This window comes from Scyliorhinus canicula, chromosome 3 (genome assembly GCF_902713615.1).
Source record: "Scyliorhinus canicula chromosome 3, sScyCan1.1, whole genome shotgun sequence".
Lineage (NCBI taxonomy): Eukaryota > Metazoa > Chordata > Chondrichthyes > Carcharhiniformes > Scyliorhinidae > Scyliorhinus > Scyliorhinus canicula.
Genome location: NC_052148.1, coordinates 96,856,052 through 97,000,230, shown reverse-complemented (window position 1 = coordinate 97,000,230; position 144,179 = coordinate 96,856,052). Strand labels below are relative to the sequence as shown.

General features: G+C 46.6%; 1 protein-coding gene across 4 annotated transcripts; it reads left to right on the top strand.

Annotated features, from left to right (window-relative positions):
* The first annotated feature begins 54,738 nt into the window (after positions 1–54,738).
* On the top strand, positions 54,739–135,785 carry LOC119962824 (mesoderm induction early response protein 3-like). Of its 4 annotated transcripts, none has more exons than XM_038790953.1 (13): positions 54,739–54,845; positions 65,404–65,428; positions 69,339–69,484; positions 73,606–73,734; positions 73,846–73,966; positions 88,977–89,059; positions 94,949–95,021; positions 97,099–97,250; positions 99,717–99,798; positions 122,099–122,193; positions 124,363–124,490; positions 128,426–128,559; positions 131,599–135,785. In XM_038790953.1, the coding sequence occupies exons 1-13, from the start codon at positions 54,837–54,839 to the stop codon at positions 132,057–132,059; spliced, it is 1,638 nt and encodes a 545-aa protein (XP_038646881.1). In that variant the 5' UTR covers positions 54,739–54,836; the 3' UTR covers positions 132,060–135,785. The 4 variants fall into 4 exon arrangements, with proteins under 4 accessions (XP_038646881.1, XP_038646882.1, XP_038646883.1 ...); XM_038790954.1 differs by lacking the exon at positions 54,739–54,845 and adding an exon at positions 63,953–63,972; XM_038790955.1 differs by lacking the exon at positions 54,739–54,845 and adding an exon at positions 66,082–66,240.
* Positions 135,786–144,179: the final 8,394 nt, after the last annotated feature.

Sequence of the window (144,179 nt, the reverse complement as noted above, 5' to 3'; positions counted from 1 at the left end):
ATTTTCTTTGTTCTTGTTCTTTGTACTGTATTCTTTGGGGGATTTATTGGTGTTGATAGTTGTTAATATTTGCACTGAGGATTTATAAAGTGTTAACTGGTTGCCTAAATAAACTGTGTTTTAATTTAAAGTACTGTAGATTTCTGTTGCATCACACCTGCAGAGTAGGGCCGTGTGCACCCCATAACCATAATCTATTCAAAGTTGTGTGTCAGGTAAATTCCATGATACACTTCGGGGTTCTCTAAACCCTGGTCCTCAACAAATTGTGGTGCTCGTCCGGGATAAAAGTCTATCTATTGGGTTGGCTTTGTGAACTTAAAGACAGTGTGGGGTGAGCATATTGTGGTTGTTTTTCAGGTGTGGTATTTCAGTTTAAGTAGAGAGTGTGTTGTGGACAATGGCTCTTTCAGAGGCTCTGATGTTTTTTGGGGTGGAGACGATCACACGCAGTAGCTTACAGACAGAGACTAAAAGCAGACTGTTAGATTTGGCAAAAGCATTGCAGTTAACATTACCTGACAAAATGCGAAAAAATGAGGTAATTATGGCGGTGGCTAAGCATTTAAAATTGCCTGAGATACAGTTTGACTCATTGGAAACAGTAAAAATTCAGTTACAAATTAAACAAATGGAAGGTAAGAAAGAATTAAACCAGCTTGAATATGAAAGAGATGGAGAGGATAAAGAGAGAGAAGAAAGGAAAACAGAAAGAATAGCCGTGGCAGAACAAAAAGAAAGAGAAAGGGAGATATAGATCAGGAGAAAAGATAAAGAGAGAGAGTTTGAACTTCAGAAAATGGCCATGAAACATGACAGTCAGTTAAAATTGGCGGACGTAATGGGAAACGTACAGTTGTATGATAGTGATAAGGTTAGAGAGAACGAGCATCAAAGTCGAAAGCTTCGTGGGGATCTATTTAAATATGTCCAAGCATTGCCAAGGTTTGATGAGAAAGAGGTAGAAGCCTTTTTCATTTCATTTGAGAAACTGGCTAAACAAATGAAATGGCCACCGGATATGTGAGTATTACTGATTCAACCAAAGCTGGTAGGCAGGGCTAGTGAAGTGATGGCATCACTACCGAGGAGGTATGAGGAGGTGAAAAAAAATCCATCTTGGGTGCATATGAACTAGTGCCTGAAGCTTATAGACAAAAGTTTAGAAATTTAAGGAAATAATTTTGTCAAACATACATGGAGTTTGAATGGCTCAAGCAGAGTAATTTTGATAGGTAGATAAAGGCTTTGAAAATAGACCAAACGTATGAAGCTCTCAGAGAAATTATACTTTTGGCGGTGTTTAAAAATTCAATTCCTGATGCAGTCAGAACTCATGTGGAAGAGCAGAGGGTTAAAACTGTGAGATTAGCAGCAGAAATGGCAGATGATTATGAATTAGTTCATAAATCAAAGCTTGGATTCCGACATCAGTTTCAGCCTGTGAGGGATAGAAACTGGGGACATGAGAAACATTCAAGTGGTAAAGGTAAAGGTGATCTGATGGGAGATAATAAGGAGAGTGTACCTCAGATTAAAAAAGAAACCCAGGAGGGTGGAAGAGACATGAAAAGTTTCAAATGTTTTCACATAGGCCATGTTAAGTCAGTCTTGGTGGTTGAAGAAAAGCACTGGGAAGACTGATGTGGTAAAACAGGATAAGACAGTGGAGTTCGTTAAAGTGGTAAAGGAAAACCCAAGTGAAGTGAAGGTGGTGCAAAAGGTTGTACAGCCTGATCAAGAGATGATTGATAAGAAGGTGCCAGATATATTTAAAAATTTAACTTGTGTGGGTAAAGTTTACTCATGTGTACCAGAAGGAGCAGGTAAAGAAGTCAAAATTTAAAGAGATACGGGAGCTAGTCAATCTTTAATCCTACGAGATGAGGAGTTATGTAGTTTGGGAAGAATGTTGCAGGAAAATGTGGTAATATGTGGAATTCAGGGTGAGAAGAATAGTGTTCCATTATATAAGGTAAGGTTGGAAAGTCCAGTGAAGAGTGGTGAAGTGGTAGTCAGAGTAATAGAGAAACTATCTTGTCCAGGAATACAGTTTATCTTGGGTAATGATATAGCTGGATCCCAGGTGGGAGTGATGCCTACTGTGGTTGATAAGCGAGTGGAAAATCAGACAACTGAAGTGGTGAAGGACGAGTATCCTGGGATTTTTCCGGATTGTGTAGTAACAAGGTCGCAAAATCATAGGTTAAGACAAGAGAAGAAATCAAAGAGTGAAGATAAAGTTGAAGTGCAATTATCAAAAACGTTTTGATCAGATGGTTGAAAAAGAACAAGAACAGGTGGAGGATGAAGCGGATATTTTTAGTTCAGGAAAATTAGCGGAGTTACAACAGAAAGATATAGAAATAAAACGGATGTATCAGAAAGCATATATGTAAGAGGAATCTGAGTGTATACCGAAGTGTTATTACTGTAAAAATGATGCCTTGGTGAGGAAATGGAGACCTTTGCATATGCAGGCGGCTGAAAAGTGGGCAGAAGGTCATCAAGTGGTATTGCCGGCAGGGTATAGAAAGGAGGTGTTGCGAGTTGCACATGAGATACCAGTGGGAGATCTTTTGGGAGTAAGGAAAACTGAAGCTAAAATACAAAAGCATTTTTATTGGCCTGGACTACATAAAGATGTAGTTAAATTTTGTCGTTCATGTCACACATATCAAGTGATAGCAAAAACCTCAAACAGTGATAAACCAGCGCCCTTAATATCCATTCCAGCATTTGAGGAACATTTTACAAGGGTCTTAATTGATTGCGTAGGACCGCTTCCTAAAGCAAAAAAAGAGAATCATTATCTTTTGACTATAATAGATGTGTCTGCTAGGTTTCCAGAGGCCATTCCAGTACGTAATATTACAGCTAAAAAAATTGTGGAGGAGGAACTTAAATTCTTTACTAGATATGAACTACCCACAGAAATACAACCGGATCAAGGATCAAATTTAACCTCAAAATTATTCAAAGAAAGATGTTATGGATAGATTAGCATGGTAGCTCACAGTATGCTCACGGTAGCATGGTGGTTAGCATCAATGCTTCACAGCTCCAGGGTCCCAGGTTCGATTCCCGGCTGGGTCACTGTCTGTGTGGAGTCTGCACGTCCTCCCCGTGTGTGCGTGGGTTTCCTCCGGGTGCTCCGGTTTCCTCCCACAGTCCAAAGATGTGCGGGTTAGGTGGATTGGCCATGCTAAATTGCCCGTAGTGTAAGGTTAATGGGGGGATTGTTGGGTTACGTGGGTTTAAGTAGGGTGATCATTGCTCGGCACAACATCGAGGGCTGAAGGGCCTGTTCTGTGCTGTACTGTTCTATATATAAAACAATTTAAATCAACTGCGTACCATCCAGAATTACAGGGAGAGTTAGAAAGGTGGCATCAGACATTAAAGACAATGTTGAGGGCTTATTGTCACGATTATCCAGAAGATTGGGATAAATAAATTCCATTCATACTGTTTGCAATTAGGGATGCACCTAATAAGTCAACCAAATTCAGTCCTTTTGAACTAATTTTTGATCATGAGGTAAGAGGACCACTTAAATTGATTAAGGAAAAATTGGTGAGTGAGAAATCAGAACTTACATAATTGGATTATGTGTCAAAATTTAGGGAACGATTAAATAGAGCAGGTGAATTGGCTAGACAGTATTTAAAAGTTGCACAAGATGTGATGAAACGGGTGGTGGACAAGAAATCCAAAATGTGGAGATGCCGGCATTGGACTGGGGTTTGCACAGTAAGAAGTCTTACAATACCAGGTTAAAGTCCAACATGTTTTTTTCAAACACTAGCTTTCGGAGCACTGCTCCTTCCTCAGGTTGTAAGACTTCTTTCTAAAGAAATCCAAAGTTCGTAGTTTAGCCAGTGGAGATAACGTTTTAGTATAGTTACCAGTGGTAGATGAACCTTTAAAAGCAAGGTTTTGTGGACCTTATCAGATTGAAAGGCAATTAAGTGAGGTGAATTATGTGGTAAAAACGCCAGATAGATGGAAAACTCACCAAGTGTGTCATGTGAATATGCTTAAAAGGTACTTTGAAAGGGAAGGAGAGCAAAAGGGGGAGGTTTTAATGATTCTAACTCAAAGTGACGAACCAAATCCAGATGTTTTGGAATTTGACATAGCTCAAATTAAATTGGAAAATGAGGATGTTCTTAAAAATTGGATAAATTGTTGAGTTACCCTCCAGAGGAAAAATGAACTGACCTGAAAGAGTTATTGATATCACATGGGCAAGTTTGTGGTGATAAGTTGGGAAGCACTAAAATGGCTATACATGATGTAGATGTGGGAAAGGTTGTTCCAATCAAACAACATCCATATCGACTTAACCCTTTAAAATTGGCACAGGTCAACAAAGAAATTGAAAGTATGCTTAAAAATTGCATAATTGAAGTGGGTTTCAGCCAATGGAGCTCACCCATAGTGACGGTACCTAAACCAGACGGTACCTAACGGTTGCGTGTGGACTATAGAAAGGTTAATGCAGTTACAAGAACGGGCTCTTATCCTATCCCAGGTTTGGAGGATTGCATTGAGAAAGTGAGACAATCAGCTTTTATTTCCAAACTGGATTAACTTAAAGGTTACTGGCAGGTACCTTTGTCCGAAAGGGTGAAGAGGATCTCAGCTTTTGTGACTACAGATGGTATATACCAATTCAAAGTTATGCCATTTGGCATAAAAAATGCCACAGCCGCATTTCAACGGTTAACTAACAAAGTTGTGCCGGTGGCGACCATGGAGGAGTAGGTCGCACATTCGATAGCTCCCGTCTGGAACGGACTTTTGGACCTTTTTTCCCGACTTTTCAGAATTTAGGGGATAGATCGGTGCAGTGGATGATATTAGGAAGGTTTCCCCCTCCGATGTATGGCTAATTGGACTAGAAATGGCCGTGTGAAAAGACTCAGCCCGGAGAGAGCAAAGCAGTCAGAGCTGGTACCACGGCGCCGCATGGCGGAGGGTCAGGACCAGGGAGCGGTGGCTCAGTGGTCTAAGGAGCAACAGATGAAGTTCTATAAGGACTGTTTCGCTGAGCTGAAAAAGGAAGAGCTGGAGACAATCAAGGCTGCGATTGATCAAGCGGTTTTGAACCAGGCGGTCCAAGGGAAAGCAATACAAGAAATTGAGCTGACGTTATCTAGCCAGGAGGACTATCTAACCGTGCTGGAGCATAAGGTGGAGGTGTTGGATGAGCGCCACAAGAGAATGCAGGAGAAGTTGGAGGACCTGGGGAACAGGTCCAGGAGGAAGAACTTAAGGATCGTTGGCCTCCCCGAAGAAATTGAGGGGTTGAATGCGGGAGCATGTGTGGCGAGCATGCTGGAGATGCTGATGGGGCCCGGGGCGTTTTCTCGGCCCCTGGAAGTGAATGGAACGCATTGAGCCCTCGCAAGGAAGCCCAGGGCGAATTACCCGCCGAGGGCCATGGTGGTGCGTTTCCACCACTTTTCGGACAAAGAACTCATCTTGCAGTGGGCTCAGAAGGAGCGGAGGAGCAGATGGGAGAACAACGAGGTGCGCATCTATCAGGACCTGAGAGCGGAGCTGGCCAAGAGACGTGCTGAGTTTAATCAGGTGAAGACGATCCTCTTCAAGAAGGGGGTGAAATTTGGGATGCTGTATCCAGCGCAGTTGTGGGTTACGCACGAAGACCAGCACTTTTACTTTGAGGCACTGGACAATGTATGGTCATTTATCAAAGAAAAGAAGTTGGAAGCTTCTTAAAGGACAGTTAAGTCTTGAAGGAGTTATGTGGCAGTGGTTTTTTATTTTTGTAACTCTTGTATCGGTCCAAATAAGACTGTATGTAGTTCTGGGTTAAGTATTGGGCTGGGGTGGTGGTTTGAGGGTGCTTTTGTTTTGCAGAGATTGGATGCGGAGCGGGGAGGGGGGCCCCGAAGTTGGTGCTGTTCTGTGGCAGGTTGGGTCTGATTTCGAGCGCTTGTTTCTGCATTGGTTTATGTTAATTTATTTTACTTAATGTTGTTTACTTACTGGGGACTGCAATGTTGTTAAATGGTTTATGCATGTTGGGAGAGAGGTTCAAACAGTATGGAGCCAGACTGTTCGGCACCAGGAGCGCGGGCTGTCGGGGTCAGCATGGTTCAGCTGACTCTCGGAAGTGGGATTGGGGGTGAATATGTGCTCAGGTGGTGCTTGACCTGGGAGATCAGGTTTTGGGTGCTGTTGTGGGGGGGAGGGGAGGGAGGGAGGGGGAAGCTGCTTCGCTGACAGGGGAGGAATTATTATCGGGGAACAAAAGGGAGGTCGGGGGCGGTTGCTGCTTGTGGGGGAGCTCGGGGAAACGGGGGACCTGGGCTCTGAGCTGGTCAAAAAAAGGTTATGGCTAGTCAGCAGGGGGGTGGGGGGTGGGGGGGAGGTGGGGGGGGGCCCGTCCTGGCCGATTACGTGGAATGTGAGGGGTTTGAATGGGCCGGTCAAAAGGGCTCGCGTTTTCGCGCATTTAAAGGGGCTGAAGGCAGACATGGCAATGATTCAGGAGACACATCTAAAGATTATTGACCAGAAGAGATTGAGAAAGGGCTGGGGTGGTCAGGTGTTTCACTCTGGGCTGGACTCATAGACTAGTGGGGTAGCAAGCAGGTGGCGTTTGAGGCTGGAAGAATTATGGCAGATAAGGGGGGTAGATATATTATGGTGAGTGGGAAGTTGGAGGGTGTATGGGTGGTGCTTGTGAATGTATATGCTCCGAACTGGGACGATGTGGGATTTATGAGGTGGGTGTGTTAGGCAAGGTCCCGGACCGAGAGTCTCACGGCCTGATCATGGGGGGAGACTTTAACACGGTCATTGATCCCGATCTGGACCGGTCAAAATCCAGGACTGGAAGGAGGCCTGCCGTGGCGAAGGAGTTCAGAGGTTTTATAGGGGGGAGGGGGGGGGGGAGACCCGTGGAGATTCGAACGGCCGAGGGCGAAGGAGTTTTTGTTTTTTTCTCATGTCCATAAAATTTACTCGCGCAAATGATACAGTTGAGGTATCAGCAGCGGTGGTTTGGGAGGCTCTGAAAGCAGTTGTAAGAGGGGAACTAATATCGATTCGGTCCCACAGAGAAAAGGTAGAACGAGCAGAGAAGGAGAGATTAGTGGAGGAAATACTCCGAGTGGATAGGAGGTATGTAGAGGCCCCCGGCGCGGGACTCCTGAGGGAGCGCCAGAATCTACACGCAGAGTTTGAGTTGTTGACCACGGAGAGGGCGGTGGAGCAGTTGAGGAGGGCAAGGGGGGCAGTCTCCTAATATGGGGAAAAGGCGAGCAGGATGCTGGCGCACCAGTTTAGGAAGAGAGAAGCGGCCAGGGAGATTGGGAGAGTAAGGAATATGGAGGGCAACATGGTCTTGGACCCAGGGGGGTGAACGATGTTTTTAAAGAATTTTATGGCAAATTATATCGGAACCCCTGCCTGGTGTAGAAGAGATGAGGCAGTTCCTTGATCAGTTGAGGTTTCCAAGAGTGGAGGAGGACCTGGTCGAGGAGCTGGGGGCCCCAATTGAGGCAGAGGAAATTGTTAAAGGACTGGAGGGCATGCAGTTGGGCAAGACTCCGGGGCCAGACGGCTACCCAGTAGAATTTTATACGAAGTTCTCAGAGGTGTTGTGCCCACTGCTGATGAGGACCTTTAATGAGGCTAAAGGGAGGGGAATCCTCCCCCCAACGATGTCGCAGGCCCCGATTTCACTCATCCTTAAACAAGAGAAGGACCCGGAGCAATGTGGGTCATATAAGCCGATCTTGCTTTTGAACGTAGATGCCAAGCTGCTGGCTAAGGTTTTGGCCACTAGGATAGAAGACTGTGTCCTGGGGGTGATAGAGGAGGACCTTACCGGATTTGTTAAGGGTAGACAGCTCAATGCTAACGTTTGGAGGCTTTTGAATGTAATTATGATGCCCTCAGAAGGAGAGGAGGCGGAGGTGGTGGTTGCGATGGATGCGGAGAAGGCTTTTGATCGGGTGGAGTGGGAGTATCTGTGGGAGACGCTGGGAAGGTTTGGGTTTGGTGAGGGCTTCATCTACTGGGTGCGATTGCTCTACCAGGCGCCAGTAGCGAGCATGTGCACGAACCGGCTGAGGTAGGGTACTTTAAGTTACACCGAGGGACGAGGCAGGGATGCCCCTTCTGCCCGTTGCTGTTCGCTGTGGCTATAGGGCCGTTGGCCATGGCGCTGAGAGCATCAAGGAAGTGGCAGGGACTGGTTCGGGGGGGGGATGGGGTGGAGCACCGGTTTTCGCTATACGCGGACGATCTGCTCTTGCACATCTTGGACCTGGTGGAGGGGATGGGGTAGGTTATGCAGATCTTGGGGGAACTTGGCAGGTTCTCGGTGTACAAATTGAACATGGGAAAAAGTGAATTGTTTGTGATCCAGGCAAGGGAGCAGGAGAGGAGACTGAAGAAGCTGCCACCCAGGTTGGCAGAGAGGAGCTTTCGTTACCTAGGAATACAGGTGGCTCGGAAATGGGAGGCATTACACAGGCTCAACCTAACCCAGCTGGTGGAGCAAATGGAGGGGGACTTTAAAAGATGGGATACGCTCCTGCTTTTGCTGGCGGGGAGGATACAGACCGTGAGAATGACGGTCCTCCCCAGATTTTTGTTTGTCTTCCAGTGCCTTCCCATCTTCATCCCTGAGGCCTTTTTCAGGCAGGTAAACAAGATTAATTTGGGCTTTATATGGGCGAATAAAACCCCGTGTGTGAAGAAAATGTTGTTGGAGCGCAGTCGGGAGGAGAGTGGGTTGGCGCTGCCAAGCGTCTGCTACTACTGCTGGGCAGCGAATATAGCGATGATTAAGAAGTGGGAGCGGATGGAGGCTGTGTCATACAAAAGTACCAGTTTGGGAGCACTGGTAACGGCACCTCTGCCGTTCTCGCCAACCCGTTACTCCACAAGTCCGGTGTGGCGGCACTGAGGATTTGGGGGCAATGGAGGAGGTATAAGAGGGTGGAGGGTGCGTCGGTCTGGACCCCCATTTTCCATAACCACAGGTTCGCACCGGGCAGGATAGATGGAGGGTTCCGGAGCTGGCAGAGAGCAGGAATTAGACGGATGGGAGATCTATTCATAGACGGGAGTTTTCCCAGTCTGAAGGCGCTGGAGGGCGAGTTCAAGCTGCCGCCGGGGAATGGTTTCAGATATCTGCAAGTGCGGGACTTTCTGAGGAAACAGGTGTTGGCTTTCCCGCTGTTGCCGCCACGGGGGATACAGGACAGAGTAGTGTCCGGTACCTGGGTGGGGGAGGGGCAGTTGTCAGATGTCTATCAGGAGTTGATGGAGGCGGAGGTGACCCCGGTGGAAGAACTGAAGGGTAAGTGGGAGGAGGAGCTAGGTGGGGAGTTAGAGGCGGGTCTGTGGGCGAACGCCCTAAGCAGGGTTAATTCCTCCTCTTCATGTGCCAGGCTGAGCCTAATACAATTTAAGGTGGTCCACCGGGCACACATGACAACGGCGAGGATGAGCAAGTTTTTCGGGGTAGAAGATAGATGTGCGAGGTGTGCGGGATGCCCAGCAAACCATGTCCACATGTTTTGGGCATGCCCGAAGCTTGGAGGATTCTGGCAGGGGTTTGCCAAGGCAATGTCCAAGGTGCGAGGTATGCGGATGGTGCCGAGTCCAGAGATGGCGATCCTCGGAGTGTCGGAAGACCCGGGAGTTCAGGGAGTAAAAGAGGCCGACGTTTTGGCCTTTGCCTCCCTGATAGCCTGGAGATGGATCCTTTTAATATGGAGGGACTCAAAGCCCCCGAGTGTGGAGACTTGGGTCAGTGACATGGCTGGGTTTCTCAACCTGGAGAAAATAAAGTTTGCCTTGAGGGGGGTCAATGCTGGGGTTATCTCGGAGGTGGCAGCCGTTCGTCGACTTTCTCGGAGAAAATTAAAATGTCAGCGGAAGCAGCATTCTGAAGGGGTGGGGACGGGTAGGTGCAATATGGTTGAGGGATGTACAGAAGGGGTTGGGTGGGAAATGTATGTTTACCATGATGATGTTTATGTTATTATTATTCTGTTTGTTATTGTTATATAAAAACTTTGCAAATACTTCAATAAAAATATTAAAGAAAAACTAACAAAGTTGTTTCAGGATTACCCAATTGTGCGGTATACATCGACAATCTGGTAATTTTCAGCCAGACATGGAAAGAACATTTAAAGCATCTGATGGAGTTATTCGATCCACTTCAGGAGGCGGGTTTGGTGGTAAACCTCGCCAAAAGTGAATTTGGAAAAGCCCAAGTCACTTTCCTTGGCCATACAATCGGACAGGGTCGAATGGTCACACGGAATGTGAAAGCAATAGTTATTGAGGAGTTTCCAATACCCTCGAGATGAAGGGAAATAATGCAATGTCTTGGCATGAATGGATTTGATCGAACATCTTTGTAGCCAGAATTGTGTAGTGTGATTGCTCCACTGATGGACTTGCTGAAGAAACATCGAAAATTTCAGTGGACAGTGGAGTTTCAACAGGCATTTGACTGCCTGAAAGCTGAAATAACCAATGCTCCTGTGTTGGAGAATTATAAGGGACTCTGTGATTAGATTGAACTAAAGTATTTGACTTTAATGAAAAATGCTGAGGCGTAGAGAAATGGATGGATCGTGCAAAGACCTTCTTGTTCAAAGTCACTGTCAATCGAGAAGGATTCCAGTTGGAGGAAGAAGAACAAAAATGGACTATGTTATTATTAAATGTTTGTGTGCTTTGTTTTGTTAAATAAAACGTATACTCATTGTCCATATGTCTTAAAGCAAAGTGAAATGGTGGAAAATGAAACCATCTTGAAATTGATGGTTTATTTTTTTTTCTTGGGGGAAGGTGTCATGTGAGAGTACCTTTAAGAAATGGGTGTTTAGAAAAATATCTGTAGTGGATGTACCTTTAAGAAATGGGTGTTTATCAGAGATGTCAGAGTGTGGGTGGAGCTGGGCTGTCTGTCTGCTTTTACTTTCACTTTAGGCTGTTTCCTACAGGGTGTGTTTTGTTTCATTTTAGATTTGGAAAAGTTGCAATCACAGCAAGATCTGAATGAATCTCTGCAAGCTTATGAATGTTCATTTGGTGATTTCAAAGTGTTAACTGTTCTCAGTAGTGAAGTTAAACCTGATGTCTTTCTGTAAAGAGGGTTCTTTTTGTCTTATGGATGTTGCAAGGAAAGATTAAGACTTACTTAGAGAGTACTATATTCTTTGGGGGATTTATTGGTGTTGATAGTTGTTAAGATGTTTACTGTGGGTTTATAAAGTGTTAACTGGTTTCATAAATAAAGTATTTTAATTTAATGTACTGTAGATTTCTGTTGCATCACATCTGCAGAGGAGGGCCGTGTGCTCCCCATACCCACAATCTTTTCAAAGTTGTGGGTCAGGTGAACTCCATGATACACTTCGGGGCTCTCTAAACCCTAGCACCCATAAAACAGGTGATCAGAAACTGAACTGGCCTAGCCATATTAATACTGTGGCTACCTAGGGGCTGGAAGGGGCTGGTACGGGAGGTTGGTGGAGCACAGAGTCTTGCTCTGTGCAGACGACCTGTCTCTGTATGTATCGGACCCATTAGAGGGGATGGAAGAAATCATGAGAATTCTAGGGGAATTTGGCCGGTGTTTGGGGTATAAGCTAAATATTGGGAAAAGTGAGATGTTTGCGATCCAGGCGAGGGGACAGGAGAGGCGATTGGGGGAAGCTGCCATTTAGATTAGTAGGGGGAAGCTTTAGGTACCTGGGCATTCAAGTGGTGCAGGAATGGGACCGGCTGCATAAATTAAATCTGGCCCGGCTAGTAGACCAAATGAAGGAGGATTTTCGGAGATGGGACACGTTCCCGTTGTCATTAGCTGGGAGGGTGCAGACGGTGAAGATGATGGTCCTCCTGAGATTCCTGTTCGTGTTTCAATGTCTCCCCATCTTTATTCCGTGGTCCTTTTTTAAACGGGTCAACAAAGTGATCACTGGCTTTGTTTGGGCGGGCAAGACCCTGCGGGTAAGGAAGGTAATGCTGACCCAAGCAACTGTGCTGTATGTACCTATGACCTGAGGGTTTATAGAAACACCTGGGAAGACCACTTAAATGATTTAAGGGCATTATTCAACAGTCTGCAAAGCACTAAATTAGTAATAAATTTAGCCAAAAGCCAATTTGCTAAAGACAACGTGACCTTGTTTGCAAGGGAAACAAAATACAAGCCCTGGTGGATTTCCCCATTTCTGAGACAAAAAGAGTGGTAAGTGATTACTGGGTATGGGCTCATTCTATAGAAAGTGTATTCCTAATTAACCTTTTTGGACACTAAGGGCAATTTATAGAACATAGAACAGTACAGCACAGAACAGGCCCTTCGGCCCTCAATGTTGTGCCGAGCCATGATCACCCTACTCAAACCCACGTATCCACCCTATACCCGTAACCCAACAACCCCCCCCTTAACCTTACTTTTATTAGGACACTACGGGCAATTTAGCATGGCCAATCCACCTAACCCGCACATCTTTGGACTGTGGGAGGAAACCGGAGCACCCGGAGGAAACCCACGCAGACAAGGGAAGAACATGCAGACTCCACACAGACAGTGACCCAGCCGGGAATCGAACCTGGGACCCTGGAGCTATGAAGCATTTATGCTAACCACCATGCTACCGTGCTGGCAGACACTGTCAGGATCCAGATACCAGATGGTGGGTGGTCTGCCCAGCTGTCATTGTTCGACACGCCGTGCCCCGCTCTTATGTTGTACGTATGGCTGATAGCTCCATCATGCAAAGGAATCGACGTGCACTGCACAAAGTTGCCTGCTTGCAACCATTTTCTCCTCCATTTCCATGTGTTGAATTGCCATCTCCTGATGCCTCGCTTCCATCCGCCTGTCAAGTCGCCGTCGTCCCCTCTGCCACCTCTCCGGCGGTCGACCAGGATCAGACGCAAGTCTCAGACTGGACTTGTGAACATTTGTTTTGTTTGCTCTGTTCTGTTGTCCTCCGTCAGTCACGTCAGAAAGACTCATTCACATGTAAATACATTCACATACGCCAACAAAACATTAAAAAAAGGGAGATGTCACAATATGCAAACATGCAGCTAATGAACACATAGAATAGGACACGACCAATGAGCAGTCAGGACACTCGGGGTGTGTTATAACCTGCCTGCTTACCATTGGCTGGGGACTAATGACAATCCCACAATCCTATGGGAGTATGCGCTTCTACAATGAGGGGGGTGGAGAAATCATTAGCAGACTCCCTGCATAAATAGAGCTGGCCAGTTTGGAACCAGCAGAGAGAGAGGAGTGAGCAGCAAGGGAAGTTGCTGCTGCTGTTGTATATATATGTTACTGAATATAATGTTTATATATAGTTACTGAAATAAATGTTATTTCTTTGTATCCTGAAAGCTCGTGCTGGATTCTTCGTGGCCCTCACAAAAGGGTGGTATCTCACTATAAAAGGGATGAGGCACTCACACCCCGGCTCTTTCCACAGACCAACATCTACAGAGTGAGACAGGGTGTCTCTTCAGTATCACACCCCAGCACGTGGCTTAGAGCAAGGCTGGTTCAGTTAGACTGAGTTACTACATTTAGATTAGCAGAGAGTCAAACTCATTGAGAACTGTGCTGATAGTTCAATAGAACAGATTGAACTCACTTCACAGTCTGGAGCATCTTTTACTCAAAACTGCATCAAGTGGCAGCTTGTGTTATTCCAAATTTCATAACTGTGGTGAATGTAATATATGATATGATAATTCACACTGTCTTTGTAAGCGCAGTAGCATCATCCAACCACTAGGGGGAGTAGCTCTGGGAGTACTCAGGAACTTGTACTGGGCTCCACCCTTGGCTCCGCCCACGACTCCACCCCCTAGTGCTGCTGTATAAATATCCTTGTCCAGAGTCAGCCTGAGTTCACTAAGAGCTCATCAACGGGTAACAGGCTGGCTCTGAAGTAAGTCGATTAAAGCCTACATTCATATCGGAAACACGTGTCTGGTGAATTGATGGTCCCATCAATTTAATCGACTTAAGAACAGTAAAGATCGGCCCTCAAGCCTGGACGCCTGGAACTCGACCCGCAGGATGCAGAGGCTAAAGAAATCTTCTCCCACTGGATCCGGTGCTTCAAGGCCTATCTGGCAGAAGCGAGCACAGCCGAAACGACAGAGGATCAGAAGCTAAGTCTACTGCACGCGAGGGTGAGCCACAGAATCTCTACGCAACTAAACTCGGCCAGTTCATATACTGCAGCGCTAGCAGTTCTCGATAAAATTTATGTAAGGCCTATTAATGAAGTTTACGCTCGCCATGTGTTCACGACTCGCCGCCAGCGGTCTACAGAATCACTCGCCGAATTTCTAAGGGAACTCAATAATTTGTCCAATGACTGCAATTATCAAATGGTTACCGCGGCTGAACACAGGGAACTTGCTGTACGCGATGTTTTTGTAGTGGGCCTCAGGTCTAACTATGTGCGCCAACGGCTGCTGGAAAAGAAGGCCCAGGACTTAGAAACGACTGTAGAACCTGCTACCACGATGGAGGTCTCCTTCCGCAGCCTTAACTCGTTCCCCGCGGACCCCACGATCCAATCATGGGCCCCCAACCAGCGACTCACCCAGGCCTGTGCTACGCGGCCGCCCAGCCACCATGCTGCTCCAGCCAGCCACTATGCTGCTCCAGCCAGCCACTATGCTGCTCCAGCCTGCCATTTCTGCGGCCAGAACAGGCACACGCGGCAGCACTGCCCGGCCCGCAACGTGACCTGCAGCAGCTACTGGCTAAAAGGCCATTACGCAAGAGTGTGCCTCGCTAAAAGGGACCCAGCTTCCAACTCCCCAGCGACTCAAAGTAATCGCTCCCCTCACTCGCAGGCCCGCGGGGCCCGAAACGCTGCGGCCTATGCCCCAACTCCGCCCCCTCCAGCCACGTGCGATCCATGGGGGCCGCCATCTTGGAAAACCTCCACCACGCGGCCGGCCACGTGCGACTTATGGGGGCCACCATCTTGGACGCCATCTTCCTCGCCGCCCGCCACGTGTGATCCACGGGCCCGATCGGCATCTCCGCGCTCGGACAACTCAGCGGAAGAATACGAATTCGACTATGAACTCAGAGGGACAGTCATCACGGGGCCACTCCAGCACAGCTGATCGAGCCGCCGACTATCCGCAACTCAGCGCGGTCACCCTGGACCAATCACGACCAAAGAATCTACGAAATTTGATGGCAGAGGTCCATATTAACGGGTACAGAATGCCATGCCTCTTCGACTCCGGGAGCACAGAGAGCTTCATACATCCAGACCTGGTAAGACACTGTTCGCTCCCCGTTTTCCCCATGCAGCAAACTATCTCGCTCGCTTCAGGCTCCCATTCGGTCCAGATCCAGGGGCGCACTGCCGCAACACTCACAAACCGAGGCGCTAGTTACTCGAAATTCAAACTCTACGTTTTGGCCGAACTCTGCGCGCCACTCTTATTAGGCCTAGACTTCCAATGTAACCTCAAGAGCCTCACACTCAGCTTCGGAGGGCCCCTGCCCCCACTCACTATCTGCAGCCTCGCTACGCTGCGAATCCCCCCGCCCCTTCTCTCTTCGCCAATCTCACAAAGGACTGTAAACCTGTAGCCGCTCGTAGCAGGCGGTATAGCCTGCAGGATAGGGTATTTATCAGAGCAGAGATCCGAAGACTACTCAGTGAGGGGATTATAGAGGCCAGCAATAGTCCATGGAGAGCTCAGGTGGTGGTTGTTAAGACCGGGGAAAAATTCCGTATGGTGGTCGACTACAGTCAGACCATAAATAGATTTACGCTCCTCGACGCGTATCCCCTCCCCAGGATTGCAGACATGGTAAACCAGATCGCCCAGTACCGGCTCTTTTCCACGGTGGATCTGAAGTCTGCATACCACCAGCTCCCAATCTGCCCGGAGGACCGATACTACACAGCATTCGAGGCCGATGGCTGCCTCTTCCATTTCCTCCGGGTCCCTTTCGGCGTCACTAATGGGGTTTCAGTGTTCCAACGAGCAATGGACTGAATGGTGGACCAGTACGGGCTGCGGGCCACGTTTCCGTACTTGGACAATGTCATCATCTGCGGCTATGACCAGCAGGACCACGACGCCAACCTCCACCGTTTTCTCCAGACGGCACAGAAACTGAATCTCACGTACAACAAGGAGAAATGCGTTTTCCGCACAACCAGACTAGCCATCCTCGGCTATGTCGTGGAAAACGGAGTCCTGGGCCCAGACCCGGACCGTATGCGCCCCCTCTTAGAACGCCCCCTCCCCCATTGCCCCAAGGCCCTCAAACGGTGCTTGGGCTTCTTCCCCTACTACGCCCAGTGGGTCCCTCAATATGCGGACAAAGTCCGCCCACTCTTTAGGGCCACACGATTTCCCCTGTCAGCCGAGGCACGCCAGGCCTTCAACGGCATCAAGGAGGACATTGCCAAAGCGGTCATGCGAGCGGTGGATGAATCCACTCCATTTCAGGTAGAGAGCGACGCCTCAGAGGTAGCTCTTGCAGCCACGTTAAATCAGGCAGGGAAACCAGTCGTATTTTTCTCCCGTACCCTCTCCGCTTCAGAACTCCGACACTCCTCAGTCGAGAAAGAAGCACAAGCCATTGTGGAGGCTATCCGTTACTGGAGGCACTACCTCACAGGTAGGAGGTTCACCCTCATCACCGACCAAAGATCAGTTGCCTTCATGTTCGACAACTCGCAAAGGGGCAAATTAAAAACGACAAAATTCTGAGGTGGAGGATCGAACTCTCCATCTACTATTACGATATTAAATATCGACCCGGGAAACTCAACGAGCCTCCGGATGCCCTATCCCGTGGGACATGCGCCAGCGTGCAGATCGACCGATTAAAAGTCATCCACAATGACCTCTGCCACCCGGGGGTCACCCGGCTCGCCCACTACATCAGGGCCCGAAACCTGCCTTTCTCCAACGAGGAGGTAAAAGCGGTCACCAGGGACTGCTCGATCTGTGCTATAGACCAGACAGGGCCCACCTGGTCAAGGCTTCTAGGCCCTTTGAACGCCTCGCGATTGATTTCAAAGGGCCACTCTCTTTAACTAACAAGAACGTTTACTTTTTAAACGTCGTAGACGAGTTCTCCCGTTTCCCATTCGCCATCCCGTGCCCCGACATGACCTCCCACACAGTCATTAGGGCCCTACATAGCATCTTCACCCTGTTTGGTTTCCCCAGCTACGTACACAGCGACCGGGGTTCGTCCTTCATGAGCGACGAGCTGCGTCAGTACCTGCTCGACAAGGGCATTGCCTCGAGCAGGACTACCAGCTACAACCCCAGGGGGAATGGCCAGGTGGAGAGGGAGAAAGCGACGGTCTGGAAGACCGTCCTACTGACCCTCCGGTCTAGAAAGCTCCAAGTCTCCCAGTGGCAGGAAGTCCTCCCAGACGCGCTCCATGTTATTAGGTCCCTTTTGTGCACGGCGACCAATCAGACCCCTCACGAGAGGCTCTTCATTTTTTCCAGGGGCACTACCACGGGGGTCTCACTTCCGGCATGGCTGAGGACGCTGGGCCCCGTACTTCTGAGGAAACACGTCAGGGCGCACAAAACCGACCCCCTTGTTGAAAAGGTGCGCCTGCTCCACTCCAACCCCCAGCACGCATTCGTCGAGTTCCCTGACGGCCGTCAGGACACTGTATCCCTCCGGGATCTGGCACCCACCGGATCCAGCACCCCCCCTACCCCCATAGAAGGACCTCTCACCCTACACCCCATGCTGCCGCCCCCTTGCGCGCCCGAGCCCACGAGCTCGCTCCACCAGTTCCGCGCACCCGCGCCGGCCAGCGCCCCCAGTCCCCAGTCGAACCAGGAGAGTATGAAGCTCGGATACAACCTTCCCTGGAGTCCGCCATCGTACCCCAGCACACAACACCCATCCAGCCACCGCAAGAGGCTGCAACCCCGGTGCTCCGCAAATCACAGCGGACAATTCGACAACCGGACAGACTGACTTTGTAAACCACCACCCCCGCCGGACTTGATTTTTTTGCAGGGGGTGAATGTGGTGAATGTAATATATGATATGATAATTCACACTGTCTTTGTAAGCGCAGTAGCGTTATCCAACCACTAGGGGGAGTAGCTCTGGGAGTACTCAGGAACTTGTACTGGGCTCCACCCTTGGCTCCGCCCACGACTCCTACCCCTAGTGCTGCTGTATAAATACCCTTGTCCAGAGTCAGCCTGAGTTCACTAAGAGTTCATCAACGGGTAACAGGCTGGCTCTGAAGTAAGTCGATTAAGTAAGGGACGAAACTCTATATAACTGGCTGCCCTGAAATTCGGCTGGTTAAGCAAAGCCTCAACCTCCCATGGTTGCTAGTAAAGATGGAGAATGATCGAAGAAAGCATCCACCCACTCTTCGCATCGACCACACAAGCTGTGAGACACTTGAATACTTAATAAACAATTTTATTGAGGTATTTTTGGCATTGTAAACAGTTACAGTATACAGTAATGTGCAAATATCAACCCAAAACAGAAACATAGTGCAAAAGACCAATCCTCTCACATAAACAGTAGCCTCCTATTCTACTCTAATCTATAGCCCCCCCCCCCTCCCCCCCGCTGACGTTTAATTCCCCGCGAAGAAGTCGATGAATGGTTGCCACCTTCGGGCGAACCCTAGTACAGATCCTCTCATGGTGAACTTAATTTTTTCCAGCCCTAAGAAGCTCGAGATGTCCGAGAGCCATGCTTCAGTCTTCGGGGGCTTTGAGTCCTTCCATGCCAGCAGTATGCGCGCCGGGCTACCAGGGAAGCAAAGGCCAAGATATCGGCCTCCCTCTCCTCCTGGACCCCCGGGTCTTCCGAGACCCCAAAGATTGCCATCACTGGACTCATCACCACCCTAGTTTTCAGTACCTGGGACATGACGTCCACAAATCCCTCCCAGTATCTCCTAAGTTTTGGACATGCCCAGAACATGTGGACGTGATTCGCTGGCCCTCCCGCACACCGAGCGCACTTGGCCTCCACCCCAAAAAGTTAACTCATCTGGGCCACCGTCATGTGGGCCTGGTGAACGACCTTAAACTGAATCAGGCTGAGCCTGGCACATGTTGCAGTTGAATTTACCCTACTCAGGGCTTCTGCCCACAGCCCGTCCTCCATCTCCTCGCCGAGTTCCTCCTCCCATTTGAGCTTCAGTTCCTCTGTATGGGACTCCTCCCCTTTTATACGTTCTCGATAAATATCCAAAACTTTCCCCTCTCCTACCTCTTCCCTAGAGACTACTCTGTCCTGGATCCCATTTGGTGGGAGGCGTGGGAAGGATTGGACCTGTCTACGTATGACGTCACGCACTTGCAAGTACCGAAAGTCATTCCCTCTTACTAGTCCGTATTTCTGCTCTGTGGCCCTCATGCTCGAGAAGCTCCCCGCCAAGAACATATCGCCCATCCCTCTCACCCCCGCCCGCCGCCACGCTTGGAATCCACCGTCCATACTCCCAAGGGCGAATCGGTGGTTGTCGCATAATGGAGACCAGACCGATGCTCCCACCTCCCCTACATGCCTCCTCCACTGGCCCCAGATCCGCAGGGCTGCCACCACTACCGGGCTGGTGGAGTACCTGGCCGGCGGGAGCGGTTGGGGGGCCGTGACCAGGGCTGCCAAACTGGTGTCCCTGCACAAAGCCGCCTCCACTCGCCCCCAAATAGACCCCGTACTCACCATCCAACTCCTTACCATGGCTATGTTGGCCGCCCAGTATTAGTTACTGAGGTTCGGCAGCGCCAGCCCCCCCTCGCTACGGTTCCTCTCAAGCATCGCTTTCTTCACCTGCGGGGACTTCCCCGCCCAAACAAAGCCCATAATAATCTTGTTGACCATTTTGTCGAAGGACTGCGGGATGAAAATCGGGAGGCAATGAAAAATAAACAGGAATCTTGGGAGGATTGTCATCTTTACCGTCTGCACTCTCCCCGCAAGTGATAGCGGGAGTGCATCCCATCTCCTAAACTCGCTCTTCATTTGCTCCACCACTCTAGTCAGATTTAGCTTATGCAGCCTGCCCCAGTTTCCTGCCACCTGTATCCCTAAGTATCGGAAACTTTCTCCGACCATTCTAAATGGCAGCCCCTTCAAGCTGTTCTCCTGGCCCCTCGCCTGCACTACAAACATCTCATTCTTAGCCATGTTCAGTTTGTACCCTGAAAACCTGCCAAATTCTCTCAATATTCTGAGTACACTGTCCATCCCAGCCAACAGGTCCGATACGTATAGGAGCAGGTTGTCCACATACAGCGATACCCTGTGCTCCACACCTCCCCTGATCATTCCCTTCCACCCCCTCGCAGCTCTCAGGGCAATCGCCAGAGGTTCTATGGCCAGTGCAAACAGCAACGGGGAGAGTGGACATCCCTGTCTGGTCCCTCGGTATAGTCCAAAGTACTCTGATGTTGTCCTATTCATCCTCACGCTTGCCTTTGGGGCCTGGTACAATAGTCTAACCCAGTTAACAAAGCCCTCCCCGAACCCAAACCTTCTGAGTACCTCCCACAAATAGTCCCACTCCACCGGTCAAAGGCCTTCTCGGCATCCATTGCCACCACTGCCTCTACCTCTCTGCCCTCCGGGGACATCATGATCACATTGAGTAGTCTTCTCAAGTTGGCAACCAGCTGTCTGCCTTTAACAAACCCTGTTTGGTCTTCCCCGATCACCTCCGGGACACAGTCCTCAATTCTAAGCGCCAAGACCTTAGCCAGGAGCTTGGCGTCGACGTTGATCGGGGAGATTGGTCTGTCTGACCCACACGCTTCCGGGTCTTTATCCCATTTTAATATCAGCGAAATGGTAGCCTGTGACATCGTCAGGGGCAGAGTCTCTCTGTTCCTCACCTCGTTAAATACCCTAGTTAGCACCGGCCCCACTATCTCACTATCTTTTTATAGAACTCCGCTGGGTAGCCATCCGGCCCCGGGGATTTACCCGACTGCACGGCCTTCAAGCCCCCCAGTACTTCCTCAGTTCTGATGGGGGCCCCCAGTCTGTCTACCAGCCCCCTACCCACTTTTGGGAAGGTCAGTCCGCCTAAGAAACGCTTCATTTCCTCCGGCTCCCCAGGGGGTTCCGAGGTATAGAGCTTGCTGTAAAACTTCCAAAACACCTTGTTCAGTCCTGACGGGTCATCCACTCTGTTCCCCATATCGTCCACTACCCTGCCTATTTCTCTGGCCGCTTCCTTCCTCCTGAGTTGCTGCGCAAGCAATCTACTAGCTTTCTCCCCATGCTCATGGACCACACCCTTTGCCTTCCTGAGTTGTTCCACTGCTTTGCTCGGCCTGCAGTCTCCGTCTATCTCTAAGTAGGTCCTCCCTCGGGGCCTCTGCGTATTCCCTATCTGTCCGGTGGATCTCCTTGACCAATCTGTCCATTTCTGCTCTGTCCGTTCTATCTCTGTGGGCCCGAATTGAAATCAGCTCCTCCCGTACCACCGCCTTCAGTGCCTCCCACAGGGTCGCTGCTGAGACTTCCTCTGTGTCATTAACCTGCAGGTAGTCTTGCATGCACTTCCGCAGTCTCTCGCACACTCCGTCCTCCGCTAGCAATCCTATGTCCAACCTCCATTGCGGGCGCTGGTAGCTCCCTTTGCAGACCTGCAGGTCAACCCAGTCTGGGGCATGATCCGAGATGGAGACCGCCGAGTACTCCTTGCTTTTTACTCTGCCTACACAGTCTCTGCTCATGATGAAAAAATCGATTCTAGAGTATACTTTATAGACATGCGAGTAGAACGAATATTCCCTCCCTGTCGGCCGTCTGGCTCTCCATGGGTCTACCCCCCCCCCCGATCCTCTCCATGATCTTCCTCAGTTCCCTTGCCATCGCTGGGAGCCTACCCGTTCTGGAGCATGATCTGTCTAGTCCGGGGTCGAGGACCGTGTTGAAATCCCCACCCATGATCAGCTTGCGTGAATCTAAGTCTGGGATTTTCCCCAGCACCTTTTTAATGAAGTCAGTGTCGTCCCAATTTGGAGCATATACATTCCCCAGGTCTAACCTCACCCCCTCAGTGTACCACGGACCATAAGAAATCTACCGCCTCCGTCTGCAATTGTGCCTTCCGCCTCAAATTGAACCCGTTTATTAATCTTTTTTTTTAAAATAATTTTTATTAAAATTTTTCAACAACAAATTTTCTCCCAATAGTTAAAGTAAACAAGGTGTAAAACTAAACAGAAACAGAAACAGAAATCCCCCAATACAAAGTAATAAATTAATAACTAATAACAATGCAAGAAAGAAAAAAAAAATAGCAAACACACCGTCGCAAAAGCAAACCCCCTTAACAAACCTTAGACTTAGAGTCCAAGCCCGAGTGGAAGACCTGGCTAATCCAGCCCTTCCTTAGTCTGGTTTGGTCAGTCACTTTCAGATGTGTCTCCTGCAGCATCATTATGTCTGCCTTTAGAACCCGCAAATGCGTGAACACACGCGCCCTCTTGACTGGTCCGTTTAGTCCCCTGACATTCCCGGTGATCAGCCTGGTTGGAGGGCACCTGCCCCCCCCCCCCCCCCCCCCCCCACCTTGCTGATCAACCATCCCCCTTTTTGGGCCCGCCCCCAACCCATGTGCCATGCCCCTCCCAGTTCACCTCCTGGTAGTTCCCACCCCCGTCCTCCGCTGTGTTACCTACTTTAGATTCCTCCCATGTCAGCAGAATATCTTCCCCCTCTCCCCCACCCCAGCAACAACACCCCTCAGTGACCCAACCCCTGCCATATACTGGCTGTATGCATCCCCCCCACCTGAGTCCCTTGACTAGCTTACCGCTAGCCCGGTGACTCATCCCTCCGGCGCCCACTTGTCTCGCTCCCATTGTGTCCCCGAGCTCATCCCCTCACCCATCCACACCCATTCCCCTTATGTGTCCTGTTCGAGCAGTCTCTCTCTCTGCAGTACAGGAGATCAAACAACAAACAAGGGCAATCAAACAAAGACCCGAGACCGCTCCAGCTGTAATGCTGTTCCATTTGTGTAAACAGATGAGTGATACTGATCACCCCTTTTTGCGCATTAGTAAAAAACACACAGCAACACAGTACCCGCGTCACCCCCCTGTCATAATATACACCAGTATATCATGGTGCAGACACACACTGATGGACACACACAGGGACCAATCAACATGTACAAAGACCGCAGCCAATCACCAGTTAGAATACACACACTATAAAGGCAGAGGACACCATGGTTCCCGCTCATTCTGGGTGCTGCCTTCAAGTGTAACAAGAACTCATCCAGCCCAGCACAGACTCACATGTGCTGAGAGAATCAACTGGTTCGGACAAGGCTTAGGTCTCTAGTTTAAATTGGCATCATTCAGACCCACAGTCATCGTGTGTTAGTTTGTTAGAAGTTAGTTAATAAAATTGAGTTGAACCTTCATCAGTGTTGGAAGTGTCTGTTCATCTCTCAAGTCTACACTAGCCAAAACTTCACCCCCTACATCCAATACCTTTAACCCCCATTGGTTCCCGGCCAAATTTCTGTCCCGTTGGAAGTTCCAAAAAGAAAAAAACACAAAGAGAAAGCAAAAGGAAAACCCAAAAGAGAGAGGGGGCACCCGTTTCCCCCCCCCCCCCCCACCTTGCCTATTGTACCCATAGGCAGCGAAAACGGAAAACAGAAACTACAAAGTACCTGTGAAGCAGCAAAAAATAGAAAGTCAGTCCAAGAAAACTAGAAGTCCCACAAACAATAATTCTTAGGCTCTGACTTTGTTCCGTGGGCCCTCAGTTCGGCATCAGTCCCAGATTCTTTGCGAACTCCATCGCCTCATCGGGGTCCATAAAGTAATAATGCTGGCTCTGGTGTGTGACCCAGAGCCGCGCGGGAAAAGCAGACCGAACTTCACGTGCTTTTTGAACAAAATCTCTTTAATTATTTTAAAGGCTGCTCACCGCCTGGCCACCTCCTGACTCAGGTCTTGATAGATGCGCAGGACATTGTTGTTCCAAGTACAGCTCTTTGTACTCTTTGCCCACTGAAGGACCCGCTCCTTGTCTGAGAACCTGTGGAACCTGACCACCACTGGTCGGGGGGTTTGGGGGGGGGGGGGGGGGGGGTTCGCGCTGCCTCACCTGCACTCTGTGTGCCCCATCCAGCTCCAGCGGTCGCGGAAAGGAGTTAGCCCCCACCAGCTGCTGCAACAAGTCTGCCACAAACGTCGTGGCGTCCGTACCTTCGGCCCCCTCTGGGAGGCCAATAAGTCTCAAATTTTGTCTGCGGGCTCTGTTTTCCAGGTCTTCAAGCCTGTCAAGCAGCCTTCTCTGTCGGTCCTTCAACCCATCTATCTCTATTGCAGCGATCATTTGTGCATCTGCCTGTTCCTCCACCACTTGTTCCAGCTCCTTGACCTTTTTGTCCTGGGCCTCTAGCCTTTGGTTCACTTGCTCCTCCGCTTTCTGAAGCCGTTCCAAGTTATCCCGCTTCATATCTTCAAAACTTCCTTTTATCACCTGCAGTATATTGTCCAGCGCTGCTTGGATCGTCTGGTCCACGGTCCGTACGTCAGCCATCTTTGGTCCCGGGTCACCTCCCACAACACTTTGTCTCTGCCCCTTCCTTTCCTGCTTTCGCTGCTTTCTGTTCTTCTTTGTTTCCATACAGCTCCGCACACTTCAGTCACCAACTTTGCGGCCGTCTTTTCTGGCGCTCAAAAGTTCTGAAAAGTCGGGAAACCAGGTCCAAAAAACCAGCCGGAGTGAGAGCCACCGCATGTGCGACTCACTCCCTCATAGCCGCCACCGGAAGTCCTCCACTTGAATACTTAAATTGAGACACTTAGATTAGTACATCTCCAAATTTAAAAAAAACCAAAATGGGGGAGTCACACATGGTGACAATCATAAAGAGAAATTGGAACTAAGAGAGAGAGACTAACACACACAGATATTAACCAACGATACTGACATGATACTATGCTTGATTCCCTATGATTACACGGAAACCAGACATTGCAGGATGAACCCAGCACCCATGATCTCCGTCTGGATAATTGCCGCACTTACCCGACTCCAAACACAAGGTACCCAAAACTTTCCACAGCCCGGCGGTCTGTGGTACCGTCCCCCAGATTCAGGGGAATGTGAGAGTGACACCCTATGGGTGCGTAAGAACACGTCATATTTGGGTGCAATAACCAATGGACAATTTACAGAAAGCCCAATGGGTCCACATCAGGATGTCACATTAGCACAACCGGAACAGAAGATTGGTGGGAACTTACTAATGAAGGGTGCCCATTGGAGGAAATTGGAGGTTTAAATAAAATTTTAATAAATTAACACAATAAGGATCGGACAAAATTGCCCCGGGACACCCAATAAAGGTAATTTGGCAATACACACAATTAGAGTAGGACCTAAGCCAGCCGCGAGCGACACCACCCCACAGACCACCTCCAGTCATGATTCCACATAACAACTGTTAGAGATAGAGACCGAAGCCCCCACCTGGTGGGAAGGCATTGCAAAATGGAACCCACTCGCATACATAACAGAGACCCTCCTCCTGATTGCAGTAATCTATAGTGTAGTCTGATGTGTTATCTGTCCTGGTCTAACATCGACTGCAACTGGATGCAGTAAAATGAGAAACAGGCTTCCGACACAGGAGATGGTCCAAAACTGTTTTATTGAACCTGTTGATTGCTGTACATAATTTGCTGTGGGTTGACACTCTATTAACCTAACTGATAACCTCCTACTGGCTTGACCTGACTAGCTCTCTATCACATAGTGATGATGTTCATTGGCCTGTGCACTGCGACTATCTCCCTGGCCGTGTCCTGTGAGAGAGGGAGAGCCTTAATGCCCTGTGGGCTTTATAGTGGTGGTGTCCTGTCTGGTGATTGGCTGTTCTGTATCGTGTGTGTTCATTGGTTATCCTGTGTGTCAATCACTGCCTGTCTGCATCTCATGATATACATGAGTGGGTATTATGACATAGTCCTCATATTCAAACTCCGTAAATGGAAGGCAAAAGCCTCCAGGTCCCCTATACACACAGTTTGAGCCCCCCTCTTTGGAATCCAATAGAACTCTACTAAGAATGTACAACTTACAAATCTGTGATAACCGCTGCTAAATAGACCCTTTATACCTCTGTACCGATGAATTGTGATAAGACGAAAGAATGTGGTGCTTCGTGAGTGTTTCCCACCCTACCTCCTCCTCTAACCAACCCCCCCACCCCACGGTGGTTGGGAAGCGGGAGCAGGGGCCTGTCGTGAAGGTGAGTGAGTGCCTTTAAATTTGCTTACCTTTCAGCGGGAGCAGGGTTTGAGGTAATATCAGGTAAGCTCTTCCTTTCTTTTTCTTTTTCTTGTTTTTTTTTAATCTAAAGGTGATGTCAGGGAAGGCAGTACAATGCTCCTCCTGCAGAATGTTTGAGGTGAGGGACGCCGTCAGTGTCCCTGCTGATTTCATCTGTGGGAAGTGCACCCAACTCCAGCTCCTCAAAAACCATGTTAGGGACCTGGAGCTTGAGCTGGATGAACTTCGGATCATTCGAGAGGCATAGATAGGAGCTTCAGGGAAGTAGTTACACCAAAGACTGGAGATAGATGGGTAACTGTAAGAGGGACTGGGAAGAAGCAGTCAGTGCAGGGACCCCCTGCGGTTGTTCCCCTGAGTAACAAGTATACCGTTTTGGATACTTGTGGGGGGGACGACTTACCAGGGGTAAGCCATGGGGTACGGGCCTCTGGCACGGAGTCTGTCCCTGTTGCTCAGAAGGGAAGGGGGGAAAGGAGTAGAACATTAGTAATTGGGGACTCAATAGTCAGGGGCACAGATAGGAGATTTTGTGGGAGCGAGAGAGACTCACGTTTGGTATGTTGCCTCCCAGGTGCAAGGGTACGTGATGTCTCGGATCGTGTTTTCCGGGTCCTTAAGGGGGAGGGGGAGCAGCCCCAAGTCGTAGTCCACATTGGCACTAACGACATAGGTAGGAAAGGGGACAAGGATGTCAGGCAGGCCTTTAGGGAGCTAGGATGGAAGCTCAGAGCGAGAACAAACAGAGTTGTTATCTCTGGGTTGTTGCCCGTGCCACGTGATAGTGAGATGAGGAATAGGGAGAGAGAGAAATTACACGTGGCTACAGGGATGGTGCAGGCGGGAGGGATTCAGATTTCTGGATAACTGGGGCTCTTTCTGGGGAAGGTGGGACCTCTATAGACAGGATGGTCTACATCTGAACCTGAGGGGCACCAATATCCTGGGGGGGAGATTTGTTAGTGCTCTTTGGGGGGGTTTAAACTAATTCAGCAGGGGCATGGGAACCTGGATTGTAGTTTTGGGGTACGGGAGATTGAGAGTATGGAGGTCAGGAGCACAGATTTGACTTCGCAGGAGGGTGCCAGTGTTCAGGTAGGTGGTTTGAAGTGTGTCTACTTCAATGCCAGGAGTATACGAAATAAGGTAGGGGAACTGGCAGCATGGGTTGGTACCTGGGACTTCGATGTTGTGGCCATTTCAGAGACATGGATAGAGCAGGGACAGGAATGGTTGTTGCAGGTTCCGGGGTTTAGGTGTTTTAGTAAGCTCAGAGAAGGGGGCAAAAGAGGGGGAGGTGTGGCGCTGCTAGTCAAGGACAGTATTACGGTGGCGGAAAGGATGCTAGGTGGGGACTCGTCTTCCGAGGTAGTATGGGCTGAGGTTAGAAACAGGAAAGGAGAGATCACCCTGTTGGGAGTTTTCTATAGGCCACCTAATAGTTCTAGGGATGTAGAGGAAAGGATGGCGAAGATGATTCTGGAAAAGAGCGAAAGTAACAGGGTAGTTGTTATGGGAGACTTTAACTTTCCAAATATTAGAACATAGAACAGTACAGCACAGAACAGGCCCTTCGGCCCTCAATGTTGTGCCGAGCCATGATCACCCTACTCAAACCCACGTATCCACCCTATACCCGTAACCCAACAACCCCACCCTTAACCTTACTTTTATTAGGACACGACGGGCAATTTAGCATAGCCAATCCACCTAACCAGCACATCTTTGGACTGTGGGAGGAAACCGGAGCACCCGGAGGAAACCCACGCACACAGGGGGAGGACGTGCAGACTCCACACAGACAGTGACCCAGCCGGGAATCGAACCTGGGACCCTGGAGCTGTGAAGCATTTATGCTAACCACCATGCTACCGTGCTGCCCCTACTGGAAAAGATATAGTTCGAGTACATTAGATGGGTCGTTCTTTGTACAATGTGTGCAGGAGGGTTTCCTGACACAATATGTTGACAGGCCAACAAGAGGCGAGGCCACATTGGATTTGGTTTTGGGTAATGAACCAGGCCAGGTGTTAGATCTGGAGGTAGGTGAGCACTTTGGAAACAGTGACCACAATTCGGTGACCTTTACGTTAGTGATGGAAAGGGATAAGTATACCCCGCAGGGCAAGAGTTATAGCTGGGGGAAGGGCAATTATGATGCCATTAGACATGACTTAGGATGTGTAGGTTGGAGAAGTAGGCTGCAAGGGTTGGGCACACTGGATATGTGGAGCTTGTTCAAGGAACAGCTATTGCATGTTCTTGATAAGTACGTACCATTCAGGCAGGGAGGAAGGGGTCGAGCGATGGAACCGTGGTTTACCAAAGAAGTGGAATCTCTTGTTAAGAGGAAGAAGGAGGCCTATGTGAAGATGAGGCGTGAAGTTTCAGTTGGGGCGCTTGATAGTTACAAGGAAGCGAGGAAGGATCTAAAGAGAGAGCTGAGACGAGCAAGGAGGGGACATGAGAAGTCTTTGGCAGGTAGGATCAAGGAAAACCCAAAAGGTTTCTATAGGTATGTCAGGAATAAAAGAATGACTAGGGTAAGAGTAGGGCCAGTCAAGGACAGTGGTGGGAAGTTGTGTGTGGAGGCTGAGGAGATAAGCGAGATACTAAATGAATACTTTTCGTCAGTATTCACTCAAGAAAAAGATAATATTGTGGAGGAGAATGCTGAGACCCAGGCTATTAGAATAGATGGCATTGAGGTGCGTAGGGAAGAAGTGTTGGCAATTCTGGACAAGGTGAAAATAGATAAGTCCCCGGGGCCTGATGGGATTTATCCTAGGATTCTCTGGGAAGCCAGGGAAGAGATTGCTGAGCCTTTGGCTTTGATTTTTAGGTCATCATTGGCTACAGGAATAGTGCCAGAGGACTGGAGGATAGCAAATGTGGTCCCTTTGTTCAAGAAGGGGAGTAGAGATAACCCCGGTAACTATAGGCCGGTGAGCCTAACGTCTGTGGTGGGTAAAGTCTTGGAGAGGATTATAAAAGATACGATTTATAATCATCTAGATAGGAATAATATGATTAGGGATAGTCAGCATGGTTTTGTGAAGGGTAGGTCATGCCTCACAAACCTTATCGAGTTCTTTGAGAAGGTGACTGAACAGGTAGACGAGGGTAGAGCAGTTGATGTGGTGTATATGGATTTCAGTAAAGCGTTTGATAAGGTTCCCCACGGTCGGCTATTGCAGAAAATACGGAGGCTGGGGATTGAGGGTGATTTAGAGATGTGGATCAGAAATTGGCTAGTTGAAAGAAGACAGAGAGTGGTAGTTGATGGGAAATGTTCAGAATGGAGTTCAGTTACGAGTGGCGTACCACAAGGATCTGTTCTGGGGCCGTTGCTGTTTGTCATTTTTATAAATGACCTAGAGGAGGGCGCAGAAGGATGGGTGAGTAAATTTGCAGACGACACTAAAGTCGGTTGAGTTGTAGACAGTGCGGAAGGATGTTGCAGGTTACAGAGGGACATAGATAAGCTGCAGAGCTGGGCTGAGAGGTGGCAAATGGAGTTTAATGTGGAGAAGTGTGAGGTGATTCACTTTGGAAAGAATAACAGAATGCAGAATATTTGGCTAATGGTAAAATTCTTGGTAGTGTGGATGAGCAGAGGGATCTCGGTGTCCATGTACATAGATCCCTGAAAGTTGCCACCCAGGTTGATAGGGTTGTGAAGAAGGCCTATGGTGTGTTGGCCTTTATTGGTAGAGGGATTGAGTTCCGGAGCCATGAGGTCATGTTGCAGTTGTACAAAACTCTAGTACGGCCGCATTTAGAGTATTGCGTACAGTTCTGGTCGCCTCATTATAGGAAGGACGTGGAAGCTTTGGAACGGGTGCAGAGGAGGTTTACCAGGATGTTGCCTGGTATGGAGGGAAAATCTTATGAGGAAAGGCTGATGGACTTGAGGTTGTTTTCATTAGAGAGAAGAAGGTTAAGAGGTGACTTAATAGAGGCATACAAAATGATCAGAGGGTTAGATAGGGTGGACAGCGAGAGCCTTCTCCCGCGGATGGAGGTGGCTAGCACGAGGGGACATAGCCTTAAATTGAGGGGTAATAGATATAGGACAGAGGTCAGAGGTGGGTTTTTTACGCAAAGAGTGGTGAGGCCGTGGAATGCCCTACCTGCAACAGTAGTGAACTCGCCAACATTGAGGGCATTTAAAAGTTTATTGGATAAGCATATGGATGATAAGGGCATAGTGTAGGTTAGATGGCCTTTAGTTTTTTTCTATGTCGGTGCAGCATCGAGGGCCGAAGGGCCTGTACTGCGCTGTATCGTTCTATGTTCTATGTTATATGCTGTTCAAGTTTTGTAGATTTTGTATTATAGTTAAGTTCTTTAGGCAAAACCAGCAGCATGAGTATAGTTCAGAAAGTTTAGTTAGAAACCAGCAGTTTAATATGTTAATTTAAGTTCAAATGTTTTATATGCATCCGATTTTAGGAATGAAATAGCTATCAGTCATGAATTGTTTTAGTGAATGTATGTAATATTAATGAATTAGGTAAAATTGTACAATACATTTAGGACAGATGAGAGTAGGACTGAACTGACTGACCAGTGCCGGCTTGATAAGATAGACTACAGATCAGGACTGTGATCCACCACGCTTCACGTTCAGGATCAAGAAGACGGAATGTAGCCATGTAAAATGGCCACCTGCAAAGTACCATGGGAATTGTGGTCAATTTGGGACACAGACAGGTACACAGTCTCTGTATTGTGCAAAGAAATCAGACTTGGCTGAAACGTGTATCCATTAAGAGTCGATCACCATTTCCCCCAGGACAATAGAGTTTGAATCAAGGAGTTACAGCAGTGGCAGACTAACTGGCACCACCTCCCCTTATTTGGAAAGGCCTGTGTACCTGGGACAATGATAGCTGGGACCCGCCCAGCTATTGAGGTATCCGCCCCCTAATTGGCTGAGATCGATGAGTGTGATCAAAAACCCGATCGATCCATTGGACCTGGAGTAAGGACCGCCCAAAAGGGCGTGAAAGAGACGAAGGATAAAAAGCCCTGTGCACTAGAGATCGGTCTCTTTTGGGACCGGCCTGTGTACGATCAACTGCAGCAGAACAACCAGGTTCAAGGACCCGCAACCATGCCTGAAGGACGAGCCCAGCTGAGATGAACCCAACAACTTCCAAATCAACCACGTGGACCCGGATAAAGGCCTAATCTCGCACAGTGCAGGTCACTCGAAGTTAAGTAAAGGTCATCTTAGTCGTTAGGTGTAGTTTAGAATGGAGCCGCATGTGTTATTGCAAAGATATACAGTCTTGTGTTATAAATAAACTGTGTTTTTGAGCTAACATATTGGTTTTGTGGTCATTTAGTCGATATAAGTAACAGCTTGTGATTCACCCCAAAGTAAAGAAGGCAACACTAACACTGCCCCCCCCCCCAACTGCCCCCCCTCCCCCATTAGGAGGACTTAACCCAGTCATAAATTGTGTCTCTTATCATAGAACAGCTTAAATGCATAAGTAGGCAGGTAGATGGAAGATTGACGTACTAAAGACACTGGCTGAGCATCTTGGTCTTACTCCAGACTCAGTACAGAAGAGTTGAGGCTACAGTTAAGGCACGAAAAAAGGAATGTGAAAAGCATTGCAGAAATGAAAAAGAGCAGTGAGAATGGCAGGAAAAAGAGGTGATTCCAAGAACGAGAGCACAAGCAGGCTTTCCAGCTTGAAAACTGGACAACATTTTGGAAGAGAGAACAAAAGAACAGACCATTATTTAAATGGAGAAAAACTGCAGAAAGCTGCAACATGTGGGAGTAGTTGTGCACAAAACAGAGAAAGTTGGCACTCAGGTGCAGAAGGTAATCAGGAAGGCGAATGGCCCTTATTTCAAAGAGACTGGAGTATAAGAGTAGGGAAGTCTTGCTACAACTGTACCAGGTACTGGTAAGACCACATCTGGAGTACTGTGAGCAGTTTTAATCCCCTTATTTAAGGAAAGATATTATTTCATTGGAGGTGGTCCAGAGAAGGTTCACTAGGATGATTCCCGGTGTGGAGGAAGTGCCTTATGAGCAAAGGTTAAAGAGGTTGGAACTCTACTCATTGGAATATAGAAGAATGAGAGATGATCATTGAAACATATAAGATTCATAAGGATCTTTAGAATAAATGCTGAGAGGATGTTTCTTCTCATAGGAGAGTGCAGGACCAGAAGGCATAGTCTCAGAATGCAGGGGTACCAATTTAAGACTGAGATGAGGAGGAATTTCTTCTCTCAGGGGTTGTGAGTCTTTGGAGCTCCTTGCCATAGAGAGCTGTCGGGGCAGAGTCCTTATGTATATTTAAGGCTGAGAGAGATAAATTCTTGACCAGTTATTACAGTCCCAGACCAGACCCTACAAGTGGCTACGATACTAAGATTATGAGGGGGTTGGACAGGGTAAATAGGAAGCAGTTGATCCCCTTGATTGAGGGCGTGGTTTTAGGGTGTGGGACAGAAGATTCCGAGGTGATTTGGGAAAAGAAAACCACTCAGAGGGTGGTGAGAATCTGAAATGCTCTGCCTGGGAAGCTTGTGGAGGTTGAAAACCTTGCAACCTTTAAAATGAACTTGGATGAGCACTTGAAACACCATCATATTCAAGGATATGGGACAAGTGCAGGTAGATGGGATTGTCGATGCAGACTTGATGAGCTGAAGGACCTTTTCTGCACTGTACGAATCTTTGACTCTGGAAACACTCTCTCCTTTTCTTTTTCATGCATTTCTAATTGTTTCATTTGTAATTAAATACTAATTAATTCTAATGATTCAGGCTGTGACTCTGGCAAATCTAAATGCTGAGCTATTGCTTGTGTTATCTCTAGCTTCCTCACTCCTTTAGATAAAGTTTTTATTTAATTTTTCCAATTCAGGGCAATTTAGCGTGGCCAATCACCTACCCTACACATCTTTGGGTTGTGGGGGTGGGACCCACGCAGACACGGGGAGAATGTGCAAACTCCAAACTTCTTAAGAATCACTTGGCGGGATGGAAAAATCCATTCTGGAATCAATCTATCTCTTTCTGAAATCTATTTTCTTGGCTTGCTTTTGCCAAATCGCCATCTTTCTTTTGTTTAAATCTTTCAGTCTTTTATACTGTGTATTATGATTTGAGGAATTACCACAATTTGTATTTTAAACTCAATCACTGTATTCGCTAAAGGCAATCAATCTGACCAGCTTGCTAAAGGATCTTTAGAATAAGTCAGAATTCTCTTCATGTTGTATTGAAAATAAAGTTACCAGTGGGCACCACAAACTGACAAATAAGGTTCAACTGAGCTTCGCCAATAAGCACATACTTGATCTCTGTTATTTGGGAACTAAGAAGGGATAACGGATATCCAGGGTTCCGAATAGACACAGAGATCCATCACTCTTTCAGGTAAAGTTAATTGCAGCTTTTCCGCCAAACCCAAAAGTTTTGTTTTAGTCACCCTTTGTAAACCAGCCCAAGTCCCAAGTGACCCCTTCTAGCAAATAGACCTAGAAAGATTTTTGCAAATGAAAGAGCCATCTCTAATCTCTCCCTATTTAATGTTCAAACCCTGAAAGAAAGCAACTGTCCCTCACACTCGCTGTCTTTAAATTCAATAATCCCAAGTCAAACAAGGAATTATACTTAAAGAGCCTGGACGATACCCCAGTGTTATTACGATCCCAAACCAGACGCCAACTTTGGCCATGTCTGTGTGGGTTTCCTTTGGGTGCTCCGGTCTCCTTCCACAATCCAAATATGTGCAGGTTAGGTGGATTGGCTATGTTAAATAGCCCCTTAGTGTCCAAAGGTTAGGTGGGGTTACGGGAATATGGCGCATGTGCGGTGGGTGGGCCTCGGTGGGGTGTTCCTGCTGAGGGCCGGTGCAGACTCTATGGGCCGAATGGCCTCTTTCTGCACTGTAGGGATTCTGTGAACTGTTCAAAAAGTAATTAATTAGTTGTGTAACAAGTGCCTAAAATTATGAAGGATTTTGATGGTGTAAATGGAAGATCGTTTCCACTGGTGGGGGACTCAGTAGCCAACAGAATTAGATTTAAAATAATTGGCAAAACAAAGAAAGGGGAGATGAGAAATGTTTTTGTGGTGATGTGCATCACTGTAAATACACAAGGGGTTAATGTTAGTACATGTAGACTAGCTAGACACTAGAGGGAGCACCAGAGACATCACACACACACACTCAACCAATAGGTCAGTAAGATAGGACACAACCAATGGGCATTCACAATACACACAGAGGTGACACGACCACAGGAGGGCATTACACCAACTCATATATAAAGGACACAGCACACATGATCTGCCTCTTTCCTGTGGAGACAGTCAGTGAGTACAGACACAGGGTTGATTTGATATCACTCCCACCACGTCGATTGTAGCAGTCTGGTTAGTCAGTCTGAGTAGCTATAGTAGGATTAACAGTAGTGTCGAACCCAAGTTATAGAAGTGTATATAGTTTAATAAACATGTTGAAGTTATCTCCACGTCTGATCCTTTCTTTGTCAAGTGCACCACAAGGAAGCCACTTATGCCACACCTAGAGCATAACACCGTTTTGATGCAGCAAGTTGTCATGATCTGGAATGCAGGCTAATGAAAGCAGGTCCAATTTCAAATGGGAGTTGAATATACATCTGAAAAGGTTTTTAATAAAAATGCAGGACTGTGAGGAAATTAGCTGAGGAGTGGGATTAATTGGATTGTTCTTTCAAACAGCCAGTACAAGGGTTTTGAAAAACTGAAGTTACACAATGAAGGCAAATGAATAACAAGAGCTGACTTCAAATCCTGGTGAAAGTACATTTAGCTGGAAGATAGATTATAGGGAGCAGACTGATTAATACAATTGTGGTTAATATAATTAATCAAATATTATATCTCACTTTAAGTTTGCAGGCCATATATGGGAAAGCTTCCAAGAGGTCCAAAGGGTGATGGTCACTGTCAAAGGAGATCAGAAAATCTGTCACAGTTCAGTCACTTTCCCAAAGTTTGTCTTGTGTTTTTGGGCCAGATTGCTGTTCATATTAGATGATAGAGGGAGCAATTTTTCTCAGATACTGTAGGCACTAAAAAGCCTCCAAGGTGATCAAGATGGAGACTTAAACTGAAACTCCAATCAAGCCCATTGTTATTGCAAGGCACCATCTGAGTAAATGAGTTGAAGCTTACAGAAGGAATGGCTGCCTGGGAATCATTAAGGGACTGATCGTCACAAAAATTGCCTGCTCGAACTCATTGGGTGGACATTTTGTTGAACAGCACTTGACCCAACACCCTTTCCTGACAGTGACCAGCTAATTGAAACTGAACAAGTTGTTTCAGAGGGTTTTAAGCACATTGTTTACCGTATCGTTGGCAGCACAGTAGCACAAGTGGTTAGCATTGTGTTGCTTCATAGCACCAGGGTCCCAGGTTCGATTCCCCGTTGGGTCACTGTCTGTGCGAAGTCTGCACGTTCTCCCCGTGTCTGCCTGGGTTTCCTCCGGGTCCTCCGGTTTCCTCCCACAGTCCAAAGATGTGCAGGTTAGGTGGATTGGCCATGATAAATTGCCCTTAGTGACCAAAAAGGTGAGGGGTTGTTGGGTTATGGGGATAGGATGTAAGTGAGGGCTTAAGTGGGTCGGTGCAGACTCGATGGGCCGAATGGCCTCCTTCTGCACTGTATGTTCTATGTACACTTACTGCTGGATGTTTGAAGAGGTCTTTTGAAACATAAGAGAGACCTTTTGGGACACTCTAAAGAATTATGGATAAAAGCAAATTACTGCAGATGCTGGAATCTGAAACCAAAGAGAAAATGCCGGAAAATCTCAGCAGGTCTGGCAGCATCTGTAGGGAGAGAAAAGAGCTAACGTTTCGAGTCCAGATGACCCTTTGTCAAAGCTATAAGGCAAAGTGGGAAATATTTATACTGTGGAGTGAGAATGTAAGATGAGTCATAGCCACAGAAACCCAGGGAAACGGTGTGCTAATAGCCACAGAAACCATGGAGAAAGAGTGCTAATGGCAGTCCGCAGAGAGAACAAAAGATGTGAAAGGCCAAACAGCAGGGAAACTAACATCAGAGGGGGAACTGTGACAGATGTAGATGGGGGGGGGGGGAGCAAAGGGGAGAAAGGGTAAGGAAAGGTGGATAAGACGGGGTGGAGGGGGGTGGTTCAATATATCTTTTTTTTAAATGGTAAAATACAGTTAAAATGAAATGGGATGAAAAAAAATGGGTCGAGGTGGGAGAGCTAATCATCTGAAGTTGTTGAATTCGATGCTGAGACCGAAAGGATGCAGCATGCGGGGAGATGAGATGTTGTTCCTCCAGTTTGCGTTGAGCTTCACTGGAACATTGCAGCAGGCCGAGGACAGACATGTGGGCATGGGAGCAGGATCTTGTGTTAAAATGACAAGCAACGGGAAGGTCAGGGTCCTGAATGCGCTGATTGGTTCTGAAATGGAGTAAATTGGTTCTGAACAGATTGGTTTAATTGGGAATTTGGAGATTGTGGGAATCTGGAGAAGAGGGGGAAGGGCCTAATATATAAATGAATGAGAAATATAAATAATAAGAGTTACAGCTAAAGGAGCTGACTTGTGAGGGAGCAGCAGAGTAGAGCAGAGCACGCCTGACAGTTAGCGTGGCACCAGAAGAGTTGACATCATTTTCTGAAAAGTGACATTAGCACAAGGGAGAGAGAGCTGACTGGTGGATAGTGGCTAAGTTGTTTAATCCACTTGGAAACTACATTAATGGAAGAGTTCGACATTTAAAAAACATAAAGAAATTTCTACTGGACATAAATTTAAGGCAAGAGTCTTTTAACTAAATTTATGACAGAGAGCTCAGTCCTGTGTGTTGCATCACCTGCAGCATGTGGGAATTTGTACACTTTCTTTGCAATCGGGGTGATCACCTATGTGAGAAATGCCACCAGTTTGATGAACTTAATAATAATAATCTTTATTGGTGTCACAAGTAGGCTTACATTAACACTGCAATGAGGTTAAGTGAAAATCCCCTAGTCGCCACACTCCAGCGCCTGTTCAGGTACATGGAGGGAGAGTTAAAAATGTCCAATCCACCTAACAGCATGTCTTTCAGAACTTGTGGGAAACCGGAGCACCCGGGGGAATCCCACGCAGACACGGGGGGAACGTGCAGACTCCGCTCAGTGACCCAAGCAGGGAATCGAACCTGGGACCCTGGCGCTGTGAAGCAACCATGCTAAGCACTGTGGTACCATGCCACCCATAAATTCCAATGAGTACAGGCCCAACCCATTGAATGCCTCATAAGAAAATCCCTCCATACCAGTGATCAGCTTATTGAACCTTCAGCTTCCAGTGGCAATGATGAGGTGAACGGTCACACATAAGAGGGCTCCTGCTTGTGGATTCAGATTTTGACCCTTTTTGTCCAGTTAACTGGTGCTGTTTGGAAAGAAAAATGATGAGAGTTGAAAGCTATGGTTCCTCCTCTGCCTGGGATGTCTGGAGGTAATAATACGAGGAATAAATCAAATAAGGAGTCCTTGTCTGACTTGGAAGGCCCTCATGTCGCAGGAGGGACAAAATGGCAGTGGCCCCTGTCTCACCATTACCTTCTCAGTGGACAACTGAGAGGCTGGTGGAATTCCTTACACAGGAGTTCAGGAAACAGAGACAAGCTGTCTCTGATTACTTAATGAAGGCGATTGAGGTGGTGGTGGCACCCATTCGTGTAACATTGGACAGGGTGGAACAACGGCTGGAGGTATGTTGCTCGTTCTGGGTGAGTGTGCTTAACACTCAATTTGGCTCTGTTTCGTTACTTAGCTTCGGAGTCGCCAGGTATCGTTAAGATACCGCCACAAGTTTCGAGGTCAAGTTCAAAGCAATAAAACCATACACTAATTAGTAAGTTCAAACAAGACACGTTTATTATATTACAGTAATCTACTAATCATGCATATAAACTATAAGACTAGACTAATCCTACCACTACTAGGCCAAATACTTATCTGGATAAGGAGACTGCCGGATCAGGGAACAACGGCTTCTAGCTTTGTCCAGGGTCCGCAGGCTTCCAGTGGTTATGGTCTAAAGGGGTTAGGAGTGTCTATTCCCGTAGCGTGCGTTGTGACTTACTTGCTGGTGGCTTCTGCTCAGACCTCTCCTGCACAAGGTTCTTCTGCTGCAACGGTGTTCTGCTGGGAGAGCTAGCTGGTCAAGGAGAGGCTGATAGAGAGAGCTGGTCGAGGAGAGGTTGGCAGAGAGCGAGTCGAGGAGAGGCTGGCAGAGAGCTAGTCGAGGAGAGGCTGGCAGAGAGAGAGAGCTGGGGTCGCGTTCTCTGTCTTATATTCCTCTCAGGGTCTTGTGCCCACCTGGGCGGACCCTCTATACTCTTGTAATCGATTGGGTCTCTTCCCAATCGATTGATTTGAATTCCCCAATAGCGGGGAAGTTGCTCGATCACTGGGGCGGTTCTTGGGACTCATTGTTTTGGGCTTCTTTGGCGCCGAAAAGTCTGGCCTTCCATTCAATGTATCGATTAGTGATAACTTGTGTCTTTTGTGCCTGGGGATCGCCCGGTATTGCCTCATTAATATGCTAACTGTTTCTTTTCATAGCGCTGTCTGGTTTTTCAGCAACAGCCAAACTGGTTTCTGCAGCAGTCCAATTATACAAGCGCTCTGCAAGCTGCTTGCTTTTTACAACCTGTCCAATTTTCCCTGCATTCCTTGCAATCGTCCATTTTGTGTTTGGGCAGTGGTCACCCCAGGTGGCTACACTCCCTCCTTATGATCCTCATGAGAAATCATGAAGGATCACCCAAGTTCGGTGTGTTTGTGTTCCTTGATCACAGCGAGTCCCATGGCCTCTATACTTTCCTCAACTATGGCACAAAAATCTTACCTAACAGTCTCTGGTTGGCGCTATGTCAAAGGGGACATGCATTACGAGGGAACCTCTAACTATCCTTTGTAAACTACGCTCCCTAACACATTTAAACATTCAAACTTCCTATCCTTAAAACATTATCAATACATTTCATTTCTGACTCAGCAGTCGAGCTCAGAACATTACAATACATCCGCAAAAGTCTTTATTTACACATCACCAAAATAAATCCTTTATTACACATCAAGGGGTTGGGGGGATTGGTGGAATCCGAAAATAGGGGATTGTACTCTGTAAATGTTTGAGGCGCAAGAGCGGGAGGCTCTCCTTCTCCATTTTCTTAACCGAAGGGTCTGCACTATGCTGCAGAGAACTGCTATCACCAAAAGTGATTCAATGACGTATGAAAGTGAGTACCAGTTCATGAATTTTGTGCACCAGGTCTGGTCATTGCTGTTCATTACTGGGCTTTGAGAAGTCGGTGTGTGGGAAACATTAACGACGGGGGTCATAGGGGAAAAATGGTTTGCGTCCGCGTGCAAAAATACAAAAATAATAACTAAAAGGATGTAGTTCATCATCTCAGTCTTCGTTCTTTTCTTCCTTCAGGCCTTCTGTATTGCTGATCTTGCTCTGATCCTTCCTTCGAACGTTCGAAAGCTATGGGATCAAGCACAGTATCTGTCAATAAAGCGTTTAATACCTGTAATGTTAGTGTATCTGTCCTCTCATTCCAATTGTTCCTTAAATGAATGGCTAAGTCACACCCTGTGACGCCCCTCATTTTTTTTTTCAAAGCAAATTTAGGACCAGTCAACTGTGCCACTGCGAGCCGTCTCACGGGTTTTGTGATTTACCATCCGAATGTTCCTGGATGTAAATAGCATATGGAGTGGCGGCCGAAGGGCTACCTTAAACAAAATGAAATCAAGCTTTAGAAATGAGAAAAGTTGAATGAGTTGCGTATGGGCCGCGACGGGTAAGATTTGTGTGGAATCCCTGGGTAGGGCGTGCTGCGCTGTACCCGAGCTTAGCTGACCAGAGGGGGGTCCTCAGACAGGGCGGGTCCTCAATGCAGTTTCTCCACTGCCTGAGCGACCTGGAACGAATGGGCATGAATGTAATCATTGTTGAATTGCAGCCTCTATTCCCAGAATAGAGGGGCACCTAAAAAAAAGGGGGAGCCAAGATGCTCCTAGTGGGGTGAAGGGTGAAGCCTTAAGTTGGGCTCCAGACATTGCAGCTGAGGCAAGTTCTCAGAAATATCGGCGGACAAACTAACGTGCATGTGAGGTGGTCACAAGCTTTTCAGCTGAAAAGCGAGTGGCCAATCTCCATATCAAACACTTAACATACAAACAAACGTCTAAACATGTGGGCAGGTTCCATCAGAAAGGACACCGTTTATCGCTCAAGCAGTTCCTCTTTTTACATCATCTGGACACCTCAATAATCTTCATTCTCTGCGAACAGGGTCGCAAAGGGGTTGCCGTGTCGGGAGTCAGACTCAGAGTCATCCTCTTCTCCTGGATCCCATACCCTTGTATGGATCAGGCATGCAATTTTAGCATTGTGTGACCGGGGGTCACTCTCGTCATTTCGGACAAGTCGCCATGAATTGTCCCTGTGCCAAATCGTGGGGTCTAGATTTGAATGAGCGTTTTCTGGGTCGTCATAGTTGGGCGGTGGGGCTGGGCGTGGGTCTGGAGTTTTAATGTAAGTGATCTCTAAATCACTGTTGTTGGTGTCGTAGTTGGTGTGTTTGGGGTCTGTTGTATCAGGGCTTTAGAGAGGCGTGCTGTGGATGTCGTCCAAGTCACAGTCGCTGTCTCTGCTGTGGCAGCTTGTGGGCGTTTCGGGGCTTGGTCTGAAATCATTGGGCGGAGTCGAGGTCGAGTCCGATGAGGAATGAGGTTGAGTCTGATGAGGAACTGGTCTGTGAGGGGGAGGGTAGAAATGTGTCTCTTGTGGGCGGGGCAAGGTGTTCTGCTGCATCTAGCAACATGGTGGGAGTGGTTGGACTGTGTTCCATAAGCATTTAACTGGTTAATATGGAACCACGCAGTCCTACCGTTTGGGTACTTTATCCTATATACTGACGGGCTGATTTTGTCCGAAATTGAGTATGGGCCGGAAGATTTTGGGGCCAAAAACGTGCTGGGGTTATACACTGATAACATTACTTGTTGCCCAACCTGAAATTCTGTGGTATGGACATTTTTGTTGAAACAGGCCTTGCTCTGTTTCCATCTTTTACCCAATTTTACTGCGGCTGCTAGCTGAGCCGCCCTTACAGTCTCAACTAATTGTTTTACTGCTTTCTCGTGTGTGAAGGCCGTCACTTCTGGGCTGGTCATGTCGAGTCCTAAAAGGAATTCTGAACCTTTCATAGGACGTCCGGTCATGAGTGTGTGTGGGGTGAAACCTGTTGATGCTGAAACAGTGTTTCGTATAAACATAAGTGCGAATGGGAGTCCGATTCATGCGTTCCACTATCCCGCTTAACTGGGGGTGATACGCAATGTGAAATATTTGTTTGATGCCGAATATGGTCAGGACGTTCTTCATGACCCATCCTGTAAAATGAGATCCCTGATCTGATTCAATTTTTCTGGGGAGTCCCCATCTAGTAAAAATGTGGTGGGTCAGGATCTTTGCGGCTGTCTTTGCTGTGTTCGTACGAGATGGGAACGCCTCTACCCATTTCGTAAACGTGTCTATGACCACCAGAACATATTTATAGCCATTCCTGCAAGGGGGCAATGGACCTATAAAATCGATCGGGAGGTTAGTCCAGGGGCCATTAACGGGGCGAGTGTGGCTGAGTTGTGCCTTCTTTCAATACCTCTCCGGGTTATTCTGCGCACAAATTAAACAGTTCTCTATGTAGTGAGTTACATCTTCTATTAAATTGGGCCACCAACAGAGTTGTCTAAGGTGGGCTGTGGTAGGGTCAATCCCTTGGTGTCCATGCAATCATTTGATTCCTGTCTTTCTCAGGAACCACATACAATTGGTCTTTGATAATCACACCCTCATGTGTGGTCAAAGCGTGTTTGAATTTGTCGTACTAGGCCACAAAGTTTCCTTTTAAAATCTCCCGGAGATTTGCGTCCTGCTTCTGTGCCTGTACTAAATCCTCTATGTCTGTCTGTGAGACCCGAACTGAACTCACAGGGGCGCTAGCTGGTGCGCTAGCTGGGGGTGTCCAAAAATGACCTCGTCTGGAAACTGCTTTAGCCAGTGCGTCGGCTTTTACATTTCCAGGGGGGGATGATCGATGGTGGCTTCTAACCTTAATAATGCCATAGGTCCTATCCTTTGCCTTCTCTAGGATATGGTGGAGTAATGGGGATGATGGAAGGGGCTTCCCGTCCGCGGAGACAAAACCTCTTGTCCTCCACAGGGGTAGAAAATCTGTTAAACTGTTAAAGACATATAGACTGTCCGAATATATATCTGCTGGGCTGGGGAACGAATCTGGGTGGTCCACTATGTATGCAATGGCTGCGAGCTCTGCTGCCTGCACGCCTAAGTGTCCGGGTAACTTTAATGATATCTCCTCTAGTGCGCGTCCCTGCACATCTTCTACATAAATACCGCATCCTGTAATGCGTTCGCCATCTAAAACTGTGGATGAACCGTCCACATAGATTTTCAAGGGGGCACACGTGTCTGTGTGCTGGGGGCTCTGGCTTGAATTCCCTATCTTCCTGGCGGGCGTTTTAGCAATGAAGGGTCCTGTGTTGTGTAGGGGGGCTACTATCTGGCATTCATGGGGTTGTCCTGGGTACTGTAGGTTGTCTGCTAAAAATGGGTGTGCCTTGGTCCGTTTAACTGTTATGTCCCGTCCCTGTAACAGAAGTGTCCATCTAGCTGCTCTTATCTGGCTCACTGAACCGTCCTTCAGTCGTCCGTCTAAAAGTAACTGTGTGGGGGTGTGTTCTGTCAAAATGGTGATGGGGTTGAGTCCGGTAATGTACGAAAAGTATTGTACTGCCCAGTAGGTGCCTTTCGCAGGCTGAGAATCCTTGCTCCACGGGGTCTAACAGTCTGGAGGTATAAGCCACTGGTCGTAGCTGCTCGTGCCGTTCCTGAAGGAGCACGGCCGAGAGGGTCAGATCTGTGCTAGCTACCTCAATTGCATAGGGGGAGAGTGGGTCTGGAACTTGTAGCGCGGGTGCTGCGCTAAGGGCTTTCTTTAACTCTTCCACAGCCTCTGTATGCTGTGGAAGCCATTCCCAAGGGGCTCCTTTCTTAAAGAGGTCTGATAGTGGGGCTGCCTTGGTCGCAAAACCATCGATATGGTTCCGACAATACCCAACCAGTCCTAAAAACGACCGGAGGGCTGAATCATTTTGGAGAAGGGGCAATTTGACGATCGAGTCAATTCTTTTGAACTCGATCTCGCATTTGCCGTGTGTGATGACTGTACCCAAATACATCACTTGATTCTCCAATATTTGGGCCTTTTTGGGGTTAACCTTACATCCGATTGAGTTCAGAAGTTCCAGGAGTCCGGACAGAAGTGTGATGTGCTCTGCCTTGGTGTATGTCTGCAGTAATAGGTCGTCCACATACTGTACCAGACATTCGGATCGGGAAAATTTTGCTAATCCATTTGCCAGTTGTTGGTGGAAAATGGAGGGGGAATTGTGGAATCCTCGTGGGAGGCATGTCCACGTATACTGTTGTGCTTTGAAAGTGAAGGCAAATTTGTACTGGCATGCCTTTGCCAATGGGATTGACCAAAGGCCGTTGCTAATGTCCAATACCGTGAAATATTTGGAGTGGAGTCCCTGTTTGAGCATGGTCTCGGGACTTGTTGCTACCGTGGGGGCTACTACTGGGGTAACTTTGTTGAGTTCCCGAAAATCAATGGTCAGACGCCATGATCCGTCGGGCTTCCTCACTGGCCAAATAGGGGCATTATTAGTCGAGGCTACTGTCCTAAGTACACCCTGCTCTAATAAGCTCTCTATAACTTTTCCAATTTCTCCCTCTGCTTCTAGGGGAAATCCGTACTGTCTCTGTGGTCTCGGGTCAGGTCCTGTAATTTGAACTTGTCCAGTCATTCTGCCACAGTCGTGACGGTGACTGGCAAATGCTGTCCTGTGTGTGTTCAAAACTGCCCTAACCTGTTTGTCCATGCTAAGTGTGGTCGGGTCAAAACAATAGTCGCCTACTGCGCTAATCCTGTTCGCATACTCTCCTACTGTGAGCGTTGTGGGTGCTCTGTCAGATTTTGCCATTCTCCAGACACACTGATTTACTGGATCGAACGACAGGCTGTGGGCATTCATAAAGTCAATGCCCAGTATGTGTTCTGCTGTGCGGGGCAGATTAACTAATACAACAGGGTGTCTGGTGGAGATATTCCCTAGTTGGATTGATACAGGGGCTGTAATGTGTCCCTGCTGTGAGTGACCTGTAAATCCACTGAGTGTAATTGAAGCTGTAGTGGGCCACGTGTCTGCCTGTGGTGTACTAGAGGAATTAATGGTTGTGCGGGACCCTCCTGTGTCCCAAAGTAATTCTATGGGCTTTCCCCGAATTTTCGCTGTGACCACTGGTCTTCCGGATCGGTTCCAGAGGGTGTCACAGCCCAAGTGGGGGAGCCCGAACACCGTCAGTCCGTTCCGTCCACATTGGTCTGTCCTGACTGCGTTCCTATACTATGGATTGGCTTTGCTTTGTTCCTGGTCAGAGTGCCTGTCTGCTGGCCTCTCTGAGATTTCTGCGGGGCGTTGCATTCCCTAGCAAAATGCCCTAACTGTCCGCAGTTATAACATTGCTGTGACTTCTGTGGGGAGCTGTTCTTTCCCTCATTTACCCATGCGGGGTTTTGGTGTGCTCTCATTGCTTGGATATCTGCTGCAGCCTGAGCTTCTTCGGGGTTCTGTACTTTTTCCTTGCCGTGGACAGATTGCTCCCAAGCGCGGGACAATCTTTTCAATACCCATTTTTCATTATGGGCCTCTTCTGAGGGGTCATAATTGCTGCAGGCATTCTGTCAAGTATCTGTGGCGTGGGAGATGATTGTGCGGGTCCATTTAACCATATTGTCGCGAGTTAAATGTGCGCGGTCTAGATCACCAAAAACGGCACTGAAACGAATCCACAGCCTTCCTGCGAATGCTGTGGGGTGCTCTGTCCTTTTCTGCCTACACTTATTTAGGCCTTCGACTGGGTCTCCTCTGTTGTACCCTATCGCGTCTAAAATAGCTGTTTGCATCTTTTCGAGGGTGCCTCCTCCAACGTTCTGTGGGTCGGGGAGTGCTGCTACTACCGATGAGTCTAAACTCAAAACTGTGAGCTTAACCTGCTCTCGCTCATCCAGGCCGTACATGGTCGCCTGTTGCTTCACTCTTGCGAAAAATTGGTGGGGGTCTGCAGTGGGGAGGAACGGGGTGATTTTCTCACACGCGTCCCTTAGTTGTGTTACGGTTAAGGGGGTGGTGGACGTGACCTCGGGTGCGCCTTCTGCGGTTGCTTTTCTTTGGGTGGTGACTGGGTTCATTGGTGCGGGTGCTATCTGATCTGTGGGGGGTTGGGGCGCTTTCCTTTTCTGCTGCGCTGCTAGCGCACATGTTCCCTGAACATATCGCTGCGCTGGCTCACTTTACTCCTGCCAATCTGGGGCATTTTCTTCTTCTAGCTGTGTTCCAAATGTCTATTGGAAGCCATTCTGCACAGAAAGCAGAGATTGTAGCTGCGCAATCTGCTTCCTACATTTAGCGTGGTCTACGGTGCTTTGCCTTTGCTCAGTGGTGGCAGCATGGAGTGCCCTTAAAGCTGCCTTTAGGTCGCTACACTGCTTCTTCAGTGTCTCTACCTGCTTTTCTGCTTCTTCTCTTATCAAGACTGCACGCTGCACATCTTGATAGGCTTTTTCGTACTGAATTTGAGAACTGCTCAGATGGGCTAGATAAGACTGATGTGCCCTCTTGGCATCATCCACCTCTCTATCCTTATCTGCCAGTCGTTGTCTTAAACCTAGATTCTCCTTTTTGATGTCCCTGACATCCACTTTGCTCATTCTATTCTTCTCCTCTAACTCTGCTCGGAGCATCCTGACGACCTCCTCTGTGCCTCGCAATTGTGCCAAGCAGGACACAATTGCCATCGGCTTACGTGCTTTACCTAAACTCTTCTTATGAATTTGAGATAGGTTCTCCCACCAAGTATGTCCTATACTCCCAGGACCTGTCTCCTCATTCACACAAAACTCACTCCAAAGGGGCCATCCCATCCCTTTGAGATACTTCCTGAGTTCCAGCTCCCACACGGGACACTGGCCAACTCTGCTGCTGTTGGTCGCTGCGACCACAAACTGCTCTGGGTTCATGAGGCATTCCATTGCCTACATGGCCATTTCTTTTCCTCCTATGCTCTCTTTTAATTTGGAACGAGGGATAATAAGGCAATGCTTATAAAATACGGGTACGGCTTTCGCTATGTTCCGACTTATAAAACTCCCGACAGTTTGTCGCAACAAAAATCTCTCGCTTTTACCTTACAACCCTGTTAGTTACGCATGCAAAAACACACTTCTGAATTAGGAGTATTGGTTTGAACTACTTGAACACTTGTGGTTTTTCCTTTACCCAATTGGATTTCAAATTCAAATTTCTGGGTTCTCTCGGAGTGGGGTGGGGGGGGGGGGGGGGGGGGGGGCACTTCTAATCGAGTCCCGTCGGATGTCGCCACTAAATGTTGCTCATTCTGGGTGAGTGTGCTTAACACTCAATTTGGCTCTGTTTCGTTACTTAGCTTTGGAGTCGCCAGGTATTGTTAAGATACCGCCAAAAGTTTCAAGGTCAAGTTCAAAGCAATAAAACCATACACCAATTAGTAAGTTCAAACAAGACACGTTTATTATATTTCAGTAATCTACTAATCATGCATATAAACTATAAGACTAGACTAATCCTACCACTACTAGGCCAAATACTTATCCGGATAAGGGGACTGCCGGATCAGGGAACAACGGCTTCTAGCTTTGTCCAGGGTCCGCAGGCTTCCAGTGGTTATGGTCTAAAGGGGTCAGGAATGTCTATTCCTGTAGCGTCCGTTGTGGCTTACTTGCTGGCGGCTTCTGCTCAGACCTCTCCTGCACAAGGTTCTTCTGCTGCAATGGTGTTCTGCTGGGAGAGCTAGCTGGTCAAGGAGAGGCTGACAGAGAGAGCTGGTCGAGGAGAGGCTGGCAAAGAGCTAGTCGAGGAGAGGCTGGCAGAGAGCTAGTCGAGGAGAGGCTGGCAGAGAGAGAGAGAGCTGGGGTCGTGTTCTCTGTCTTATACTCCTCTCAGGGTCTTGTGCCCACCTGGGCGGACCCTCTATACTCTTGTAATCGATTGGGTCTCTTCCCAATCGATTGATTTGAATTCCCCAATAGCGGGGCAGTTGCTCGATCACTGGGGCGGTTCTTGGGGCTCATTGTTTTGGGCTTCTTTGGCGCCGAAAAGTCTGGCCTTCCATTCAATGTATCGGTTATTGTTAACTTGTGTCTTTTGTGCCTGGGGATCGCCCGGTATCGCCTCATTAATATTCTAACTGTTTCTTTTCATAGTGCTGTCTGGTTTCAGCAACAGCCAAACTGGTTTCTGTAGCAGTCCAAATATACAAGCACTCTGCAAGCTGCTTGCTTTTTACAACCTGTCCAATTTTCCCTGCATTCCTTGCAATCTTCCATTTTGTGTTTGGGCAGTGGTCACCCCAGGTAGCTACAGGTACAGAGCTCAACAATTTGGAAGGTGGAAGAGACGGTCATGGAGCATAATGATCAGATTACCTCTTTGGAGGCAGAAGTGGCGATGTTGGCGGAGAGGTAGAAGATAATGAAAGCCAAGGCCGATGACCTGGGGAATCGTTCCAGGTGCCAGAATTTGAGGATCATCAGGCAGCCGGAGGGCACAGAAGGTATGAGTGCCACAGAGTGTGCAACGAAGATGCTTGGGAAGCTGGTGGAAGAGAGGGTCTTCGCGAAACCTGAAGTGGACCAGGCTTACTGATCACTGATACAGAGACCAAGGTCTGGGGAGCCACCAAAGGCGATTATAGTTAGACTTCATAGGTACTTGGATGAGGAGAGTATCCTGCATTGGGTGAACAACACTCAAGAATGTAGATGGGAGGGCCATCCCGTTAGAATTTAACAGGATGTCAGGGCAGAACTGTCAAAAAGACAGGTGTGCAGGGTTTAATATGGTCAAGGTGGCATTTACAAGAGTGAGATGCATTTTTGAGTGGTGTACCCTCACGCCTTCGGGTCACGTTCAGTGATAGGGACTATTATTTCAACATGCCAGAGGAGGCCAATTACTTTCTGAAGAATCACGGATTGGTGGAGAATTGAATGATGTTATTGATTACATCTGATGGTTAGTTTTTTGCGGTGATTTGCTATTTCTGGGCCTTTCTTCTGAGTTTGTGGTTCTTTTGTTTTTTATCTTTTTGCTATACTGTTGGAAATGTCCTGGAGAATCCAGGGAGAGAGGGGGTAGGTATATGTTTTTGTTTATTTTGTCTGTTAAGGTAAGGAGCCCAGAAAGGTTGTTTTTTTAAATTTTGGGATGGGGGAGGAGTGTGTGTTGGAGTTGAGTGGAATGTTTGTTTGGTGTTCGGAAGGAGGGAGAGGGGCAGATTGCTGATAATGAGGGTTCCTTTCTTTTTCTACTGATCTGAAGGGCGGGCAGTAGCCATATTGGGTGTGCCTGGAGCTGGTATTAGTTGGGGCCCTGAAAGACTTATTTGCGGGTGGGAGATGGCTGATCACAGTAGGCAGTGTTGCTCTTTTTTTTTTTACTAATGATGCTCTTTAGAGTCACCAGGTCTCAAATGATACCACCACAAGGCTTTGCTGGATATCGATCAAAGGACCACACAACCAGTTAGTCAGTTGAAGTTCAAAGATGGTTTATTTACACACAAGGATTACTTCGACATGCAACACAAAACACTACAAGTTAAACTACACCTAACAACTATAATAACCTATACTTAACTTCAGGGCAACCAGCTCTATGCAGATGGGCAAGGCCTTTGTCCGGATCTTGCGTGGTTGGGTGGAAGAAGTGGCTCTGTTTCTGCTGAGCTCATCCGTCTGATAGCGATCGTTGGTCTTGAGCTTGTCTGTCTGGTCGGTATGCTGCACTTGGGTTGGCATAGGCCGGATCCAAGAGAGACTGAACACATGGCTGTGTCTCTTCTTATCCCTCTGGGATTTCGCGCTCTTTGGAGCGGTCCTTAATTTGGACCCAATAATTCGACAGACTTCGATCACTGCCTTCAATTTTGGCCAATAAAGGGGCGGGTTCCTTTCATGTCCTTAGCGGTCATTGACCTTGGCTGTTTGGGCTCCCTGAGTAAAGGGAGCGGCCCCGCTTAGTCTGTATCTGTTACCTGATAACAGCTCTTTAGTTCTGGGGAAATAGGCCATTGGAATGCAAACGAGGGGGGGTTTCGATCGCGACTAGCTATCTGGGTTGCAAATACACACACAAGCTCTGAGTCTGTCTGTGTCCTGGTTGGCCATAATTCCCATGGTCCTTTACAGGTGGCCATCTGAGATGGCTACAGCAGGGAGGGAGCCCAGGGGTTCCCAATCAGGTTGGTCACATGGAATGTGAGGGAGTTAAATGGACCAGTTAAAAGGTCCTGGGTGTTTGCCCTTCTGAGACGTTTGAAGGTGGATATGGTTTTCTTGCAGGAGAATTGTGTTCCAGAACTTGCCGCACCTCTAGCGAAGCTGTTACAGAACAGCTACAACACTGGCATCTACCCGGCAATGTGGAAAATTGTCCAGGTGTGTCCTGTAGACAAGAATTAGCACAAATCCAACCCAGCCAATTACCACCCTATCAGTCTACTCTCCATCATCAGCAAAGTGATGGAAGGAGTCATCAACAGTGCAATCAAGCAGCACTTATTCAGCGATAACCTGCTCACGGATGCTCAGTTTAGGTTCCGTCAGGGTCACTCAGCACCTGACCTCAGGTTCAAACAGGGACAAAATAGCTGAATGCCAGAGGTGAGGTGAGAGTGACTGCCCTCGACATCAAGCCAGCATTTGACCAAATATGCCATCAAGGAGCCCTTGCTAAACTGGAGTCAATGGGAATCAGGGCAAAAATCTCTGGTGGTTGGAGTCATACCTGGCACAAAGAAAGATGGTTGTGGTGCGTGGAGGTCAATCATCTCAACTTCAGGACGAGGCAGCACGGTGGCTCAGTGGGTTAGCACTGCAGTCTCACGGCGCTGAGGTCCCAGGTTCGATCCCGGCTCTGGGTCACTGTCATAGAACATAGAACAGTACAGTACAGAACAGGCCCTTCGGCCCTCGATGTTGTGCCGAGCCATGATCACCCTACTCAAACCCACGTATCCACCCTATACCCCCAACAACACCCCCCTTAACCTTACTTTTTAGGACACTACGGGCAATTTAGCATGGCCAATCCACCTAACCCGCACATCTTTGGACTGTGGGAGGAAACCGGAGCACCTGGAGGAAACCCACGCACACACGGGGAGGACGTGCAGACTCCGCACAGACAGCGACCCAGCCGGGAATCGAACCTGGGACCCTGGAGCTGTGAAGCATTTATGCTAACCACCATGCTACCGTGCTGTCGGTGTGGAGTTTGCACATTCTCCCCGTGTTTGCGTGGGTTTCACCCCCACAACCCAAAGATGTGCAGAGTAGGTGGATTGAATACGCTAAATTGCCCCTTAATTGGAAAAAATTAATTGGGTACTCTAAATTAAAAAAAAACAAACAAAAAATAAAACTCCAGGACGTCACCGCAGGAGTTCCTCAGGGTAGTGACCTCGACCCAACCATCTTCAGCTGCTTCATCAATGACCTCCCTTCCAACATAAGTTCAGAAGGGGGGATGTTTGCAGATGACTGCACAATGGTCCACAACTCCTCAGATAATGAAGCAGTCCATGTCCAAATGCAGCAAAACCTGCACAATATCCAGGCTTGGGCTGACAAGTGGCAAGTTACACTCACACCACACAAGTGCCAGGCAATGACCATCGCCTAGAGAGAATCTAACCACCAACCCTTGAAATTCAATGCCATTACAATCGCAGAATCCCCCACAATCAATGTCCCGGGGTTACCATTGATCAGAAACTGAACCAGACTAGCCACATTAATGCTGTGGCTACCAGGGCAGATCAAAGCCTAGGAATCCTCCAGCAAGTAACACACGTCCTGACCCGCCAAAGCCTGTCCAACATTTATAAGGCACAAGTCAAGAGTGTATTATGGGCCAGGGTTTAGAGAACACCAAAGTATATCATGGAGTTCACCTGGCCTCCAACGTTTAGTAGATTTTGGTTATGAGGAGCACAAGGGCCAACTTTCCAGGTGTAATGCAACAGAGATCTTAAGTATTTTTAAACAAAACAATGTTTATTCTATGAATCTAGTTAACATTTCATAAACACACATAGTAAACATCTTATCAACTATCAACACAAATGCCCCCCAAAGAAACAGTACTCTATAGGTAACCCTGAGTAACTTTCCGAACAACATCCATAAGCCAAATGCCCTTTTTTCCTCCAAAAACAGTAGGTTTGCATTCCTTACAGAAACAGATATTACTTTGAAATTATCAAGTGATCTGGAGACATTCTTTAGCATGCAGAATGAGAGACCAAAATACACCTTCTTGGTTTGGATGCAGCTCCCCAAATGAAACCAAAAAACTCAAGAGTAAAAACAGCTTCCAGCTCAAAACGAAAGTAAAAATCAGAGCCACAGCCCAGCTCCACCCACACAATGACATCACTGCAGCCACTTGAGAAGACAAACATTTCTTAAAGTGACATTCCCATGACACCTCCCACCAAGAAACAAGACCCCATCAACTTTAAGATGGTTTCATTTTTCACCTTCTTTTAAGCAAAATTGACAATAAATATACCTTTATTTAACAAAAACAAAACACACAAACATTTATAACAACATAGTACATTCTAATTCTTCTTCCTCCACCAAACCTGCTTCTCTTCGTCACATTCGTGACAAAAGCATCGGCTATCACGTTTTCTCGTCCTGCCATATGTATTATCTTTAAATGAAATGGCTGTAACAATAAACTTCATCGAAAAACATCAATGGATTATGATCAGTGTATATAATTGTTTCAGATGAATTGCTGGTCATATAAATTTGAAAATGTTGCAAAGCCAGCACCAAGCTCAAAGTCTCCTTCTCAATCGTTGAATACTTCTGTTGTTTAGTTAATTTCTTTGAAAAATAACCAATCGGCCGCTCTAGACCTTTGTCTTCTTGTAAAAGCACTGCACCTACGCCCACATCACTCGCATCAACAGCCACTTTGAATGGATTTGTGTAATTTGAGATGGCCAACATAGGAGTAATGGTTAACACAGCCTTCAGGCCATCAAATGCCAATTGACAATCTGCTGTCCACCGAAATTTGCTACGCTTCTTTAGCAAAGTGGAGCGACCACACTCCTAAAATTCGGCACCAATTTCCGATAAAATCCACTCATGCCAAGAAACCGCATTATATCCCTTTGTGTCAAGGGTATTGGAAACTCCTCAATAACTTTTGTTTTCACATCCCGTGGGACCATTCGACCCTGTCCAATTGTATGGCCAAGGAAAGTGACTTGGGCTTTTCCAAATTCACTTTTGACTAGGTTAACCACCAAACCCGCCTCCTGAAGTCGGTCAAATAACTCCATCAGATGCTTCAAATGTTCTTTCCATGTCTGACTAAAAATTACCAGATCGTCGATGTATACCGAATAATTGGGTAATCCTGAAACAATTTTGTTAGTTAACCGTTTAAATGCGGCTGGGCCGTTTTACGTGCCAAATGGCATAACTTTGAATTGGTATATACCAGGTGGAGTCACAAAAGCTGAAATCTCCTTCGTCCTTTCGGATAAAGGTACCTGCCAGTAACCTTTAAGTAAATCCAGTTTGGAAATTAAAGCTGATTGTCCCAGCTTCTCAATGCAATCCTCCAAGCGTGGAATAGGATAAGAGTCCAGGGTTAGTGGGTGCGGGTCAGGGTTAGTGGGTACGGGTCAGGGTTAGTGGGTGTGGGTCAGGGGTAGTGGGTATGAGTCAGGGGTAGTGGGTGCAAGTCAGGGGTAGTGGGTGCGGGTCAGCAGTAGGGGGGGCGAGTCGGGAGGGATGGGCATCGGGGGGGAGGGGTGGACATCGGGGGGGAGGGGTGGGCGTCGGGAGGGAGGGGATGGGCGTCGGGGAGGGGATGGGCGTCAGGGAGGGGCAGTCAGAGGGGGGCGCGGCAGTCAGGGCGGGGGGGCAGTCAGAGCGGGGGGCAGTCAGAGCGGGGGGGAGCAGTCAGGGGGGGCGGCAGTCAGAGGGGGCAGTCAGAGGGTGGGGGGGTGGCAGTCAGAGGGTGGGGGGGTGGCAGTCAGAGGGTGGGGGGGTGGCAGTCAGAGGGTGGGGGGGTAGCAGTCAGAGGGTGGGGGGGTGGCAGTCAGAGGGTGGGGGGGTGGCAGTCAGAGGGAGGGGGGTGGCAGTCAGAGGGTGGGGGGGGTGGCAGTCAGAGGGTGGGAGTCAGAGGAGGGTGGGGGAGTGGCAGTCAGAGGAGGGTGGGGGAGTGGCAGTCAGAGCAGTCGGGGCAGCAGGGTAGCATGGTGGTTGGGGCAGCAGGGTAGCATGGTGGTTGGGGCAGCAGGGTAGCATGGTGGTTGGGGCAGCAGGGTAGCATGGTGGTTGGGGCAGCAGGGTAGCATGGTGGTTAGCATAAATGCTTCACAGCTCCAGGGTCCCAGGTTCGATTCCCGGCTGGGTCACTGTCTGTGTGGAGTCTGCACGTCCTCCCCTTGTGTGCGTGGGTTTCCTCCGGGTGCTCCGGTTTCCTCCCACAGTCCAAAGATGTGCGGGTTAGGTGGATTGGCCATGCTAAATTGCCCGTAGTGTCCTAATAAAAGTAAGGTTAAGGGGGGGGTTGTTGGGTTACGGGTATAGGGTGGATACGTGGGTTTGAGTAGGGTGATCATGGCTCGGCACAACATTGAGGGCCGAAGGGCCTGTTCTGTGCTGTACTGTTTTATGTTCTAGAGGAGGGTGGGGGGTTGGCAGTCAGAGGAGGGTGGGGGGGTGGCAGTCAGAGGAGGGTGGGGGGGTAGCAGTCAGAGGAGTGGGGGGGTGGCAGTCAGAGGAGTGGGGGGGGGGTGGCAGTCAGAGGAGTGGGGGGGGGGGTGGCAGTCAGAGGAGTGGGGGGGGGGGGTGGCAGTCAGAGGAGTGGGGGGGGGGGGGGTGGCAGTCAGAGGGGGGGGGGGGGGGGGGGGGTGGCAGTCAGAGGGGTGGGTAGTTAGAGGGGTGGTGGGGACAGTCAGAGCGGGGGAGCGGGCGGTGTTTAGGCTGGGAGGAGAGAAGAGGAGAGGAGGAGAGCGCTAAAGTTGAATTGACACTCTGCTATTGGCCTCTGCAGCTGCGCCAATGGAAAGCGCCGCAGCGCAGCCCGGCTCAGCCTGCATCCGGGTCTTGGCCTGGCCAGCTCGCTCTCCGGGAGGGCGAACAATATGGCGGAGGTAAGGAGACAGCGGAGCCGGGCCGGAGCGGACAGGGCAGGGCCGGGGGTGGAGCGGTCCCAGGAGCAGGCGGGAGGGCACCCGGTCGCATCACCCGGTCTCTCCTCTCCCCTCCCTCCCGCGGCTCCGGAATGCGTCGTGAGTGGATTGGATGAGAGATGGATGGAGAGAGAGGGAGGGAGCAGCGGTACCGGACCCGGGCTCTCTGTGTCTGGGGGTGGGGTGATGTCGAAACTGGGCGTCGCTAGGCCCCGGACCCTCCCGGTCCAGCGCAGTGCCCCTGTGCCGAGGTAGCGGATCCAGAGGAGGGGGAAGTGAGCGGTGGACGCCGCTCGGCTGCCTTTAGGCTCCGCCAGCAAACCAGGAGGAATCTCCGCTGGCGGCGGCTCCAGCCCAGCAACTTTTAGTTGGTGGCCAAGAGGCAGCGCAGCGGAATCCGGACTGAGGGGAGGGGGTGGATCTGCGAAGAGACGGGAACGAAAACGGCGGGGAGCTGGAGGGAGAAAGGGCAAAAGGAAGGAGCAGTGGAAAGGGAGAAAACAGGCACTGCAGGTTAGAAAAGAAAGTGGGCAGAAGTGCAGACCAAAGAAGCAGGGAGAGGAATCAGACAGGAGAAGGCAGAGCAGGGAAGAGGAGCGTAAGAAATTAATGGCTTGAGCATCCATTGGCCTTGACTGCACTTTATTTCTCCAAGTAACCTTCGATTCACCAAGAGGACAAGCCTTAAATATACTCAACTGTCCAGGGTAGAAAATTCAGAGATTCACAATCTTTTGAGTGAAGACACGTCCCTCGTCACCATCCTAAATGATTTATCCCTTATCCTGAGACTGTCCCATGTTCTAGATTCCTCAGCTGGGGATACAAACTCTCTGTATCAACTCTGTTGGTGCCCTTCAGAATCTTGTATCTTTATTCTTTAATTTCCTCCCCATCCTTAATAGTGCTTGAACTGAGTAGCTTGTTCGAACATTTCAGGGGGCAGTTAAGAGTAAACCACTTGCTGGAGGTACATGTCGGGCCGACTGCGTAAGGATTGGACGTTTCCTTCCCGAAAAGGCATTAGTGAACCTAAAGTTGTCATGGTCAAAGTTACTAAGGCCAGCTTTTATATTCCATATTTTGTTAATTCAATTTCTAGCCATGGTGGGATTTCAACTTCTGTCCCCTGAGCATTAATAGTCTAGTGACAATACCATTATACTGCCAACTCCCCAGTGTGTCAGGGGATCATTTCAATCTTCTAAACTCCAGAAAATATAGACCCAACTTACGCAGCCTCTCATTGTAAGATAAACCCCTCAACCCCATGGGTAGCACAGTGGTTAGCTTCACCACTCCACAATCCCAGGTTCGATTCCCACTTGAGTCACTGTCTGTGTGGAGTCTGCAGGTTTTCCCCGTGTCTACGTGGGTTTCCTCGGTGCTCCAGTTTCCTCCCACAGTCCAAGGGTGTGCAGGTTAGGTGGATTGGCTATGCTAAATTGCCCTTTGTGTCCAAGAAAAAAAGGTTAGGTGGGGTGACTGGGTTACAGGGATAGGTTGGAGATGTGGGCTTAAGTGTGGTGCTCTTTCCAAGGGCCGGTGCAGACACAATGGGCCGAATGGCCGCCTCCTGCACTGTAAATTCCATGATCCCAGGGACCAATCCATTGAAATTTTACTGTGCCACCTTCCTTCAAAATGGAGACCAAAACTGTGTATTGCATCAGGTGTGGTCTCACCAATACCCTGGACAATTGTAGGAATATTTACTTATTCTGCACTCCAATCCCCTTATAATAACGGTCAGCATGCCATTTGCCATTCTAATTTGTTTCTATGTCTGCGTACAGACTTTATCTCCTTGTACGAGTACACCAAAGTCCTTCTGAAAATCAGCATTCACAAGTTAGATGCCTTTTTAAAAGAAAAACTTTCTCTATTCTTAACAGCAAGTAACCTCTCATGTTCACAGAGTATACTGCATCTGTGGACTTATTGCCACTCATTTAACCTTTTTTATCTTTGCGTCCTCCTCACAGCTTGCGTTCCCACCGAGCTTTGTATAATCAACAAACTTAGATGTGTTATCCCCAGACTCTTCACTGGGTTATTAGTATAATAATAATCTATTATTATCACAAGTGGGCTTACATTAACACCGCAATTAAGTTACTGTGAAAAGTCCCTCGTTGCCACACTACGGCGCCTGTTTGGGTAGACAGAGGGAGAATTCAGAATGTCCATTTCACCTAACAAGCACGTTTTTTGGGACTTGTGGGAGGAAACCGAAGCACCCAAAGGAAATCCACACAGACATGGAGAGTACATGCAGACTCTGCACAGACAGTGACCCAAGCCGGGAATATAGATTATAAATGGCTAGGACCTCAGCACTGATCCTTGCGAAACTCTACTGGTCATGCTTGCCAACTTGAAAATGCCACATTTATCCTAATTCTGATTCCTGTCTGTTAAGTAATGTTCAATCCATGTTATATAACCCCAACTCCACAAACCCATATCTTGGGTAAGAAGCAGTTCTATGGCACCTTATTGAATGCCTATTAGCAGTCCAAGAATTCCTATTAACAATCCAAATATAGTAAATCTACTAGTCTGCCTTCACCTACCCTACCAATCACATTCTCGCAAAACTAATAAATTTGACAAATATGATATCCCTTTAGTATAACATAGTGACTTTTATCATATTAATTTTCTGAGTGCATTGTTAAAACTTCATTAAGAAATTCTAGCACTTTTCCAACCCCCCTCCACTTGAATTGCAGTGTTACATCTGTTAACTTCCAATCCCCTGGATCTGCTCTAGAACCTTGGGAATCAGGCAAGAGGAGAGTGAGAAGAAATGCATGGGATGGGGATGGGAATCGGGCAAGAAATGGGGAATCTGGGATGGACAAGGAATTGAGCAGGAAGAATGGGGAAGGGAATCAGACAGTGATTGGGGAACTGGGATCGATGAGAGGAATTGGGCATGGAGAACAGGGAGGGGAATGAAGGGGAGAGAAATCAGGTGGGGAAGAGGGGAGGGAGGAAAAAACAACTATATTGGAAAGTGAAACAGATGAAAACTGGGACAAAAGGAAAGAAAATGGGCAGTGAAGGGGGAAAAGGAGAGTAGGCAGAGAAAAAGGCCAAGGTAGCCAAAGAGGATGGCAGGTAGTGAACAGGCAGGTACAACGGGGAGGGAGTTGGGGATGAGAGGGAGATGGCACTTGAGCAGGCAGGGACAAGGAGGAGAGAGAGTAGGATTGGGTTATGGCAAATGGGAGAGGAGACAACCAAGTATTATTTTGAGCTTTTACTGTGATTAAACTTCCCAAGATGCTTCACAGGATGGTTATCAAACAACATTTGACACCAAGCTCCAAAAGGAGATATTAAGGCAGGAAGAGGTAACTTGAGGAGAGCCTTAAAGGAGGTGCAAGGCAGCAAAGTTTAAAGAAGTAATTGCAGAGTGATGGGACTAGGCAGCTGAAAGCACAGCTGCCATTGGTAGTGATTTTAAAATCAGGCTGGATGTGGAGATGCACAGTGGACTCTTGGGGCTGGAGAAGGTTATAAAGATAGGGAGATGCAAAGCCATGGACCACTGTTCCCATTCAGCCTTACTGTAACCCAAAGGTTCCTGCAAAGGCCATACACAAGTCAACATTTTTCACTGTGCATGAAATTTAAAGGCCTACACACTGAAGCAAATTGCTATAAAATATAATTAGAAGGTTTGTTATGAAGGAATTTGGAAACAAGAATTTAAAAATGGAAGCATTACTGGGCCAATATAGGTAAGCACAGGGATGATAGGTACGCAGGGCATGGTGCGTTGGGTTACGCACAGCAGAATTTTAGATGACCTCAAGTTTATTTAGGGGGGAAAAAACAGAACACCACCCAGCAGAGCATGGTTGAGTGTGATAGCAGCTGATCCGAGACAGAGTCTTGAATCATAATAATAATCTTTATTATCACAAGTAGGCTTACATTAACACTGCAATGAAGTTACTGTGAAAATCCCCCAGTTGCCAACCTCCGGCGCCTGTTCGGGGACACGGAGAATTCAAAATATCCAGATTACCTCAGCACGTCTTTCTGGACTTGTGGGAGAAAACCAGTGCACCCGGAGGGAATGCACGCAGACACTGAGAACGTGCAGACTCTGCACAGACAGTGACCCAAGTCGGGAAACAAACCTGGGACCCTGGAGCTGTGAAGCAACAGTACTAACCACTGTGGTACCTTGGCACCCTAATCGAGCAGAGTTACAGAGGTAGAAGTAATCTGTTTTGGTAATATGTGGTTGGAAGCCTATTTCAAATCGAGTAGCTTACCAAGCTTGCAAATAACTGGTTCGACCTCAGGCAGTTGCCAGAGTGGGGGATTGAGTCGGTGTTGGCACCAAAGACATTGCTTTGGTCTTCCCACTATTTAATTAGAGGAAATTTATCATCTTTATTAATGTCACAAGTCGACTTACATTAACACGGCAATGAAGTTACTGTGAAAACTGATGCTAGATTCTAACATGCAGTTAGACAAATCAGACTGTGATGGTGAGGTACGGCTCAATCCTGTCAGTGTGGATAAGGAACCTGACATGCTTTTAATTATGTTGCTGGGATACAACTTGTAGATGAGAAATAGGAAAAGGGCAAGGATATATCCTTGGGATTCCAAAGGTAACAGTGTGGGAGTGTGAAGAGAAGCCAGTTCCAGTGAATCATATAATTTACAGTGCAGAAGGAGGCCATTCGGCCCATCGGGTCTGCACCAACCCTTGGAAAGAGCACCGTACTTAAGCCCACACCTCCACCCTATCCCAGAAACCCACCTAACCTTTTGGACTCTAAGGGGCAATTTAGTGTGGCCAATCCACCGAATGTGCACATCTTTGGACTGTGGGAGGAAACCGGAGCACCCGGAGGAAACCCACGCAGACACGTGGAGAAAATAGCTAGAGGGAAAGAAAGTAAGTTAGAAAGCATAGAGGGGTAAAGGGGAGAAAGTAGTAAACAATCTGCATGGGGGGAGATAAAACATTTGAAAGAGAAATAGAAAAGGGAGGGTGGAGGGGAGCAGAAGAGCAAAATGGCAAGAAAGCTGCCAGGGAAATAAATAGTTCAGAAAATAGTTACTCGGAGAGGTAGGGCACAGATTGATCAATCCTCAGTGAAATAAAAAAACAGGTGAGTCGAGAGAGAAAGAGGGAGTGGAACATCTTGAGAGCAGGACAATAAATTGCCAGAAAGCAACATGTGGGTTTAAGAGCAAGGAGTGAGATATGAAAATAATTAAGACGAAAGGAGAAAGGAAAAGAAAGCAGCTGGGGAGCAAGACATAAAGCCTATGCGTGAAAAAGCAGCAGGAGGTTGGGCAGGGAGAGCATTGGAGATGGATAGAAAACTGCACTGCAATAGATGCAGGCAACGACAAGCAAGAGAAGACATAGAATTTACATTGCAGAAGGAGGCCATTCGGCCCATCGAGTCTGCACCAGCCCTTGAAAAGAGCACCCTAGCTACGCCCTATCTCCAGTAACCCCACCTAATCGAAGGGCAATTTATCATGGCCAGTCCACCTAACCTGCACATCTTTGGACTGTGGGAGGAAACCACAGCACCCAGAGGTAACCCACGCACACACGGGGAGAACATGCAGACTCCGCACAGACAGTGACCCAAGCAGGTAATCGAACCTGGGACGCTGGAGATTTGAAGCAGCTGAGCTAACCCCCTGTGCTACTTGCCACACTAAAGAGAGGAAAAGGAAAGAGCCAGAGGAGGAACGAGCAACTTATAATAACAGGGGAGGAGGAAAAATGTACACAATTTTCCAATGTAGGAGAGCAGAAACATCTGGGGATAAAAATATGCAACTGGGGAAAGAGGATGGTTTGGGAAATCCCCAAGACCTGATGGTTTCCTTCTGAAGGTGTTAAATCAAGGAGGGGAGCACATTGTCGATGCCCTAACTATAATATTCTAGAGTTCCCTTGATTCAGGTGTAGTTCCTCTGGATTGGAAAATTGCACATGACGCGCCACTTTTTAAGAAGAGTGAAAGAAGGAAACAAGGGAATTACATACCAGTTAGTCTAGCATCTGTGGTGGGGAAATTGCTGGAATGTATAATTAGGGATTGGATAATTGTGCGCCTCAAAATTCAGGTCGATCAGGTAGAGTCAGCATGGTTTTGTGACGAGAAGGTCAAGTCTGACCAGTTGTACTTGAATTTTTTGAAGAGGTAACTTAAGGTAGTAGACAGGGGAATGTCTATGGATGTAATTTATATGGACTTCCAGAAGATATTTGATTAAGTCCCACATAAGAGACTTTTAACAAAGATGGAAGCCCCAGAGTTGAGGGCAAATCATTGACATGGTTTGGAAATTGGTTGATTGGCAGGCGACAGAGTGGAGAGAATGGGTAATTACTCTATTTGGCAGCAGATAACTAGTGGTGTACCGCAGGGATCTGTGTTGGGGCCTCAATTATTTACATTCATTAATGACTTGGATGATGACATTGAAAGTCATATTCCAGATTTGCTGATGATACAAAGTTGGGTGGCATTGGAGACAGCTTACATGATCGTATAAAATTGCAAGGAGATATTGACAGACTTAGGTGAATAGACAAATTTGTGGCAGATGGAATTCAATGTAAGCAAGTGTGAGGTTATCCATTTGGACCACAAAAAGGCTGGAGCAGACTTAGCAGTGGCCGGGAAACTATTGGAGAAAATTTCCGACGGAGGGAATCTATCTCCACTTGGAGAGGCAGGGTTTGATCAAGAATTGTCAGCATGGCTTTGTCAGGGAGGTCATGCCTAACAAATTTAATTGAACTTTTTGAGCACGTGACCCAAGTGTGTAGATGAGGGTAGTGCAGTTGATGTAGTTCACATGGATTTCATCAAAGCCTTTGACAAGTTCTCACCATGGGAGACTTATAAAGAAGGCAAATGCACATGGGATTCAGGGTAACTTGACAAGGTGGATTCAAAATTGGCTTAGCTATAGGAGACAGAGGATGATGACAAACGGCTGCTTTAGTGACTGCAAGCCAGTGTCCAGTGGCGTACCACAGGGATCAGTGCTATGTGTGGGGTAGGATCAGTAAGTTTGCGGAAGACACAAAGATTGGCCAGGTGGGTAACAATGAGGTTGAGTGTCTTGGGTTACAGGAAGATATAGAACAAAGAAAGGTGCAGCACAGGAACAGGCCCTTCGGCCCTCCAAACCTGCGTCGACCATGCTGCCTCTCCAAACTAAAATTTTCGACACTTCCGGAGTCTGTATCCCTCTATTCCCATCCTATTCATGTATTTGTCGAGACGCCCCTTAAACGTCACTTTATAGACAGGATGGCCAAATGGGCAGGAAAGTGGCAGATGGAATTTAACCCTGAAAAGTGTACGGTGATACACTTTGGAAGGAGTAAAGTGATGTGACAAGGAAGTAGTCAATGAATGGTCTGAGGAACAAAGGGACTTTGCAGTGCTTGTTCATTGATCTCTGAAGGCAAGAGGGCAGATTACTAGGGTGGTGAAAAAGGCATTTGGGACAGTTGCCTTTATGAAACAAGGCATAGATTACAAAAGCAGGGAGGTCATGTTGGAATTGTATAGAACTTTGGTGAGGCCACAGCTGGAGTACTGTGTGCAGTTCTGGTCGCCACATTATAGGAAGGATGTGATTGCACTGGAGGGGGTGCAGAGACGATTCACTAGGTTGTTGCCTGGGATGGAACATTTAAGTGATGCAGAGAGGTTGGATAGGCTTAGATTGTTTTTGCTGGAGCAGGGAAGACTGAGGGACGACCTGATCGGGGTGTGCAAGATTGAGGGGTGTGGAGAGGGTGGATAGGGAGCAGCGACTCCCATTAGTTGCAGGGTCAGTTACAAGGAGACACAAGTTCAAGGTAAGAGGCAGGAGGTTTAAGGGGGATTTGAGAAAAATGTCTATAAAATATTTTTACCCCAAGTGTCATGGTGATCTGGAATGCACTGCCTGGGAGGGTGGTAGAGGCAGGTTGCCTCGCATCCTTTTAAAAAGTATCTGGGTGAGCACGCGGCATGTCATAACATTCAAGGCTATGAGCAAGTGCTGGAAAATGGGATTCGGTAGACAGGTCAGTTGTTTTTCATGTGTTGGTGCAGACTCAATGGGCAGAAGGGCCTCTTCTGCACTGTATTATTCTGTGACTGCTTTCTAAATGAAAAGAGGTTGGCGACAGTGGATGTCCAAAGAGACTTGGGGGTTCAGGTGCATAGATCCTTAAAGTGCAGAAAATAAAGGCTAATGGAATGCTAGCCGTTATATCTAGAGGATTGGAGTACAAAGACCCAGAAGTTATGCTGCAGCTATATAAAACCCTGGTTAGACCTCACTTGGAAGACTGTGATCAGTTCTGGGCACCACACCTTGGGAAGGACATTTTGACCTTGGAGGGAGTGCAATGTAGATGTCAGGAGGCACATCTTCACTGGAGGGTGGTAGAGGTTTGGAACTCTCTCCCACAAACAGCAGTTGAAGCTAGTTAATTATAAATCGGAGATAGTTAGATGTTATGTTGCGCAAAGATTTTAAGGGATATGGGCCAAAGACAGGAATATGGAGTTAGGCCACAGATCAGCCATGATCTCATTGAATGGCAGGACACACTCGAGTTGTTAAATGGCCCACTCCTGTTCCTATGCGAGGGAGCAAACAACTCCGAACGACTTGCAAAGAGATAATCGAAATAGCTGAAAGCAGGGAAGAGTAGATTGAGAGGAGGGGGAAAAATGTGTACATGAGAACTGAGGGGAGATTATTCAAAACAACCAAAGGGAGAAAGTTTTAACAGAGAATTGTCAAAAAAAGCATGAAAAAAAAACAAGGACAGAGACGGGGGTAAAGGAATTGAGCAAATATTTTAATGTAAGGCGCAATTGTGGAAGGAATGTTAAAATAGCCAGGACAGAATAGGGGATAATATTGCAAGAGCTGTCTTGCTGGGGTAAAAACAGAGAGAGTTCTGAGAGCATGTGTAAAATGGTGAGCCACAGAGAGAAGAGGGAAGTATATTACAAACAGCCAGATATGGGGAACTGGAGAAGGAAAAACAGCCATTTTGAGAAAGGTGAGACAAATACTAAAACAAAAACTGGAAATCTAAAATAACAGAAATTACTGGAAACACTCATCAGATCCGGCAGCATCTGTGGAGAGAGATGACCTTTCGTCAGAACTGGAGAGACTAGTCAAGCAGAGATTAGAAATAAAAACTTTAAAATGAAAATTATGTTGGCGACGGTGAGAAAAGTGAGGTGATGTGGAATCATGAAGGAAAGCTGACCAGAGGGGAGATATTTTAAAACCAGACTGACCAAACAGATACTTAAAAAATGTCCACCAATCTAGGGGCAGGGGGAAGGAGAAGAGAGGGATTTTCAAAATGTAATCCGAGGGTGGCAGGTTAGTGGAAGAATATGCCAAAATATGGTGATGTGAAATTTCTGCTCGGTTGTTCTGGTATGGTACCCAACCCAGCATTAAAGATCAAGCAATTTCAAGCGCTAATCCACAATCTTTTACATTAACTTATTTTGAAAGCGGGGGAAAGCATGAAAAAAAACCACATTCAAAACAATTGAGAGCGGAAGATTATTCACAACTACTCAAAGGCAAGAAAGATGTAATAGAAAGAGAACATGGGGGTGAAGATATGGAAGTTGGCCCTGTCCCCAAAAGTGCCTATTCTATCTGACCAAATTAATCGCTGTGATGAGTTTCTGCTAATTGTGCCAGTTTGCGGGTCTTTTAAGGGCCCATATAATGACATTTGTTTGACACGAACACTAAAATGTAAATGTTGCCACAATCCCAGCATAGGCTGCTGTACTGTGTGAGAGCTGACTGATAGTGATTTTACCTGAGGGTCACCACACTGCACCTCGGGTGAAGGGCAAGGTTGAGAAGGCAGGGCCTTCTTGAATAACCTCAGCTGGTACGGGAATTGAACCAACGCTGTTGGCATCACTGCATCGTGAACCTGGCATCCAGCCAATTGAGCTAACCAATCTCCCACGCAAGGGCACTAATGGGTACCTTTTTAAAGCTTTAATTTAAAATTTATGAAGAACCTAACTACTGTGCACCAGGGTAGTGAATAAATGGTTCTTTGTAGCTTCTTAAAGTAATTTTTAGTTACTTCAAATCACATTTCTCTGGTGATCGACTGGAAACTGATCTATTTTTGGGGGGTATTTTCAGCTGTATTAATACTCCATATCTCCCATTCTTAAATATATCAGATAAAATTTACAATGGAAATATTTAAAAATTGCTTTTTAAAAAAGATTGGTTCATGGAAGCTTCTACTTTTAACAATATACATATTAGTTTGAGGGGAAATTTGTGCAACAGAAATGTCACTTCTGAAAACAAGAATTTTTTTTCTCAAAGTGCCAAATTGGAAATTCTTGTCTCATGTTCAGTGTTCGCCACATTTTATGCAAAAAAGCTGAATTTGTTATTTTTAATTAATGCATTGTAAAACATTTTGTTTCAGGCTTCCTATGGAAGTTCGAGTCCAGGTATGTGCTGATCTACTTGAAATGAAATGAAATGAAAATTGCTTATTGTCACAAGTAGGCTTCAAATGAAGTTACTGTGAAAAGCCCCATGTCATCACTTCCATTCCTGATCCCAGTGGGAAATCGAATTCAAGGTGTTTGGGTGCGACCTCTTGCTACGTAATATGGTTTTTAATTTTTATTTTGGAATGAGTAATTTACACGGTTACTGGCTCCATCATGCGAATTAGGAGTGAAACATGGGGTTTGATCATGTGTTACAACAAATATATTGTAATTGAAGATCATGCATACACAGTTAAATGTGTTGGTGTATTGGTCTTGTGAGCAATTATATTTTGATTTTACTGTTCAGCAAAGTCTTTTATTTTGCAATGACAAAACATATTCTAGATTGTATCAAATTAAGAATGATTGCATTGCTCAGCTTTTGTTAAAACCCTTTCAGTTGTTTGATAGCTTTGCAGAGGATGTGCAGTTCTTTTTGAACATTCACTTTAATCCATAAACGCACAGGCATTTGTTACCTTCCATTAACTCACTTGATGTCTAGACTGCTCTTAAATTAGGGTACTTACAACAAAATAGTGGGATAAAAATATTAATATTTAATATCTGAAAATGTAGTATAACAATGGCAACCTCTCTTTCAGGCAAAGCAACTCTTAAGCTTTTTATAAAATTTCTTGGGCTGTGGCATTTAATCAGCATGTATACTGATTTCCCCTTGCAAATCTGAAAAATTTAAGATACTGTTCAACGTTTGAGGAAGGAACAAGAAGAGATGCTAATTTAATTCACAAGAAGTTGAGGCAAGTGATGCTTAGGTTTATTGTAAGATTTTATTTTGATTTTAATTCGACTTCATAGTAGCAGAACACCAACTGCAAATACACTTGAGATTGGCAGGTTTATCATGTTTGTGCCCATTCATGCATGCGCATACATGGTGGAGACCATGGTGTACCGATAATGTCACTGGATTAGTCATCCAGAGGCCCGCTTTAATGTTCTGGGGGTGTGGATTGAAATCCCACCGTGGCAACTGACGGAATTTCAATTCCATTAATAAATCTGGAATATAAAGCTACTCTCTGTATTGGTGATCACGCCAACTATCATTCATTGTTCTAAAAAACCATCTGGTTCAGTTTAGGGAAGGTAATCTGCCATCCTTACTCAGCCTGGCCTACACGTGATTCCAGACCCACAATAAGATGGTTGACTTGTATCTGCCCTCTGAAATAGCCTAACAAGCCTCTTCATTCAATGAGATTTAGGGTGGACAACAAATGCAGGCTTTACATCCCACAAAATAATTAAAAAGCACTTCAGAGATATGGCTTTCCTGTTCTAGTTAATATTCAATGCATATGGTTCTTAAATTGAGCAATAATATGTTTTTAGGCACCTAATTCCCAGGTAAAACAGTTTTTCCTAATTTCTTTTTATTATATTACCAAAGCTAAATCAAAAGTACAGAAAATTGATTTAATGGTGAAAGAACTTTCTAAGCTTTAAACAAGTAACATAATATTAAGGTAGTGTAGAATTTGTTTAATTGAAAAACTAAAAATGGGCTAGCATGAGTCCAGTATTTTTATTGAGTAAAAAGCTCAGTGCTCCTGTTACTTTTCACGCATCACACATGTCTCAAAATGAGTTTTAATGGCCATCTACCATTCAAGGAATGTGTAGCTTTTTACATATGTTTTTGCACCGTGCATGAACAGAGTATATGTATATGTAGAAGGAAATTCAGTTCTTGCGCAAGTGCAAACTGAATTGGGAATGCTAGGTTCAAAAACAATTTTACGGTTTGACAATTTTGATGTTTGATGTTTCCTTCACATATTCTGCTGATTTGTGTATTATTTTTGTCTTACAAAGTGCCTATTCAAACTTATTTGCATAAATTAATTTGGATCAGATGCATTTTTACGTATGGGAAGCATTCTAATCACATCTGCTGCCTATAGAATTTAATTCGTACTGCAGGTTTGTTTGATTTCATGTTCATTCTAAACTGAAGTAGGTGTTTCAGTTGTACAATAGCCCTGGAGCTTTGGTGGATGTTTGGATGTTAAAACCAAAAATTCACTTTCCACTCATGTGACTATGTGATCATCGCTGGCCTTTCCTGTTCTTTCCCGCTTCCGAAACCTTTAAGCTGTGCACAGTTTGGATAACAGTGGCAGGCAAGAAGATAAAACTTGTTCAGCATGTAAAATGTTCTTTTTATATTTATTATAATCTCCACCCCTGACATTTATAAGCCCTGTGTACTGGACCATTATAGTTTTCTGTGCTGGTACAATTGCGGAAAATCATACGCCATATTGCAGGCTTAATTATGAAGTGATGGATTCTTAATTTTCTCATTGTTTTTGAGAGGATCAGTGTCCTGAAAATGGGTATTATTCATAATTTTCCATTCACGTTTAAGAACTGAGTCTTAACCTTTTTGGGTCTGTAATGCTAAATATCCCTTCATGTGAGCGAAACTTTTGCTTTGCTTTATTGATTGAAGTCTGCTGCCACTGGTTCTTCTAGTTTTTATGACCATTTTCATGTTCTGACTTGGATCCTTGTATTAAGTAGAACAGGTTTATTACCAAGTTCTCTTTCCTTCTTTGTGTTTTGGAATGTGTTGCTCAGGTTCATGACAGCCAGTTTAATTCCCTTGTTCTGGTTTCAATCCAGAGATTTCTCTTATTGCAACCAGTGTTAAACTCCATTATTTGTATTTTTGTCTTTGCCACTTTCAGACTGTAAAGATGGAGGGAGTTATATTTTTAAATTATCTTCAGGTCTTCCCTTTTTCTCCCTCTCTGCAGACCTCCTTTCATGCTTTCCTAATGATGTCAACAATGAAGACATTTTAGGGAGTTCTTAAAGGGAGTAGATGATATTTTGGGAATTGAAAGGTTTGGTGAGGATTGCGCAGCCAACTGCATGGCATTTGTTTAAATGATCATTTAGAAATTGTCAGAATTTCAAAATTGACATTGCATTTCACAGCTCTGTTCTTTCCTGACAATGTAAGCTTCAAAGACAGGCTTTGTTGCGGTTGGCATGCATGCCCTCTTAAATTTCCTGGGTATGTCCCATTATTTGTGACATTTGGGTTGTGATATTGGTAAAATTCAAGGCTATCATTCGATTAGATTCCAATCCATTCATTATTGGGATCAACTGATCATTTCAATGGACTACTTTTTATGCGGCTGACATTTGAACTGCCAAAAAGAGGGGAAGATATTGACTTTCTAGCAGTTGTGTACTGTGCTCTGGACCTCTGGCATAAGACAATCTGAATTTAGAATTCTGCTTGAGTTGACCAGGATTAGAGTTATGGAGTAATATCACACAGGAGATGTTCAGCCCATTACGCATGTGCCAGTTGATGGGAATTATTTTGAGGTTTACTTAAGATCAGTTACTATTGACCTTTCTGTACCTTTTTATTTTTTCGATGCTTGTTTTTAACGTTCAGTCTAAGGACTATTTGTGTTTTCTTAATTTTGTTGACTTCTTGATTTAGTCGTTTGGGTATGTTGAATTTTCATTTGCATGCTTAAACATTAATTTATCCCACTGAAGTCTCTTCTCAACCATCCTTCTATCTTTGAATTATGTCACTGTTTAGTTAATTATATATTTATCTGTTTAGAAAAGATCTTTTAAAGTATGTTTTGACACTCCACATTTAAGACCAAAAGAATGATACATTTTTTTTACATTTAAAAAAAACCTTATATCTGAATCCATCTAATTCAAATCAAATGGGTGTACAGTTGCCTAGTATAAGTTATCACGGTATCTACTTTTGAAGTAAGTAATATGCTAGAACAAAAATGTAAAAATATCACAGATTTAGTATGTTCATTTGATTGTTTTTACTTTGTAGTTGGCTCATTGTCTTCTGAGGATCATGATTTCGACCCTACAGCAGAAATGCTAGTGCATGATTATGATGATGAGCGAACACTTGAAGAAGAGGAAATGTTAGAGGGAGGGAAGAATTTCACATCTGAAATTGAAGATTTGGAAAGGGTATCTAAAGTTTTTTCTTAAAGTAAACTAAGTTTAAATTCATACTTTTGAAACAGTGCTATTTAATGTAACAATAGTTTTTCTACTTTAAAATAAAGGTTAATGTTGTAGGAGTGCTTTCCATAATTTGGGCTCAACAATGTGAAAAACAGCTGTTGGTCCTTTGGGTAGTATTCAAATATAATTTTTATAAAATAATTTGTCTTGTATGCGACAACACTGTTGCCTTCATACAGGGTGAATCATTTTGTTGTACTACTTCAAATAAAAGAGAGGGTATCATTTGAGGAAAAAGTAGATGCTTCCTACATGTTCAGCATTCTCAGTCTGAAGTGCAAACTCTCTCAAATAACTGAATACAGGCCAGTGCTTTTTGACATATCAGAGGAGTGACATTCGATTTGAACAAATCTGATTGATTTTAATTATTAGGCAAATTGAATATTGAAACTGATGGGAAGTAACATTCTCAGTTTCTTTCTAATCGTAGAATGGAGTGTATTTTAACGTTGAGATATTTTTCCCATAAAAAGTATGAACATTACTGTGCAAGGATGAGGGCAAAAGTGCTTATTGAGGAGAGGGGGAATCATAGATCCAGGCATCCTGGACTAAATGTATGCACTACCTGTTGGCAAGCTATAAAATGTTTGGAACTGGTTTTCAGATTACCCTTTTGGCATAGCAAAGTACTGAGAATTATGAACAGAAAAAGAAGAAAGCAAATTAACATCCTATTTCTGCCGCTGCCTAGAACAGAGCAGTACACATTCAAATATGATGATCCCCGCAGCTCACGTTTCAAGCAGCTTTCCAGTGGAAATGTTTGTGATTATGATATAAAAATTTATTTTTGATACAAGTGAAAGATTAATTAAGTGCCTAAAGTTCCTACATTGCTGAAGTTAGTGAGTGTACCAATATACTATGAATTAGTCTGATGTAGGTTTGCAGTTGTACTTGCCCATGCTGATTTTCACATATAAACTGTACCACAAAGGAGAGGTGCTGAACTGGAGGCCAGATGCTTACTCAAAAGAGGAAGGAAAATCTAAACCCTGTGAGCAATGCACCTTGGGAACCAACTCTGAAATGTATTATTTGGTGTAGTCTTTAGTGCCTCTGGAAGAAATAAAGTTAGTAGCTGGATTTGCCCAAAGCTAGGCACCAATATTACATTTTGTAAATAATACATATGAATTTTAAACATTTTATTTTAAAGCTGTCATCTCCGCTAAGTCCGTCAGCATGGGCCTTGGTGTAGTCTCCAGTTCTGAGCTTAACTTCCTTCTCCACAGCCAAGCCCATCACTGAAGTATTTTTTCCAACGGTGATAGTTTTTCTGCTTACTGCTGAAACTCTTACCTATCCTTCACCTATCATGTTGATAAATGTGAGGTAGAGTGCAAGTTCTCGATGCACTGCAGTGCATGCAAAATGCCACATATTCTACTCCGATCACCCCATACGTGTTCAGCTTTACCTGCTCCCTTTTTTATTAGCAAAATAACCTTGAGGTGCCATGTTTGCTGTGAAGTATCTGTATGAAGTTAGTACCCTCCCCACACCTGCAAGTCAGACAATAAGAACAAAAATAGGAATCAGAGTATGCCATATAACCTGCATGCTTTGCCATTCAATGAGATCATGGCTGAATTTCCAAATCAGCTCCAATTTTCACCTATCATTTGATTCCTTTGGTGCCCAAAAATGTGTCAATCTCAGTCTTGAATACACTTAGAGGGTTGTGAATGCTCAGTCAGTTAATAAAGAAGCTTCTCCAAAATGGCCAACCTTCTCTCCCGAGCCTGCGACCCCCCTCTTCCCCCCCCCCCCCCCCCCCCCCCCGCCCCAGTCGTGAGTGCTTTAACCAGGGAAAACAATCCCTCGTCGTTTACCCTGTCAAGCCTTCTTACAATGTTATGTGTTACAATAAGATATTCCTCATTCTCCTGAACTCCAGAGAATATAGGCACATTCCATTCAATGCCACTTCACAAAACAGCTCCTCATCCGAGAATCAATCTAATTAACCTTTGCGAAGATTGTTTCTATTCTTTGGTATGGAGACCAAAACTGTACACCGAACTCTAGCTGTGACCTCATCAAAGCCCTATTTAAACGTAGCAAGACTTCTTACTCTCACACTCCAAACCCTTTTCAATAAAGACTAGCATAACCATGTTATTTTCTGATTGTTTGCTGTAGTTGTATGTTAACTTTGTGATTTGTGTTCAAGGATACAAAAATTCCTCTGAATACCTCTTCACTTTTTGAAATGTCTGCTTTTAATTCTTCTTACCAAAGCAGATAATTTTGTACTTCCCCATATTATAGTCCTACTATGTAGTCTCTTTTCTACGTCCTTGCAGTTTACTTTTCTGCCTAGCTCTGTATCATCATCAAAGTTAGATAGACTATACTCATCCCCTCATCTTGACACCTGCCATCCTGAAAATTATTGGGTTATACTGTTTTCTGCCCATTAACCAATCCATGTTAATATATTGCTCGCAATCCCATAAGCCTGAACCTTGTATAAAAGCCTTTTGTGTGGCACCACCCACTGGCTTTTCCCTTTTCTTACCTGTCCATCCTACTAGTTACACCCTCAAAATGACTGACATTTGCAGAACGCAACTTCCCTTTCATAAGTGTGGACACAATCAAATCATATTGTGATTTTTCAAGCGCCCTGATACCATATCCTTCATAGCAGATTCCAGCATTTTCCCTAATACGGATTGTGAAGCTAACTGGCCTGTCGTTCCCTATTTTAGCTGTCTCTCCATTGTTGAACAGCGGGCTTACATTTTCCACTGTCCAAGCCATGGGGCAGTTCCAGAATCCAAGAAATAAAGTAATGCATCCAATTTATTTTTTAAAGCCCTAGGGTGTAGGCCATCAAGTCCTGGGATTTTTTGGGGTACTGCTGTACTTTTTGTTTGATATGAATTGCTTCAAGTTCCACGCTCTCCTTAAACTTGTGATTCTTTACAATTTACAATGTTTTGTATCTTCTACTATTAAAATAGATGCAAAAGATTTGTTTAACATCATTGTCATTTCCTTATTCCCCATTAAAATTTCATTTGTCATTTTCCCTAAAGGACCGACCTTGAATTTCACTAATTTCTTCCTTTTTGCACACCCGTGAAAACTCTTCTAATCCGTTTGTATATTTGCTGGTTTGCTTCATAACCATCTATTTTCTCATTCATACACAATTTCTTAGTTACCCGTTGTTGAATTTTAAATCCCTTTAATCCTTAGCTTGCCACTGTTCTTGCCTATATCATTGACTTATTTTAATCTAATACTATCACTGACTTCTCTCGTTAACCATGGCTGAACCACTGAAACAGAGCTTTTATTCCTCGAGAGTGTATATTAGTTGAGAATTGTTTACTTAAATGTTTGCCATGCAGATCAATTGGCTTTTAAGCTCCTTCCCTATGTTTACATTTGTTGATCACCTGTAACATATTAAAATGCATCTCTGCACATGACTATTATAGAAATACAGGTTTTTTGGATTATTCCTGGATTGTGCCTCTTGCTCGATCAATATCTAATTTGTATAACAAATTCTAATTAATTTACTTGGGATTTGTTGAACAGTGGTTTTTACTTTATTGTTCATTGGATGTGGATGATACTAGCAAGTCGGCGTTTATTCCCCACAGTGTTACTAGGGAGTGAATTCCATGTTTGAAGTAGCAAAGAATAAGGAATGTCAATGAATAAGGAATGACAAAATAATGCCAAGTCAGAATGGTATATGACGTAGAGTAGCCTTTAATGGGAGGCACGGTGGCACCCCCCCCCCCCCGTGTCTGCGTGGGTCTCACCACCCAAAGATGCGCAGGGTCGATGGATTGACCCTGCTAAATTGCCCCTTAATTGGGGGGAAAAAAAAGTTTTTTTCATTAAAAGAGTAACCTTTAATTGATAGTGTTCCCATGATGTTGCTGTTCTAGGTTTTCCGAGTGATAACAGGCTGGGGGGCTGGGAGGTGTTGTTGAAGTGAATTACAAATGTGTGATCAATCTATTGAAACATTTTTTACTGAAAATGCCATCATGTTAAGACTTTAAATTTCAGATATTTGTACTCCACAGGAGAGCAACATGCCACTTGATGATTTGCTGGCACTTTATGGATATGAACCTCCGGTAATAGAAAATGAAAATCCAGGGAGTTCACCAAGTGAGCTCGCTGATGAACTTCCTGACATGACTCTTGATAAGGCAAGTTTAGTAAGCCCGTCTTTTTGTGGCAATATATGCAAATTGTCATGAGAAACCTTACTTGAGATGTGCATTATGTCGAGTAAATAAAATTAATTTTTATCTGAACAGGAGGAAATAGCAAAGGACCTACTTTCAGGTGATGATGAAGAAACACAGTCTTCTGCTGATGACTTGACCCCATCTGTCACTTCTCATGAAACAACAGATTTATTTCCCCGACACTTGAGATGTAAGTTTATGGGTTAGAAACAAAAGTTGCTTGATCATAAACCTTGAGGCTAGAGTGAAAGTTGTGGTAAAATATGCTTCATTCCACCAGGCAAGCTTTGGGGTGCAGTAAGGAACAAGACTGAATTGACAAATTAAATGCAAAATATAATGCAACCACTTAAGTGGTCTCTTTCATTAAGCTAAGCACATATGTAATTGCAAGGTTTTTTTAAAAAGTATGCAAATTCAGTATTAATTTCACTCACATACAAAATTACTTCAGACTTGTGTACAACCATTTGTGAAATTAACTTGACTAATCAACCTGCTGGCCAGCCACACTGGCTAGATGTAAAATCAGTGGAGAGATTTTGATCATCTTCCACACACATTACATAATGAACTACTGATGTTAAACCTTCATTCCTAGCAACTATATTCTTGGTTTGCAGGAGGTAGTGGATACTGCACCAGTCCAGTACTCTCAGTGTACCTACATTTCAAAATCAGCACACATATACACTCTTGGGATACACGATTCTGAATCGTATGGGTAACCGTACTTGATGTGTGATGTTTGTTGGGAAATGCCATCCGTGTAATGTGAGTGCCCTCTGTGTAATTGTGGTGGGTGGCTATTGGGAGGCCTGGCCTTTTGAGACTAAAGGAAATTTGAGTTTATGAATTTGAATTGTTTCTGTTCTCGGCTATGCTACCAGTACATTTTTTAAAGGTATGTTTTTATAAGAGTTCTCCCATTTTTACAAATATCACAACAAGCCTTTAAAACTGGTACAGTACAGAATGAATATTTCTCCATATATGCATATAGAAAAAGACAGGATGACACCAACGTAGTTGATTCAGCTTAGTCATTATGTCCGGCGCTTCCATATTGAAAGCGCAAGTGAAAGGATGGAAAACTAGTAAATTATGTTTGGCAGAGGGAATGATTGTGTTGGAATGGGATATTTTTATACTTTATGCTCCTGATATTAATACTGAGTTAAAGTAAAGCTGTCTAAGCTGCCGCATCCCGAACTTTAACCTCCAATGTATCCCCAATACTACAGCAGAATGATACTTCACAAAGCAACTATCCTGATGGGCTGTAAGATTTAAGTTCAGTGGCAGTTAGTAAATAAATTTGCTTTTGCAGTGTGTAGTTGCACCTACCAAGAATGGCATAACAAATTTCAATGCAACCATTGTGTTTGTTGTTGGAGAATCTCATCTTGTCTGTTTGGATGGAAATGGAAGCTAAGTCTTGCTGAAGAAAAGAGTTGAGCCCAGGAGTTGTCAGTTTACAGTCCTTCTAGTATTATAATGCTTTCTTGTAAAAGTTCTAGTCGAGCTTGCATTACATTTTTGCTGCAAAACCAAGAACAGTATGTATGACCCCTTGACATCATAGGTTGTAATTGAGATATTTTCTTTTTAACCAAGTTATGATGAAAGACTTCACAACCTTTATTGTGAAAACCATCAGCTTCGCGAAACACACAATTCAGAAATAATCCTGTTGGATCAGTAAATTGAAGTATGTTTTTTGCAAGCTGATGTAGTCTTGTAAACAGCATCCTTAGAAGAATACAACATTGAAATTGGGGATCTAGTCTTTCTGGATTGATTGTGTATTTGGCTAGACTATGATCACTTTTGGAAAGCAAATTATTTCCATCTTCTATTCATCTGCGATAACTTGTGGGAAGAAGAAATCATGTACAGAGACTGATTCATATACACAAGCGTATGTGATGTTACTAAATATGAGAATTTTTATCTGTGAATTGAATTGCAGCTTCTGCAATGGGGAGAAACTAAACATCGGTATTATGTGTATTATAGCTGTTGCCACACCCAAGGTGGAGATAGCATAAGCTTATTTTAGTTTTAAAACTAAAACCTGATATCTCAGGTAGTTTCTGTCAGCAAACAATTTTTGAAATAGGCTATAGAAGTAATTTATTCTTCCTCATACTGTGGGAATATATCAAGATTTCCATTGGTGAAAATAGCTATCTAAAATGTCTTTTTTTGTTGGGCCACATTCCACGTTCCTCTCCTTTCCTCAGTCATTGAAAGAATCTACACCTCATCTGATGTGCGTAACGTTTCCCCCAGCAGTATAAAAATCACTTTCCACTATTCTCTCACATGGTTGAGCTCTGTGTTCTCTTGTTTTCCAGCTTGGAAAGATCATTGATCTTCAAGCAAGTTGTCTGCTGGTTTTAAACATTGCACAAAATGTAATGGCATCTTCATGGTGGCAGATGGCCACTTCGGGTTCTTGCAGTTATATTTGAAGCACAACATGACATTGTGCACTATATGATTGGACATCTCCTCCCGCACCAGATGGGAGAGTCTTCAACAATCCTCCAAGAAAAGAGTCCACTGCAGGAGTGAGGTCTGGGAGCCAGGTAAGTTGGCCCCCACCACAAACCTGCTCCGCAGGTGCGAAAAAGCATGGTCCTTCTCAGGTCACCACTCCTGCTGTGGCTCAGCTTACTTTGGTGCCAGCTTGTATGAGGAGTCATCCCAGCCTGGTGCCAATAAGATTGGTGCAAGGATGCCACCTTTCATTTTTACACCACCCCACCTATCCTTTTTTTTTGTTGAGGTCTTGGGTAACTGTACAGTCTGAAATGTGCAACAGCTGGTCAGTCTTAACTGCACCACTTCTGCTTAATATTAATTTCTGTTTCGGGAGACAAGCTGGTGTTGACAAATGCTTCACTGCTGGCAGGCATTTTTCTTTGACTTGCTTGGACTGAGTGGCAATTAGATTCTTTTGCTGTCCAAAAATTGACAGATGTTTTACATTTCCCAGTGTCAAAGTGGATTGCAGGGCACAAGCTCATGCTAACATTTGCCCCTGTTCTTGCACTCCTTTATTTGAGGATGAGCCAGATTTGGAGCTTGAAAATTAGATTTCATCCATGATGGGGCACTGTTTAAATTCTTGTTGTAACCTTTCTCTGTCAGCACAGCCAGGTTAGCCTTTGTGGATTAACCTCCATGGATTCAAAGGAAACAAGAAATCCTCATATGGTGCATTAATATTTTGTTGTTCTCCCAATTGTTAACTGGAGTGTGGAAAACATTGCCGTTTTTATTTGCAATGTGCGTGCACTTGCTAAGCTTCTGAAGGTGCCAAAGAAATCCCACTTGCTTGTGATGAAAAAAGGAGACGTGTTTGGATTGTATGTTAAGCTTTGTGCAATCCTTCATGGGTTGTATTGGCCATTGGCTAACATTTTCCTTTGTGGTGGTTCACATGCCGGAGGTTTCTGAGATTTCACATCTAAAAAAATAACTTCTGAAACAAGTTTTTTTGTTTCAGCCTCTGCCCTGATCAAGTTATGCCCTTTTTGTGCTGCACTTTAATTTTGGTTATTAAGTTCCAGAGCTGTCTCTCAAGTCACAGCAAGAATCCCCAGCAGCAAATTCTCTTGTAAAATTATGGGGCTTCTCACAGCCTAGAGAAACCTCTGAATTCATATTTTAATAGCATGTTGTATTTGAAGTTTGTGCTGCTGTAATGCAGTCATTTAACCTATCCAAAATACATGTTTAATGACTACCGTAAGAAGTGAGCAAATAAATTTTACTCCAACATTTTGATCATTGGAGGTTAAATCCCTTGGGTTTATATGGACCTTATTTCAGATTTGTCTGGGATCTGCATTGATTCCAAAAGCAGTGTGCTGATCATTTTTTTGGGTGGCGAGCAGAGTGAAGTTTTGTGCTTTTCAAGAGGAATGCAGCACCCTTCTGTTTTGGAACCTAATGTAATTGACGATTACTATGTGTTGTAGATCACAGTCCGATGCAGAGCAGTGTTCCCTTTACTCAAATCGGTAAAGTCCTTTTAACCACAAGCTTGAAAGAGCCCCCTCTGCTAGCACTCCACCTGTGCTTTTCTTTTCAGACTGCTACAACAGGCATTCTTATGAGTTATGTTTTTATAAGGGGCTGGGTTAGCAGCAATATTTTGTGCATTCTGGGCTTGGTGATTGGTTTATTTTTATCTTGCCCAGATGCAGAGTTCTTTGAGTCTGCATTTAAAATCTTCTCTGCTGGTCACCTTGATGCCTGCTTGAGACTTGAGATGAAGATTCAGAAACTGTTCTGATTCAGGTTTCTGTCTCCCATCAAAAACATTGACCTAATAATGGTTGCATTTTTTTAGGTTAGGAAACACACATGTAATAAGGTGTATAAACCTGAGGACATACACAAATTGCATTTCCTTGAATCTAATTCCAAAACTCTGTTCCAGAAACAAATTAGCTTGGATGCTGCTGTTTCTGAAAATTTGAGCTTATGATCATTTATATTATATTTGCATTGCTTTTTCTTGCTCACTACAGGGTTGTTGTCCGATCTTAAGATCCATCACTGGACCAAATAGGCTTGTCCAGATAATGAGCTGCAATGGTTACTTGCTAGACCTCCAATGGAACCTGGTCACTTGCTGTGCAATGATTCATGATCTTTGAGGTCCTTTCAGTTCTTGAGTAATCTATTGCAGATTTTATAAACATATCTCCTAAAAGTCTAAAGATGTGCAGGTTAGGTGGATTGGCCATGCTAAATTGCCCTTAGTGTCCAAAGAAGGTTAGGTGGGGTTACTGGGTTACAGGAATAGGATGGAGGTATGGTCTTGGGTACTTCTCAAGGCCCGGTGCAGACTTGATGGGCCGAATGGCTTCCTGCACTGTAAATTCTATGATTCTAAAGGAAGTTTGTTTGCGATCCATTCCCCTATATTTTCTGAAGTCTTATTTGTGTCAGCATTTCTTCTTGGATGGATGTTAATTGGTATGTGAAGTTAATTGGTCTGTAAAGTAGGTTAAATGCATTAGTTAATGGTGTTTGAGGTGAAGCTTTTTCAAAAAAATGGTTTATTTAATATCCTTAATTTTGACTTTGACAAGTTAATGAACCCCAAATAATTTGGTATGAAAAATATGCCTCCAAAATTGCATGTCTTGAAGGTAACTTTGAAATGTCAACAGTGATAGCCAATACTTATTGATCAATCCACTATCTCAAAGTGGAAGAACAATTCCAAGTTCCACTGCAGGGATGACGAGAGCCTTTTTAAGTTTTAAATAAGGTTGTTCATGAAACTAGGCAGTTCATATCAGGTGGAAGTAGTGATGTCTGTTGTTTTCAAATGAAGACTGGCAGAGTGCTTGTCCTGCTTATCTACAGTACTGTTGCTTGGCACAGCCTTCATACTTATTAGCATGCATTGTTTTGACATAGTAGTATTTTGGCTGTAGCCTTTTGTCCAAACAAGCAAGTCCTCCTGTTTGTAAGACTTGATGCAGCATACTCCAATGATACAAGGATCTCCTGAATTAATAAGAAAACTGAGAAGCCATTTGATTCCTGTAATAATTTTAAACAATTATTTATTATTGAACTGCTGCCCCTTCTGTGTAAATAGTTGCCTTCAACTAGTTGTATTCAGAAACATAAAAATGTTGTTTGGGGCCAAAACTGTAATCCTTTACTCCTTGTTGAATCTGGAAACTGATTAATGATTCAACAAAATCCATGTAGAATGAAAATCTGTCCAAAGGTTAACAGTTATTAAGTAGGATCTAATTGCTCTATAATAATCTTTATTATTGTCACAAGTAGGCTTACATTAACACTGCAATGAAGTTACTGTGAAAAGCCCCGAGTTGCCACATTCCAACACCTGTTAAGGTACACAGAGGGAGAATTCAGAATGTCCAAATTACCTAAACAAGCTGTGTTTACGTTTCTGTTTTTGTCTTGTATGATAGATCAATTAGTTATCGCATATCTGTAAACAAAAGTTGATTTACTAAAGATCAACTGATATCTCTTGTATTGTGTCCCTAATGCCAGGAAGGGGGGCGTTTTTGTTTTGCTGGTAATTTAGAGATTTTAATGGGGTAAATCGAGAACTAATAAGAAACTAACCAAAAACCCAACTACCTGAAGAAAGAAAACAAGGGCCTGCTGAGTTTTCAAATTTCTCTTTTTTGAGAAAGTAGAAGACTGTCCTTTTTGTTACTTTTGTTGACTCTATTTACTTAGAGTAGTAAGATGTTCGTACTAGTCACATAGTAGGAAACCGTTTCCCTAATGTCAAGTTAATTTTAGCCATGCAGTTGGGCAGGTAACATGCAGGTTTTAGATGCTTTCCTACAAGAAGGGGTAGTTGTTGCTCTTCACCATGGTTATTGACATAGTTTTACCTAGCTCAAAAATAGTAATGTCTGCAAACTGCAATTTTCTCCTTGTGTCAGTTTTGTCCTTTTTAAGTTGCAAGAGAATGGGGTTATCAGTACCCAAATGTATCATCACTGTGGCAGTGATTTAGAGGATAGTTGCTGTGTGTACTCAATTAATTCCTGAAGGCAAGATCAGTCTGAAAGAAGAATCTCAAACCTGTAATGTCCGCATGGTGTCACAGTGGTTAGCACTGCTGCGCCACAGTGGAACTTACGGTGGCGGCCATGGAGTGAGTGGCTCGAAAGCATTGGTTTGAGCTCTTTTTTTCCCCCCAAAATGGGGTGGCATGTCTGCCTGGTTATCAGACCTGGCAGAAGAAGGTTGAAGACCTGGTCAAGGAACTGGAGCAGACCTGTGGTGCAGCAGCAATTGGGATGATGGCAGAGGGGGCGGGTTGTCGCAAGTTGGAAAACCCGAGATGAAGCAGTTGATGGCATTTATTAGAGAGGAGCATCAAAAGGAGATACATGAAGATCGGTTGAAGGCCATCGAGGGAGCGAAAGCACACAAAGGATCGATGGAGAGAGTCAAGAAGTACCTGGAGACACAGGGGTCGCATATGCAGGAGATGGAGAAGGTGATGTCCGATCACAGCAATCAGGTGGTGGCATTGGAGGCAGAGGTGGGCTCCTGAGGGACCTTTGCAAGTTGCTATGGGCAAAGGTCAAGGAGCAGCAGAACAGATCCAGAAGGCAGAATTTGTGTATCTTTAGCTTTCAAGAGGGTGTGGAAGGCACCACAAGATATGTCTCAAGGATGCTGGTGGCGAGAGTGCAGCATGGTGGCGCAGTGGTCTGCCTCATGACGCCGAGGTCCCAGGTTCGATCCCGGCTCTGGGTCACTGTCTGTGTGGAGTTTGCACATGCTCCCCGTTTTTGCATGGGTTTAACCCCCACAACTCAAAAGATGTGCAGGGTAGGTGGATTGGCCATGCTGAATGCCCCTTAATTGGAAAAAATGAATTGGGTACTCTAAATTCTTTGTTTTTTAAAGGATGCTGATGGCGGAGGGGGTGCTGGCCAAGGACCGGAAGTGGGTAGGGCACACAGGTCCCTAAGGCAGAAGTTGAGAGCGGGGGAGCCGCCACAGGCAGCTATTGTGAGGCTCCATGAGTTTATGGAGGAGAAGATCCTGCGGTCCCCCAGGGAGAAGCGGAACTGTGAATGGGAGGGGAAAGCGTCCGAATGTATTAGAACATTGGAGCGGAGCTGCGAAAAGGTTCAACAAGGCCAAAGCGGTTCTATACCGAAGACAGGTCCGGTTTGGGGTACTGTAGCCGGCGAAACTGTGGGCGACTTTTGAAGGCTGGGCATACTATTTTGAAACACCAGAGAAGTCTAATGACTTCATTGGAGACCATAAACTGGGAGAGAACAGAATGCTGATGGGAGATGGATGAGCTGGAACAACAGAGATTGGAAGGTGTGGATATTGTGGGATCTGGTGGGTGGGGGACGTTTTCCTGGTGGGGCAATTTTGCCATTGTGATTGTTTGCTCGGGGGCAACTTCCCCCTCGTGCCATTTGGGGTGCTTTGCTTTTGAGTGGGTGACCTGTGGATTTGGATCTGTCTTTGTTTGTGTGGGGGAGGGTGGTGTCCACGGGAAACCGGTTGCACAGACTAAGGGGGGAAGGATGGGGGGAGCAGTGTAGGGTCAGATAGGAGGTACCTTTGGGCGGGAAATACCACACTGGCAGGTAATGCTGGTGAATGGAAGTGAGTTGGGGGAGGTGGCTGTGGGGATTGGCCCAGTTTGTGGGGGGGGGGGGGGGGGGGGCGGCAGCGTGGCAGTGTTGGAGAATGAGCGGGGTCATGTGGGGAAGAGGGCCATCTTGGATGGGAGCGCTTCAGGGCAAAATCATAGGAGGTAGAATTGGAAGGGAGGATGGTGGACAGTAGAAGGGAGTGGAGGTGCAAGCCTCTGGTAAGGTTCGTTTCATGGAATGTACAAGGATTATATGGGCCGGTGAAGAGGTCTCTGGTCTTCGAGCACTTTAGAAGATTCAAGCCAAGGGTGATCTTTCTGCAAGCGACGCACCTCCAGGCAAAGGATCAGGTTAGGTTGAGAAAGGGATGGGTGGATTAGGTATTTAACTCGGTGTTTAATATTAATAATCTTTATTGTCGCAGTAGGCTTACATTAACACTGCAATTAAGTTACTGTGAAAAGCCCCTAGTCGCCATATTCTGCCGCCTGTTCGGGTACGCAGAGGGAGAATTCAAAATGTCTCAATCACCTAACAGCACGTCTTACGGGACTTGTGGGAGGAAACCGGAGCATCCGGAGGAAACCCACGCAGGCACGGGGAGTACATGCCGACTCAGCACAGACAGTGATCCAAACCAGAAATCGAACTTGGAACCCTGGTGCTGTGAATCAACAGTGCTAACCACTGTGCCGCCCAATTTGATTTGATTCAAAGTCGTGAGAGGTGACGATCCACTGAGCAAAAGGGTGGGGTTTGTAGGGCCAAGGAAGTGCAGGACCTGGGTGGGAGGTATGTTATAGTGAACGAGTGTTGGAGGGAACGTCAGTGATGCTAGTGAATGTTTATGCGCCGAATTGGGATGACATTGGGTTGGTGAAGGGGTTGCTGGGAGCATTTCCAGACCTGGACATGAATCAGTTGATTTGGGGGGTGATTTTAATTGCGTGCTAGAACCGAGGGTTCTAGGGGAAAGTTGAGAATGGCGAAGTAGCTAGGAGCGTTTATGGAAAGGATGGGTTGGTGGATCCTTGGAGGTTTTAAGAACCTGGGGGGGGGAAGAAGAGAGGGGGGAAAGAGGGAGTACTCCTCGCACATGTACAAAGTATTCTCCGGAGTTGACTTTTTCGTAGTCAGCCAAGTGGGGGTGATGGGAGTGGAGTATGCGGGAATTGTGATTTCAGACCATGCGCCACACTGGCTGGAGGTCAAACTTGGCTCGAGGCAGAGGCAGGAATGGAGGTTATATTTGGGGCTTTTGGCAGACAAGGGGTTCTATGAGAAAGTCAACTATGTGGAGTTGAATCAGAATGGGAAGGTAACGGCGGCCACATTTTTGAGGCGTTGAATGTGGTGGTTCAGGGGAGGTTATCTTGTTCAAGGTCCACAGAGATCAGAGGAGGATGGAAGTGTATGGACCGTTGTTGGACGAGATACTAGAGGTGGACAGGATATATTCGACTGCCCCGACCAAGGAGGGGTTGGCAGAGAGAAAGAGGTTACCGGGGCAATTTGGGAGGATGACAACGGGGAAGACAGTAGGGCAGCTACGGAGGGCGAGGGGGTGCAATATGAATATGGAGAAGGTGAGCCGTGTGCTTGCTTATCAACTACGGAGGCAGGTCACGTCGAGGGAAATTATGAGGGTACGGACAGGGGAGGGGGGTTAGTCTCTGAGCCAGGGAAGATTAACAAGGCATTCAGGGAGTATTATGTTAAGTTATAGGGCCAATCCGGATGGTGAGGAAGGGGATATTGGGAAGTTTTTGGATGAGCTGCAATTCCCAAGGCTGGATGAGGAGAGGAGGCGGGTGCCGGAGGAGCCACTATGGCTGAGAGGTGATAAAAGGGATGAAGTAAGGAAAGGCCCCAGGGCGGGACGGTTACCTGGCGGGTTTCTATAAGGAATTCACACCAAATGTACTCGGGATGTTCAGTGAAGTGTTGGAGAAGGAGACTCTCCAACACTCCAACTCTCCAACGGAAGGAGACTACTGGAGACACTGATCCAGGTGTCGATCACACTAATCCCGAAGAAGGGGAAGGACCCGTTGGAGTGAGAGTCATAGAGGCTCAGATCACTGTTTAACACGGATGAGCAAGTACTGGCTAAGTTAGTGGTGGGGAAGTTAGAAGGCTGCGTTCCGGGGGTGGTTGCAGAGAATGAAACGGGTTTTGTAAAGGGCAGACAGCTTTCCAGTAACATTAGGTGGTTTTAAAACACGATCATGACCCTGTTGATGGACGAATAATCGAGGTAGTGGTCTTTTTGGATGCAGACAAGGCTTTTGAACGAGTGGAGTGGCAGTACGTATTTGAAATTTTGGGACGGTTGCTGTTGAAGTTTGTGGTGTGGGTGTGTGTTGCATGTGACCCTGGTGGCGAATGTAGGGACGAACGAGATGAGTTCACGGAGTTTCGGGTTGCACAGGGGAATGAGACTGGGGTGTCCGCTGTCGCTATTCGCACTGGCGATAGAGCCCTTGGCGGCAGCCTTTTTGGGGGGGGTCAATAGAGTGGCAGTCGATTGTGAGGGGGAGAAGGGAAAACCAGGTGTCACTACGCAGATGACCTGTTTGTGTCGGACCCTTTGGAGAATATGGGGAGAATTATGGGCATACTGGAGAGGTTCAGGGGCCTTCTCGGGCTGTAAGTTGAACGTTGGAGAGAGTGAGGTGTTTCCAGTGAATGTGGCAAGTCAGGGAGCCAATCTTTGGTTGTTGCCATTTAGGGTTGCCAGGGACAGGTTTGGGTATATTGGGGTGCAGGTGACGGGGGAGTGGGCGACGATGCACAAATAGAACCTGACAACGTTGGTGGAGGAGGTTAGGGAGGACTTTACGAGATGGGAAACGTTACACCTGTTATTGGCGGGGAGAGTCCAGGTGGTAAAAATGAATGTTCTGCCAAGGTTCCTGTTTGTATTCCAAATCCTCCCAATCTTCATTCCGAAGGCCTTTTTCCGGTCTGGTTGCAGGGATTTCGGAATTTATATGGGCTGCGTAGGTACCTAGGATGGGAGGCACGGTAGCACTATGGTTAGCCCTGTTGCTTCCCACTTGGGTCACTCTCTCTGCGGAGTCTGCACGTTCTCGCTGTGTGCTCCACCTTCCTCCCACAAGTCCTGAAAGATGTGCTGTTAGGTAATTTAGACATTCTGAATTCTCCCTGTCTATCCGAACAGGCGCCGGAAAGTGGCAACTAGGGGCTTTTCTCAGTAACTTCAATGCAGTGTTAATGTAAGCCTACTTGTGGCAATAAAGAATATTATTAGGATGAAGACAACCCTGCTCCAGAGGCAGAAAGGGGGGTTGGCGTTACCAAATCTGTTACCCCCCATTCTGCTCTGTCTCTGTAGCGGGGTCATGTTCCTACTACTGGGTTGCGAATGCGAGACGGTGGTGGCAAGGAGTGGGGTTAGAGTGGGTCAGAACGGAGGAGCGGACCTATAGGGGGTCCAGTCTGAGGGCCATGGTAATGGCGGCACGTCTGCTGGCGCCAAGGAGGTACACAGTGAGCCCAGTGATATAGTCCACGATTAGGATGTGGAAGCAGTTGAGGAGGCACTTTAGGATGATTGGGATGGCCATGCTAACACCACTGTGGGAACCATGGATTTAAGCTGTGTGAGACGGATGCCATGTATGAGAGTTGGGGCTGGTGAGGGTGAGGGATTTGTACCTTGAGGAGAGGTTTACAAGTCTGGGAGAGCTGCGGGAGAGGATGGAGCTGCCGAAGGAAAGCGAGTTCAGGTATATGCAAGTGAGGAACGTGGAAGGAATGGAGAGGGTTTCCATGTGAGACGATGGCAGACGAGTGTGAGAAGTGTGGGCGAGGACCAGCAAATCACGTGCATATGTTCTGTGGTTGAGACGTTGGAGAGATACTGGGAGGGGGTATTTGGGCCGTTATCAAAGATTGTGGGGGTAGAGGTTGGGCCTCTATGGTGGTGATTTTTGGGGTGTTGAAAATGCCGGACCTGATGAAGGGGAGGAAGGCCGACGACATGGCCTTCGTCCCTCGTTGCCCGACGAAGGATTCTGCTGGAATGGCAGTCGACAACGCCACCTGGAATGGCAGCTTGGCTGGGGGACCTCTATGACTTACTCCGGCTGGGAATGATGATCTCCCATTGGGAGCTGTTTTAGCTCACTTGGCTAGATAACTGGATTGTGATGCAGAGCAGGGCAGCGTGGGTTCAATTCCCGTACCGGCTGAGGTTTTTCATGAAGGCCTCGCCTTCTCAGCCATGTCCCTTGCCTAAGGTGTGGTGATCCTCAGGTTAAATCAGCACTCTCAAAGTGAGCTCTCCCTCTCAAAGGGGAAAGCAGCCTTTGGTCATCTGGGACAATGGTGACTTTAACTTCCCTTTATATTCACCCAACAGCTGGTGTGTTGCTACTGTTGGAAGGTAGAATTGCAGTGTGACCAGTTTATACGATTAATTTATGTTACAAATGTTATCATAATTTACAAAGAAGCATATAAACAATGATAAATTTGTGATTTTGGATTTACCCGAAAGTTACGCATGATCGGGCTTGTGTGCCATACCACGGCAAATTGACAAGGAAATAAATAAAATGGATTAACTTTACTAGCTTTGCCGATTAATATTTTATATTAAGATTTGAGGAAATCAAGATAGGAGTAATGCTGGAAATTTGTAACCAGGAATGCCAAGTAGGTGATCCATCTTGGCTGCCTCCTGAGTTTCCCATCACCATTGATTCCATTATTCAGTTCATTTGATTCATTCCACGAGGTATCAAGAAATGACTGAAGGGACTGGATGCAACAAAAGCTGAGAGTCCTGACGATATCACTGTGGTGTTAGAGACTTGTGCTTCAGGACAAACCACACTGCTAGCCAAACTAATCTGGTATACTTACAACATGAGCATCAAAATGGTCATGCAGAAAATTGTCCAGGTCTGTCCTCTATAAAAAGCAGGACACATCTAATCCAGCCACTTTCGCCCACTAGTCTACTCGGTCATCAGGAAAGTGTCATAGACAGTGCGATCAAGCGGCACTTCTTCACCAATATCCTGCTCATCAATGCTCAGTTTGAGTCCTGCTATGCCCACTCCGCTCTTAACCTCACTACAACCATGTGCCAAGCATGGACAAAAGAGCTGAATTCAAGAATTGAGATGAGAATGTGCTCTTGAAATCAAGGCAGCATTTGACAAAGTGTGGCATCAAGAAACCTTAGCAATATTGAAATCAATGAGAATTATGGAAGCACTCCACTGTTTTGAATCATATAATAATAATCTATATTGTCACAAGTAGGCTTACATTAACACTGCAATGAAGTTACTGTGAAAAGCCACTAGTTGCCACATTCTGGCGCCTGTTCAGGTACACAGAGGGAGAATTCAGAATGTCTAAATTACCTAACAGCATGTCTTTCGGGACTTGTGGGAGGAAACCGGAGCACCCGGAGGAAACCCATGCAGACACTGGGAGAACGTGCAGACTCCTCACAGACAATTACCCTAGCTGGGAATCGACCTGGGACCCTGGAACTGTGAAGCAACAATGCTACTCACTGTACTATCGTGCATATCTCTCACAAAATAATTATTATCGTTATTGAGACCTATCATCTCGCTCCAGGATATCATTGCAGGAGTTCCTCAGGGTAGTAACATAGAACATACAGTGCAGAAGGAGGCCATGCGGCCCATCTAGTCTGCACCGACCCACATTAAGCCCCCACTTCCACCCTACCCCTGTAACCCAATAACCTTTTTGGACACTAAGGGTAATTTAGCATGGCCAAGCCACCTAACCTCCACGTCTTTGGACTGTGGGAGGAAACCGGAGCACCCGGAGGAAAACCCACGCAGACACGGGGAGAACGTGCAAACTCCGCACAGACAGTGACCCAGTGGGGAATCAAACCTGTGACCCTGGCACTGTGAAGCCACAGTGCTAGCCACTCGTGCTACCCAGTAAACCTGGCCCAACAATCTTCATCAGTGACCTCTCCAATATAATGTCAGAAGTTGGGATGTCCTCAGATGTCGGCAGTGTTCAGTATGATGCCAGATCCTTTGATACTTAGGCAGTCTGTGCCTGCATGCATCTCGACCTGAACACTGCTCAGACTTGGGCTGGTAAGTGGCAAGTAACATTCATGCCACATAAGTGCTAGTCAATGATTGTCTCCCAACAAGAGAGAGTCTTAACCATCTCCCCATGACATTCAGTGGCACTACGATCATTGAATCCCTCACCGTCAACATCCTACGAGCAACCATTGGCCAGGACCTTAACCAGACTAGCCATACAAATAATGTGGTTTCAGGAGCAGGTCAGAAACGGAATTCTGTTGCGAGTAACTTGCCTCCACAATCCCCAAAGCCTGTCCACCATCTACAAAGCACAAGTCTGGAGTTTGAAAAAATACTGCCCACTTGTCTGGATGAAAGCAGGTCCAGCAACAGTAGAAGTTCATTCCAAACGCAGCCCACTTTTGTGGCCACCACCTTAAGAATTCACGACATCTGCCAATGCACACTGGCAGCAGTAGGTGTAATGTACAAAATGCATTGTCGCCACTTGCTTCGCCTCCTTTTACAGCACTCTTGAAACCTCTGCTTCTAACACTTAGAAAAGCAAGGGCAACAGATGCATGGGAATGCCACCAACTTCAAGTTCCCCTCCTGTATCTTTCACCATCCTGGCTGGAACAATATCACTTTTCCTTCCCTGTCACTGGATCGAAACCCTGGAATCTTGCTGAACAGCACTATAGGTGCACCTACACCACATGGATTGCAGCGGTTCAAGAAGGCAACTTAAGACCACCCCTACGGCCTTGTCAGTGATGCTCAGAGGAAAGAAATTAATTTTTAAAAATCCATTATTTGGTTCAATTCTGGGCATTATTTTTAACGGGTTTTTTTTAGTTGATGATTGATTAATACTCTTGGTCAGGAATAAAATTTGCCTCCATCTTGAAGATCTTGAAATTTATATTTTTAATGGCCATTTTCTGATAACTGTCTTTAACTTTCTTGCATATAGCAAGCACTACCTTTGATGGTGAAAAAGAATCTGAAGATGAAGAAGGACAAGATGATTGTGTTCCACCTGAAGACTTGAAAAAGGTACTCTAAACTCAGCATGTAAATTTTTTAATCTGACCTGTGTTGCACCAAAATAAGAAGTTCCACTTTATATTTGCTAAAGTGGAGAATGGCTGTTTATTGATAATCTTGTCGTGATTAATAAAAAGATTTGTGGAAGTTACATTTGGTTCTTTAGTTAACAGACATGAGGTGAAATGCAAGTGTTATTTACATTAATGCATGCAATGAATCTGAACCTACATTGCAACTCTCTAAGTAAATGTTTCTGAAGGTTAACTCCTAAATGGTATTGTGATTTGTAAGGACGATGCCTTGGATTTTTAAAAAATAATTTAAAAGAACTGGTGGTCACCGCATAAATGAGTAGTACAAAATAGTCAATTATTCTTTCAAGGTTGGAGTTCTGAATATGATTCAAAACAAATATCTGCTTAATTCCTGTAATCCGTAATATTTTTTTTATAAATGTTTTTTATTGGGTTTTTGAACAAAGTATATTTCCAGTTATGTACACAGAATAAAATTTATCTACATAGAAGAGAAGAGAACTAAAGAAAAAAAACAAAACTCTGGTATGATATTGTGCACTAGCTCAACAACAGCAACTCTATACAGTTAGCAATATTATTTTTAACACATAAGTAGGATAAGTAGGCACCTGTTTGTGTGTGGGGGGGGGGAAGGAAACTGGGGAGGTACATATACATTTGAGTGCCGGCGAAACCCTTACATTGGTTATGTCCAATACAGAGAGGGCAATAAGAGAATGGATCTGGTGTTGGTGTTGTTACTTGCTTTTCCCGGACTGTTTTCTTTGTCGTCTCGCGTTCACCTCCGCTTTGGCCATTCGCCCCGTCTTTTGCCCGCATTTTCCTTCCAAGTTTGTTATCGTTTCCCGTGCTCTCTTTCCGGCTACATTCCCTTGCCCCGCCCTTCTCTGGTTCCCCTCCATTGTTCCCTGTCTCCTCCCTATTCCCCCCTCCTCCTGCTCTCCTTCCCCCCCATCCCTTCTCCTGTGGTTCGCCTTTCTTTTCTCTTGGGTTTAGCTGTTCTTCGTGGTTGTGTAATCTGTAATATTAACGTACAACATTAGGTTTCCCCCATGGTTCACTGTAAAAGTCTAAAACATTTGAATTCCAAAACGTTATGTGAAAAAGTTCCCTATTTTGCCTGAAAAAAATTGACTCAAGCTTTAGTAGAAAGTTTGCTTCATGACATTTAAATAATTCTCTAAACCTTTCCTCCAAAGTTTGCATTACCTTTGAATCTAACACATTTAAGTGGAAACTCTTTAGATCAAATAGTTTGGATGGGGTAGTGTTTGTGCAGTGTGTCCAGGAAGCTTTTCTAACACAGTATGTAGATTGTCTGACCAGAAGGGAGGCCATATTGGATTTAGTACTTGGTAATGAACCAGGGCAGGTGATAGATTTGTTAGTGGGGGAGCATTTTGGAGGTAGTGACCACAATTCTGTGACTTTCACTTTAGTAATGGAGAGGGATAGGTGCGAGCAACAGGGCAAGGTTTATAATTGGGGGAAGGGTAAATACAATGCTGTCAGACAAGAATTGAAGTGCAGAAGTTGGGAACATAGGCTGTCAGGGAAGGACACAAGTGAAATGTGGAACTTGTTCAAGGAACAGGTACTGCGTGTCTTTGATATGTATGTCCCTGTCAGGCAGGGAAAAGATGGTCGAGTGAGGGAACCATGGTTGACAAGAGAGGTTGAATGTCGTGTTAAGAGGAAGAAGGAGACTTATGTAAGGCTGAAGAAACAAGGTTCAGACAGGGCGCTGGAGGGATACAAGATAGCCAGGAGGGAACTGAAGAAAGGGATTAGGAGAGCTAAGAGAGGGCATGAAAAATCTTTGGCGGGTAGGATCAAGGAAAACCCCAAGGCCTTTTACACATATGTGAGAAATATGAGAATGACTAGAGCGAGGGTAGGTCCGATTAAGGACAGTAGCGGGAGATTGTGTATTGAGTCTGAAGAGATAGGAGAGGTCTTGAACAAGTATTTTTCTTCAGTATTTACAAATGAGAGGGGCCATATTGTTGGAGAGGACAGCGTGAAGCAGACTGATAAGCTTGAGGAGATACTTGTCAGGAAGGAAGATGTGTTGCGCGTTTTGAAAAACTTGAGGATAGACAAGTCCCCCGGGCCTGACGGGATATATCCAAGGATTCTATGGGAAGCAAGAAATGAAATTGCAGAGCCGTTGGCAATGATCTTTTCGTCCTCGCTGTCAACAGGGGTGGTACCAGAGGATTGGAGAGTGGCGAATGTCGTGCCCCTGTTCAAAAAAGGGAATAGGGATAACCCTGGGAATTACAGGCCAGTTAGTCTTACTTCGGTGGTAGGCAAAGTAATGGAAAGGGTACTGAGGGATAGGATTTCTGAGCATCTGGAAAGGCATTGCTTGATTAGGGATAGTCAGCACGGATTTGTGAGGGGTAGGTCTTGCCTTACAAGTCTTATTGAATTATTTGAGGAGGTGACCAAGCATGTGGATGAAGGTAAAGCAGTGGATGTAGTGTACATGGATTTTAGTAAGGCATTTGATAAGGTTCCCCATGGTAGGCTTATGCAGAAAGTAAGGAGGCATGGGATAGTAGGAAATTTGGCCAGTTGGATAACAAACTGGCTAACCGATAGAAGACAGAGAGTGGTGGTGGATGGCAAATATTCAGCCTGGAGCCCAGTTATCAGTGGCGTACCGCAGGGATCAGTTCTGGGTCCTCTGCTGTTTGTGATTTTCATTAACGACTTGGATGAGGGAGTTGAAGGGTGGGTCAGTAAATTTGCAGATGACACGAAGATTGGTGGAGTTGTGGATAGTGAGGAGGGCTGTTGTTGGTTTCAAAGAGACATAGATAGAATGCAGAGCTGGGCTGAGAAGTGGCAGATGGAGTTTAACCCTGACAAGTGTGAGGTTGTCCATTTTGGAAGGACAAATCTGAATGCGGAATACAGGGTTAATGGTAGGGTTCTTGGCAATGTGGAGGAGCAGAGAGATCTTGGGGTCTATGTTCGTAGTTCTTTGAAAGTTGCCACTCAAGTGGATAGAGCTGTGAAGAAGGCCTATGGTGTGCTAGCGTTCATTAGCAGAGGGATTGAATTTAAGAGCCGTGAGGTGATGATGCAGCTGTACAAAACCTTGGTCAGGCCACATTTGGAGTACTGTGTGCAGTTCTGGTCACCTCATTTTAGGAAGGATGTGGAAGCTTTGGAAAAGTTGCAAAGGAGATTTACCAGGATGTTGCCTGGAATGGAGAGTAGGTCATACGAGGAAAGGTTGAGGGTGCTAGGCCTTTTCTCATTAGAACGGAGAAGGATGAGGGGCGACTTGATAGAGGTTTATAAGATGATCAGGGGAATAGATAGAGTAGACAGTCAGAGACTTTTCCCCCGGGTGGAACACACCATTACAAGGGGACATAAATTTAAAATAAATGGTGGAAGGTATAGAGGGGATGTCAGAGGTAGGTTCTTTACCCAGAGAGTAGTGGGGGCATGGAATGCACTGCCTGTGGTAGTAGTTGAGTCGGAAAAGTTAGGGACCTTCAAGCGGCTATTGGATAGGTACTTGGATTAGGGTAGAATAATGGAGTGTAGGTTAACTTCTTAAGGGCAGCACGGTAGCATTGTGGATAGCACAATTGCTTCACAGCTCCAGGGTCCCAAGTTCGATTTCGACTTGGGTCACTGTCTGTGTGGAGGCTGCACATCCTCCCCGTGACTGCGTGGGTTTCCTCCGGGTACTCCGGTTTCCTCCCACAGTCCAAAGATGTGCAGGTTGGGTGGATTGGCCATGAAAAATTGTCCAAAATTCTATGATTAACCTAGGTCAAAAGTTCGGCGCAACATCGTGGGCCGAAGGGCCTGTTGTGTGCTGTATTTCTCTATCTAATCTCTATTTAGTATTAGCAAAAATGTTGAATGCAAAGTATTATTATGCTTAACTCAATTACATAGAGGCAGTGACACATTTCTATTTCATCCCCCCCCCCCGCAAAAGGTGGTAGCTCTTGAAATGGAAGTAAAGGCCCACCAGCTGCTGTGGAACCTTATAGTGGCTATCCTTCATTTTTGAGTTTTTTCATACATCCGATCCTGCCACAATCAAATTGCATAACTGATTTGGCCTCACCTGACATGCATACGCCTGGCAGGAGTCACTAGATGGTATAGAGTACAATGATGGTTAATTTTGTTTACTCCCCACTAGCCTGGTGCAGCGCATCAGACTGTAGAATTTCAATTTTATTATTTTTTTGCTGAGATGTGATTCAAACTGGGTAATCATTTGCTAAATTCAAATTGTGGAAAAGGCTAATTTGCTAGCGAGAGGGACAGCATTCATATAAATACCACCTTCCATGATCCTAGGGTTTTCTACCCCCCCAGTGAAATTGGTTAAGTCTGGTTTGGATTTACTGTTGACTGAAAATACATTCGCTGAGATGATTCTGTCTAGTTCCTGTGGGATAATCCAAAAGAAAATGATAGTTGTGCATTGTTACTGAGTTTCTTGCTTGATAATTGTGCAAGATTTGTAGCATGTAAGATCCATAAGTTAGAAATTATGGAACTGTTCATGAGTACAGTAAATTCAAATGCTCCATTTTAATAATAAATTCTGTGCAGCTTTTTAATAGACAATTATTTGTGCAGCTTTCTAATAGACAGTTATTTGACAAGTTTTTAAAAAAAATCTTGGGCGCGATTCTCCGAAACGGAGAGAAACAGCTGATGCCGGAGTGAAACCCGAATTGTTTCACTCCGGCGTCGGAGGCCGCTCCTCGCCCCTATTCTCCCCCTCCCCCAGCGGTGCGCAAATCTCGGGCGCCGGGCCTTGACGCGGCTGGCGGTGCCTAAGTGACATCAGCCGTGCATGCGCAGATTGGCCGGCTCCAACCCGCGCATGCGCGGTTGCCGCCTTCCCCTCCGTTGCCTCGCAAGACATGGCAGCTTGATCTTGCGGGACGGCGGAGGGAAAAGTGCGTCTCTTAGAGACGCTGGCCCGACGATCGGTGGGCACCGATCGCGGGCCAGTCGCCTCCTAAGCACGCCCGTGGTGCTCGATCCTCCCTCCGCCCCCCACAGACCCCACACTTACCTGTCGCGTGCTGTTCACGCCAGCAGCGACCAGGTGTGGTTGGCGGCGGCGTGAACCGGTCGGGTTCGGCAGGCCGCTCGGCCCATCCGAGCCAGAGAATCGCCGGTCACCGTGAAAAATGGCGAGTGGCGATTCTCCGAGTGGCGTGTCGCAAAAGGCCACACGCCATTTGGAGGGGGGGAGGGGGGGGATCGCGGGGGGCGCCAGGGCAGCGTGGCGTGATTCGCCCGGCCCTCCCGCGATTCTCCCCCTCCGGCATGGGGAGCGGGGAATCGCACCCCTTGACTTTGACCTTCACCTGTGGCTGATGATATATTAATTTCCACTCGTATTGTTGGCTGTTTCCTTGACTTCAGCTGCTACGTCACATGTAAAGTGATTTTATTTCTTGTTGGTGGAATTGAAATTGGTTCTTGTCGTAGAATACAATTCTAAATTTGAGTCTGATTTTGATATTTGTACAGCAAAATATTGGGCTTTTACACTTTTTTAAAGAAACTGCTGCAGTTTCAAATCGTCTGCAGCATAACTTGGGCAAAAGTTGAAATCAAATCTTAGTTTCAAGTAAAAATGATCTTGAGTAACTTTTAGAAAGTAAACCGCTAGCAGCTATTGTTAAATTTAAATTATTTCACATCTTTCAAGAAAATCCCAAGGCAGAGTCAAGTTTCTTGTATATTTAAATTATATTAAACTCGACCCTGAAATCACTTTTTTGCTTTATGAAAAATAACTCTTTGTTAGCTGGAAGGCAATAATGGCTGATGTTGAATTGCCTTTGTTTAGGAAATAATGGTGGGTTCAGAGTATCAAGCTGAAATTCCATCCAATCTGTGCAGATACCAAGATGGCGATAAAGGTAAGGCACCTGTTTATAAATGGAAACAAAATTGTGTCCTGAAGTCAGTTCTGGAGCTAATACTCCATGGTCATGTTTTTTTCTCTCTTTTAGTCACAATTATTTGTAGCTCTCTTCATTCTTGAATATTTATTTTTATGAAGGCATTCAAAAATAAACATCAAACACAACCAAGATCAAAAACAAAACAACAGGAGATCACATCACAACTAAATAAGTAACCCGCAACCCGCCCTCCCTGCCACCACCTTGTTATCCCCAAAACCCCCTCCACTCCCTGCTGACTTAGCTGTCCTGGAAGAAGTCAATGTCGGGTTTCCTTCTCTGGGCGAACCCTTCCATCGACCCCCTTAAGGCAAACTTAATTTCCCCAGCCTAAGGCAATCTGGGAGGTTGCTCACCCACGCCCCGGTTTCGGCAGCTCCGAGTCCCTCCACCCCAACAGGATCCGTCTCCACGCTACCGGCGAGACAAAGGCCAGAACATTGGCTTCTCTTGCCCCTGAACTCTCGGGTATTCTTAGCGGGATAGAATGGAATGGGTGCATTTGGTTAGCATCAGTTTTGGGAATCCCTTTAGTAGTACTGCTTCATTGAATGGAATCTACATAAACTGAGCATTAACTATCATTTTCTCCTTGCCACCTTTTCAAGATATTGGCTCCCTGAAATGGTTTACATAACCTAAATTGAGTATCCTGTGAATGAATGCAGTCAGAAAATAAATGTCAATAACTTGTTACATTTTGGCAAGTAATTCACAGTGAAGGTGTTCTGCTGTCTGGCTTCCCATCTTTCACCATTAATAAACCTCGGCTCAGCCAATACTCTGCTCATGTCTTCTAATTTGCACCAGGTCCTGTTCATCCATCACAGACCTACATCAATCTTCTGGTCCCGGAATGCCTTTATTTGAATAATCTCATCCTCGTGTTTCAACTCACTCCATGGCTTTGTGCTCTCTTACCTGTAACCTTGTCCAGATCTGGAATTTACCAAGGAACTCTACAATCTTTCATTTCGGGCCTCTTGTCCATCTCCCACAGCCTTCACCCACCATTGGTGGCCATGCCTTCAGCTGTCTCTCTGTACGTTCTGGAATTCCCTCTCTAAATCAGTTCCCCATCTATCCTTTATGATGCTCCCCAAACTTCGTTTTTGGCCAAGTCTTTGGTCACCCTTCCTATTGCCGCCTCTGGCTTGATATTAGTTTTGTTTCTGATTTACGCTCTTATGAACCAACTTGGGACATTTACATCATAAAAGATGCTATAATGATGTAAGTTGTTCTATGTTTAAGGTATTCTTCCGGTTTCTAGCACTAATTTCCATAATGCCAACCGTACTGTTAACATGAGCAGCACTGTAGCACAGCGGTTAGCACAGTTGCTTCACAGCTCCAGGGTTCCAGGTTTGGGTCACGGTCTGTGCGGAGTCTGCACGTTCTCCCCGTTTCTGCGTTGGTTTCCTCCGGGTGCTCGGGTTTCCTCTTAACAGTCCAAAGATGTGCAGGTTAGGTGAATTGGCCATGATCAATTGCCCTTAGTGCCCAAAAAGGTTAAGTGGAGTTACTGGGTTACGGGGATAGGGTGGTGGTATGGGCTTACGTAGAGTGCTCTTTCCAAGAGCCGGTGCAGACTCGATGGGCAGCCTCCTTCTGCACTGTGAATTCCATGATTTGATGGCATCTGTGTGTTTCTAACTGAAATGTATGAAAGCTATTTTGTGTGTATAATTTCCATTGTATTTGCAAGATTCAGTTGTAATTGCTTGTTAAATCTTATTTATGAAATATGATCAAAACATATTTGTAGAGTATTCCTCATGTGCTGCAGATAATAGAGTGGCATCAATGCAGAAAGGTTAATTAGTGTATTCAGTAAGGAGGAAAATTTGTATAAAATCAAAATTCCAAAATCAAACCAATAAAATGCTGAAAGGTAAAATTATAGAAGCTAGCATCTGCAAGGTTTTTGTGTCAATTAAGTAAAAGCTGTTCAGAGCTTTCATGATGTGTTGAAAATACTTGTATCAATAAAGCTTGTTGGTAGTTACTGTAACCTGTACTTTATTTCTAGTCTATGAAAATGAGGACCAATTACTTTGGACTCCCTATTTGCTTCCTGAAAGTACGGTAAAGGAATTCTTGCATGAAGCAACCAAGAGATCTGCAGATGAGAAAGGTGTTGGTGGCATACCTGAAGGGACACATGTAAGGGACAATGAACAGGTGAATATTTGTTTAATTACAAATCTGATACATAATTGGTTAGAATTCTGTCATGGACTGTATCATTATTGTATTTCCTATAATGAATTTTGGCTCAAACAAGGAAGCTTGGACAGTTGCGAGCGGTGTGAGAGGGACCCAGCCAACCATGTACATATTTTTGGTCCTTTCCGAATTTGGAGAGATTTTGGGGTTCTTCTTCAGCACCATGTCAGTGATCTTGGACTTGGTGCTCAGTTCCCTGGGGGTCATATTTGGGGTGTTGGACCTGATGGAGCTGCAGGCGAGGGCAGATGTTTTAGCCTTCACCTTGCTGATTGCTCACAGGCAGGTCCTGTTGGCCCTGCTCCTCAATGTGGCTGGGGTACCTGATGGAGTTTCTGTATCTTGAGAAGGTTAAGTTCATCTTGAGGGGGGAGTTGCGATCAAGGGATTCCATGAGAGATGGAACCTGTTTATTCTTCACTTTCAGGAGTTGGTCACAGTTAGCTGCAGAAGGGGGGTGGTTATTTTTTGAGTTATATATGTTTTGGTTGGGTGAGTGAGGGGGATTTCTGCTATTCTTTTTGCTTTGTGTTGTATTGTTTTACATATAAAATGTTAAAAACCGAATAAAATATATTTCTCTCCACCCTCCCCCATCTCCCCCCCCCCCCCCCCCCCCTCCCCCCAAAAAAAAGAAAAGTTCAAGATCTGCCCACACAGAGCAGATCGTGCATGGTGACTGATGAGCAGGAATGGGTCCTCTCGATTAGCATTTTATGTTCACTGTATAAATTGAGCCCCTTTTTTTTTTTTGGAACGCGTTTTTAAAGCTTCAAAGGTTGACTTATTAAGTTTTTTTCCTAATTTATGTATTTTTTACTATTTCATTTTACCTTTTATGGGTGAGGTGCGTGTGGTTGTTGTGGTTACATCCACTGTTTGGGATGTGGGATTTATAAAATTTATTGTAAATTAAAATCTTTAATAAAAATATATTTTAAAAAAACAATGAAACTTGGGAACTTAATACTCTTGGCTCCCACAAAAGACAGGGAAGAGAAAGGGGAATGAGGGTTGTTGGATGGTGGTCACGGTAATGATCTAAGATACTGTTGTGGAAGTGAAAAGGAATGCTGCCCTTGACGGTTAAAAGACAGGACCTAATAGAATTAAAGAATAAAAGAGAAGCTATTACATACTGGGTGAATATTGTAAACTGTCAAATAGTGGTAAGGAGATCAAGGAGCAATTTTCAGAAAGATGCAAGAACTGTGGTGTTATATTGAGGGACAAGACAGCGAAAATGTGTGCTGAGGAAACACTGGAAGAATTCTTGAATTATCAGGGATCTATCTTGATTATGTTTCCAACCCAATGGGGGAGAAAACAGAGCTAGATGTGGTTCTGGGGTAAATGCTAAGCCAGGTTAAGGGCTTATTTCATTGAGTTGAAAAGATAAAACAGTAAATGAGCAATGGAAATGAAATGTAGGGAAGGTGTGCAGTTTTGCATTTTGTAAGGAGACACTATGAACTAAATAGTGGAATTTTAATGGGGTTGTGGGAACAGATCTGGAGTGCACAGACCTTTTGAATGTGGCAGGACATGTTGAGATGGCTACTTAAAAAATCATGTGCTATCAGTAACTATAAATGGAGGGAAAGGTGTAGTTTAAACCCCCCCCCCCAAACTAGGTGGAAACTAAAATTTAAAAATTTTCAAACCAAATCCCAAGGCTGCTTGAACATATCCAGTTTTAATGGAGGTGATATGAGAGTGGGGTTTTGGGATGGGGGTAATCAATCTGCTCTGAGGAAGCAGATCGATCATTGAAACCTTTTTAAGGAGGTTGTATGCATCTGTTTCTGTTTTTAACCTGTATTTGCTGGGCTTCCCTGACCTTAAAAACCCGGCTGATAAAAGCAAAAGAGACCAACTGGATCCAGCTAGATGCCTCTTCGCATAACAGAATTTAATATTTCATTTAGTGACTAGCTTTTTAGGTAGCTCTTTAAATACTTTCTGCTTATGTTTACACTTATTGTGAATATGTGTGAGGTGAGCCATTCGTTTTAAGGAACTGAGTAATAGATGAATGAGCAGTGCTCACTGAAATTATTGGAGGCTGAAAAAAAGAGGAAAATATAAAACAAAATCTTGACTCTTATTTACTTATAAGCAGTAAAAATCGAGGATATTAATTATGAGGATTGTTTTAATGTGCTCCAGATTTTGGATGTGGGGGGGGGGGGGGGGGGGGGGAAGTGACACTATCGTTGCTGAATAATAGAAGTTTTGTTCAAATGAATTAAATCATCACTTTATTTCAATCTAAAATACTTGTAAATTAAAATGAGATTTGAGATGTTGGGACACTATAGACACCGGTACATTACACCGGTTAACCACCTTCAGTTGACAAGTAAAATATTCAACTTGTTTTGTATGTGGATTTAATACTCTTTTTTTAACTCTCTCCAGGCACTATATGAACTTGTAAAATGTAACTATGTTGTTAAGGAAGCACTCGGAAGTTACCACTCAAATGTAAAGACTACACGAGGTAAAGCCCCAACGAGTCTAACTGTTGTGGCAACAGTTTTATATGCATGTTGTAGTGGAGAGTGGTAGTAGATGCGCCAATTTCTTTCAATCACATAGCTGACCAGAAATATTTCCTGCTCTTGCCAGCTGCCATATGTTCAAAGGGTTTTCGGGTTGGTACTCAACCCATTTAGCCACGTTAAGAATGTGACTTCCGGTGGCGCTCGGGAGCGGAGCGGTGGCGAAAGAGGGAGGCTCCTGCCCGCAGACATTGTTTTGGCTTTTTTGAGGGAGAGGGGTTTCATTTCGCAACCTTTTTTCGGTCTTTGAAGCTCGAGCAATGGGCGGCAAACCCAAACCAGTTAAAAACTGGTGATAAACCCCGTGGGAATGCGGGGCAGCCTGAGCGGATGTGTCGAGCTCTGAGGGCGGGGCCATTGGAGTGGTGGGGCGGAGTCTGAGGCGCACATGCCGTCGAGGCAGCGGGCCCAAATCAGGAATGCGAGGCAGCCGAAACGGTGGGCAGACTATGAAGCTGCCGGAGCAGCAGGACTGAGGGCAGACTATGAAGCTGCCGGAGCAGCAGGACTGAGGGCAGACTGTGAAGCAGCCGGAGCAATGAGACTGAGGGCAGAGTGTGAAGCAGCTGGAGCAGCAGGACTGAGGGCAGAGTGTGAAGCAGCCAGAGCAGCAGGACTGAGGGCAGAGTGTGAAGCAGCTGGAGCAGCAGGACTGAGGGCAGAGTGTGAAGCAGCCGGAGCAGCAGGACTGAGGGCAGAGTGTGAAGCAGCTGGAGCAGTGAGACTGAGGGCAGTGTGAAGCAGCTGGAGCAGCAGGACTGAGGGCAGTGTGTGAAGCGGCCGGAGCAGCAGGACTGAGGGCAGAGTGTGAAGCAGCTGGAGCAGCAGGACTGAGGGCAGTGTGTGAAGCAGCTGGAGCAGCAGGACTGAGGGCAGAGTGTGAAGCAGCCGGAGCAGCAGGACTGATGGCAGAGTGTGAAGCAGCTGGAGCAGTGAGACTGAGGGCAGAGTGTGAAGCAGCTGGAGTAGCAGGACTGAGGGCAGAGTGTGAAGCAGCAGGACTGAGGGAAGGGTGTGGAGCAGCAGGACTTAATGCAGAGTGTGAAGCAGCCGGAGCAGCAGGACTGAGGGCAGAGTGTGAAGCAGCTGGAGCAGCAGGACTGAGGGCAGAGTATGAAGCAGCTGGAGCAGCAGGACTGAGGGCAGAGTATGAAGCAGCTGGAGCAGCAGGACTGAGGGCAGAGTGTGAAGCAGCTGGAGCAGTGAGACTGAGGGCAGAGTGTGAAGCGGCTGGAGCAGCAGGAGTGAGGGCAGTGTGTGAAGCAGCTGGAGCAGTGAGACTGAGGGCAGAGTGTGAAGCAGCCGGAGCAGCAGGACTGAGGGCAGAGTGTGAAGCAGCCGGAGCAGCAGGACTGAGGGCAGTGTGTGAAGCAGCTGGAGCAGTGAGACTGAGGGCAGAGTGTGAAGCAGCTGGAGCAGCAGGACTGAGGGCAGAGTGTGATGCAGCTGGAGCAGTGAGACTGAGAGCAGAGTGTGAAGCAGCTGGAGCAGTGAGACTGAGGGCAGAGTGTGAAGCAGCTGGAGTAGCAGGACTGAGGGCAGAGTGTGAAGCAGCCGGAGCTGTGAGAATGAGGGCAGAGTGTGAAGCAGCTGGAGCAGCAGGACTGAGGGCAGAGTGTGAAGCAGCAGGACTGAGGGAAGGGTGTGGAGCAGCTGGAGCAGTGAGACTGAGGGCAGAGTGTGAAGCAGCAGGACTGAGGGAAGGGTGTGGAGCAGCTGGAGCAGTGAGACTGAGGGCAGAGTGTGAAGCAGCCGGAGCAGCAGGACTGAAGGCCGAGTGTGAAGCAGCTGGAGCAGTGAGAGAGGGCAGAGTGTGAAGCAGCTGGAGCAGAGAGACTGAGGGATCGAGTGTGAAGCAGCTGGAGCAGTGAGAGAGGGCAGAGAGTGAAGCAGCTGGAGCAGTGAGATTGAGGGCAGAGTGTGAAGTGGCCGGAGCAGCAGGACTGAGGGAAGAGTGTGAAGCAGCTGGAGCAGCAGGACTGAGGGCAGAGTGTGGAGCAGCAGGACTGATGGCAGAGTGTGAAGCAGCTGGAGCAGCAGGACTGAGGGCAGAGTGTGAAGCAGCCGGAGCAGCAGGACTGAGGGCAGAGTGTGAAGCAGCCGGACTGAGTGCAGACTGTGAAGCAGCCGGAGCAGTGAGACTGAGGGGAGAGAGTGAAGCAGCTGGAGCAGCAGGACTGAGGGCAGAGTGTGAAGCAGCTGGAGCAGCAGGACTGAGGGCAGAGTGTGAAGCAGCTGGTGCAGCAGGACTGAGGGCAGAGTGTGAAACAGCTGGAGCAGCAGGACTGAGGGCAGAGTGTGAAGCAGCCGGACTGAGTGCAGACTGTGAAGCAGCCGGAGCAGTGAGACGGAGGGGAGAGAGTGAAGCAGCTGGAGCAGCAGGACTGAGGGCAGAGTGTGAAGCAGCTGGAGCAGCAGGACTGAGGGCAGAGTGTGAAGCAGCCGGAGCAGCAGGACTGAGGGCCGAGTGTGAAGCAGCTGGAGCAGTGAGAGAGGGCAGAGTGTGAAGCAGCCGGAGCAGCAGGACTGAGGGCAGAGTGTGAAGCAGCCGGACTGAGTGCAGACTGTGAAGCAGCCGGAGCAGTGAGACTGAGGGCAGAGTGTGAAGCAGCCGGAGCAGTGAGACTGAGGGCAGAGTGTGAAGCAGCTGGAGTAGCAGGACTGAGGGCAGAGTATGAAGCAGCTGGAGCAGCAGGACTGAGGGCAGAGTGTGAAGCAGCATGACTGAGGGCAGAGTGTGAAGCAGCCGGAGCAGCAGGACTGAGGGCAGTGTGTGAAGGAGCCGGAGCAGTGAGACTGAGGGCAGAGTGTGAAGCAGCTGGAGCAGCAGGACTGAGGGCAGAGTGTGAAGCAGCCGGAAAAGCAGGACTGAGGGCAGAGTGTGAAGCAGCTGGAGCAGCAGGACTGAGGGCAGAGTGTGAAGCAGCCGGAGCAGCAGGACTGAGGGCAGACTGTGAAGCAGCTAGAGCAGCAGGACTGAGGGCAGACTGTGAAGCAGCTGGAGCAGTAGGACTGGGGGCAGAGTGTGAAGCAGCTGGAACAGTGAGACTGAGGGCAGAGTGTGAAGCAGCTGGAGCAGTGATACTGAGGGCAGAGTGTGGAGCAGCAGGACTGGGGGCAGAGTGTGAAGCAGCCGGAGCAGTGAGACTGAGGATAGAGAGTGAAGCAGCTGGAGCAGCAGGACTGAGGGCAGAGTGTAAAGCAGCTGGAGCGGCAGGACTGAGGGCAGTGTGTGAAGGAGCCGGAGCAGCAGGACTGAGGGCAGAGTGTGAAGCTGCCGGAGCAGCAGGACTGAGGGCAGAGTGTGAAGGAGCAGTGAGACTGAGGGAAGAGTGTGAAGCAGCTGGAGCAGTGAGACTGAGGGCAGAGTGTGAAGCAGCTGGAGCAGCAGGGCTGAGGGCAGAGTGTGGAGCAGCAGGACGGAGGGCAGAGTGTGAAGCAGCCGGAGCAGCAGGACGGAGGGCAGAGTGTGAAGCAGCTGGAGCAGTGAGACTGAGGGCAGAGTGTGAAGCAGCTGGAGCAGCAGGACTGAGGGCAGAGTGTGAAGCAGCTGGAACAGTGAGACTGAGGGCAGAGTGTGAAGCAGCTGGAGCAGTGATACTGAGGGCAGAGTGTGGAGCAGCAGGACTGGGGGCAGAGTGTGAAGCAGCCGGAGCAGTGAGACTGAGGATAGAGAGTGAAGCAGCTGGAGCAGCAGGACTGAGGGCAGAGTGTAAAGCAGCTGGAGCGGCAGGACTGAGGGCAGTGTGTGAAGGAGCCGGAGCAGCAGGACTGAGGGCAGAGTGTGAAGCTGCCGGAGCAGCAGGACTGAGGGCAGAGTGTGAAGGAGCAGTGAGACTGAGGGAAGAGTGTGAAGCAGCTGGAGCAGTGAGACTGAGGGCAGAGTGTGAAGCAGCTGGAGCAGCAGGGCTGAGGGCAGAGTGTGGAGCAGCTGGAGCAGCAGGACGGAGGGCAGAGTGTGAAGCAGCCGGAGCAGCAGGACGGAGGGCAGAGTGTGAAGCAGCTGGAGCAGTGAGACTGAGGGCAGAGTGTGAAGCAGCTGGAGCAGCAGGACTGAGGGCAGAGTGTGAAGCAGCCGGAGCAGCAGGACTGAGGGCAGAGTGTGAAGCAGCTGGAGCAGTGAGACTGAGGGCAGAGTGTGAAGCAGCTGGAGCAGCAGGACTGGGAGCAGAGTGTGAAGCAGCCGGAGCAGTGAGAATGAGGGCAGAGTGTGAAGCAGCTGGAGCAGCAGGACTGAGGGCAGAGTGTGAAGCAGCTGGAGCAGCAGGACTGAGGGCAGAGTGTGAAGCAGCGGGAAAAGCAGGACTGAGGGCAGAGTGTGAAGCAGCTGGAGCAGCAGGGCTGAGGGCAGAGTGTGAAGCAGCCGGAGCAGCAGGACTGAGGGCAGAGTGTGAAGCAGCTGGAGCAGTGAGACTGAGGGCAGAGTGTGAAGCAGCTGGAGCAGCAGGACTGAGGGCAGAGTGTGAAGCAGCTGGAGCAGCAGGGCTGAGGGCAGAGTGTGGAGCAGCTGGAGCAGCAGGACGGAGGGCAGAGTGTGAAGCAGCCGGAGCAGCAGGACGGAGGGCAGAGTGTGAAGCAGCTGGAGCAGTGAGACTGAGGGCAGAGTGTGAAGCAGCTGGAGCAGCAGGACTGAGGGCAGAGTGTGAAGCAGCCGGAGCAGCAGGACTGAGGGCAGAGTGTGAAGCAGCTGGAGCAGTGAGACTGAGGGCAGAGTGTGAAGCAGCTGGAGCAGCAGGACTGGGAGCAGAGTGTGAAGCAGCCGGAGCAGTGAGAATGAGGGCAGAGTGTGAAGCAGCTGGAGCAGCAGGACTGAGGGCAGAGTGTGAAGCAGCTGGAGCAGCAGGACTGAGGGCAGAGTGTGAAGCAGCGGGAAAAGCAGGACTGAGGGCAGAGTGTGAAGCAGCTGGAGCAGCAGGGCTGAGGGCAGAGTGTGAAGCAGCCGGAGCAGCAGGACTGAGGGCAGAGTGTGAAGCAGCTGGAGCAGTGAGACTGAGGGCAGAGTGTGAAGCAGCTGGAGCAGCAGGACTGAGGGCAGAGTGTGAAGCAGCCGGAGCAGCAGGACTGAGGGCAGAGTGTGAAGCAGCTGGAGCAGCAGGACTGGGAGCAGAGTGTGAAGCAGCCGGAGCAGTGAGAATGAGGGCAGAGTGTGAAGCAGCTGGAGCAGCAGGACTGAGGGCAGAGTGTGAAGCAGCAGGACTGAGGGCAGAGTGTGAAGCAGCTGGAGCAGTGAGACTGAGGGTAGAGTGTGAAGCAGCAGGACTGAGGGAAGGGTGTGGAGCAGCTGGAGCAGTGAGACTGAGGGCAGAGTGTGAAGCAGCAGGACTGAGGGCCGAGTGTGAAGCAGCTGGAGCAGTGAGACTGAGGGCAGAGTGTGAAGCAGCAGGACTGAGGGCAGAGTGTGAAGCAGCTGGAGCAGTGAGAGAGGGCCGAGTGTGATGCAGCTGGAGCAGTGAGACTGAGAGCAGAGTGTGATGCAGCTGGAGCAGTGAGACTGAGGGCAGAGTGTGAAGCAGCTGGAGCAGCAGGACTGAGGGCAGAGTGTGAAGCAGCAGGACTGAGGGAAGGGTGTGGAGCAGCTGGAGCAGTGAGACTGAGGGCAGAGTGTGAAGCAGCCGGAGCAGCAGGACTGAGGGCCGAGTGTGAAGCAGCTGGAGCAGTGAGAGAGGGCAGAGTGTGAAGCAGCTGGAGCAGAGAGACTGAGGGCCGAGTGTGAAGCAGCTGGAGCAGTGAGATTGAGGGCAGAGTGTGAAGTGGCCGGAGCAGCAGGACTGAGGGAAGAGTGTGAAGCAGCTGGAGCAGCAGGACTGAGGGCAGAGTGTGGAGCAGCAGGACTGAGGGCAGAGTGTGAAGCAGCTGGAGCAGTGAGACTGAGGGCAGAGTGTGAAGCAGCTGGAGCAGCAGGACTGGGAGCAGAGTGTGAAGCAGCCGGAGCAGTGAGAATGAGGGCAGAGTGTGAAGCAGCTGGAGCAGCAGGACTGAGGGCAGAGTGTGAAGCAGCTGGAGCAGCAGGACTGAGGGCAGAGTGTGAAGCAGCGGGAAAAGCAGGACTGAGGGCAGAGTGTGAAGCAGCTGGAGCAGCAGGACTGGGAGCAGAGTGTGAAGCAGCCGGAGCAGTGAGAATGAGGGCAGAGTGTGAAGCAGCTGGAGCAGCAGGACTGAGGGCAGAGTGTGAAGCAGCTGGAGCAGCAGGACTGAGGGCAGAGTGTGAAGCAGCGGGAAAAGCAGGACTGAGGGCAGAGTGTGAAGCAGCTGGAGCAGCAGGACTGAGGGCAGAGTGTGAAGCAGCCGGAGCAGCAGGACTGAGGGCAGAGTGTGAAGCAGCTGGAGCAGCAGGACTGGGAGCAGAGTGTGAAGCAGCCGGAGCAGTGAGAATGAGGGCAGAGTGTGAAGCAGCTGGAGCAGCAGGACTGAGGGCAGAGTGTGAAGCAGCAGGACTGAGGGCAGAGTGTGAAGCAGCTGGAGCAGTGAGACTGAGGGTAGAGTGTGAAGCAGCAGGACTGAGGGAAGGGTGTGGAGCAGCTGGAGCAGTGAGACTGAGGGCAGAGTGTGAAGCAGCAGGACTGAGGGCCGAGTGTGAAGCAGCTGGAGCAGTGAGACTGAGGGCAGAGTGTGAAGCAGCAGGACTGAGGGCAGAGTGTGAAGCAGCTGGAGCAGTGAGAGAGGGCCGAGTGTGATGCAGCTGGAGCAGTGAGACTGAGAGCAGAGTGTGAAGCAGCTGGAGCAGTGAGACTGAGAGCAGAGTGTGATGCAGCTGGAGCAGTGAGACTGAGGGCAGAGTGTGAAGCAGCTGGAGCAGCAGGACTGAGGGCAGAGTGTGAAGCAGCAGGACTGAGGGAAGGGTGTGGAGCAGCTGGAGCAGTGAGACTGAGGGCAGAGTGTGAAGCAGCCGGAGCAGCAGGACTGAGGGCCGAGTGTGAAGCAGCTGGAGCAGTGAGAGAGGGCAGAGTGTGAAGCAGCTGGAGCAGAGAGACTGAGGGCCGAGTGTGAAGCAGCTGGAGCAGTGAGATTGAGGGCAGAGTGTGAAGCAGCTGGAGCAGAGAGAGAGGGCAGAGAGTGAAGCAGCTGGAGCAGTGAGATTGAGGGCAGAGTGTGAAGTGGCCGGAGCAGCAGGACTGAGGGAAGAGTGTGAAGCAGCTGGAGCAGCAGGACTGAGGGCAGAGTGTGAAGCAGCTGGAGCAGCAGGACTGAGGGCAGAGTGTGAAGCAGCCGGAGCAGTGATACTGAGGGCAGAGTGTGAATCAGCCGGAGCAGCAGGACTGAGGGCAGAGTGTGAAGCAGCCGGAGAAGAAGGACTGAGGGCAGAGTGTGAAGCAGCTGGAGCAGCAGGACTGAGGGCAGAGTGTGAAGCAGCTGGAGCAGCAGGACTGAGGGCAGAGTGTGAAGCAGCTAGAGCAGCAGGACTGAGGGCAGACTGTGAAGCAGCTGGAGCAGCAGGACTGGGGGCAGAGTGTGAAGCAGCTGGAGCAGTGATACTGAGGGCAGAGTGTGGAGCAGCAGGACTGGGGGCAGAGTGTGAAGCAGCCGGAGCAGTGAGACTGAGGGCAGAGTGTGAATCAGCCGGAGCAGCAGGACTGAGGGCAGCCTGTGAAGCAGCTGGAACAGCAGGACTGAGGGCAGTGTGTGAAGCAGCTGGAGCAGCAAGACTGAGGGCAGAGTGTGAAGCAGCAGGACTGAGGGAAGGGTGTGGAGCAGCTGGAGCAGTGAGACTGAGGGCAGAGTGTGAAGCAGCCGGAGCAGCAGGACTGAGGGCCGAGTGTGAAGCAGCTGGAGCAGTGAGAGAGGGCAGAGTGTGAAGCAGCTGGAGCAGAGAGACTGAGGGCCGAGTGTGAAGCAGCTGGAGCAGTGAGATTGAGGGCAGAGTGTGAAGTGGCCGGAGCAGCAGGACTGAGGGAAGAGTGTGAAGCAGCTGGAGCAGCAGGACTGAGGGCAGAGTGTGGAGCAGCAGGACTGAGGGCAGAGTGTGAAGCAGCTGGAGCAGTGAGACTGAGGGCAGAGTGTGAAGCAGCTGGAGCAGCAGGACTGGGAGCAGAGTGTGAAGCAGCCGGAGCAGTGAGAATGAGGGCAGAGTGTGAAGCAGCTGGAGCAGCAGGACTGAGGGCAGAGTGTGAAGCAGCTGGAGCAGCAGGACTGAGGGCAGAGTGTGAAGCAGCGGGAAAAGCAGGACTGAGGGCAGAGTGTGAAGCAGCTGGAGCAGCAGGGCTGAGGGCAGAGTGTGAAGCAGCTGGAGCAGCAGGACGGAGGGCAGAGTGTGAAGCAGCCGGAGCAGCAGGACTGAGGGCAGAGTGTGAAGCAGCTGGAGCAGCAGGACTGGGAGCAGAGTGTGAAGCAGCCGGAGCAGCAGGACTGAGGGCAGAGTGTGAAGCAGCAGGACTGAGGGCAGAGTGTGAAGCAGCTGGAGCAGTGAGACTGAGGGCAGAGTGTGAAGCAGCAGGACTGAGGGCAGAGTGTGGAGCAGCTGGAGCAGTGAGACTGAGGGCAGAGTGTGAAGCAGCTGGAGCAGCAGGACTGAAGGCAGAGTGTGAAGCAGCCGGAGCAGCAGGACTGAGGGCAGAGTGTGAAGCAGCAGGACTGAGGGCAGAGTGTGAAGCAGCTGGAGCAGTGAGACTGAGGGCAGAGTGTGAAGCAGCAGGTCTGAGGGCAGAGTGTGGAGCAGCTGGAGCAGTGAGACTGAGGGCAGAGTGTGAAGCAGCAGGACTGAGGGCCGAGTGTGAAGCAGCTGGAGCAGTGAGACTGAGGGCAGAGTGTGAAGCAGCAGGACTGAGGGCAGAGTGTGAAGCAGCTGGAGCAGTGAGAGAGGGCAGAGTGTGAAGCAGCTGGAGCAGAGAGACTGAGGGCCGAGTGTGAAGCAGCTGGAGCAGTGAGAGAGGGCAGAGTGTGAAGCAGCTGGAGCAGTGAGAGAGGGCAGAGAGTGAAGCAGCTGGAGCAGTGAGATTGAGGGCAGAGTGTGAAGTGGCCGGAGCAGCAGGACTGAGGGAAGAGTGTGAAGCAGCTGGAGCAGCAGGACTGAGGGCAGAGTGTGAAGCAGCTGGAGCAGCAGGACTGAGGGCAGAGTGTGAAGCAGCTGGAGCAGCAGGACTGAGGGCAGAGTGTGAAGCAGCCGGAGCAGTGATACTGAGGGCAGAGTGTGAATCAGCCGGAGCAGCAGGACTGAGGGCAGAGTGTGAAGCAGCCGGAGAAGCAGGACTGAGGGCAGAGTGTGAAGCAGCTGGAGCAGCAGGACTGAGGGCAGAGTGTGAAGCAGCTGGAGCAGCAGGACTGAGGGCAGAGTGTGAAGCAGCTAGAGCAGCAGGACTGAGGGCAGACTGTGAAGCAGCTGGAGCAGCAGGACTGGGGGCAGAGTGTGAAGCAGCTGGAGCAGTGATACTGAGGGCAGAGTGTGGAGCAGCAGGACTGGGGGCAGAGTGTGAAGCAGCCGGAGCAGTGAGACTGAGGGCAGAGTGTGAATCAGCCGGAGCAGCAGGACTGAGGGCAGCCTGTGAAGCAGCTGGAACAGCAGGACTGAGGGCAGTGTGTGAAGCAGCTGGAGCAGCAAGACTGAGGGCAGTGTGTGAAGCAGCAGGAGCAGGGAGACTGAGGGAAGAGTGTGAAGCAGCTGGAGCAGTGAGACTGAGGGCAGAACTGAGGGAAGGGCGTGGAGCAGCCGGAGCAGCAGGACTGAGGGCAGAGTGTGAAGCAGCCGTAGCAGCAGGACTGAGGGCAGAGTGTGAAGCAGCAGGACTGAGGGAAGGGTGTGGAGCAGCCGGAGCAGCAGGACTGAGGGCCGAGTGTGAAGCAGCTGGAGCAGTGAGAGAGGGCAGAGTGTGAAGCAGCTGGAGCAGAGAGACTGAGGGGAGAGAGTGAAGCAGCTGGAGCAGTGAGACTGAGGGCAGAGTGTGAAGAGGCCGGAGCAGCAGGACTGAGGGCAGAGTGTGAAGCAGCAGGACTGAGGGAAGGGTGTGAAGCAGCCGGAGCAGCAGGACTGAGGGCAGAGTATGAAGCAGCTGGAGCAGCAGGACTGAGGGCAGAGTATGAAGCAGCTGGAGCAGCAGGACTGAGGGCAGAGTGTGAAGCAGCAGGACTGAGGGAAGGGTGTGGAGCAGCCGGAGCAGCAGGACTGAGGGCAGAGTGTGAAGCAGCAGGACTGAGGGAAGGGTGTGGAGCAGCCGGAGCAGCAGGACTGAGGTCCGAGTGTGAAGCACCTGGAGCAGTGAGAGAGGGCAGAGTGTGAAGCAGCTGGAGCAGAGAGACTGAGGGGAGAGAGTGAAGCAGCTGGAGCAGTGAGACTGAGGGCAGAGTGTGAAGTGGCCGGAGCAGCAGGACTGAGGGCAGAGTGTGAAGCAGCAGGACTGAGGGAAGGGTGTGGAGCAGCAGGACTTAATGCAGAGTGTGAAGCAGCTGGAGCAGCAGGACTGAGGGCAGAGTATGAAGCAGCTGGAGCAGCAGGACTGAGGGCAGAGTATGAAGCAGCCGGAGCAGCAGGACTGAGGGCAGACTGTGAAGCAGCCGGAGCAGTGAGACTGAGGGCAGTGTGTGAAGCAGCTGGAGCAGTGAGACTGAGAGCAGAGTGTGAATCAGCCGGAGCAGCAGGACTGAGGGCAGCCTGTGATGCAGCCGGAGCAGCGAGACTGAGGATAGAGAGTGAAGCAGCTGGAGCAGCAGGACTGAGGGCAGAGTGTGAAGCAGCTGGAGCATTGAGACCGAGTGCAGTGTGTGAAGCAGCTGGAGCAGCAGGACTGAGGGCAGAGTGTGAAGCAGCTGGAGCAGCAGGACTGAGGGCAGAGTGTGAAGCAGCTGGAGCAGCAGGACTGAGGGCAGAGTGTGAAGCAGCCGGAGCAGTGAGACTGAGGGCAGAGTGTGAAGCAGCTGGAGCAGCAGGACTGAGGGCAGACTGTGAAGCAGCTGGAGCAGTGAGACTGAGGGCAGAGTGTGAAGCAGCCGGAGCAGTGAGACTGAGTGCAGAGTGTGAAGCAGCCGGAGCAGCAGGACTGGGAGCAGAGTGTGAAGCAGCTGGAGCAATGAAATTGAGGGTAGACTGAAGCAGCTGGAGCAGTTAGACAGAGCAGAGTGTGAAGCAGCTGGAGCAGTGAGACTGAGGGCAGAGTGTGAAGCAGCTGGAGCAGTGAGACTGAGGGCAGAGTGTGATGCAGCCGGAGCAGCAGGGCTGAGGGCAGAGTGTGAAGCAGCTGGAGCAGTGAGACTGAGGGCAGAGTGTGAAGCAGCTGGAGTAGCAGGGCTGAGGGCAGCGTGTGAAGCAGCTGGAGCAGTGAGACTGAGGGCAGAGTGTGAAGCAGCTGGAGCAGTGAGACTGAGGGCAGAGTGTGAAGCAGCTGGAGCAGCAGGACTGAGGGCAGAGTGTGAAGCAGCCGGAGCAGCAGGACTGGGAGCAGAGTGTGAAGCAGCTGGAGCAATGAAATTGAGGGTAGACTGAAGCAGCTGGAGCAGTTAGACAGAGCAGAGTGTGAAGCAGCTAGAGCAGTGAGACTGAGAGCAGAGTGTGAAGCAGCTGGAGCAGTGAGACTGAGGGCAGAGTGTGAAGCAGCTGGAGCAGTGAGACTGAGGGCAGAGTGTGATGCAGCCGGAGCAGTGAGACTGAGGGCAGAGTGTGAAGCAGCTGGAGCAGTGAGACTGAGGGCAGAGTGTGATGCAGCCGGAGCAGTGAGACTGAGGGCAGAGTGTGATGCAGCCGGAGCAGTGAGACTGAGAGCAGAGTGTGAAGCAGCTGGAGCAGTGAGACTGAGGGCAGAGTGTGATGCAGCCGGAGCAGCAGGACTGAGGGCAGAGTGTGAAGCAGCCGGAGCAGTGAGACTGAGAGCAGAGTGTGAAGCAGCTGGAGCAGTGAGACTGAGGGCAGAGTGTGATGCAGCCGGAGCAGCAGGACTGAGGGCAGAGTGTGAAGCAGCTGGAGCAGTGAGACTGAGGGCAGAGTGTGAAGCAGCTGGAGCAGTGAGACTGAGGGCAGAGTGTGATGCAGCCGGAGCAGTGAGACTGAGGGCAGAGTGTGAAGCAGCTGGAGCAGTGAGACTGAGGGCAGAGTGTGAAGCAGCTGGAGCAGTGAGACTGAGGGCAGAGTGTGAAGCAGCTGGAGCAGTGAGACTGAGGGCAGAGTGTGAAGCAGCTGGAGCAGTGAGACTGAGGGCAGAGTGTGAAGCAGCTGGAGCAGTGAGACTGAGGGCAGAGTGTGATGCAGCCGGAGCAGTGAGACTGAGGGCAGAGTGTGAAGCAGCTGGAGCAGTGAGACTGAGGGCAGAGTGTGAAGCAGCTGGAGCAGTGAGACTGAGGGCAGAGTGTGAAGCAGCTGGAGCAGCAGGACTGAGGGCAGACTGTGAAGCAGCTGGAGCAGTGAGACTGAGGGCAGAGTGTGAAGCAGCCGGAGCAGTGAGACTGAGTGCAGAGTGTGAAGCAGCCGGAGCAGCAGGACTGGGAGCAGAGTGTGAAGCAGCTGGAGCAATGAAATTGAGGGTAGACTGAAGCAGCTGGAGCAGTTAGACAGAGCAGAGTGTGAAGCAGCTGGAGCAGTGAGACTGAGGGCAGAGTGTGAAGCAGCTGGAGCAGTGAGACTGAGGGCAGAGTGTGATGCAGCCGGAGCAGCAGGGCTGAGGGCAGAGTGTGAAGCAGCTGGAGCAGTGAGACTGAGGGCAGAGTGTGAAGCAGCTGGAGTAGCAGGGCTGAGGGCAGCGTGTGAAGCAGCTGGAGCAGTGAGACTGAGGGCAGAGTGTGAAGCAGCTGGAGCAGTGAGACTGAGGGCAGAGTGTGAAGCAGCTGGAGCAGCAGGACTGAGGGCAGAGTGTGAAGCAGCCGGAGCAGCAGGACTGGGAGCAGAGTGTGAAGCAGCTGGAGCAATGAAATTGAGGGTAGACTGAAGCAGCTGGAGCAGTTAGACAGAGCAGAGTGTGAAGCAGCTAGAGCAGTGAGACTGAGAGCAGAGTGTGAAGCAGCTGGAGCAGTGAGACTGAGGGCAGAGTGTGAAGCAGCTGGAGCAGTGAGACTGAGGGCAGAGTGTGATGCAGCCGGAGCAGTGAGACTGAGGGCAGAGTGTGAAGCAGCTGGAGCAGTGAGACTGAGGGCAGAGTGTGATGCAGCCGGAGCAGTGAGACTGAGGGCAGAGTGTGATGCAGCCGGAGCAGTGAGACTGAGAGCAGAGTGTGAAGCAGCTGGAGCAGTGAGACTGAGGGCAGAGTGTGATGCAGCCGGAGCAGCAGGACTGAGGGCAGAGTGTGAAGCAGCCGGAGCAGTGAGACTGAGAGCAGAGTGTGAAGCAGCTGGAGCAGTGAGACTGAGGGCAGAGTGTGATGCAGCCGGAGCAGCAGGACTGAGGGCAGAGTGTGAAGCAGCTGGAGCAGTGAGACTGAGGGCAGAGTGTGAAGCAGCTGGAGCAGTGAGACTGAGGGCAGAGTGTGATGCGAGCAGTGAGACTGAGGGCAGAGTGTGAAGCAGCTGGAGCAGTGAGACTGAGGGCAGAGTGTGAAGCAGCTGGAGCAGTGAGACTGAGGGCAGAGTGTGAAGCAGCTGGAGCAGTGAGACTGAGGGCAGAGTGTGAAGCAGCTGGAGCAGTGAGACTGAGGGCAGAGTGTGAAGCAGCTGGAGCAGTGAGACTGAGGGCAGAGTGTGATGCAGCCGGAGCAGTGAGACTGAGGGCAGAGTGTGAAGCAGCTGGAGCAGTGAGACTGAGGGCAGAGTGTGAAGCAGCTGGAGCAGTGAGACTGAGGGCAGAGTGTGAAGCAGCTGGAGCAGTGAGACTGAGGGCAGAGTGTGAAGCAGCTGGAGCAGTGAGACTGAGGGCAGAGTGTGAAGCAGCTGGAGCAGTGAGACTGAGGGCAGAGTGTGAAGCAGCTGGAGCAGTGAGACTGAGGTCTGTGCTTCAAGCAACCAGCGTGGTGGGGCGGGGCTGTGCTGGCCTTAGAACACGAGGCAGCTGGAACAGCGGGGCTGGTTCCAGACCACAAGGTAGCAAAATTGCGGATCTGGGAACGGAGCACGAGGTTGTCGGAGCGGCAGGGCTGAGTCCAGTGCACCAGGCAGCCGATGTGGTGGTGTTCAGCCCAGAACACGAGGCAATTGAAGGCGGCATGTAGATGAGTCGTCACACGTTGGGAGGCTCCTGCTTGACCTGTATAAATTCTTTTTCCTTTTCGGAATTTTTAATGCCCGATCCTGGGGGCAATTAATGAAGGATTAAGAAGCTGTAAAGGAGGCGAAAGATATCCCAAATCCAGAGGAAAACAGCAGCGAAGTAGGGTCAGAATGAGAGCTCGCCGCCAAGCATGAGGACCAGCCCGGGGCTGAATAGATGGCGGAGCCGGGCTGCTGGATGGAGCCGCACTGCTTACAGCAGAGAAGATGGCTGAGGTGGTGTCTCTAGAGCTTCAAGCAGTTCGCAAAACATATGGAGGTGATGAGAAAGGAGATGGCGGTGGCACTGAAGGCGTTGGTAGGCGAAGCAATTGCCCCGGTTGCAAAGGAGTCTGCCGAGGTGAGGGAACAGAGTGAGAAGATGAAGGGAGTGGAGGTGACCATGTCACGGCACAGTGATCAGCTCACCTTGATGGGAGCTGAGCTGCAGAGAGTGGTTGAGGCCAATAAGGGGCTGCAAGCAAAGCTGGAAGATGTGGAGAGCTGCTCAAGACGACAGAACTTGAGAATTGTGGGCCTGCCCGAGGGGGGTGGGGGCTCAAGGCCGACAGAGTGCTTTGCCAAGATGTTGGCAGAACTGATGGGAGAGAGAGAAGAACCCTCTTGGTATGAATGGGACCGAGCTCATCGGTCACTGAGGCCTAAGCCTAAGTTGAACGAGCTGCTAAGGGCAGTGATTATCTGATTTCACAGATGTCACATGAATGAGAAGGTATTGAACTGGGCAAAAAAGAAGCGTGAGGTACAGTGGGCTGGTGCCAAGGTTCGTATCTATCAGGACTTGACCGTGGAACTGGCAAAGCGGCGAGCGGCTTTCGGCCGAGTGAAGGAGACATTGTGCGACAGTGGCGTGCGGTTTCGAGTGGTGTATCCAGCAAAGCTAAGGGTGACCTCCAACTCCAGAGACTTTTATTTTGAGATGATGGAGGTGGCGGAGGCATTTATGAAGGCAGAAGGCTTGGGACGGAAGTAAAGAGTAGGAGAATGTATATATGTAGCTCTGAAAATGTTCTTACTTCATACTGTTATAGAGGTTAAAAGTTTTTTTGTTGCTTTCTTTGTAGTGACGGTTTTCCATGAAAAGTAAATGTTTGATTGTAGGGCAGCATGGTGGCGCAGTGGTTAGCACTGCTGCCTCGCGGTGCCGAGGTCCCAGGTTCGATCCCAGCTCTGGGTCACTGACCGTGTGAAGTTTGCACATTCTCCCCGTGTTTGCGTGGGTTTTGCCCCCATAACCCAAAAGATGTGCAGGGTAATTGGATTGGCCACGCTAAATTGCCCCTTAATTGGAAAAAGTGAATTGGGTGCTCTAAATTTATAAAAAATAAAAAAATAAATGTTTGATTGGTGGAAATGAGTGGGCCCTTGGAGGTTCTTGCACCTGGGAGAGCGGGAGTACTCTTCTTTTCAATTCATGCGGATAGATTTTTTTTGTGGTGGACAAGTCACTGTTGGCTGAGTTCAAGAGGTCAGAATATTCGGCAATTGATGTGTCGGACCAAGCGCCACTGGGTTGATATATTTAGAATTTAGAACAGTACAGCACAGAACAGGCCCTTTGGCCCTCAATGTTGTGCCGAGCAATGATCACCCTACTCAAACTCACGTATCCACCCTATACCCGTAACCCAACAACTCCCCCTTAACCTTACTTTTTAGGACACTACGGGCAATTTAGCATGGCCAATCCACCTAACCTGCACATCTTTGGACTGTGGGAGGAAACCGGAGCACCCGGAGGAAACCCACGCACACACGGGGAGGACGTGCAGATATGATGTTGGAGAAGGGAATAGTGCAGAGGCAGGAGTGGAGATTGGATTTGGGCTGTTGGGGGACTGAGTGTTTTGTGATGAGATTGGAAAAGTGATTGAGGAATATGTATGGTTTATTTGTACAGGTGAGGTCTCGCAGGCGGTGGTATGGGAACCTTTGATGGCAGTGGTGAGGTGGGAGGTGATATCGTTTTTTTTTGTTTAAATAATTTTTATTCAAATTTTCACAAAATATCAATAACAGAAAATACTAAGAACAGAAAGAACAAACCCCCTACCCTGCATACAAAAAAGAAGAAATAAATTAACGCCCGACATTAGCAAAAAACAAATATACACGTCCCTTCAGCCCAAAACAAAGGGATGCCCCCCACCTCCCGGGTTGCTGCTGCTGGCCTTTTTCTACCGTTCTGCCAGGAAATCCAGGAATGGTTGCCACCTCCTGAAGAACCCCTGCACTGATCCCCTTAGGGCAAATTTCACCCTCTCCAATTTAATAAACCCCGCCATATCATTGATCCAGGCCTCCACGCTTGGGGGTCTCGCATCCTTCCACTGAAGAAGAATCCTCCGCCGGGCTACTAGGGACGCAAAGGCCAGAACACCGGCCTCTTTCGCCTCCTGCACTCCCGGCTCCACTGCAACTCCAAATATTGCGAGCCCCCAGCCTGGTTTGACCCTGGATACTACCACCCTCAACACCGTCCTTGCTACGCCCTTCCAAAATTCCCCCAGCGCTGGGCATGTCTAGAACATATATATGGGCATGGTTTGCTGTGCTCCCTGAGCACCTAATACACCTGTCCTCGCTCCCAAAGAACCGGCTCATCCTTGTCCCGGTCATGTGAGCCCTATGCAGCACCTTAAACTGTATGAGGCTAAGCCTCGCACAAGAAGAGGAGGAGTTCACCCTTCCTAGGGCGTCCGCCCATGTCCCCTCCTCAATCTCCTCACCCAGTTCCTCCTCCCATTTACCCTTCAGCTCCTCCACCGAGGCCTCGTCTACCTCCTGCATCACTTGGTACGTTGCCGAGATGCTCCCCTCTCCAACCCACACCCCCGAGAGCACCCTGTCCTGGTCCCCACGCGGCGGCAGCAAAGGGAACTCCGCCACCTGCCGCCTGAGAAACGCCCTTACCTGCATGTACCTAAAGGTGTTCCCCGGGGGGGAGCCCGAACTTCCCTTCCATCTCACCCAGGCTCGCAAACCTCCCATCTACAAACAGGTCCCTCAACCTCCTAACACCTGCCCTGTGCCAACTCAGGAACCCGTCATCAATTCTCCCCGGGACAAACCGGTGGTTCCTTCGTATCGGGGATCCCATCGAGGCCTCCACCTCCCCCCTGTGCCGTCTCCATCGCCCCCAAATTTTGAGGGTAGCCGCCACCACCGGGCTCGTGGTATATCCCATTGGAGGGAGCGGCAGCGGCGCCGTTACCAGCGCCTCCAGGCTCGTGCCCACACAGGACGCCATCTCCATCCTCTTCCATGCTGCCCCTTCCCTGTCCATTACCCACTATTGGCAACCCAATAATACCCACAGAGGTTGGGCAGCGCCAGCCCCCCTGCCATGCTCCAAGAACACCCTTCTCACCCTTGGGGTCCCATGCGCCCACACAAACCCCGTAACGCTAACCCGCCTGAAAAAGGCCTTCGGGATAAGGATGGGGAGGCACTGGAGCAGGAACAGAAATCTCGGGAGCACTGTCACCTTGACTGATTGCACCCTACCTGCCAGAGACAGCGGCAACATGTCCCATCTCTTGAACTCCTCCATCTGCTCCACTAGCCTTGTGAGGTTAAGCTTATGCAATGCCCCCGGGTGTACAAGGAACAGTTCGCTCTTCCCCAAGTTGAGCTTGTACCCCGAGAAATCCCCAAATTCCCGGAGAATCCTCATCACCTCCGGCATTTCCCCCACCGGGTCCGCCACATACAGCAATAAGTCATCCGCATAGAGTGACACTCGGTGCTCCTCCCCACCCCGCGCCAGCCCCCTCCAGTTCCTCGACTCCCTTAGCGCCATGGCCAGGGGTTCAATTGCCAGCGCAAAAAGCAGGGGGGGGACAAGGGACACCCCTGCCTCGTCCCTCGGTATAACCAAAAATACTCCGACCTCTTCCTCTCGTGGCCATGCTCGCCATCGGGGCCTCTTATAACAGCCTCACCCACCTGACAAACCCCTCCCCAAACGTGAACCTTTCCAGCACCTCCCACAAGTACCCCCACTCAACCCTATCAAAGGCCTTCTCCGCGTCCAACGCCACCACTATCTCCGCCTCCCCTTCTACCGCCGGCATCATTATAAGATTCAAGAGCCTCCGTATATTAGTGTTCATCTGCGTCCCCTTCATGAACCCCGTTTGATTCTCCTGGATAACCTGCGGCACACAGTCCTCTATCCTCGTGGCTAAAATCTTCGCCAACAGCTTGGAGTCTGCATTTAAGAGTGAGATCGGCCTGTATGACCCACTTAAGGATCAAGGAATGGAGATGATATCGTTTGAGATAAAGGTGGATAAGGAGGAGAGGGTCGAGTGGCAAAGGTTAATAGATGAGATGTCGGAAGTGGACAGGAGGTATGCAGAGGATATGGATCCAACACTTTTGGAAAAGAGATAGGAGTTGCAGGCGAGTTTTGACCGACTATCCACAAGGAAGGTGGTGCGCCAATTGAGGCGGTCGAAGGGAGCAGTCTACGAGTATGGAGAGAAGGTGAGGCGCATGCTAGCTAGGAGGGAGGCGGCGGCGGCGGCAATGGAAATTGTTCAGGTACGGGATGGGACAGGGAAGTTGGTGGTGGCTCCGGGCAAGATTAATAGGCTTTTTGAGGAGTTCTATGAGAGGTTTTATAGGTCGGAGCCACTGGGGGAAGATCGGGGAATGCTGGAATTCCTGGATGGTTTGGAATATTCGAGGTTGGGGGCGGAAGATAGGACCACATTGGAGGGGGTGATAGGGGAGCAAGAGATAAAAGATGTGATTGGGAGGATGCAGTCAGGGAAGATAGCAGGGCAGGATGGGTTTCCCGTGGCGTACTATAAAAAAATTTAGGGATAAGCTGGCGCCGCTGATAGTGGGGATGACGAGGAGGCGATAAGGAAGGGGGTGATGCCGCAGACTTTGAGGCAGGCATCGACCTCCTTGTTGCTCAAGAAGGATGAGGACCCGACAGAGTGTGGGTCGTTTCGGCCCATATCACTCTTGAATGTGGATGCAAAGGTGTTGGCGGGTAGGTTGGAGGAGTGCCTCCAGAAAGTGATAGGGGAAGATCAGACAGGGTCTGTAAGAGGGATGCACCTTTTTTTCAAACATGAGGAGGGTTCTGAATGTTGTTATGGTACCGGCGGAGGGGAGGGAGACAGAAGTAGTAGTGGTGCTGGACGCCGAGAAGGCGTTGGACTGGATAGAGTGGAGGTATTTGATGGCGGTTTTGGAGCGGTTTGGGATTGGGCTGCGATTTGTGGATTGGGTAAAATTACTTTACAGGGAGCCGAGGGTGAGTGTCCGCACAAATTCATGAGTATTTTGCTCTAGATCGAGGGACCAGGCAGGGATGTCCTATGTTTCCCCATGTTGTTCGCGCTTGCAATCGAGCCTTTGGCCATCGTGTTGAGAGGTTCAGGGGTGAGGAGGGGGATAGCGCGGGGGGAGGTGGAGCATAGGGTATCTTTGTACACAGACGACTTGTTATTGTATGTGTCGGAACCAAGTGTGTCGATGGGTGGTATATTGGAGCTGCTTCGGGTGTTTGGGTCTTTTCCAGGGTATAAACTAAATTTGGACAAAAGTGAATGTTTTGTGGTATCCCGGCCGTAGATATATCATCACTAGTTCAGTGGGGGGAGTGAAGGTGGATTTGGCAAGATGGGATTGTCTTTCTCTATCGCTGGCAGGTAGGGTGCAGGCAGTTAAGATTAATGTTTTGCCGTGGTTTTTGGTCATTTTTCAGTGCATGCCGATGTTTTTACCAGGAAGTTTTTAAAGGAATTAGCAAAGAGGATTACCTTGTTTATGTGGGGGTGGGTGTAAGGTGGCTAGGATTAAGAATGTGCAGTTGCAGAGAGGATGGCAATCGGGGGGCGGGGGGGTCTCCCAAATTTTTTTGTATTATTACTGGGCGGTGAATGCTGAGAAGGTGCGGGGCTAGGTTAGAGCGGGGAGTCCCAGTGGGTTAGAATGGAGGAGAGTCTATGCAGGGAGTTGGGGTTGAGGGTGTTTGCAACAGCGCCACTCCTAATCAGGGAAATACTCTGAGTCCAGTGGTAGTGGCGACACTCAAGATCTGGAGGCAGTTGCACCAACACTTTAGGTTGTGGGCGGGGTCAAAGGAAATGTTCGAGGGAATCCGAAATTTGAACTAGGTAGGTGGGATGAGAATTTTGAGAGAGGGGAGTTAGGGTATTAAAGAATTTGTTTCTGGGAAGCCGGTTTGCAAAGTTGGAGGAGCTGGGGTGGGGGTTTAGGGCAGGTGAATGTGTCAACTGCATGCACGAGGTTTGTAAATGGTGTGCCCCCCCTCCTGCACATCACGTTCATATATTTTGGTCCTGCCCAAAATTGGAGGGAAGTCTTTAGGGTAATCTCAAAGGTAATGCACGTGAGACACTAGTCCGGTCCCCTAGAAGCCATATTCGGGGTGTTGGATCGGCCGGAGTTGGAAGCTGATGTGGAGGCAGATGCCTTAGCCTTCGCCTCACTGATTGCCCGAAAGTGGATTTTTTTTGGGCTGGAGGTCAGCTTTTCCGCCATGTGCCTCGGCGTGGCTGGGGAATTTGCTGGATTTCTTAACACTCGAGAAAGTAAATTTCGAGTTGAGGGCGTGGATGGAAGGGTTCTGCAACTCATAGGCCTTGTTCATCATGCATTTTCATGAATTGGATGACATTAGTTGGAGGGGGGGTTGGACTGTATAAATTAATGATGATTCTTTTTCATTGGTGTTTTGTATTCAAAATGTTGGGAGCTGTTTGAGGGTGGGTGGGATGAGGGGATTGTTGTCTTGGGGGGGGGGGTTGCCATTGTATTTGTTGTTGTTAATTATTTGTTGTAAATATGATAAATGTGAAAAAGGAGGAGAATAAAATTGTTTATTTAAAAAAAAAAGAATGCAACTTCCTTGGCCGTAAAGTCCTGAATGGGACTTGAACCTGGAGCTGCTGGCTCAGAAGCAGAGACACTACCATTTATAACACAAAACCTCCTAAACAGATCTTGAGAAGCTAAACTATTTGTGGAATGTTACATTTCTCAATTCTTTTTAAACCCATATTTAAAAAATATTATAAAGCTTGCCAATAATATAGCTTCATCTTAAATCATTTTTATGTCCTCATCTGAAAATTTTAATTAAAATTGATGGTGCTTTAACTTGCTGGTTTGCCAGTTTGTGAGGATAATTCAATGGTTGCTTATTCTGCTTGTTGATATCATTGCTGTTGGATGCCTTGGAGGTTTTCTTGCCTGAATACCAGATTGAAACTTCTGTTGGGAAAGGAGTATCTCTACACCACAGAGATTGCTGTATCTTTGTGGCCAGCTTTCTCCGCAGTCAGTGGCAAGTGTTGTTTTTTTTTAAAAATCCATTTATGGGATGTGGGCGTCGCTGGTTAGGCCAGCGTTTATTGCCCATCCCTGGTTGCTCTTCAGAAGGTGGTGGTGAGCTACCACCTTGAACCACTGCAGTCCCTGAGGTGCATGTACACCCACTGCTGTTAGGGAGGGAGTTCAGGATTTTTCCCCAGTGACAGTGAAGGAACGGTGATATATTTCAAAGTCAGGATGGTGAGTGACTTGGAGGGGAACCTCCAAGTGGTGGGGTTCCCAGGTATCTGCTGCTCTTGTCCTTCTAGATGGTATTGATCGTGGGTTTGGAAAATGCTGTCTAAGGAACCTTGATGAGTTGCTGCAGTGCATCTTGTAGATAGTAAACATGGCTGCTACTGTTCATCGGTGGTGGAGGGTTTGAATGTTTGTGGAAGGGGGAGTAAGCAAGCAGGCTGCCTAGTCCAGGATGGTATCAAGCTTCTCGAGTATTGTTGGAGCTGCACTCATCCAGGCAAGTGTTCCATTACACTCCTTCTGTGTCTTGTAGATGGTGGACAGGCTTTGGGGGGGTCAGGAGATGAGTTACTTGCCATAGGATTCCTAGCCTTTGACCTGCCCTGGTAGCAACAGCATTAATGTGGCTAGTCCAGTTTCTGATCAGTGGTAAACCCCAGGATGTTGATTGTGGGGGATTGCTTCTGTTGATGACAAAACCTAGCCTGATAGTGATATACTTGGATCTTAAGTACGCAACACTTGCAGGATTTTATGTTCGGTGATCCTAATTTCAATTTGCTCAATTCACAGATGAGGGGTCTGCTTGGACGGAAGAGGAATGCAGAAACTTTGAACTTGCACTTCGACTCTATGGTAAAGATTTTCATCTAATACAGGCAAATAAGGTAAATGGAAATGTGATACATATTTTATGTAAAATTAAATTACGGTTTTAAGATTCTTTTTCGAGTGGAACTGGGAAGCACTCATAAAATGATTTTAAAATTAATTCTTGGGATGTCTATATTGCTGCCTATTCCTGCTTGAAATGGTGGTCAAAGCATTAGCGTTCATATACCTGATAAGCAATTATGGATGGTGGCAGCATTTCTATTGTCTATGATGGTGTGATCAGTGTAGTTGTGGTCTGAAGCATGTATAATGAATTAGGTGCCATTCTTTGTCCTGCTGAATTTAATGAGACATCTGCAAATCTTTCACCCACTGATATTTGTTTTACCTGAAACTGTTGAAGTACAGTAAATAGTGTTGGATAGGACCTGTTCACAATCCTTGTCGGGCTCTGTTCTCATCACTATTAATGCAGATTTTCGACTTGCAGAATAGGGGTATTTCTTTAATTTAGCATAGATATATATCTCATTTATCCAGTGTAACTTCCATTTTTTTGGAAACCTAATGAACAGTGTAACCAAAGGATAGTGGTGAAAATTTGATGTGTATATTTACTGTCTTACTGGAAGGTGTACTGATATGGCTGCCTGAAAAGATGATCAGGATCATCTGACTTCCCGATTGCATAATTGCCAGTGTGACATGGTATGGTACCTCATCAAATGCCTTTCCTGTCACTGATTGCACCAAGCAAGGCTGTGTAATGATCTCCATCCTGTTTGCGATCTATTTTTCAACCATGCTCTTGAATGCACTCAAAAAGATTTTGATATGATATAAATTCATCTCTGGCCAGATGGGTAATTCTTATTGCAAAGGCTCAATGCTCACAGAAAAATCACAGAACTAATTAAACTATTGTTTGCCTATTTCTCTGCTTTTATAGATAAGAGACTTGGTGTACTGGTAAATGTCACTACTAGTAATCCAGAGGTCCAGGCTAATGATCTGGGTTCGATGCGGGTTCCGATCCCACCAGGGCCACTAGTGGAATTCAAAATTCAATTAATAAAAATCTGGAGTTCAACGCTAGTCTCAGCCATGGGGGACCGTGAAACAATCATCAATTGTTGTAAAAACACATCTGGTTCACTAATGTCCTTTAGAGAAGGAAATCGGCCATCCTTGCCTGATCTGGCCTACATATGACTCCAAATCAAGAGTAGCTGGAATAGGCAACAAATGCTGGCCTTGCAAGCAGCACCCATGGAATAAAAAAAAACAAGACTCCAGAGGATGCCCAACTGCTTATTGATTGCTTTGCCCTTGCAACAAGTCTGCAAAAGATGAGAGATTTGTACCAACCTGCCCCTGGCCACAAACTCCATGGTCCCATAGTTACAATCAGCAGTGCATCCTTCGACTCTGTTCATAAGTTCGGCTATCTTGGCAGTCTCACTGCAACATTACTATGTTAAGTAATGAATTCGGCAGTCATCTGGCAAGAACAAGCTCAACAGTCGGTCAGCCCACTCACAGGCTTTGGAAAGAATATTGAGTTTGTCTCAAAACAACAATCAAAGTGTACCAGGCAGTAGTTCTCCCATCACACCTTTCAATTCTTCATGGCTGTGAACATGAACAACCTTAGCAGTGTCACATGAAGCAACCAGATACTTTCCACCTTTGCTGCTGCTTAAGATCTATCTGCAACATCAGGACAAAATCCCTATTGCCAAAGTTCTTGCAACGTGCCACATACCTGACATCAAGTGCATGCTGGTCAGTGCTCTGCTTCGTTTGGTTCGCCATGTTTGCATAGATGATTCCCACATATATAAGGTGATATTCTACAGCCAGCAGAGCATAGCAACCCACACCAAAACTTAGCACAAACATAGGTTTAATGCTTCATCCACAAGACGCCACCTCCAACAGCACAGCATTCCCTTGAACTGCACTGGAGAGTCAGTGTTGTGCTCAAGATGTGAAGTGGAACTTGAACCCATTACCTGAAAGGCAAGAATGTACCATCTAAGCAATGGCTGAAACAGACATAATTAGATGCAAATGAAGAAAACTGATATCGGTGGTTCTTGATGCCACATTCTGGGAAACAACCTTTCATCTACTAATGGATTTGTATATTTTTTTGTTTAAGTATGTATAAATTAATCTGGAGTACCTTGTTCTGAAGGCTTCTTTGGTTCAATCTATAGGTCAAGAGTCGATCTGTGGGGGAATGTGTAGCTTTCTACTATATGTGGAAGAAATCTGAAAGATATGACTACTTTGCGCAGCAAACCAGGTTTGGGAAGAAGAGGTACAATCTCCATCCTGGAGTTACGTAAGTAGATAACTGTAGTAAGAGCACTGTAAGTAGATATAAAAACAGAAAATGCTGGATAAACTCAGCAGGTATGGCAGCATCTGTGGAGACAACAAGAGTTAACATTTCATGTCCATATTACCCATCTAAATAGATAGCAGCTGTTCATGTTCACTTGGAGCTAGATGGTGGTGAGGGTCTGAAAATAGTATCAGTTCTGAAGTCACCTGTGTTAATTCACCATCATTTTGCTAGGCAAGAACATAAGAAATGGGTGCAGGCGTATACCATAAGGCTTCTTGAGCTTGTCCCACATGGTACAACCATAGAATGTCTACTGTGCATGAGGAGGCCATTGAGCCCACCGAGCCTGCACCCACCCTACGAAAGACCACCCTACCTAAGACCCATCCCTTGTAACCCCACCAAGCCTTTAGACACTTGGGGGAAATTTAACATGGCCAATCCACCTAACCTGCACATCTTTGGACTGTGGGGGGAAACGAGCACGAGGAGGAAACCCACGCAGACACGGGGGAGAATGTTCAAACTCCACACAGACAGTTACCTGAGGTCGGAATCGAACCCAGGTCCCAGGCGCAGTGAGGCAGCAATACAAAGCACTGCCATCAGGCCGTCCCATTGCGATGCTGACTATGAGGCCACCGTTCCCAGATTGCTTCATTACGATGCTAATCGTGAGGACACCATTCCCTGACTGTATCACTGCAACACTGATTGCGAGGACACCGTTCACAGATCATGGCTGACTTACTGCCTTAACTCCACTTTCCTGCCCACTGTGCATATCACTTAATTCCCCAAGTCTAGAGACACAAAATTGATTAATCTCAGCCTTTAATATGCTCAATGACAGTGCAGCCTCGATCCTCTTGTTTAGACAAGTCTGAAAATATACAATTCTCTGAATGAAGAAATGTCTTCTTATTTCAGTCCTATAAGATCGATCCTGTCCTTATCCTAAGATTGTGCCCCTCCCCCCACTCCCATTTTTTGGATTCTCTAGCCAGGGGAAACAACCTATGTATAAAAGCAAAAACTGCAGATGCTGGAAATCTGATATAAAATTAGAAAATGCTGGGAAAACTGAGGTCTAGCAGCACACGCTAGCACAGTGGGTAGCACTGTTGCTTCACCGCTCCAGGGTCCCAGGTTCGATTCCCGGCTTGGGTCGCTGTCTGTGTGGAGTCTGCACGTTCTCCTTGTGTCTGCGTGGGTTTCCTCTCGCAGCTCCGGTTTCCTCCCAGAAGTCCTGAAAGATGTGCTGTTAGGTGAATTGGATATTCTGAATTTTCCCTCTGTGTACCCGAACAGGAGCTGGAATGTAGCGACAAGGGGCTTTTCACAGTAACTCCATTGCAGAGTTAATGTACGTTTACTTGTGATAAATATTATTATTATTATATATATCATAGAATTTGCAGTGCAGAAGGAGGCCATTCGGCCCATCGAGTCTGCACCAGCTCCTGGAAAGAGCATCCTACCCAAGGTCAACACCTCCACCCTATCCCCACAACCCAGGAACCCCACCCAACACTAAGGGCAATTTTGGACACTAAGGGCAATTTATCATGGTCAATCCACCTAACCTGCACATCTTTGGACTGTGGGAGGAAACCGGAGCACCCGGAGGAAACCCACACACACACGGGGAGGATGTGCAGACTCCGCACAGACAGTGACCCAAGCCGGAATCGAACCTGGGACCCTGGAGCTGTGAAGCAATTGTGCTATCCACAATGCTATCTGTGCAAAAGATTTTGAGCCCAATAGAGCTCCTCTTCGGAACCACTACAGATATTTGAGACTTTCTAGCACTTTCTGTTTTTATTTATGCCATAGATTAACACCTAATCTGAGCACAATGCAGCACTCAGTTCTGCGTTAAGAAAGGAGAAAGCGCTAACCAGCGAATATAGACCTATTGCCCTGATATCGGTATTATAAAAGATGTCGCAACTGGGCATATAAAAAATGTTCGGATTCAGCATGAAATGGAAATCATGTTTGACAACCCTATTGGGAGTTTTTTGAGGATATAACTAGCAGAATATACAAGGGAGAACCAGTGGATGTTGTGTATTTGGATTTTCAGAAAATTTCTGATAAGGTCCCACACGAGGTCAGTAAGCAGAATTAGAACATAGAACAGCACAGAACAGGCCCATTGGCCCTCGATGTTGTGCCGAGCAATTATCACCCTACTCAAACCCCTGTATCCACCCTATAACCGTAACCCAACAACCCCCTCCCCCCCCCTTACTTTTTAGGACACTACGGGCAATTTAGCATGGCCAATCCACCTAACCCGCACATCTTTGGATTGCGGGAGGAAACCGGAGCACCCGGAGGAAACCCACGCACACACGGGGAGGACGTGCAGACTCCGCACAGACAGTGACCCAGCCGGGAATTGAACCTGGGACCCTGGAGCTGTGAAGCATTTATGCTAACCACCGTGCTGCCGTTAGAGCATATGGAATCGTTGTATACTGGGGTGGTTTGAAGATTGAGTAACGGGCAGAAAACTGAGAGAAGGAATAAATTAGTCATTCTCAGGCTGTGACTAGTGGGGTATCACAAGAATCAATGCTTGGGTCTCAGCTAATTATAATCTAAATCAATGATTGAGATGCGGTGACCAAATGTAATATTTCGTAGTTTGCTGATTACTCAAAACTAAGTAGGTATGTGAATTGCGAGAGGGATGCAAAGAGGGTTCAGGAGATTCAGACAGGCTAAATGAGTGGGCTATAATGTGGCAAAATGTGAAGTTAGCCACTTTGGTAGGAAAAACAGAAATACAGAGTATCTCTTAAATAGAACTTGGGAAGCTTTGATATTCAGAGGGACCTGGGTTGTCTTGTTCATAAGTCATTGAAAGCTAACATTCAGGCGGAACAAGCAATTTGGAAGGAAAAAGATATGTTGACCTTTATTGCAAGAGGATTTGAGTCCAGGAGTAAGAAGTCATGCTGCAACACTATAGAGCCTCGGTGAGACTCTACCTGGAGCATTCAGGTTTTGGTCTCTTTACCCAATAAAGGACATGCTTGCCATTGAGGGAATGCAACAAAGGTACACCAGACTAATTCCTCTTCTATGAGGAGAGATTGAGGCGACGACATGTATTCTGTAGATTAAGAAGTCTTACAACACCAGGTTAAAGTCCAACAGGTTTGTTTCGAATCACTAGCTTTCGAAACGCAGCTCCATCACCAGGTGAAGGAGCTGCGCTTCGAAAGCCAGTGATTCAAAACAAACCTGTTGGACTTTAACCTTGTGTTGTAAGACTTACTGTGCCCACCCTAGTCCATCATTCTGCAGAGTTTGGAAGAATGAGAGGTGATCTAACTGAAGCATACCAAATTATTTGAGCTCGCACAGTAGAAGTCAGAATATGTTTCTAGAACTAGGGGGCACTGCCCTTAAGGACTGAGATGAGGAGGGATTTCTTCACTCAGAGGGTGGTGAATCTTTGAAATTCTCTACCACAGAGGGCGGTGAAGCCTCCGTCATTAAATATGAAACCATCTTCCTTTATGCTGGTAAAGACTCCCAACAGTGGGTGAGTTCTCCTCCCCACCCCAATTATATTGATCTCAGTGTTGCCTGGTTCCTTGAAGCCAGACTCAGACAAATGCTGTCTCGATGTCAAGGGTAATTACTCTCATCCATTATTTGAAAAAAATAATTGACGACATGCTTAAATAATTTTTCATAGACCCTTGAATGAACTTGATAAAACACGAGAAAAGCAGATGGGGCATGCAGTTCCTTAAGTCGTACTTTCCACGACAATGCAACTTTAACAGTATTTCAGTTGGGTGGAGTCCTTGTTATCCAGCATTCCAGAATTATTAGTTCTATTTCGCTGTGTGTTAAATTTTAATACCTTATGCAGTAGTTTAATTTTAACATTTCTTTTTAAGGGATTACATGGATCGTCTGGTAGATGAGGCTGAGATGGGAATGTTAAGTCGATCAGTACATTCTCCATCTATGTGTTCTGTCAGCAGACAAGAAACAATTTCTGATCACAATCTACTGAGTTCTGGATTTTCTGGTAAGAATTATAGACATTTAATTTTTGCACGCAAAAAATGTAGTCTGAGGATTCTTCAAACGGCAAACTGAAGTTTTCTTTTTTATTGAGAACCTTTTCATTGTAACAAAATAGCATAAGATGATATAAAACAGATGCTTCAAGTGACAGTATAAAATAAACACATCCAATCACAAACCCCCAGCCAATATTAAACTAAAACTCCCTTACAGATGACGGTGACTAACTCTTTTTAAAAAAAAAAAAGTAAATGAATGGCTGCCACCTTGGGTAGAACTCTTATACCAACCCCCGAATGGTGCATTTGACGGTTTCCAAACCTAGAAACGCCATGAGGTCACCCACCAGCCCGAGGCGAAGTAGGAGACTGCCACCCGGGCTATTAACGAGGCGAAGGGGAGGACATCTGCCTTCACCCCCGTCGGCAGCACCAGCGAGTCCGATACACTGAAAATAGCCACCAATGGACAAGGCTCCAATTCAACATTAAGAATCCCTGGCATGGTGTAAAAGGAGGAGATCCAAAAGCTTAATAAATTGGGACGCAGTCAGAACATATGGTTAGCTGGCTTCCGAGAACAACGCTCACATTTGTTGTCCACCGCCAACAAAAAGAACACTCCTAGTCGCCTTGGTCAGATGAGCCCTGTGCACCACCTTGAACTGGTTCAAACTAAGCCCAGCAAAGGAGGATGTGGAGTTGACTCTGGGAAGAGCCTTGTTCCGCACCTCATCCAAAAAAGGACCCAATTCACCCTACCATTTCATCTTCACCTCATTCAACAGAGTTGACTCCACTGATGAGATCTGGCCGTACATACCTGAAATAACTCCCAGACCCAGCCAAGGATAAAATCCTCTCCAAAAGGGAGGACACTGGTGCCAAGGGAAAAGAAAAAAAAGCTTTCTACAAAAAAAATCACAAATTTGGGAATATCTAAACAAATTGGTCCCAGACAGTTGAAATTTCTCTAACAGGTTATTCCACTTCTGCAAGTCAGATTTGACCCCATTCACCAGATTAGCATGACTTAATCTATGGAGCAAGGCCCAAATTCAATTTATACCCAGAGATGGAGTCAAAACTCCGAGGCAGCTTCATTATCATATCCATAATGGAAACGGACCGTAATATAAAGAAGCAGATCACCTACGTGCAAGGACACCCTATGCTCCTTCCCTCCCTGATTTAACCCCTTTCACTTATCAGAACATTTTAACATTAGGGCCAGCGGTTTAATTGCTGAAGCAAATAGAAGTGGAGACAATGGATAGTCCTGCCTTGTACCCTTATTCAGCGGAAAATACCCCAAGCTCAAGGCTTTTGGGTGAACCCTAGTAGTGGGGGCCCTATACAATAGACAAATCCAAGATATGAACATTGGCCCTAAACCAAACCTCCAGAGAATCTCGCAATATCCCCACTCCACCCTATTGAATGCTTTTTTGGCATCCATGGAAAAAAAATCACCAGCGGTTCAGGCCCTTTGAGGGGAAAGAAGAATATTCAACAACTGATGCGTGACAGCTGGCAATTCCCGACCCATAATGAAGCTTGTCTGGTCTTCCGAAATCACCCTGGGAAGCATTTTTGCAAGTAATATAGCGTCTGCATTCAAAGGTGGGATGGGTCAAAACGACCCCCATTCCATGGCATCTTTGTCCTTCATGATCAGGGAGAGAGAGGCCTGTGCAAGTTAAACAGCAATGAATCCTGGGACAAGGAATCCTGAAAACTTTTTATGAAACTCTTTTAATGAAACTCAATAGAGAATCTATCAGGGCCGATAACTTTGCCCATCTACATCAACCCAATGCATTTCATTATTTCCTCTGGGCCCAATGGGGATTCCAGCTCCTCCTACCTCTCCCATCCACCAATGGGAAAGATGACCCATCCAAAAATTCCGACATGTCCGGGTTCTCCTCCAGGGACTGCGACCTATAGAGATCCCAATAGAAAGTTTCAAAACCCGCGTTCACCTTAGTTGGAGCGGAAACCAAACTGCCGACCAAGTCTCTTATCTGCACAATCTTTCTGGAAGCAGCCCCTGCGGTACATCCATCTAAGGGGGGCCCTATCCTGGTTCTGGGAGGGAAGAGAATGGGTTAGGGCTGACAAGCGGGAATTGGGCCTAACCGGGTTGAGTGCTCCCGTCAACTTCAGGTGGGAGGGAATCTCGATTAAGGGAAAAAGTCAGACATGTCAGAAGCACGACTTTCAACGGTGGCAGAGAAACAGAATGGAGGCAGAGAAGCTGGGAGAATGGGATGGCATTCTTGCAGGAAGCAGAGTGTGAGGAGCTGTAGTCGAGGTAGCTTGGGAGCCGGTGGGTTTATTGTGAATATTGGTCACTCCATCATCAGAAGTGTAGGTCAAGGAAGTAGAGGGATCAACCAAGCCACACTGGCTCATGGTGGTTAAAATAAAAATGATGTAAAAATAAATGTCCAGTGCAACTATTTGTAAAACTGGACCAGAATCTAATCTGTGCAGCCTTCGAAGAGATGTAACCTGAGCTTATTTTTGATGCTTACTTTGTTTTATACATCATGCTTTTCCATGTCTTGGATGATAGAGTTTAGTCAGCCACCTATGTCACTTTCTAATTGATAACTGGCAAATAAAAAGTATAGTGTTCCTGTGATGTTTGTGTCTAAAGTTTATGCGTTTGTAAAAGGACATTTTAGTTCAAATGTGCTGCATTAAGAACCTGCCAGTTGGATGTGCTGGAAGCAAAGTCTCCGATGTATTTTGTTTTTGTGTCAAAGGGACCTTCCTGTTTTGTCAGGCAGTTGAGAAGCAGTTGTGTGTGTTTGTGCTTGTATTCCTAATTGTTTAGAAGTGACAGAACACTCCAATTCCCAAGTTGTTCTGCATTTTACTTGGCTACCCTTTAAATTATTTTAAAGTCTAGCTCGTCACTTGACAGCACAACTGTTTTGGTATAAGTCTTTCAGTTACATTTTTCATTAATCTGTGATAACATCTGTGAATTTCTAGGATAGTAATAGATATTTTGTTTTTCTTTTTTTTAGCACTGACCGGTGTTGCTACAGCATGCAGTGTGGCAGATGTAAACTGTTTGGATTCCTACAATTTTCCTCCATTAGAAAGCTTACACTCAAAGGGACCTACTACCCATGTGCCTGTTTTAATAGAAGAGTCTCTTGGTTTGCCAACAAATGGTGACACAGACTGTCTAAATTTATTCGAGACTGGATTCTACCATTCTGATTTAAACCAGATAAGCATGTGCAACGATGAACCTGAAAGGCCTACAAAGAGATTGAAAATGGGGATCGCTGTTCAAGAATCTTTTATCAATGACGTTTCTGTAAATAACCTGGGTGTGGATTTCGAGAATCGCACGCATCACATCACTAGTGCCAAAATGTCTGTTTCAGTTGCAGATTTTAGCAGCTTGTCTGGTAGTGAAGCAAATGGCTTCATCAATCCCCATGCACTACACCAACACACAGCTCTCCAATCAGAGTGACTCCTGCATTGAAAATTCTTATGGAATGTGGTATGCAGTAACAGTGGACTTGATGGGTGAGCCATCAAGTTTGTTCAGTCATTCACTGGAAATTTGAATTTTTTTACTATGACATCAGTGATGTCTTTTTACTTATAGAACCTAATCTTGATTTCTCAAGAATTAAATAGCCATTTATTTTCAGTCCCTAATAACATAGACATTTCAGAGATTATGTTCACGTAGCAAAGTTGGGGACTTAAATTTGAACTTTATGATGCTGTCTTGAACTCTCAAGCCATTGCCACTCCTTTTGTAGCCAGTAGACAAAGGAACCATTTCACCTCCTGACACCAACATTGAGAATCTGAAACAACCGAAATGGCTTCCATGAGTCCATACCACTGTCACAGAAGTGGGTACAGAGGAATACTAATGTTTACAGGTACCTAGCCTTGTCCCTGGCTAATGTAGCATTTTAGAAGTAAAATATCAGTGCAAAGACCTGCATGAATAGAGCCTTCTCTCATCCATTGACTTAAAGCAGAGCACTTCAGTTTACAGTGCCATGAGAGCATCCTTTAGAAGAAAATTGCTGGATGAAGTACAAGCGAGAGGAAGCCTACAGATACGCACACGTCTAGCAAGAGTTGGTCATGGCTGCCATCTGTGAACGGGTTGCAACTACTGCCAGATTTCTGTGTGCTTAAAACTTCTTCAAGCTTTTATTGATTAGATTAAATATTGAATTTTGTGATAATTGTATATTGATGTTTATTTTTTTTAAAGACTTTAAAGATTGTATTATAGTGTATCTCAAACTGCATTGTATATCTTATGGGATTTCCTGGGGCAGCTGAAAATGTTTTGACACAGCTTGGGACTTGCCACTTTTAAACAAATCTAATTTGACAGCCTAGCCAAATTCTTGCAGCAGTTCATTGTGTTTTGTATAAAATAATGTGCCCACATCTTGCAGTATATAATACAGTTAAACCTTGATGAACCAGGTTGAAGCTAACTCCTTCGTAATGCATTCCAGTTTTCTAATCTTGTAAATGTGACTCTCTGAAGATAAAGGTTTGAAATAAAACACTTGTTAGACTGAAGCGAAGAGCAAGTATTCCAATATTGGATTAAAGTAATTATTTCTGATCAGGGATACCTAGTATCCGTTTTTACAAATCAGCAGAGGTAAAGTAGGTGCTTTTATGTGTCAGTTGTTGCTGAGAATTGTCAACTGCTGATTAAAGTACTGTCAGAAGTCTCTACCTTATTAGAAGTAGGAAAAACTTAGCATCCTAAAATACACAAGCATCCTAAAATATACAAGTACGTTTTACATATTTATAGTACATGCAATGTCATGTTACATGGTGAAATTTTTTTATTATCCAAATAGCTTTTCTTCCTAGAGGTTCCAATTTACATTGTAAGCCATTAATGTCTAAAATTTGATCTGTTGGTCTCTTAATGTGGCACTGTAAAAATGCAGCTATTAATATATCAAGATGTTAATTCCCGTTGGTTGGCTGCTTTTACATCTATTCTGTTTAAAAATCCAGGGTTTTACTGTATTGTATTTGAGAATAATTTTACCAATTGTGTATATGGCATGAAAATGTTAAGGAGGTCAAGTAATTGTGATACACAATATGATGAACTGCTTTCATTTATTGTAAATATTTATATCGTGCCTGAAAAGAATATCTCTCCCTACCCCATATTCTTCACAATCTCTTAAAAACATATTTTGTACAGAATTATTACAAAGGTTGATCTAATTGGCATTTTAAATGTGCAAGAGTAGGTACTGTGGTTTGAAAGACTGGTTGATTTTCTATGTAGATGAATATAACTGTACAGCCATAATCTAATGGTTTTCAGTTTTTATACAGGAATCTTGTATGATAAACAAAGCTTTAGGTCCTGAGACAGTACAGAGTGGCATAAAGGTACAAGACACAGAAGTAACGGGTAGCCTTGGCTCTTGCCAGTATTGCGTGAAATTGTAATCCAAGTCATCAGCTTCTTGTAGCTGTGTTTATGTGCTGATCTATGCATTTGTCTTTTGTGAGGTTTTTTTTCTTAATGTTAATTGAACTGGTCATGTATTTGTGGAAATGCTATACATATCCCTTCATTTATATATTTGAATGTGACTGTGGATTTGCAAAGGCTAGTCTGTAGTAATGTTCACACAGATTTATGACTGATCACTCACATCAGTTGCACTTTCTGAAATTTTGAAAACCATTCCTAGTGCATTATAAATACAGAATTTAACTATGCATTCAGACTTTGTAAGTTCCCTTGGTAAACCGAAGTGTGTGATTTTTATTACAGGGTTTAATTTAAAATTTCATAGAATTGATTTGCTTGTGATTTTTAAAAAATAAAGAGCCACAAATCCTTATTGGGTATGTATTCTCTTGCCAATTGCATTGATTAACTCTTCTAACTGAATAATGCAGTTTATTTAAAAGCATATGTTTGGTGTTTTTTGCCAAATAGACCGAAATTTAAACCACATCTTTTTAAAAACCATATAGTTAGATCCAGTATTGGTTACTTGTTATCCACTTTTTAAAAATGTTTTTTTCTGAATTCTGTTTGGCGTGTGAAGCAAAATGCTCATTAGCATATATGCTAAACCAAGATCAATGCGATGTGTATGATACTGATAACTTACCAAAACTAAAACCAAATACTTGCTGGGAACTGCTATTTTAGAATTTTGTAAGTTTCCTTTTCATGTTCATATTTAAAGAGGGCAATAATTTGCAACGAATGTAATTATGTACAATTTCTGCAGATGGTAGACTTTTCTTCCCTAATTTTCAGTTAAAAGTGCAGTGAAATTTTGCTTTGTTCTTTCTAAATGAGAATCTCATCATTTAAACTGCTGGGGTTTAGAAGGTCTTGCTGTTTATTGTTGAGCTTTGTTTAAAATGCTGGCCAAAGATGATTGTTTTCCATTTCCATGTTGAGAAGTCAGTTCATATACTAATTCATTTGCAAGTGTAACAGGTGCTGTAATCAATATAGCAATACTTTTCCCACAAGCCTAAATTACTAGTTTCTTAATATAAACTGCTCCATTTACTTGAAGGTCATACACGGTTGTTGGCTAAAGAATATCAAAGTGCATACATTTGGGTCATTTAAAATTGTGCAATTTTCTTTATTGGCTGGGGATAAACATTTGTATTGCAAAAATTTCAGTTGTGAAGCTTAGTGATATTTATTTTTGACCAAAGTCTACAGTGTGAATTAAAATTGCTTTTTGAAAGTAACATAGTGACTAGTTGACACTCTTGACTACCATTGCAATTGTAACAGAAATCTGCAAAGTTGATATCTGAATAGAAGAGTGAGTTTGTTCAACGTGAAAAATGTAAACAGCTTGGTATTGGTGATCAATATAGACATGCTGATTAAAATGTTTTTGACAAAATAAAAACACCGGCAATGCTGTTCTGAAGAAATGGTGCTGCAGCTCCTCTTCTGCTGTTTTGTTTCAATTAGTAATAAAACTGCCAATGGAAAAATATGGGCTAATTGGTGACAATCAAGACCGCATTTAGTTTTGAAGATATACAAGGGAATGCTCTAATGTTGCATTTGGTTTTAATATTTGTATATAAACACTGAAGGTTTTGTTCAGCATTATTTTGTATTTGTGTTGTATCTTGATATGTGGTGTACACCGTTCCAGAAATAAAAGGTCTGGAAGTTTCATCTTTATTTTGGTTAAGTGGTTAAACTTCGAAGTGATATGAAGATTTATTCAATATTCCAGAGTTTACCCAAATTCACAAGATGTCGTGTTCTAAACTACATTTAAGAAATCCAAGCAAAATTTGTGGCACTGAAGTATGATATGCGTTAATCACTGCACCAATATTTGTTGTTGATTACAGTTTGCTAACGTACAAAAGAAAAATCTGCCTAATCTCCAGAGAATGAATGGGAACTACTATGTGTTGAAGTTTATTGTTATTTTTACAAGATGACAGACTCTTACTCATATAGAGAAGCTCACTGGAATTCTGGGTAATATTTCTTAGTCTTACAATAACATGCTATAATTTCTTCTGCAGCCAGAGCTGTGTTTTTACATACTTGAAGGGTTGAGTATAACAATTTGTGCTGTTTTTAAAAGCTGTATCCAATAACTATTCATCCTGTTGCAAACTCAGTTTGATTCCATAATGAATAGATTTATTGTATGACTAACAGTGGCCAATGGATAGATTTATTGGATGACTAACAGTGGCCAATGGATAGATTTATTGTATGGCTAACAATGGCCAAGACATTGCGTGCAATTTTCAATGTCTCTGCACCAGAATTACTTCAGTTTTGTGGTATATTGTTTACTTTTTGTATTACTGGTTCTGGTTGGAGCTTGTGTGTACGATGGAATTATTTGTGATAATGATCACTGCTCCGTTGTTTGGGTAAGGAACAATACATGTGGCGTGGATGCCTTTGGAACCTCCGCACAACAAAATGTTGATTCTGCCCCGAGTTCGCCAATTTTGGAAGCTGGAGAATTGGATTAGTTTTCCTGGTAGCTGACTTTACTGTTATTCTTGAAGTCCAAAAATTCTACAGGAGAAGAATTCTTAAGAGCACAAATAGCTCCACTTTAAGGCTTATACATTTTAAATATTCTGGGCTCTCCTTGATAAAAGGACTTAGAAACTTGTCAATATTGACGAATTGCAAAGTTGTTCCCACTTTCTGATGGAAACTTTTACAGAGGGAAACACAATAATTTCCCAGATATGCTAAGGAATCCAGGGTCTAGTGAGAAGGAGGAATTGGAGGAAATTAATATTACTACAAAAATAGTGGTGGAGAAATTAATACATTGAAAGCTGATACATTCCAGGGTATTAAAATAATAATTGTTTATTGTCACAAGTAGGCTTCAATGAAGTTACTGTGAAAAGCCCCTTGTCGCCACATTCTGGCGCCTGTTCAGGGTGGCCGGTATGTGGATTGAACCCACGCTGCTCCCTTGTTCTGCATACAAGCCAGCTGTTTAGACCACTAAACCAGCCCCTAAATAATGTGGCCATGGAAATAGTGGATGTGTTGGTTGTCATCTTTTAAAATTCTGGAACAGTCCCACCAGATTGGAGGGTGGCAAATGTAATCCTATGTTTTCATAAAGAGGGAGGGAGAAAATTGAATTAAGACTGGTTAGCCTTACATCAGTAGTAGATGCTAGTATTTTACCTGTTATAAAACACTTTGAAAATGTCAACATTAGACAAAGTCAATGTGGATTTATGAAAGGGAAATTATGTTTGACATTGGAGTTTTTTGAGGATGTAACTAATAGAACACAGGTGAAATAGTGGATGTGGTGTACTTAGATTTTCAGAAAGCTGGAATGAAGCCCCCACATAAGAGATGAGTGCAAAATTAAAGCACATGCGATTGGGGTAATATATTGCCATGGATTGAGAAGTGGTTGACAAACAGGAAGCAGAGAGTAGGAATAAATGGGTCTTTTTAGAAGTGGCAGGGGGTGACTTGGGTCCCAGCTATTCACCATATACATCAATGATTTGGATGAGGGAACCAAAAGTAATATCTCCAAGTTTGCTGATGACACAAAATTCGGTGGGAATGAGTGGTGAGGAGGATGGTAAGAGGCTTTCAAGATTATTTTGGCAAATTGAGTGATTGGGCAAATACACGGCAGATGCAATATAATGTGGATAAATGTGATGTTATCCACTTCGGAAGGAAGAACAGAATGGCAGGGTATTTAAATAGTGATGGATTGGAAAATGATGGCGTACAAAGGGAACTGGGTGTTCTAGTACACAAGACACAAAAGCAAGCATGCAGGTACAACAAGCAGTTAGGAAGGCAAATAGTATGTTGGATTTCATTTCAATAGAACTGAATACAGGAGCAAGGATATACTTCTGCAGCTAATCGCTTATTGTCACAAGTAGCCTTCAGTGACGCTACTGTGAAAAGTCCCTGGTCGCCACATTCCGGCGCCTGTCCGGGGAGGCCGGTACGGTAATTGAACCCGCTCTGTTGGCATTCTGCATTGCAAGCCAGCTATTTAGCCTGGTAGGGGCTATCCAGGGTCTTGTTGAGAGCATACTGGAGTATTGTGTGCAGTTTTGGTCTTACCTATGAAAGGATATACTTGCTGTAGAGGGAGTGAAGCAAAGGTTCACCAGACTGATTCCCGGAATGGCAGGATTATTGTAAGAAGAGATTGGGTTGACTGGGGCTGTTTTCATTGGAATTTAGAAGAATGAGAGGGCATCCAATTGAACATATAAAATTCTGACAGGGCTGGACAAACTCAGTGCAGAGACGTTTCCTCTGGCTGCAAGGGTCTAGAGTGAGGTCACAGTTTCAGAATACGGGGTGGGCCTATGTCCTCATGACACAAGTTGTTGAGTTTACAGGCAAAGTCTGTAAAACAAATGTATTTGAGTTTGGAGGACCGTGACAGAAAATAATATGCAGCAGTGGCAGAGCCACCAACAAGAGTGAATCTGAAATCTATAAGAGGACCATGGGAATTTTCTTTGGGAACTTTATCCCATATTCTAACAGGAGGGACTGATTCAAGGTATTTATTTTGCGAATCTGACTCTCAAAATATATTTTGACTGTCCAAGGAGCTTTCTGCTGTGACTCCCATAGCTGAAATGATGTCCTGCTTAACTTTGCTGTACAACCATTTACAATTGAGAAGAGATCCCCATTGCTGAATGCCTTTCAGAAATACTGGATTTGAACCAACTTCCAAAATAGTATATTCAGCCTGAACACAAGAAAGCTGTGCTATAGATTCACTGTAACATTATTCCTCAAGGAAACTTGCTTTTAATACCATTTTGCAGTAAATATTGAGTTTTCTGATAAATTTCAAGCTATTTGAACTAAAGGCAGTTTTGACGGTTTGATGCTGGTACCAGTGTTTAAGCTTCAAATTGCATCAAGGTGGGAGACCAAACTGTTCTAAATCTTGACACCTAAATTCAAACAGTGACAAATAACCAGAAAAGGCAGATGGAAGAATGTAGCGACAGGTTGGGTGCGATAGTGACGTCTTTGCAGGCCAGGGTCAAAAATGGATTGCAGTTTGAACAGATTTTCATTGTGTGTTTGATAACACACAGTTCAGCTCCTGGCTGACTGGACAATTCCTTTCTTTTATAAATTCAGAGTAGGCAATTATTTTTCTTTTCCAATTAAGGGACAATTTAGTGTGGCCAATCCACCTAACCAGCACATCTTTGAGTTGTGGGGGTGAAACCCATGCAAACAGACTGGACAATTCCCGATCAAGGTATGAAACCTGAGGTATTTTGCGGTCTATTCATCTGTGCCATGTTAATCTAAAGTCAGTGCTTTCATCCAATAAGAAAGGACTTCATCGTGATCTCTTTATTAACAATCTACCATGTCTTAGCAAATTCAATATTTTGTTAGTCTGGAGAGCTTTGAGTGAACGTCAAGACAACCATGGATAAGGAAAATGATTTGACTTTGATTCACACATTCAGAATTGTCCTAAAATTCAGAATTGCCCTAAAGTTCCCCACTGCAATACAGTATCTAATTGATTCTTAAATAACTTCAAGTTTTTGTCTCCAATAATTATATGGTAGGCAGCACTTAGAATGGACTCCAATGTAAGGCTTTGATTTTAAAAAGTCTAAAATTGCCTTTCATTTGTTTGACTTTGTTGACTTGCCTTATCCTTTTAAAGTAATTTTCCGTATTTGGCAACTTTTTAATCCAAGGTTTTATCTCCCCTTTAGAGCTGGGTCTCATCGTAGAACTCTGGAAGCAACTCTTATGTATAAGTAGACCTGGTCCCTCCCACTAGCTGAACTCCAAGCACACTGCATTCTTTTGTCTCTCAATGTACCATGAGTTGTTTAGCCAGGCTCAAACTGTACATTGTATTAATTCGATCTGCAAACAGGGGAAATGGCTTTTAATATCTATTAATAAAACACCCTGAAAAAGTCTGATTCATTTTACTCACCTCCAGCGACATGCTCTCCGAAAGCATTTTAACCTAGGTTTTTATAAACATTACTGTAAAAATACAAACTACAATATTTTACTCATCACAAGTATTAATGTTTCTTGAGATTTTTACTGAGACCTGTGTAATGCTTCTCTACATTGCTCTCATGTTTGAAAATCTCCTTCCTGTCTGACCTAAACCAGAAACATTCCTTGGGATGTGGACTGACTAGAGCACTATATGGTTTGAACAAGCTTATCTTTCTACTGATTTCCAGTCATCTGCTGATTTTAGAGGGGAGGCAGTAGTGATGGTGATGTTGAGCTAGTAATTTGGAGACACAGGATAATATCCTGAGGACAAGGATTCGAATATCACTATGGCAGATGGTGAAATTTGAATTCAATAGAAATTCTGGAATGCAAGTCTAATGATGACCATGAAACTATTATCGATTGATGTTTAAAACCCATCTGGTTCACGAATGCCCTCTCGGGGAAGGAAATCTGTCATCCTTACCTTGTCTGACCTATATGTGACTCTAGAAGCACAGCAATGTATTTGACTCTTAAATGCACTCTGGCATAGGGGCAGCACGGTGGCCAAGTGGTTAGCACAACCGCCTCACAGCGCTGAGGTCCCAGGTTCGATCCCGGCTCTGGGTCACTGTCTGTGTGGAGTTTGCACATTCTCCCCGTGTCTGCGTGGGTTTCGCCCCCACAACCCAAAAATGTGCAGAGTAGGTGGATTGGCTACGCTAAATTGCCCCTTAATTGGAAAAAATAATTGGGTAATCTAAATTTATAAAAAAAAAATGCACTCTGGCACAGCCAGCAATGCCCATTTCCCATGAATGAATAAAAAAAAAACTAATATTCCAACATTCTATTGGCTTTGAGATTCTGCATTGGTTGGGTGTTGAATGGCAAGTCTACTGGACTCTACAGGTCTTTTTCAACTTCATTCTTGCCCACTACTACACCATTCCCTTTTTACATTCCTTCTGTCAGCACTTTATCCAAAGCCATTAAACATGTATTTGTAATTTTCTTCTGCCCTTTAAGATGTGTGGCCTGCCTGCCTGCAAATTTGACCAATTTATAGAATCCAAATTGTTGCATGCTAAAACCTGTAGTCAGAGATACCCTGTACTGTACTTCAGCCGAGCCCCACCCTGATTTAACTCGCCCAGCTAGTACCAATTTTTTTCTATCCTTTAACCAATTTCTAATCCATAACCAAGAATTGCCTTGAAAATGTCACGTTTAGCATAATTAATCTCTCTGTATGTAGGGCGGCACGGTAGCACGGCACCTTGCACTGTTGCTTCACTGTGCCAGGGACCTGGGTTACAGTCACTGGCTGGCTTGGGTCACTGTCTGCGCAGTCTGCACGTTCGCCCCGTGTCTGCGTGGATTTTCTCCAGGTGCTCCGGTTTCCTCCCACAAGTCACAAAAGACATGCTTGTTAGGTGAATTGGATATTCTGAATTCTCCCTCCGTGTATCTGAACAGGCGCCATAGTGTGGTGACTAGGGAATATTCACAGTAACTTCATTGCAATGTTAATGTAAGCCTACCTGTGACACCACCACCACCATTATTATGTGGCATAACTAATGTGACACTTTGAAATGCTTCCCAGGTACAAGACTTACTTAGGATATTTCTCAGTAGCTAAGGAACTAAGATGGTTGGTGTATACATGTTTTCATGTAGAATCAGTTTTTGAAGCGGGAGAACAATTTTGATTCCATAAGCCACTGCCACAGTGATCTTAAATAAATTCATGTGGAAGTACTTGCCCATGGCGAAAGAGCTGGGCAGTGGGATTAATTGGTTAGCACAAGCACAATGAACTGAATGCCCTCTTGTGTCATTCTGAGTTTAAATATTGGCATGCTGCACTGCACTTTCAAAATGCTTTGCCTAATATTAAAACCAGCTCATGAAATAGAATTTGAACACACTTCCTACACTGAGCTTTACCGTGCAAGTGGTTTTGCTAAATAACGTGAATCTGTAAAAGACTCCTGCTGCTATTTAAAAGGTGCAACATTAAATCGTTGCATATGGGCTCCAAGATGCTTTAAACTAGTTTTGAGCATTTATACAGGCTGTTTACAGACAAAAGATGAGACCATTCAAAGTAAGAGGATAGAAAAAAGGTGAAGGCCTAAGACAATTGGTTGGCAAGTGATGTAATGGCATTACTCCCACTCCGTATTTGATGGTGGGAAAAATGGACATGCTGCTGCATGAAATTGAAAGTTATAGTGTTGAACTGCATTTTCTCCACTGGGTGTGAGGGCATCATATCTGGCAGGTGTCTCTCCAGTTCTAGCACATGGTAATGGATTTGACAAATAGTGTACTTTAAGGGATCTCCCATATCTCCCCTGGTGGGTTTAAGAGATTTGATGATCTTGAATATCCCATATCCCTGCTGGTGGGGTCAATGGTGGGCAGGGAAGAGAGAATTTGACAGGTGTCCAAAAATCGGTTTTACACCAGCAATTTCCCATGAGATCTTCTGCTACGCCTGCCATGGTTGATCAGGAAATCCGCTGGTGGTCAGAGTGAAACTGACTTGCATCCTGTCAGCAGGAAAACGCATTTCATAGAATTTACAGTGCAGAAGGAGGCCACTCAGCCCATCGAGTCTGCACCAGTCCTTTGAAAGAACACCCTACCCAACCCACACCTCGACCCTATCCCTCCCTGTAACCCAGAAACATCACCTAACTTTTTTTTGACACTTGAGGACAAGTTAGCATAGCCAATCCACCTAACACGCATGTCTTTGGACTCTGGGAGGACACCGGAGCACCCGGAGGAAGCCCACACAGATGTGGGGAGAATGTGCAGATGCCTCACCGACAGTGTCCAAGCCTGGAATCGTACTTGGGGACCCTGGAGCTGTGAAGCAACTGTGCTACCGTGCTGCCCAACATGCTGGAATAACGTGGTGTGCAAAACTCAGGACTTATCTACTGAATATCTGGGCTTACTCCAGAGTTTGAGATGGAAGCAGCCAGTGATCCTGGACCTTGAAATACCACAGAAGTGGGTGAGGGGATACATTCATCAGGTGGCTCTTCCAGCTTCAGTGTCATTGAGGAGGTCCATCTTCCAGCCTGGAAATGTTCCTGGAGATCTATCTTATTTCTTCAAATGAATAGTGGGTCAGTAATGGTCATGCAATATGGTGCTGAGCTTCCAGATGGATAATTAATGAAGTTAGGGCCAGAAGACATGGCCTGGTTTCCAGTCAGCCTCTGCAGTGGGAACACTCAATGTCCCCACCTCCTTCCCAAGAAGACTTCCATCCTTAAAGTTTCCAAGATCTCAAAAATGGACAGAACTTCTCCATTTTCCAGACTTTGCTGGAACATGACTAATAATTTGCGATCATGTGTACAGGATTCAAGAATTGTGTTCTGTGCCGATCTCTGCACAATGTGATCAAAATTCAAATTTAGATGAATGTTAGATATCAACGGTTTAATAAACTGGAGTCAACTGAAATAGACCCAGGTGTGCTGTGAATTAATTCCTTGGACATACAATATATTAGGAATAACTTTGTAATGGCTGATGTGGGATGTTAATATATGTTGGAGAAGGAGATTTTTTCTAAAGCACTCCACCTAAGGATCTCTCTTCCCCTTCTCCACCAGACCCATGGGGACAACCAGCAGCCAATAGGAAGGAGTGTGAGTTCAGATGGCAGGAGGCTGCTGTCAGAGACAAGTGGGAGTCATCCCTTGGTACTAAAGGAAATGCTAGCCTGGCAATCTCAGATGGTGTCCAAGGTTTCCTTTGACGTCTGGAGAAGCACTCAATCCTTGTGATCCAGAAGACAGGCACAGCCCTGTTCAGCAGGGTAGAGATGCTGAGTCCTGTGAATCATAAACCAGGCGGCACTTCACTGACAACCAGCGTGAGCTGTGTGTTTATGTTCTAGTTACCTGAGGTGCTGTGGAATCGCGTAGGAATGGAAGAGTCCATCAATCTGATGTGCTCTATAATGGCCTCAGTACATGAGCACATCCATTAAGAGAATAGTGACTCTCATGGAGAGCCATACATGCCTCATAGAGTAAATGT

Coding starts and splice junctions, on each gene's coding strand:
- LOC119962824 (XM_038790953.1), top strand. Junction 69,485..73,605: donor AAATTGAAGATTTGGAAAGG/GTATCTAAAGTT, acceptor TGTACTCCACAG/GAGAGCAACATGCCACTTGA. Junction 99,799..122,098: donor AAATGTAAAGACTACACGAG/GTAAAGCCCCAA, acceptor CTCAATTCACAG/ATGAGGGGTCTGCTTGGACG.